This window comes from Ipomoea nil, unplaced genomic scaffold (genome assembly GCF_001879475.1).
Source record: "Ipomoea nil cultivar Tokyo-kokei standard unplaced genomic scaffold, Asagao_1.1 scaffold2283, whole genome shotgun sequence".
NCBI classification, from domain to species: Eukaryota; Viridiplantae; Streptophyta; class Magnoliopsida; order Solanales; family Convolvulaceae; genus Ipomoea; species Ipomoea nil.
The window spans coordinates 4,651,803-4,795,981 of NW_017618711.1; the positions used below are offsets into that span (position 1 = coordinate 4,651,803).

The window sequence follows — 144,179 nt, forward strand, 5'->3', positions numbered from 1 at the left end:
TGATTAGTTGATATCAGTAGAGCGATATTTGATAAATAAGTTGTTAGCGGATAACATGCAAAATGACTTTTTCAAAAAGTTGTTTTTTAAATTTTAGCATTTTGGAGCAATAAGTTGTTACGAAAAGCTAATTAATCAAATACTCAAATATTGGCTATAATATATATATATATATATATATATATATATATATATATATATATATATATATATATATATATATTTATATATATATATATATATATTTATATATATATATAGGTTAACTATTATTTATACTTACACGTTTTAATTTTGTGTTGTTATATTTGTAATGTTGTTATTGTATTGTTTTTATATATTTTTCTTATAGATTTATTATTATAGGTATATATTGATGTAATTGGTAATTTTAATTTTTATTTATAATTTTAAGAATTTAAAATTTTAATTTAAAAAACTTGAGATAAAGGTCAAATAGACCCTTGAATTATTGATGAAAGTGCAATTAGTCCTCTTAACTACAAAAAAACTTTAATTAGGCATTTAAACTTATAAAAAAAATACAATTAGAACTTTTTACATGTTACCATCAAGTAATAGGTTAAAATTAGATGAATTGGCATCCACATATATCATATATGCTGATATGTAATATATTTAAATAATTAATTTTTTTTTAAATTATTGGCTATCATGGCAGCTTGGTAGCCAACCAAGCTGCCATGGCAGCGTTTATTTATTTATTTTAAAATTGCCTTCCATACTGACAGGTAGGCCATCGGAGAAGTTATAGTTTAGTTTCGGTGATAATTTGAGCTGAAGAGGACACGAGTGGTGGAAAGGACATATAGAACAAGGAGGAACACCGCTAGTGGAACTTATGGGGTGACAACCATCGCCAGATTCGTCGAGTGTCAAAGAAACTAGGCCACCACCAAGGTATCTTGATGAGATTGTATTGATGATGAAATAAGTTGAGATTGAGGAAAAATTGTTCGGTTGACAACGGTGGTATGAAGATAGGGTGGCAGTGGTGCAACGCAATTGGAGGCGGTGATTTTTGCTTTCTAGGGTGGGATGCGATGAGAGTCTTGTTAACGCATCTGCCTCTTGTCTTTGCCTTAACCATTTTTTTCGGTGAAGAGAAACTCCGAGGGAGAGAGAGACGGTGTGGAAAGCAACGACGAGTCGATGAGAATGGATGGTCTCGCAAGTTGAGCGGAGGCGGTGGTGCTGTAGGTCTTGTAATCTGAAAGCAGATGAATACAGGAGAAATAAATTATATATATATATATATATATATATATATATATATATATATATATATATATATATATATATATATATATATATATATATATATATATATATATATAATTGCACTTTGGTGCGAATGGAGCGCCCTGGTGCGAATGGAGCGCCCTGGTGCGAATGGAGCGCCCAGGTGCGAATATGCGAATGCCTGATATCCGTTCACGCGTCCAGATCTAATGAATGAGAAACACTTATTTTTTTAAAAAAAAATACGGTGGCATTTTCGTAAATAATTGAACATCGAAGTGCAAGTAAAATGTATTACAAGTGCATGTAAAATGTATTATAGGTGCAAGTAAAATTTACACTGAACATCAATACTAAGTGCACCTATAGTTATAAGTAGTTGCACCTAGGTGCATGAATGTTTGCGGGTGATTTTCACGGGTACTACTACTCGCTGAACTCCCCGCAAGAACAAAATCGATGTCAAACAGAATGAGCTCAGATCAATGAATGTTAACAAGGCAAAATTACATGCACTTGCAGGCGAAAGTAGGTGCACTTGTAGGTGAAAGTAGGTGCACCCGATCAATGAATGCTAACACGTGGCGCGTGCTGATTGGTTCGCATTTCTCTCCTGGACACCTATTCGCACTTGAACGCGACCATATATATATATATATATATATATATATATATATATATATATATATATATATATATATATATATATATATATATATATATATATATATATATCCTAAAACGACATGTAACTTCTTCGGTGGTCTGCCTAGCAATATGAAAGATAATTTTTTAAAAATAAAACGCTGCCATGGCCGCTATTAATGACTGCCATGGCAACTCAACGATCTTCTTCTAGTCCGGAAGAAGACGAAGCGTCTTCTTCCAAAACTAGAAGAAGACAACTACCAAGCTGCCATGGCAGCCAATAATTAAAAAAAATATTTAATTATTTAAATATATTACATGTCAACATTTAGGATATATGTGAATGACAAGTCAGCTAATTTTAACTCATTACCTGATGGTAACATGTAAAAAGTCTAATTGTAATTTTTTCAAGAGTAAAAGAAATTTTTAGTCTAGACTTATAGTGGCACGGACAATTTTAGTCCTCCATAAAAAATAAGACAATTTGTGGACACTCTTATTCTTATTGTGACGAGGACAATTTTGGTCCTCCGTCTGCATTCCCGTTAGATGGCCGTTTGAGAGGAGGGTATTTGTGTCATTTCATGATATCTCCTCCCCTTTATTCCATCTCCGTGAGTCTCAAAGCTAAAATTCCATCAATCTCCGATATACAATGCACATTGAGCCAATTCCCGCAAATGACCATCTTGACACTTCAGAAGCTCCACAAGAGACGGGATAGCACCAGTTGAAACTATCCCGACCTTGTTTCTGGTAAACATGCCGACAGCGGCGAAGCGGGAGCTAGTCTTGGCGGAGGAACATGACTTCCTGACTAGCTTCCGGATGTCCCTTGCGTTGTACATGCACTTTCTCCAGCTGCTTGCTCACTTTGCTGATCAATGACATTTATCTCTGTAACATTTCTGTAGGTTTTCTCCATTGATGGACAGTCTGGAACTTATATTGTCCATATGGACTTATCATTCATGCCCAGAGCTTTTACTAGCCATCAGAGATGGTTTTCGGCTACCCTTTCTTCTATATCAAACAGTGGGTTTGTGTATGCCTACACTAATGCCATCCATGGTTTTAGTGCAGTTCTTTCTCCAACAGAGCTTAAAACCATCAAGAAATCTCCTGGATATCTGTATTCCATTAAGGATGCTTTGGTTAAGGTTGACACTTCCCACGCGTCGGGATTCCTTGGGCTCAGTTCCGACCACGGTGCATGTCCGGTGACGGACTATGGTCTGGATGTTATTATTGGGGTGATTGACACCGAGGTTTGGCCGGAGAGTAAGAGCTTTGGAGATGATGGGATGGGGGAGATTCCAGCGAGGTGGAAAGAGGAATTCGAGAGTGCAACTCAGTTTAGTCCTTCCATGTCTAACAAGAAATTCATCGGAGCTCATTACTTTAACAGAGGCCTGCTTGCCAAGAATCCTAATTTGACTACTATTTCCATAACTCTGCTCGTGACATGGACGGCCATGGAACCCACACTTCCTCCACCGCGGGCGTCGCCGGAATAAAGGCATAAGAGATGGAATAAAGGGAAAGAGATAGCATGAAATGACAAATATTCTCCTCTCAAACGACCATCTAACTGGAATGCAGACGGAGGATCAAAATTGTACTCGTCACAATAAGAGTGTCCACAAATTATCTATTTTTTTTGTATGGAGGACTAAAATTATCCGTGCCACTATAAGTCTAGGACCAAAAATGTTTTTTACTATTTTTTTAAAGTTTAAGTGTCTATCAATAATTCAAAATCTAGCTGATCTATCCCAAAAAAATTTAACTAATCAATTAACCAATCAATTAACAATTTTTTTTTAAATCCAGTTAATTCGATATCAATTTGATTAACGATTAAGATTTAAAATTTTTTTCAATTCGGTTAATCGGATTCACACCTTTTATTTTTTGTGATAGAGGGCATGTTTGGTTAGCTTGATCCGTCATTTTTTGACGAATTTGACTAAAATCAACGTTTTGACCTAATCAAAATGCTAATTCTAATGTTTGGTTATCAACCGTTTAGAGCAACCCCAATACTACACTGCAATTAGCAGCGTTTGGGGTTGACGTTTTTGGGAAGGGTAAAACCTTCCCCAAAACACCCTCCATTCATTATTTATTATTATTATTATTATTATTATTATTAATAAAAAAAATTAATATTGAATCAAAAGCCCTTCTGGCTTCTCTACTCTTGCCCATCCAATGTGGGATGGCCGGATGGGCAAGAGTAAAACAGAAGTGGCGTTGAGCTCCTTTTCATAAGGGAGCTCAACGCCCCTTTTCTTCTAAACTTCCGATCCCACATCTTTTTTATTTTTTTTCTTATTATTATTTATTAATTAATAACAACAACAACAATAATATTATTATTATTAATATTAGTATTAATATTAGTAACTAGTAATTCACTCGCGCGATGCACGAGAAAAATTATGTTATTATAAATATAAATAAAAAATAGAAAAACTAAAATATTTTAAATTGTTTAATATAATAATATTTTTGAGCTTCCATTGGTCAAGTATTTATTATTTTTATAGAATACAAAATTAAAATTAAAATTAAAATTAAAATTAAAATTTTGTATGGTTAATATAATCTCTAATTATGTGCATATTCAAATAAACTTATAGAGAGAATTTACATAATTATATTGATTTATTCTTGATTGTATTTCATATATATTATAATTTTCACAATACGAATAATAACTAAGATAATTACATTTGGAAAACAAATTTTAAATTTTGTATGAGTAAATTTAAACTCTAACTGAACACATTTTTTTATATGATTATATAATATATAGTTATTTTATTTTTTAAAAGTACATTTTTATATGTATTATATAATATATAGCTATTTTATTTTTCAAATGTTGTGTTTTTTTTTTAATAAAGGATGTTGTAGCATTAATTGTAACATTAATTACTTCCTAAACCATATAGCTTTATTATAGTTAAAATAATAATAATAATAATAATATTTTCAAACCATATAGCTTTATTATAGTTAAAATAATAATAATATTATATATATATATATATATATATATATATATATATATATATATATTTGGTCATTTGACATGTTAATCACTAATTTGAACAGTTAATTTTATCAAACATCTTTTTATAAACTGTTAATACAATTAATTGGTCAAATCCGTAAATACAATCCACTATCTGGTAACCGTTAACACAATCCGCTACGGTTCATAACCAAAGAAGCCCAGAATGTATGATTATTGCTGACTGCTACAGAACTCTAGAACTCTCTCCATCCCTGCTCTCCCACGTGTACGCATCCTCGAATAGTCGCATATCCTCTCTCTCTCTCTTTCTCTCTCTCTATACCTTTCTCCTTGTGTAATCCCAACGAGCCAAAGAACAGGAGTGTTATACTCCAAAACCCTAGGCCAATCCTTTGCTTCCCAAACACCCACATAATCATCACTCAATCTTCGCATAATTCATACGCACATACCTATAGATATTTATAGACCAAGGAATTTGATCGGCGTCCTAGTAATTTACCACTCGGAAATGGCGACGTCGAAGCTTATGGCTTCTTCTTCAACCGCGCAGACTTCTGATATCCGGCGGAAAGCCTCCACCGCAGCATCGCTGTCTTCTTCTTCCACGACTTTACCGGCCTTTTTTCACAATCAGCAATATGCATCAAAGAACCAAGGCGATGATACCAATCCGGATTCGAATTTTATGACCCTCGACAGATTCTTAGAGAATGTGTATGCGGATGATCAAGCGGCGGCGGGTAGCGCACTTCTGAGTGATGGAATTGCGCGGCGGGATGTCGCCGGAGATACTGAGCCGGCCGGCGAGTCGCCGGCCAATGCGCCTGTGGTGCGTAAGACGGTGGACGATGTTTGGAGGGAGATTGTGGAGGGGAAAAGGCTGCAGCAGAAGGAGGCGCCGACTGTGGAGTGTAAGGAAGAGGTAATGGATGAAATGATGACCCTAGAGGATTTTCTGGTGAAGGCTGGGGCTGTTGATGAACCTGCAGTGGCGGCCGGGCATGGGGAGGTGAAGATTGAGCTAGATGGGGAGAGGTTTAGTGGGGGGAGTTTTATGTTTGATAGTCCAATCCTAGGTACTCCTCAGCATAGCATGGATGAAGTGGTTGGATTTGGGAATGTAATGGAGGCAAGTGGATCAGGGAGAGCGAAGAGGCGAGCCCTTTTGGAACCCTTGGATAAAGCTGCCCTGCAAAGGCAACGGAGGATGATCAAGAATAGAGAGTCTGCAGCGAGGTCTAGAGAGCGAAAACAGGTTAAAGATTATTGCTTCCATTAACACCTGCCACATTTTTTAAAAACTAATTTGTGTGTGTGTTTGCTTGCAGGCCTATCAAGTTGAACTAGAGTCTATGGCAGTAAAGTTAGAGGAGGAGAATGCACAGTTATTGAGAGAAAAGGTATTACATTTTGATATGCCCAGTCTCATATTCTCTTCAATGTGGCATTTTGTTACTCTGATAGTTGGATTGATCTGGATTTTGTTGCTTCAATGTGTTACCTATCAAACACAAAGTGTGGAATTTTAAGTTACTATGCTTGCTCCATGGTAATTCTTGTAGTTGTAATTGGACATTATAAAGGGTGGGAGGTTTGGCATGAATTCTAACCTTTTAGTGGTATCTGCTAAAGTGTTTGGGTTTATAATATCTTTGAAGTTTGGGAAGTTCATTTTTATAGGTACTGATCCCCTTGTTAAACTTTGAGAAGATTGCATTTTGTCCTTCAGAAGATTGCATTTTGTCCTTCAATTATGGTGTAATAGTTAAATAAGTACCTAGTGTTGGGTGAATTTATTAAACTCTTATGCCAGTGGTGGCCAGTGATGCTCATCTCTTTGGCCATTTCACATAATTCACCAAACATTGAGAATGGTTTATTGACAGGTTGTAGAAATGGGACAGACTTGAGGAACACCCTCTGTGAATGAGAAAAATTACCTGTCACCTTTGTGGTTGAAAATATTATAGCTATAAAATTGATGCAGAAAAATGCATCAATTATAAAAGGAAATTTCAGTTTTCTTCCTCAACTGTAGATGACTGTTATTTACCTGTGAGTTTATACTTTTGTTGATTAAATTTTTAATTTCATATTGTGGCCAAAGATGACCACAACAGCTTTTTCTGTTGGCCTTTTTAATTTCTCTCACTTGGCATGGTCTGTTGGTCTCCCTAGTTATGGCTGGAGAATGGCAGAAACCATTGCCATGGCATGAGAGATGCTGACTAGCCATCATTGGCATTTATTCTATTCGTTTATGGCTAATTTTTTAGGTGGATCATATTGTTGAATGTTGATATAATATTTGTTATTGATAGCAAAACTGTCAAGTGTTAGTGTAGCCTTCCTTTAATGGTGAAAATCTTTTGTTTGCATGCCATCTTATCACTTTTGTAGTTTTGTTGACTACTAAGCAGTTATCAATTTACACCCAAAGCCGTTTATTTCATTCTATTGTTTCTTGTTAACATTGCCCACCTCTTGCATTAATCATCAAATAGTTCTTTCTTCAAATATATCATTACCTAGTTTCCCACTTTAAGTGAGAAAAAAAAAAATTGCCCAGCAGTCATTCTGCATGTCCTTTTGGACTCTAATTTGGATGATACAAGAAGTCTTTATCATATCATTGAACAATAACACTTCCACACACCCCCCCCCCCCCCCCCCCCCCCCTCTTTTCCATTGATTTGTCTTCAATTTTGGTTTGATTTTTCACATGCATCTTGTTTTGTATTTGTTTGTATTTTTCTTTATATGTTTTTGTATACATATGTTCCTAGCCTGTAGTTGAATTTTTGGAATAATAGCTGAGTTTCTTTTATGGTGCTTATTCTCAGGCTGAGAGGACTAAAGAACGGCTCAAACAGGTATGCTTCAAGAATCCTGTTCTGTAGCTTTGAAATTGCATTGAAGTATTTTCTTTGGAGTGCCTATCTTAAGTCTCTCTCTGCAGTCTGCATATACTACATTTTTATTTATTTATTTAATTTTAAAGGGGATGGGGTTATGGAGATCAGTCTTCAGATTTTATGCCTAGCGTTCTGGTTTCTGTATATGCCAAACATGAACGTTAAAGTCTATTTGTTGCATGCTCAATTATGTTGAAGGCCTGAACTTTGTTTCCTACCAACATCTCTAGTAAAAGTGCCAAGTACTGTTTATCGGAGCTTTGGAATGAAGAAACTGAAGTTAGAACTTTCAGGACATATGTCTTTATCAACATTGAGCATTTGAGCTATGTCTAGTTGGAAACCTAGGATAGCAAGTGGATCACCGAAGCATTATGGAAACCATGTATAGTTTGCTTGTCATGCACTTTTGAGTTTTATTATTAGATCAGTCCCATGCCTCCAACATCCACCCACTGGATTCTTTTTAGGTAAGAGGAGGAAGGAATAACTGAATTTGCTTACTATTGCCATTGCCATTGCCATTGCCATTGCCATTGCCATTGCCAATGCCAAGTCTTTAGTCAATGTTTTAAGTCTCATTTGAGTAGATTACTTAAGAAACTCGTGCTAGTCGATCCATGTAGGTTTGTGAAAATAGTCCTTGAACCCTCCACACCTAGTTGTTCCCTCCCTCTTTCATTTGTTAGTGTTTATCCTATGCACAATGTGTGAGCCTAGGAGCGATACTACTGGTTTGTAACTTTGAAACAGCTTCCCGTCTCTACTTATTTATTAATAAAATCCTTGGGAATTATGGTGCAAGCTAAGACTATTTCACGGTCATATATTTGCGTTTCATAATTATACTGCCAGGATTTTCCTTATAACCATTAAATATCTGAGAGCAATGATTTTGCAAGGGATTCCCCTTTTTGTTGGCATGGAGTAGGTGGTTGGGAATCATCTATACGAGCCTATGAACTTTTGCAGTAGTTTATAACCAAGTTTGGTGTACTTGCTCATTTCTTTTTTTGGGTACATTGGTGTACTTGCTAGTTGCTAAATGATTTATAGTAAAATAATAAAGTGTCAAGTACTAAGATTGTTTTTTTTTTTTTTTCTTTTTTTGTTGGATAATGTAAGATTGTCATATATAGAAGAGGTAATGCTTTTGTGGGCATCTAAAAACAAGTAGTAGATCAGTCAGTATATAGGAATATATTTTAAAAAAAGAGTTGTTCTATTTGGGGCATCCTAAAATGACAAGTTGATAACACGAAATTGATCAAAGAAATGTGTACCAGCAAAGTGTCTTCTTTTCCAGTGTTAACAATAGCCTACTTTTCTCTGCCACACTTAGCATTGGCTAGGGAATCTAACATTTCTTCAAGTAATGTGAGATTTTAAGCACATAGGGTGCTTGCCTAACCTTCGATCATTTTCTTGAATGTCTAATGAACTGCATCATTTTCTTGCTCATTGGAGGCCAATGGCAAAATAGGCGAGGCAAATGAGGGTTCTTTGTTTAAGATCATTACCTCCATGATGGGTGTTTCCTTGTAGTTATAAGCTTCAAACTTATCAACTTGGAACTGGAAATGTTGGGCAGAGGCCGGTGAAGGGTCAAGTCCAGCAATTGGTGACTAGGGGGATTGTTGGGCAGATGCCTAAAGGGCCAAGTCCCAGCACCCTACCTCTCGAAAATGAGGTGGTATATGGAAATAATGCTGCGCATTTGCTACGAGCTATACCTACACGAATGATAGTCCTATACAAGAATATGATTCTTCAAATTTATGTTAGTTATCTTTTTAGTGGAGGTGTTCAATAAATGGGAATTGTGGAGGTGTAAGCTTAGTACCCACCCATTTAGTGACTTGTTGATATTATGGTGGTGCAGTTAATGGAGAAAGTGATCCCAGTTACGGAGAAGCGAAGACCACCTCGAGGCCTACGACGAGTCAACTCAATGCAGATGTAATAGGCAAATGATGCAAAGATATGATGGAGACTGACTGACTGCATATCCCTTTCTTGAGAACTTGGAGGAGGTAAAAGTATGTATGGCTGTCTAGAAAACTTGAATTACCCAGATTTTTGGTGGGTGGCTAGTCTTCAAGGCAGCAGTAATAGTAAGTGGTGTAAAATATAGCTTTTCAGAAATCAGGACAACAATAATATAAATGTCATTAGATAGATGTAGTGTTTATATATATCACCTTCCCAAAGTTAAATGGGATATCTATTATTTATGAGATATATATACATCACTTTCCCATCCCCAGAGTTAAATATGAGGGGATTAAGGTCCAGACTAACATGCTGTACTATTTTTGTTAATAGTGTAGGGTACCTTTTATTATTACAAGATTACTGAGTTTGTTTTCATACTATCTGCATTTCTTATGTTATATTCATGCTCTTGCATTAATTTAGTGAAAGCACAACTTTTTTTGAATGATTCGTCTGATACCACAGGAGGGTTTTTTTTTTTTTTTTTTAAATTAATTTATTTATAAGTTATTATTCACAAGTCTATTGCTGCAATACACTTTCGGCATTATTTTCTTTACATCCTTCCAATTTCAATTCACTAAAATAAACTCGCGATCCGGATTCACTCTACCAAATGATTGTTTGCTTTTTGTCAGTTTGCAACTTTTATTTGATGAAAGTTTATGTTACATTGTCCTTTGTCGTCATTTGTCTTGATCAATGTGGCGCGATAATGTTGGTGTTTTTTACTTTATACAAGTATACATGTATTTCATTATTGTAGTCTCAATTCCTTTTAATTATATTTAGGGATGTTAATCTTAGTTCGAACTTGATGGGTTGACTGATTAAAGAAAAAAAATTTCGGGTTAGACTCAAAAATTTTTAACTCAATAAAGAATCAGTCTGATAAATTTAAAATTGATAAGTTCAATGGTAAGAACGAGCTAACTAGCCCCCGATAGTTTGAGCTACTTAAAGTTATTTTGTGTTATAAGGTGATGTAGAACATAACATACACTATATTGAATTTATAGGTCTCTCTTTAGTATTTTTTAAATAATAATAATAATTTAAAGAATTAAAAAATCATAAATTTAAAAATAGAGTTAATGAACAATTTGGTCCCTCAATTATTAGCAAACTGTCAATGTAGTCCCTCAATCGCTTATTCATCGATTTGGTCCCCGAAAACAATTATTTTTAGTCGATTTAGTCCATCCAGTCGTCGATTTGGCCCCCGAAAATAATTATTTTTAGTCTATTTAGTCCCTCCGGCCATCGACGGAAGACGGCCTGAAGGACTAAATCGATTAAAGATAATTGTTTTCGAGGACCAAATCGATGAATAAGCGATTGAGAGACTACATTGACAATTCACTAATAATTGAGGGACCAAATCGTTCATTAATTCTTTAAAAATATAAAAATAAATAAATGAGTTCAATTTTTTTTTTTTTTTTTTTTGTTGTGTTTTGTTTTTGTTTTTGTTTTTTGTTTTTGTTTTTTTTTTGAAAGCAAGAACTTAATTCATTAAATCTTGAACAAGACAGTTTACAAGGAACGGAGGAGGAGTATCAAACCATTCTTTACAACTCGACTCAAAAATGCCTCCTGAATAATGTTGTGGGCGGCACATGTAGATCGCTTAACAAAACGGAATTCGACAACGCCAATCGTGGATACCAATTCTTTAATATCATCAACTAATAAACCAAAAGAAGAATTAAAAGAAGAAGTAGCAATATAATTAAATGAGTTCAGTTTTGAAAAGTAAACAAACCTCCGAAATTATAGGAAAAGGGCTTTTAGATGCAGAGTTAGGCACAATCTTGGTAAGGATCACACTTGTGTGAGACCGTCTCACGGATAAAAATCTGTGAGATGGGTCAAGTCGAATCAGATCAATATGCAAATGTAATATTTATACTAACAAATGTAATACTAAATCATGAATAAAATGCTTGTTACTTGTAAGGAAAAATATTTTACTTTTGAGGATAAATGTAATATGTTGGTCCCAGTAGGGTTAGGGAGTGAGTCTAGACCGGGGGGGGGGGGGGGGGGGGGGTGGTGTAGACTCACTTAGGTTTTAAAAATTTCTTTGCAAATAGTCAAGTTTACCCAAAAGATAATCTTAACTATAAGTTCAGAGTTTTATGCACATCAGAAATAAATTTAGTTAACCCATTTCAATTTGTTTGCACGTTAGTTAGTTTGTAAAAATATTAGGCTGGGTTTTGAAGATATGCGATAATGAAAGCAATAAAGTAGAGAGAGAGAGAGAGAGAGAGAGAGAGAGAGAGATTTTTATAGTGGTTCGGCTGGTAACTAAGCCTAATCCACTCTTCTTCACAACGCGTGAAGGTTTGCACTAAAATCCCTTAGTTAAAAAACCACCAACAGATCACCACTTGAACACAAAGCCGGCGATGAACTGTTACACCAGGTTTTTCAACTCTTACAGAGTTTACTCCGCTTCTTTCTACTTCTCCAAGTAATGATTACAAAAGGTTGAAGAGGTAAACTTCTTCTTTTCCAACTGGATGTCTTAGCTTGGATGAATTGGATCTTCGCACTTGAAACAGCTCAAGACGTCCTTGAATCTGGATGTAAACTATAAACGTTTGTCTCTCACTGGTCGCAAATACTTATAATTTTCAGAGCTTTCTCTCACTAGAATACTTAGAATGACCATCACCTTCTTATGTAAAAGAAGATGGTATTTATAGACGTGTGAAAATAGTTCCGTTGGAGGAAAAACTAATTTCAAAATGCCTAAGGACCGACGGGTAGAGACTAGCGGGTAATTAGGAGAGTATGTGAATTGTCAAATTTTCCAGCCGTTGATTCCTTAAAGCACGCTGAACATTTTACTTTTGTTCTGCACACGTTATCAGAGCATTTAATGAAAATCGAGCTCGGGATATGTTTCTAGGACTCACTTTGCCTTATAACATATTTACTTCACCTTTTAAGGTTTCAGACTATTTAGGCTCAGAGAATGTTTCTGATAGTCCTATCGAGTTGTTAACTAGGTTAACGCCCTGGACATTGTATCCTCTCGGATATGATTGATTGACTTTATCAATCATCCATTAACTCCTTGAATGATTTGTCTTATCACTCGGTCTTGATAATACACAAGAGGTAGACCCACGATTCGGTATTGCAACCTCTCGGTCTTTTATATATATATATAAGGTAGACCCACGATTCGGTATTGCAACCTCTCGGTCTTTTATATATATATATATATATATATATATATATATATATATATATATATATATATATATATATATATGTATATGTATATGTATATGTATATGTATATGTATATGTATATGTATGTATGTATGTATGTATGTATGTATGTATGTATGTATGTATGGAATTAGGTTCTGGTGTGGTTAGGGTGCCTAGGTGCAGTTGTGCGATTTAATTTGGGTCATTCATCTCGCTTAAATCAACGTTCAGGATTACCAAAATTAAAAAAAAATGCGGTGGTAATTTTGTAATTTCTGCATCTAGGTCAAAATTAAGGTGAGCGGATATGTGATTAATGTGCATGAGTTTTGTATATAAGATGCGTGAGTTTTGTGCATAAGATGCGTGAGTTTTGTGCTTAATGTGCGTGGGGTTGTGCTTAACGTGAGTAGTTGTTAAAATTTAAAGTCTGTGAGTTAATACTTAAAGTGCGTGGGTTTTGTGCTTAATGTGCGTGAGGTTGTGCTTAATGTGCGTGAGTTTTGTACTTAATGTGCGTGAGTTTGTGCTTAATGTCAGTAGTTGTTGAAACTTAAAATTTGTGAGTTAATATTTAAAGTGCGTGGGTTTTGTGCTTAATGTGCGTGAGGTTGTGCTTAATGTGTGTGTGTTTTGTACTTAATGTGCGTGTTTCTATCATTTAAGGTGCGCCATTTTTAGCTTATGCTTCTTTCTTCCAGACAAGCGTTTTTTTTTTTTATTTTTATTTTTTATTTTTAAATTTTCATTGATTTGAGCCGTTGATCTAAATTTGATCAACGGCTCAGATCTAACCGCACGGGAAGCTATACCCGCACCTGAACCCTTCCCTATATGTTTGTATGTATGTATGTGTGTGTGTGTGTGTGTGTGTGTGTGTGTGTGTGTGTGTATAAAGGGAACAATATATATATATATATATATATATATATATATATATATATATATATATATATATATATATATATATATATATTTATTTATTTATTTATCTATTTGTGTGTGTGTCCAAAAGTCTTATTTACCTGAAAGTGCTCCAATTTGTAATAATTCATTTCATCGGTTTTGATTTGTTATGCTTTACTTAAAGGGAACAATTTTTTTTTTCTTTTTTGTGAGACGCTTTGAAAGATTTCTTGTATTGTGTATGAGTATTGGAAAGTAAATATTATATAAAAACTGTATTACTATTTCTTAACAAAGAAAGAACTTGCCTAGTAAATTGTTTACTTCATAAACCTACTAATAATACAATCCTCTTTAAAAAAAAAACAGAGATAGAAATCACAGAATAAAAAAAATAATTAATCATCACACAACAAAAGAAAGGTTTAGATATATATATTTTTTTTTGAAAATAAAGGTTTAGATATATGTTTGAATGGTTTTTCCACGAATGGCTAGCAAGCCAAGGAACAAGGAACAAGCAATAAAAAAATGCATATTATTCTAAATACAATAAAAATAAACTTAATTCTCTATTGGATGATGCTAAGATGCATGGATCATCCAAAACTCTAAAATGAGTTACATAAATTTTTTTCTAAAAGTACATAAACATTAAAAGAGTGAAATAAATTGAAGGTTACTAAAGTGACTTTATTGAAATGAGGGTGCTGCAATATAGGATCTTTCCAAAGGATTTGGATTTCTTATACGTTTATTAGTGCTTTTCTACGTTTTTTTTGAGATAATGCCAGATGGGGTCCTCCGAGTATAGTGGTTTTGTCATGTTTAGTCCTAAACTTTTAAATTTACCATCTTTGGTCCTCCGACTTTCAAATTTAACCATCTGTGGTCCAAGTTAACTACTCATGGTCCTTCAACTATTAAATTTTAACCAACCGTGGTCCTTTCGAGGGGACTACGACTAGTTAAATTTCGAAACTTGAAGGACCATTGGTGGTTAACTTGGACCACAAATGGTTAAATTTAAAAGTCGAAGGACCACAGATGGTCAATTTGAAAGTTTAGGACTGAACGTGGCAAAATCACTATACTCGGAGGACCTCAGATGGTATTAACTCGTTTTTTTTAGTTCCTTTAAACTCATTTATTTCTTATGGTTTGAAAATAATCAAATCTTTGAGAACCAACTTGCTAGAGGTGTTTATATAGTTTATAGATAGAATGCATAAAGATTCATCAACTAAGTTGCATGGTTATATTTCTTGCAATTGAGAGTCTTTACATTGTTTCTGTTTACATTTTCATGTTTCTAGGAAAGAGTTGGATTAATAGGTTGATAGGGAAAGAAAATGCATGTCAAATTAAAGTATGGTTCTATCGGGGATGTAAAAGAAAAAAAAAGGCAAAACAAAGAAGTTGGTGGAGGAGAAAACAGAAATTTGAAATTCAATTCATCAACTCTTAACAGAATAGAAGAAAATCAAATCATTACTAAAAATATGAAGGAAAGGGTGAAGTGATGTACTGTTTTGAAAATTAAGGTATAACATTTACACCACTAATAATTCAAGGGTGACATTAATAAATAATATAATTGACATATTATGAATAGACATAAATTATAATTTTCCCTGATAGATATTGTAATACTTTATGTGAAAATTGTAATACTATTTAAGTTAAATTCATCATTAACTAATGATAATGTTGTAATGAGTAAATTGAAATTGTTGTACTTACATAAACAGTTGTCTACTACAACCTGACTCGTCTTATTAAATAAGAATCATACACAAGTTTGTCTTTTTCTTTGGTTGAATAATTCATGCTTAGCTTTAATGTAATTTAAAAAGATCAATTTTGTTTGTTAAGTACACTGTCACTTTCTAAATTCAAATTCACGTACGATTTCTTACTTTTATTTTTTGAAGCGCAAAGATCAAATAATTCAAGTTTTGTGTTTTTTTTTTTTGTTTTTTTTGTTTTGTTTTGTTTTGTTTTTTGTTTTTTTTTTTTTTTATTGAAAACATATAATTCAAGTTTCTTAAGAGGGTGCATTCAATCCAGACTTTCAAAGAGTTTTAATGACTTTCAAAGTTTGGGGGTATTTAATTTAGACTTTTAAAGACTCTTTAAAAGTCTATCGGTATTCGATTCAGACTTTTCAAGAGTCTTTAAAAGTATACTGGTATTCGTTCAGACTTTCTTTAAAAGTCTGGTATTCAAATATTTATCAACTTTCATAGACTCTATCAGAATAGAATTTCTTTGGACTTTTTCTTCATTAACATAAATAGATGAAATCTGACCCTTCAACCCCAAACTTTTCAATTTTCTCTACAGACTTTTTTCTCTATCTCAATCAGACAATTTTTTCATCAATTTCTACCAAATTTTAAGGTACGTTTCAAACTTTTCATAATACTATACTTTATAATTTTTTTATTAATGCAATTTTGTTTTGCTGCTGCTGTGAACAGCAAGCTTGCTGTTCGCAACAAAAATCTGCTGCGAACAACAGCATATTTTTAATCTGCTTAAATCTGTTGCGAACAGCAGCATCTTGTTGCTGTTCGCATCAGAAATCTTCTATAAATTTTTGTTGCAACCAGTAGAATTAATATACTCAATTTTTTGTTATCATTTAAAAGTGTTGATTGTGTAATTTTGCATTTTCTCAATTTAATGATATTAATTAAACGACTGACGAATTAGTCTGATAGATTCAGCGATGATATCAGTCAGATAGTTGAATCACTAATTAGCTTGCGGAAAGAGTAAACGAAGGCAGACAGCGAAAAGAACAACACACAAGATGTTTACCCAGTTCGATACAGTGTGTATCTACAACTGGGGGACGATCACATAGGCGTCCAATCCACTAACAAATAATCCAATGTACAAAGGTAGAGAACAATAATCTCACCCAAGTGCCCCACACAAGGTACGTACCCAGTCTACACTGATTTAGTGGATTGTTGAAGATGGAGAGCCGTGCATACAGAAGTCCAATGAAATCCCTTCACTTGGAGAGCTAACTCTGATGCAGTCCACTTCAATGACGCAGTCCAATGTTGTTCCCACAACTGTGTGATCTTAGCGTCCTTTTCGTTTAAGCAACGATATCTCTTCTCAAGTTCTTCATCATAATCAACAAGAAAAAATTGTCTTGAGAAGAGTCATGATAATCAAAGATGTGATATCTTAGTATATGTCGGAGTGTTTCTTTCTTCTCAAAAGTGTAACCCTAATTCTTGATCGAATAAGAGTACTTATAGTTCCATAATAAGAACACTCTCCATAGATATCTCTGATTGTAGATGGTAGGACGATATAAGAAGAATGTAATCTTAAAGATCCGGTCCATACCTTTCCAAGACAGATACGCTGATCTTCTTTCCAAAACTGACTTCTTAAACCGCGTTCTGCAAAAAGGAAACATCTGATCTTCTTAAAACAGATCTTCAGTGTCAGTCCCTCTGTTGCTGTATCTGATCAATCAGTCCACTGTAGAACAAACCGACACCAAGCTAACCCTATCTTAATTTGCCATAATAATATTGCCAATTATATGTTGGGATTTTTTGAGCAATTAAAACACTAACAGATTGAATACACCCCCTTAATGAGGTATTAGATGAAGAAGAAGCTCTTTGGTTTCAAAATGTTAGAATGTGTTGGATTAAGAATGGTGATAGAAACACTCAATTGAGTCAATTCTATCACAATTCAACCATAATTAGAAGAAATAAGAGTCAGATTCGCTTCCTTAAAATTCAAGTGAACTGGACCTCGAACTTGTCTCTTTTAACTAATCACGTAACTTATTTTTTTTCTCTACATTGTTTGGCAAGTTTACTAGGATTACTGAGGACGAATTGAGACCTGTGGCCTAGCGATTTCACGTAAAATCTAGTTCCCAAGCTGGTAATCTAATGAGGAGGGTGAGCAACGAGGAGGTTAAGAAGGCGGTCATGGGTATGAAAAAATTTGGCAGTCCAAGGCCGGATGGCATTCCAGCTACTTTCTACCAAAAATTTTGGGGCAAATTATGCAAAAACGACGTCGTTTTAATAAAACGCGCGTCTCCCATTAAAAAATAAAAATCAAGTTTGATTCCCAGCAACAACATATGAACTAAAATTCCATAATCGATGAACTATAATTCCACAATCGATGAACTATAATTCCATAATCTAATCTATGAGCTAAAAATTCCAGAATGAATGAACTAAAATTCCATAATCTATAAACTAAAATTTCAGAATCGATGAACTATAATTCCATAATCAATGAACTATAATTCCATAATCAATGAACTATAATTCCAGAATGAATGAACAATATAATGTTGTTGCTGGGAATCGAACCTGAATTTTTTTTAAAGGGGAGACGCGCGTTTTTTAATAAAACGACGTCGTTTTGGCATCCGTATGCACCATGCATGGTGCATACGAATGCACAGCATAACGATTGAAATTTTGGGGTCTTGTGGGGCCTACTTTGACGAAGGGCAAATTATTGTGTGGACCATGAATATCAGGTACATTTTTAATATATTAAAAGTACATTATTTTTGTACTGAAGGTACATTATTTTTGTATTGAAGGTACATTATATAAAAGAATGTACCCTTAGTATATTAAAAATGTATTTTCAAAAAATGTACTTTACATACATAAATAATGTACTTTTAGTATATTAAAAATGTACTTTTTATTTATGATTCACACAATTGTATAGATCATGGTCCATGCAATAACGATGAATTGGCCGCATATTTTAAGCCAATCTCTCTCCTAAATGTGGCCTACAAAGTGATAACTAAAGTCTTGGTCAACCGCGACACCTGATGTGTAAGATTAGGTTTTCAATTTTCAAAATAGAAATCGGTGCAAATAAAGATATTTTCAATTAGTAAACAAGTCATAACTTTTTCAATGGCCGTAAAACATGATTATTAATGAATTATTACTTTCATCTTATTACAAAATAATTAAATACAAATACCACATAAAGTGATTATTAGGTAGCGGTTTTAATAGGAGAATGTAATATATAATATAATTATTATAATTTAATTTTAACTAGAAAAAAAAAAACATAAACACACGGATCCAATGAAAGAAGAAGAAGAAGCAGTCCAAATTCGAAGAAAGTAAGAAGGTCAACAATTGTGTGTAGAAGACCAGAAGCAGTCCAAATTCCAACTTGGAAAAAATTTCATAAGGCTAATCACCATACATCAGTTATCATGATTTACATCCTCCCATATACTCCTGATTTACCATGATTTACATCCTCTCAAATATTCTGTCGGGTCGGGATGTGGGGGCCCTTGAGTTTGGAGATTCAACCTTTTGGGAAGAATGAATTAGTTGGGGAAGACTAAGCACCTTATGTTCAGATGACACTTATGTGGCTCTCCTTGAGGGAGGGTCATAGGATCGAACCGATAGTAAGATATTGACTATTTGAAATGCAATAGATAGAGAAAGTATATAATAGATAGGGAAAATGACACTTTTTCCCCCTGTGTTATATGCTTATAGCACTTTTTCCCCCTGAGTTATTCATGCATTCACATTTGCCCCCTCAATTATTATAGAAGTGGCGGTTTTTACTCCTGATAATATTAAATGGACATTTCTACCCTTAAAACAAATATTTTATTTATTTCTCTTCTTCAACAAATTATTGCTTATACGTAGGGATGACCATGGTTCGATTCGAACTGAACCAAACACTATAGCAATCAAATTAAAAAATTTCGGTTATGATTCATAACATAACCCAATATTTGGGTTTCCGTTTATTAAAATCGTGAACTGGAAAAAAATGGATCCTGAACCGTGAACTGGAGGTTCAAATCGGAACAACTACTAGCAATAGCTTAAATTAGAATTATAATATTTGCAAATAGTGTATGTTTTTTTCCGCATTTATATTGACTCTCACATATAAGTATATATAATCGCGGTTTGAGTTTTATTTTGAACCGTCGGTTCACGATTTTGGATCCAATTTGAACGGTTGGTTCAAACTTTCTTTTAAAATTTTATTTTTTTATTTTTAAAATATTCTAAATTCAACACTTAATGTATTTTATTTTTTTCAAATCGTGGTTATAATTTGTTGGAGAAGAAAAATAAATGAAATATTTATTTTAGGGGTAAATATGTCCATTTAATATATCAGGGAGAAAAACTGCCACTTAAATAATTTAGGGGGAAAAAGTGCTATAAGTATGTAACAAAGGGGGAAAAAGTGCCATTTTCCCTAATAGATGTTATCTTGTAATAGATTGACATTTGACATTCCATTTATGAAAAAAATCCAAATTCTTGAGAAAATAGCCATTTTTGAACAGAAATTTGAATTTTTAATCATTCATATTCAACAAAACCCTTCTAGAAACATTAAATGGTGTGAGTAGCAATTGTCATATGCATCCAGAAGTATTGAAATCTGAATTATAATAAAGTCATATGGTCTTGTGCAAATTAAATGTTGATATTAATGGTTAAATGTTGGTATTAACAACATTTAATTTTCACAATACCGGCCATATGATATATATATATATATATATATATATATATATATATATATATATATATATATATTTACTTATTAATTTATGTTGTTATTATTATTATTATTATTATTAGTGTTAGTGTTATTGTTATTATTGTAATATATATATATATATATATATATATATATATATATATATATATATATATATATATATATATTACAATAATAACAATAACACTAACACTAATAATAATAATAATAATAATAATAACAACATAAATTAATAAGTAAATATATATATATATATATATATATATATATATATATATATATATATATATATATATATTAATATGAATATGAATTGCAACTATGTTGATATTAGGTTATGTATTTTTTAATAAATAATATTATTATAATGTTGTCCAATATTCATTCCGTGCATCGCATGGGTAGTATATAGGAGTAGACATACTCAAGATCAAATATGTATACCGCTAGCTGCGATTAATAATAGTAACTTTTTGTATCATACTATTTTCAATTATTAAATTAAATATTGTAAATACAATATCATAATTATTTTGTCATATACTTAATAAAAATGTAATTTTAAACAATTAAATTGTGATTCATGTTTTCTTCTTCTGTACTTCAAATACCATTATTAAAAACATTTTTTACCTATTCTAACATTACAAACAAATCTTTAATATCTAGCCCGTGCATCGCACGGGACAATACTAGTTAGACTATATAATACAAATTATACTTCTTGACCACAAAACTTAGTCATTTTCAGATTAACTACCTTATCAACACACACAAATTTTGTTATGATCATGAAGATGGATAATTCTCATGAATGCATATACTTTTAGCAAGTTTTTTATGCATGTCTTCGGGAGGATAGGAATAAAGTGTACTGCCAACCCGGGATAAATACATTCACATAAGTGCACTATTACACTTCTAAAATGCATAAAGACAAACACTAATACAGGCATCACCCATTTTTGCAAATCCCCTCCAATTTTCCCATCGTATAGTAAGCGGTTTAAGGTACACTGTCACTTTTTAAATTTAAATTCACCTACCATTTCTTACTTTTATTTCTTGAAGCGCAAGGAACAAATAATTCAAGCTTTTTTTTTTTTTTTTTTTTTGAAAACATAATTCAAGCTTCTTAGTTCTTTAAGTTCTTTTAGATCTCCGTTTCTTACTTTTATTTCTTGAAGCCCAAGGAATAAATAATTCAAATTTCTTCTAATTCTTCTTGGATTAGGAGATATAGGCATCATAAATTACTTTAATTGTTTACAGTAATCATTATTTCCAAGATTATTTAAGCAAGTCTTTCACAGCAAGTCAGCAACTTCATTCCTTCTTACACGGCAACTTTTGTTCCCACTGAAATTGCAATTTTTTTTCCTACCCTAACATCATAACCTCAAATTCCTGTCTTGTTCTTAATCTGATACATCAACAACACTCCTTTTACAACCATATACCACTTTTGTGTCTCAATGGATATGGGTTCTGAGTTTCATCTCAATCAAGAAATTCTTTTCGAGATTTTGAGTCGAGCAACGTTAGAAACACTAGATACATTCAAAGTGGTTAGTAAGGAGTCAAAAGAGTTGGTTGAGGAATCGTGGTTCATTAGAAATTACGCTGAAAAAACAAAGAATTTCATAGGGTATATTGTTGAAAAACTTGAACCCCATAGATGTTCTTACACCTTTGTATCCATCAATCCATCCTTGGGGGTTCCAGGTATTTCTATGGAGTGTTTTTGCGGGATGACAATTTTGGCATCTTCTGAACAAGGAATCTTGTGCTGTCGAAAGTATGAAGATAGATCCCATCATTATTATGTTTGTAAGCCAAGCACTAGGCAATGTGTTGAGTTGCCTACCCCAAGAGGACGAGCCATATTCCCGAACTGGTTTGGTTTGACAGTTCTTAAATCTAATCCCCTTCAGTACAAAATAATTAGATTGTCAAGGTGAGTTTTTTAAATTCTTTAGAATCTTATTAAACTATAAATTATATACAATTTATTATTATATGTATTGAGATATAATTCTAATAATGCTAAACTAATTATTTTATAATTTTACAATTTTTAGGCAATCCGGGAAAACAGGTTTCATATGCCAGATTTTCGATTCAAAATTCTGGACATGGAGACAATCGGAAAACATCATAATGGAAGGCTGCAGTGTTTTTTCCTTTCAACCAAGTGTTTGTATAGGCGGCATACTCTATTTGCTAACAGATCGCAAAACAGTTTGGGCTTTCGACTCTGCAACCGAAACTCACTCAGAGTTTCTAGGACCAATAACGACAACCGAAGACAACAGAAGCTGCTGCTGTGAAGCAATCGTTGAGTACAATGGAAAGCTAGGATTTACATCCGTGTACAAATGGGAAGAATTGCGTCTTTGGGTGCTAGAAGACTACAGGTGGGAGATAAAGAAAGTAGTGGAAATTGATAAGAAGAATAGGAGGTTGATAGGGTGCAGTCTTGCGGACATGGCACTGATGATAGGGTATGGTCATCAAGTGAGCGGTTCCTATTCTCATCAGACTATTTTCCCGTTTAGGTCAGATTGGGAGCCGGTGGATTTGGAGGATGGATGCATGCTGGGTGGTTTGGAAGAGATGTTCACTAGTTAGCTTCTGATGTCTTTGGATATGCAATGTCGTTATATTTTTGTGTATTTTTGTACCTCATCTACTGCATTTAAATTTTATTATGTTTCAAAATCATTTTTGGAAACCTTTTAAAGGCTTGTGGTTTTGGTAGATGGGTTTTTAATTTAAGTATCCTAATTGTTATAGCATTATGTGATTATTATGCCTATTTAATTTGTTGCAATGTTGAAGTTTTCCAATATCATCATAATAACAAAAGTACAAAAAAGTTCATAGGCCTACTATAATTGACTGGCTTAAATTAATAATGTCAATAGAACACTCTCACTAACAGTTAAACGTGTAATTTTGTGGTTACCCAATAACAATCTAACCAACTTGATAAGGTTGCCCAAGATAATTCCTTTTTACCAACTACAGATGGATAATCTCAAAGTCTTGATAATTTTATGTACAAAATTGTTTTATGTCAAGGCTGCTACTTTTTCCTTAAATTCCTCATTCCTCAACCACGTAGGAAAAAGACTATAATATGACAAAAATTACATGTATTGACAGAAATAGGACAAATTTAAAAGCTGGACAAAAATGGGAAAAAAATATTTAGGACAAAAATGGGAAAAAAAGCTTTTGGGTAATTTATATCGTGAATCCTGGTCTAATACACAAAATTTGACTTCATAAGGTATAGAATTCATATTCATAATACACATACACATAAACACGATATAATAAACATGAATTATGTGCATTATGAACATGAATTCTATGTATTATGTTAAGTGTTTATGTGTATTATACAAAATTCATGTTCATAATATACAAAATTCATATTCATTATATCGTGTTTATGTATATGTGTATTATGAACATGAATTCTGTGCATTATAAACATGAATTATGTGTATTGGATCAGGATACACAGTGCAAACCCTGATCCACGGTATAAAAATTGTGACTTTTGAGGGAAGACTACACTAAATTCTAGGAGGACTTGCCAGGGTCATGGTTGCTTTAGTAATCTCATTAAAGATATAACTTAGGAATAAAGGTCAAATAAACCACTCAACTACTCAACTGCACACACAAATACAATTAGGCCATTGAACTAAAAAAGAATGCAATTGAGCCATTGAACAACACAAAAATATGCAATTTAGCCCAAAATGACTTGTTTACATGTTGTAGCAAGTTACCCATTTTTTAATTAAATTTTAAAAATAATTTTTAATAATTAATTAATTAAAATTAAAAAAAAAACAGAAACAGAAACAGAAACAGCTGGCCGAAGACGAATCGTCTCCGGCCGACTTCGTCTCCATGGCCGAGACGAACCTCCGTCTCCAGCCATGGAGACAAAGACCTTCGTCTCCATAGCCGGAGACGAAGGTCTTCGTCTTCGGCCATGGAGACGACGTCCTTCGTCTCCATGGCCAGGAGATGAAGGTTTCGTCTCCTGGCCATGGGGACGAAGGGGACATTCGTCTCCGGCTATGGAGACGGAGGTTCGTCTCCGGCCATGGAGACGAAGCCGGCCGATTTGTCTCCGGCCGGCTGTTTCTGTTTTTTTTTTTTTTTTTTTTTTAAATTAATTATTTATTAAAAATTAAAAATTATTTTTAAAAATTAATTAAAAAATAGGTAACTTGCTACAACAGGTAAACAAGTCATTTTGGGATAAATTGCATGTTTTTGTGTTGTTCAATGGCTCAGTTGCATTCTTTTTTAGTTCAATGGCCTAATTGCAATTGTGTGTGCAATTGAGTGGCCTATTTGACCCTTAAAAAGCAGAAAATGGAACACGGAGGTGTTTTTGCAACATTTTCAAACATTAATGAGGTTTTAGATGAAGAAGAAACCATTTGGTTCCAGAAAGTTAGAATGTGTTGGATTAAGAATGGTGATAGAAACACTCAGTTCTATCACAATTCAGACATAATTAGAAGAAATAAGAGTCGGATTCGCTTGCTTAAAATTCAAGGGAATTGGTCCTCAGACTCATCTCTTTTAACCAATCACGTAACTGATTTTTAACTAGAAAAAAAAAAAAAAAAAAAAAAAAAAAAAAACCATGCACTAAGACAAAACACACGGATCCAATGAAAGAAAAAGAAGAAGAAGAAGAAGCAGTCCAAATTCGAAGAAAGGTAAGAAGGTCAACAATTGTGTGTAGAAGACCAGAAGCAGTCCAAATTCCAAATTGGAAAAAATTTCATGTAATGCAGGCATGAATTAACCCGACGACTCAGTTGGTCATAAGGGTAAAATTTGGAAAGAATGACCAGAGATCGAAGACTAAGCACCTTATGCTCAATTGACACCTCTGTCCCTCACCTTGAGGGAGGGTCATAGGATTGAGCCCCGGCGGTGAGATATTGACATTTGACATTCCACTTATGAAAAAATCCAAATTCTTGAGAAAATAGCCATTTTTGAACAGAAATTTGAATTTTCAATCATTCATATATAACAAAACCCTTCTAGAATAAATCAACTAAAAGTCACATTAAATGGTGTGAGTAGCAATGTCATACCATGCATCCAGAAGTATTGAAATTAGACTATATAAAACAAATTATACTTCTTGACCACAAAACTTAGTCATTTTCAGATTATGTCACGAGTTGAAATCCTCACCCCCTTAGCTAGAGCTGATCAGCTATGGGTAATCTAGGCTACTTTCCTTCCTTATGGTCCTTTGCTAGCTAGGCTACAAGAAGAAAAGGCCCTCCTATATTCCCCTTCAATTTCTAACGATTGGACAACTAAACTCCCGGGAACCCAATGAATGGAAACCGCATCATAAACACACTAGTCGGGGAGAATGGCAAGTTCAGAATAGCATATAAAGGAACATAAAAGGAGTGAAGAATTCCGGGTAGACTTACCAGAACGAAGCCCTTGATTCAGATTGGCCTCAATGAACATAGACGATCAAATGCTGGAGAACTGATTTTGATTACCAGAGGACCACAACATATACACAAACACAAGTTTCTACTACTAAAACTCATAAACATATATTAAATGCTGCAAAGAGATATGAACAGAGCATCACAAAATTAAAAAAAGAAAAAGGTTCTGTAACATGTATGAATCAAGCAAAATGTGCATACCGGCATGCTGAAAAAAAAAACTTGATTATATTATATACTCACAATACAGGTATATCATATATAGCAAAAGGAAAAAAGCGGGCAAAAATGATAACATATCATTGGTGACTTGTTTGTCCCATGGAGTCGAACCCCTCAACCCGGCATCGAACAATCGTGTGGAACGCTTCCCTTACTTGACGCTCCAACGGGTCAAGCTGCTCCTTAAGTGTATCACACACTACTTTAAGCTCGTCCACTCTCTCCTTCACTTCCTTCTCCTGTTCCTCAGACAACGGGAATTGGACCGAATCGGTCAATTCATTGAGGTATCGAGCGCATTTCTCAATCCCATGAATCTCCTTCAACAACCCGCAAGAATTCTTCCGCTCCTTCCTCTTAGACTCCTCGAGAATCCTGTCGTGGAGCGAGAGGAGCGGGGCAGCCCAGAGGAAGTGATTAGCCACAAAGAAATGGGTGTGGAGGGAGCGGTCTTGGCAGGGAATGGCGGCCACGAGAGCCCACATTACGAAATACAGCACATAGCTCATGGTGAAAACGACCAGAGCGAATCCATTCGAGGCCACGATTTCGCTACTCCTAGGAGGAACTAAGTTCTGGGAATTGGCCATGGCTTGGAGCTGCCTAGCAGCAGACCAATTCTGGGAAACACTCCACGAGAGTGATCGAAATTGGGCCATGGACCTTTGGTCCTTCTGGGCATTGTTTCGCCCGAAAGAACGGTTCCTATGTGAAGCAGCAGCCAAATTATAGGCCTTATTGGCACTACTATTATTGTTATTATCAAGCATACATATTGCTAAATCAATCAAAGCCTTCTTTGCACGGCGAAATTGGGCTTCCCCAAGGCTCCTTTGGCTCTGATTATCCAGGGCACATACCACAATCTCTAGAAGCTTTTGCCACTGCCTAATCCGCTCGATTCCGTCGCGAATCACATTGAACACGTCCAAACCCTTCACGCTCTTTTCAAAATACTCGGAAACGTATCTCTCCATTGGGGGTTTTTTCAAGAATGCTTTGTTGTTCAACAGAATAGACTTGAACTCGTCCTGGCAACATAGGAAAACATTTAGGACTTTGAGAATCCAAGGAATGGTGAGAAGCTCGTCGTCGTCGGCGGCCGACAAGTCCTCCAAACGCTCCGCCACGTGCTCATCGAAAGCTTCCTGCGCAGTCTCCATTGACTGGGCTTGATTGCCGCCACGTGTGCTCGGAACCAGAAGGGGGGAAACTGAGAATCCTTGGTATTCTGTAGCGGGCATTTCTTGGAATTATTACATGAATGGAAGAAAGAGCCAAACTTCCCAAGCCCAAGTCCAAGAAACCTCGTTTTCAGAAGATCAAACCAAAATCTACTCAAATTTTGTGGGAAAGCAAGGGAAGATGACAAATCCCTACAACCCCATAGCACTAAAGAGCTGAATTTGAGTCGGGAGCTCTGTGATGGGTCAAATGAAATTTGGGGTTGAAAGATTTTGTCGACCAGAAGACCTATAATGTGATCAAGAAAACGGTGGAGATGAAGGAAATTCAAGAACCCCTTCAAATTCAGATATTCCCCAACGCAACCCGAATTTCTGAAATCCGATATTCAAGAAAACCCACAATTTCTCTCAAGAATGGTAGGCTAGAAAATGAAGAGAGAGAGAGGCAGATGACGACGGCTTGGAGTTGGAGGGGCAATGGAGACGAGGGTGTGGCTTTATGGGTTCGTTTGGACCGCGTAGGCGCGTAATACGGTTTGTTGAATAAAAAGCAAACAACAAAACAAAAAATGTCATCATTATGCCCTACTCATAAGTTATATAACTATACTTTTTATTTCCCAAATTTCATCTCTAATTTTTATACTTTGTTAATTAAGGAAGAGTACACCTTTTTTTTTTTTTTTTGTTTTTTTGGGATAAAGTACAAATAAGCCGCTGAACTATTTATGAAACACCAATTAAGCCATCGAACTCAAATAACCATTAAATAAGCCATTGAACCCGAAAAAAAAAAGAGCAAATAAGTCATTGAACCTTGAAAAAAAGAGCAATTAACATTTTTTATAGGTTAACTCCAAGTTTTTGTTGATTGGATTGCCAAATGTTTATTTTATTTACGTTTATTATTTTTTTATTAATATTATCCACTTGGATAGTATTATATTTTAAAATAATTATAATCAAAATAGTTTTATCTTGTCGAGATTTGATTTGTTTATTTATTATTATTTTTTCACTAGATCTTTTGTTTAAAAAAATAATAATAAATAAATAAATTAGATCTAGACAAGACAAAACTACTTTGATTATAATTACTTTAAAATATATTACTATGTAGATGGATTATAATAATAAAAAAACGTAAATAAAATAAACATTTGGCAATCCAGTCAGTAAAAACCTGGAGTTAACCTGTTAATTGTTCTTTTTTTTTTTTCGGGTTCAATGGCTTATTTGGAGGTTATTTGAGTTTGATGGCTTAATTGCTTTTTCCCAAATAGTTTAGTGGCTTATTTGTACTTTATCCCTTTTTTTTTATTACAAGAGAAGGGGATACTCAAACTACTAATCGCTTCGACTGAAGCTCGAACCTATCACCTCTCACTTAGGAGAGCAATCGAATTAAAGGAAGAATACACCTTTAACCAATCAATCAATTGTTTTTTGTATTAAAATATAAAATTTACCTTTTAATAATTCAAATATGATTCATGAATGCAATGTAGCAGGATTAATTTACTAATACCCTCTCTCAAGGTTGCAAAAAACATTAGGCACCCCCTAGACGCTCGGGCCGGTTTTTTTTATTTTTTTATTTTTTTTTTAAATAAAAAATAAAATTTCAACTAAAAATTTTAAAATTCAATAGTAAAACATAAGATTTTTTAGTTTTTTCTTACAAATTATTTACGTAAGTGGTTGTAAAATCCTTTAGAATATTGTTGAAACTATCTAAACACATAAAAAAAAATTAAAATTAAGAGCAAAAGAAGCATTTTTTGGAGAAATTAGAGGGTCAAACCGCCTTTGTCCAAAACGGACAACCGAGTCAAAAGTTATGTATTGCCAAAGTTTCTACACTTTTCAACACAAAAAAAAAAGTCGGCCGGTTCAGCCGCCTAGGCGGCCACCTAGCCACCCGCCCGCGGAGGAGGCCGATTCCGGCCGAATCGTCCGCGGCCGGGCGGCGCCTAGGCGCGATTTTTGCAACACTGCCCTCTCTGCTTTACACAAAAAAAAAAAAAAAAAAAAAAAAAAAAAACCCCTCTCGGCTAAGTTTATCATCGGATTTCATAGTGCACACTCTTAGGGGGTGTTTGGTTCAGGTTATATAACATAACAAATGGTATGTGACATTTCAAAGTTTACCTTCTTATATTTGGTTCATATTATCTTAGGGAATATAACATACCCAAGGAATAGAATACTCCCTCCACATAGGATTTTGAAGGGAATGTGATTCTCTTCCCTTTCTTAGGTTATATAAGATAACCTTGGATATTTATAAATTTTGGCATTTTAATTCTAATTATTTAAAAATATATATGTATGTTAGCATATTATTATTATTATTATTATTATTATTATTATTATTATTATTATTATTATTATTATTTATTATTATTATTATTATTATTATTATTATTATTATTATTATTATTATTATTATTATTATTATTATTTATTATTATTATTATTATTATTATTATTATTATTATTATTATTATTATTATTATTATTATTATTATTATTATTATTATTATTATTATTATTATTATTATTATTATTATTATTATTATTATTATTATTATTATTATTATTTATTATTATTATTATTATTATTATTATTATTATTATTATTATTATTATTATTATTATTATTATTATTATTATTATTATTATTATTATTATTATTATTATTATTATTATTATTATATTATTATTATTATTATTATTATTATTATTATTATTATTATTATTATTATTATTATTATTATTATTATTATTATTATTATTATTATTATTATTATTATTATTATTATTATTATTATTATTATTATTATTATTATTATTATTATTATTATTATTATTATTATTATTATTATTATTATTATTGTTATTATTATTATTGTTATTATTATTGTTATTGTTATTATTATTGTTATTATTATTGTTATTATTATTGTTATTATTATTATTATTATTATTATTATTATTATTATTATTATTATTATTATGATTATTATTATGATTATGATTATGATTATGATTATGATTATGATTATGATTATGATTATGATTATTATTATTATTATTATTATTATTATTATTATTATTATTATTATTATTATTATTATTATTATTATTATTATTATTATTATTATTATTATTATGATTATGATTATGATTATGATTATGATTATGATTATGATTATGATTATGATTATGATTATGATTATTATTATTATTATTATTATTATTATTATTATTATTATTATTATTATTATTATTATTATTATTATTATTATTATTATTATTATTATTATTATTATTATTATTATTATTATTATTATTATTATTATTATTATTATTATTATTATTTTATTATTATTATTATTATTATTATTATTATTATTATTATTATATAAAGATAACCCTAAACCAAACATGATTATATTACATACCTCAATTTTAATCAGAATCTTACATTCCCAGTAATCTAACATTCTCAGCAATCTTACATTCCCTAAAGTAATCTAACATTTCGTGAACCAAACGGCCCCTTAAGTCTTTAGTAATTATATTTATATTATTCTTTTCATCCATAACTTTAAAACAATGGAATAAAAAATGAGGAAGATAAATCTTTTTTATAAAAAAAAAATTGTTGTCCATGCATTAAATATGTAAATTTAATATATATACAATGTGTGTATATTTATATATTATGTATTTTATATATTTATTTATTTTTATGTTAATTAATTAATTAATTATTTATTTATATTTCAATACTTATTTACTGTACTAAATAAAGAGACTCGTTATACTTAAACTCATTACTATTATTAAGTATTTGATTCTAATTAATATTTCGATTCCAATACTTGAACCAAATATTCTATGTTTTCTTTCTCTTCCTTTATTAACTAACCTCTTTGACCTAATTGATAAATTAACCCAGAGACTTTAGGCATGACTAATGAAGTAATGACGACATAAAACTCCAAAAAAATCTTATGATGTACAGAAACTCGTGATAGTTTTTAAATATATCCTCCCAATCAACTTTCAAAATTTTCAAAAAAAAAAAAAAAAAAAAATGTTTCTCCATTTCCAACTACCATACCCTTTTAAGGAAAATCTTCTTTATTTTCGATAGGAACAGATAGTACAATATAGCTGATAGTGGTAACGTACCAAAATCTTGAGAAAGAATGAAATAAATGTAAAATATTTACAAATAAAAATTATAAATATTATTTATTGTGAACATTATGAACATTGATTGTGTAACGGTTGAAAATTTATATTTATCATTATTATTTTTCGTTAAAAATGTATGTTATCTATATTGTTATCATATGTATTGATCATTGGTTTTTTGAAAATCATATTCTTCTTCTTCTCCATTATCTTATCTCTTTGTTTTCTGTATGTTCTTCATTATTTTACAACACGTTATCAGTATAAGTGTTCTACTCTATATTCTCGTTGAGCATTTATCTCGGTCTTAGGCTCCTAGCAGGAACTTCAATTCGTCGTCCATGGCTGAACAGATGGAGAAAGAACCAGTGTTCGGATCGGAGCTGAGGATTGTGGCTTCTGAGATTGGCCACTGCAATTTCATTTCATTTTAAATGCTTTCACGAGATTTATTAATACTTATGAATGTGGCACATTATGTACACTTCCTATCAGAACTGCAAATCAAGCATGGGCTTGTATCATATCTAGGTTTACGTCCAGGTACTGAACCGGTTGTTTATCGCTCAAAAAAATGTTAGTCTTTCATGTCGTTAAATTATATTTATATTTAACGTGTGATATTAGAACCATGTTACCTATACGGCTATACCCAGCTGATTAACTATGTACTCCATATCATTGCCATCATTTCTTTGAATTTGAGAACATATATTTAGTCAAATATTTTTTATGCCAATGTTAATCATTATAAAAGAGTACTTAGCTTGTTGATTTGCTTTTGATGATAACAATTATATGCTATAGGCCATAAATGCTAAAATTTATCTCACAACTTATAAGTAAAACTATAGGATGAATTCTCAACATGGCTTTAATTGTTAGGTTGCATATGCCTTACTAAACATTAACTTGCTCTTGTGATAACAATTAGATGATATTAGCATAAATGTTGTGATAATCTATGTCACACCATATGTTTTAAGTGGAATTATTTTTTGAATATTGAATATGGTTTTACCCAGAAGGCGAATATAATGTCAATAATTTAACATCGAGAAAATTTCAATTTTGATCCACTGACTATTGCACTTGTGTTAATTGCAACACTTGACTTTCAAAAATGTTAATTTAGAACCTTGACTATGCAATTTCTATCAATTTTGGTCACGCCGGCCAAATTACCGGTCAAATCTCACCGGAAAAATTTAATAGGACAACTAATGGGGGTATTTTAGTCATTTTACTCATTTTTTTTCTTTTTTCTCCCATGAGCTCTCCATTTCCGGTGAGCTTCTTCTTCCGTGCAGGTGAATGTCTGATTCAATTAACATAATTCGCTTACACGATGTCTATTAATGGATAAAGGCCTTCCATTTTTCAAAATTATGGTTTGTATCTGACCAAGTCATACCATAATTGGACAAAATAATTTGTTTTCAAATCCCTTAAAAGGTGAAAAGTAAAAGCGAAGATATCACCGGGTAGGGTGCACCGCCCGGTTGGGAAGTTCGTCGAGGGAACAGCGGCGGAGTGCGCGATGGTATGCTGCTGCTGCCCCTGCGCGGTTCTGGACTTCCTGGTGCTCGCATTTTACCGGGTCCCAGTGGGGCTGTGCCGGAAGGCGTGGCGGAGGAGAAAGCAGAAACAGCTTAAGAATGGTAAGACTCGTCCCAGTCCTGATGCAATTTCAGAGGAAGAGGCTGCATTTCTACGTTCTTTGGGTTGGGAGGAAAATGCTGATGAGGGTGGTCTCTTTGTTATAAATTATAATAGCAAACTTTCCTTTGCAGTTCCTGTGAATGGTTATAGTAATGGTAATCTGATTAGCGATGGTTGATAAATTGCGTTTTCTGAACTAGCTCTTTATATTTATAGAATTAGAACCACAACAACCTTATAAATATAACCATCGGAGAAGCTTATCGGAAAAGGAATCTCGCCGGAAATGGAGGGAAGTTCATCGGAGAAGAAAGAATATGAGTAAAATGACTAAAATACCCTCATTATTTGCCCTATTAAAATTTTCCGGTGAGATTTGGCCGGCAATTTGACCGGCGTGACCAAAATTGATAGAAATTGCATAGTCAAAGGTACTAAATTATCATTTTTGAAAGTCAAGTGTTGCAATTAAAACAACTCCAATAGTCAGCGGACCAAAATTGAAATTTTCTCATTTAACATCATATAGATAAAGCGGTAAGTTGAATTCTAAGTATAGCTTTGCCCAAAAGGCGAATTCATAGCACTAAATATATGAAAATAACACTAGGACAATTTATGTGACGCTAATGTCAAATTGGCCCTTGATATTAATTCAAAAGTCAATGCTTATTTGTCCAAATTCAAGTCTATTTATGGTGCTAGCTTTTATCATAGAAATTCTTTGGCATGAGTCTTGAACATTTAGGATCTTTAATCTTAGAATTGAAACAAAATGATAATGTCTCGCTTTTGAATATAATTTATGCCTATATGGTAAACTAAGAACACTAATTTTTTCCCGTCACCCATTGGCCTAAGCCCTCTGTTGGTTTTACGGCTATGGGGTAGCCTGACGGCGGGCCGACACTACCCTAAAATGCTAAGTAAAAGTTGAGAGAAAATTGACAGAGTAATTACACTTGCATTGAATTTGGAATCCTTACCATGTGACTACAAGGGGTATTTATACAAGATTTATGGGCCTTGGAAAAGGAAAGAAAAAATAAATTAACAAATTTGAGCTTTATGAACATATACTACATTGTAATAGAGTCAGTAGCATTCAAAAAAAAAAAAAAAAACAAATTTGAGCGTTAGAAAAGCTTCCAAACTGCTAAATGAACTTCCTAATATGAAGAAAGAAAATCCCGCGACAAAACTGCAAAGAATCTCCACCACAATCTTCATTCACCGCCTCTGAGCGCGACACGCGGTCGGGGCCCTTCTGACTGCCTAGTTTGGTCGCTCAACCGGGCTCGCCCACAAAACACATGAACAAGTTGGGACTGAGCTGCTAGAGTCTGCCCATCCTCCCACTAAGCAGTCGAACTGTACACTATAACTGCCTATCGACACATCTAACTAGGTACCTTATCAGGGGGTATCCATCACCAACCCCTCCTTCACTTTCTTGAGATCTAGCCAAGCGACGACTCAAGAAAGTAAACCTTCGCCGAAAGTGGCACCCGGGATCCTAAGTACCAACTACATGCTGGGTCTTTCCTTCCCTTATCAATCTTGCAGTGTAGCTAAAATGAGAGCCGCAGCCAGTCGGGCTAGTGCTGAAATCGCCCTAACTTCCAATGGATCCTGGCTGGTTTCGCGATAGGCGCAATCAATAAAGCGTAATGAATATGCCTCCTCATTTACCGTATCTGCGTAGCCGGCCTCCCCTATAAATACCCCTTCAATTTCACCCTTCTCTTTTTTCACTTTGGCTTCCAAGCTTCCCGGCGCTTCTTTCTTCCCTCATTCTCTGGTGACCACAGCTTCACCTTCCAAACATCTTCTCTGTTCCAGTTTCCGATCAGTTTTCGACCATCCTTCCAGCCAACTCCCCTTCTTCATCTTATCTAAGGTTAGTCCCTTCTTCCTTTACTTCAATGTCTTCTTCTCAAACTCCTACCTCTTCTTCTTCTCGTTGTCAAGGCATTACGTCCAACTCGCCAGCCACCACTTCCTAGTTGGCGAACGCGCCGGGACCCACCTCCGCTGTCACTGTCGAACTTCCGCTTGAAAGGGAACCAGGTCGCTTTGAGGACCTGGACTGGCCGGTAGACCGTCACTCCACCCTTTCCAATACTTATTACCATCACGTCCATTGGCTACTCGGCCCAGCGGCGAAAACCCGTGAAGTTGGTAACTGACTGGTTACCGACCCCCCCGGAGGGCGATTTTGTGGGCATGCATTACCAGTCGGTACGCTGCGACTTTCGAGTGCCTGTCGACCCCTTTCATTCTCTCATCCTCCGCTACTATGCCTTAGTTCCTGGTCAGCTTGTACCCAACTCCTACCGCCTTCTTGTCAATTTCCTCACCTATTTCCACCACCTCGAGGAGGAGGTCTCCCTTATTCTCTTCCACCAATTCAATTCTTTCGACTGTCGGTAGTCGGCTTAGCCGCTCCCAGCTATGTACAAAATCGTGCCCGGGACGACCGCTGATTCCTAGACAAGCTTGAGCCCTCCAACAAGGGCTGGAATGAAGAGTTTTTTTGGTCTGACCAGCCACGCTGCATGCGGACTAGTAGTCGTCGTATTACCGCATGCAGAAGAGGCTGCAGTGCCCAGATGCCATGGCGGAGCTAGTCAAGAGGATTATCGAGAGGGACTTGATCTCTGCCAGGAGCTGGTCCCGACTGCGCGTCATGCAGAGGGCGAACATTCTGCCTGCCGGCGCAACCAACACAGGTTTGAATCCCGTTCACCCCTGACTGATTACCCATTGGTTGGTGTACTCACATTTTTCTTCTTGCTTACAAGGGTAAATTCCAAATGATTGAATGATTGGACAAGGTGGTATTTCCGAAGAACTTAGAGTCCATCAAGTCGGCTGACGCCGACAAGCTGCTCGAGATCTCCTTATGACTATCTTCTTTTACTTAGACTCATGTGTGCGTTCACTATGTAGATCATGATGTGCCAACTCACCCTCCGCCAATGTCAAAAAGTCATTTTATCCGAGCTGGAAGTTCTTCACATTGCACTCCAGTAGTATTACATGAAAAAATTATATTAAGTGTTTTGAGTGTATTAATCTTTGTAAGATATCGGCACCTAGTTTTTTTGTGGAGATTGATCATTGGGTGACTAATGACTCATGACTCATTAATGAAGTCAGCGGCTTCTATTTTTAGTGTTATGCTACTCTGCAAAAAAAAGCTATGTGCTTGAAAGCCATAATTGAATCACATCATGTTGATTTGTCTGAAGCAAACAAATTGTAAAATATTTGATGATGATGGCTCCTCATAAGTTGAGAAAATAGATTTTAGAGATCATGAATGGTCTCACCATCTATATATACTTCTTTTTGGCATTTAATCTTCCTAATTTTTGTGCAGTGTGTATGTTTGCCCTATCTGATTTTATATGTTACTCATGGTGAATTGTATATACACTCATCATGTTGCGATAATCTTTAAAATTTTAAAGACCCGAATTCTTTTAAATTATGGCATGAGCGATTGGTTACTTTGGGCTACCATAATGAGTCAGATATTTTGTAAATCTTGTTGGACATTGTGTATATGTCAAACAGTAAAATCCCTTATCCACATGAGTATTTTATAAAGCATGTGTGAAGGAGAAATTACTAAATTATCTTTTTTGGGAATATCAAATTTGATATACTACTGTTTTGAATCTAAATCTAACTCACTGCATATCTTGATTATTCCCCCTATACACCTAGTATGTGGTAGAAATAACATTTCCCCATCTGCGTTTTGGAATTAGTATGTAGTCTATATTCATATGTTACCACCATAGCATACTTCTAGGGGCTATAAAAGAAACTAGGTATACATGTTGGTTATAAACCTCTGTCAGTTGCCTAGAAACTTAGAGCCCATGATAGGGGATCAATATATAATTGTGTAAGCTGACTGCATACTTTATGAAGATCGGTTCACGGCATTAGGGTGAGATATGAGCCCAAATTAATGAAATGTCAAGAAATTTCATGAAATGAAAGGATCTGCATTATTTAAATTTGCGTACTAGTTAGACTGAACTGGAAGTTCAGAAGAAAATCAATTTGCAATAGCAAATAATCTGCCAAATATATCAAAGAGTGACTAGGTCTCATATATATTCCCAAAATTGGACCATATATATTTACTGATGCTCCTTCACGCTAGAAGTATGCGAGACCTATTGGTGTAAAAGATAAGAATCCACGGAAAGCTAAGTCTAGTAAAGAAATATTGTCACTCTTGAAATCTCCTAAAGATTTACATCCTGATGACGAAAAACCCTAGTAAACTTATAGGTATACCAATAATCATAATATCTGGGATGCAGAATGACCATATCTGAATATCTTTGGGAAATTACTAGAATCTGGTTGACTTAGATATTGACATGAACATTTATGAATATGGGATAAATTTAAGATAAAAATATTATAGTTGTCGACAACACAATTGCCTGTATAATTGCTCATATTATAATCTGGATCCAGAGTTAGGCACCAGAAGCGCCCTCATTGTTTAATATATAAAGGAGCAATTAAGGTATAGCTCAACTCGCTAAAATATGTATTCTCTTTATAACATGTATACAATTGAATGTTAACCTTGTAAGTTACAAATGTGTGTTTGTACGAAAGAGAAATAAGAACAATGAGGTGAGGTGATGTGATAAAGCCGAGTTCGGTAGCCTAAGGGTTCACGCAGAGACCCAAAATTGATTTTAGTCAAATACACTCTCCCGCGATAGATGGCATTAAGTTCCGCTACATAATATCATTGACAGAATAATAAATTTAGATATGCAGTTGATGGACGTCATGATCGCATAATTATGGGCCATTAGACGCTAATGTTTATTTCAGAAATTCCTTGATGAATTTATAATTCTCGAAATGAGAAAAGAAATGAAAATCGCAACATGTATTTTGTTAAATTACAAAGGCTTTACTTGACTTGAAGTAGTAAGCAATTGACTAGGAGAGTTCCTCTTGAAGTAGGAATATGTGAATATGAATATGTGCCATTATGTGTTCATGAGGAGTTGCTAATGGTGTTATTTATTAATTATCTCAGTCTATGTTGATGGCATAAATATGATTGGAATGCATAAAGAGCTTGATGATATTATTAGCTCATGCATAAAGACGAAGTTTGAAAAGAGAGACTTGAAAATACCAAGTATTGTCTCGACCTGAAGATCGAGCATATCCTTGAAGGAGTTTTATACACCAGGTAGCCTACATTGAAAAACGTCTTGAAGATGTTTTAGATGGATAAGTATCATTTACTTATCAAGTCAATGGTTTAAAATATATAGAAGCAGATAATGAACCATTTAGACTCGAAGAGGATAATGTGGGTATTTTAGAATCAAAAGTCCATTACTTTGCTATTGGAGCACAATTATAGAACTAGGAGTTCCATAATCGCATCAGATTTGATATTGAAATTGCTAGCAACATTTAGTGTTCCCCTACAATGAAATATTTGAATGGTGTTTAACATATCCTCTAGTATTTTTGACGTTTATGTGAGAAACCAATATATGATTTTTGATGGGCTACTTGGTACTGACTATTTTGTTTGATCCCTATATAATGCCAAGTTCCAAACTGGTTATGATGTCTTAACCCCAATGTCCTATATGTGAACAATAAAACTTGTGTTGCACAAATGATAAATGCATATGTTTAAGAATATTTGACAAAGCATATATAATGTCAAGATGCAACCCACGTGAGCTCTAGAAGAGTCACGAGATTGTTATACAGAATGTTCTCCAAAAGAGTCACGAGATTGTTATACATAATGTTCGCTTTAGTGACAATCTTGAACATTGTATCATATTCCTTTTCTACACTTATCTTGGAACAATGTTTTTATATTAGAACGTGTAGACTTAGAAGATTGTTATCTTCAGGTGGAGTGCCATTTACTTGAATCAATCTTGAAGATTGGGTCTTGAAGATCAATAACTGTATTCTTCTTCCTTTAATTGAGTTTTGATATAATTTTCTTAATTAAAGATGATTTAACGAGGCAACTAGTGCAACACATGAGTGTATACATATCATGTACTCTTTTCATCACTATGTGTTTTTTTTTTTTTTTTGTTCTATTGGGTTTTTCTAGTGAGGTTTTTAACGTGACATGAGTATGATATAGTAATGTCAAAATGAAAAAATTATGAATTAATATTTAAATAGACAAACCCCAAAGTATTGAGGGTGTGTTTGGTTGGTGGTTTTGCCCATAGGAATGGGTATGAAAGTGATTGTTGTTGTTTGGTTGATAGGTTTTTAGAATATTACTATGAGTTTCGAATACCCCATCAATTGAAAAACCCATACCCAAATACAATAAGGGTTTCATTCCCTTATTCATTTTCAAGCACTACTATTAGTAACCATTCCCATTCCACCCTACTACCAAACATGTTAAATACTTTCACCAAAACCCATTACCATTACCAAGTATTTGATACCCATTCCGATTCCGATACCTATGTGCGAACCAAACACACCCTGAATATTATACCCTGAAGGTTTACAGTTGTAATCTTTTTCCCTTAACTAAATTTTGTCCCACAGTGTTTTCTTAAGGTAAGGTTTTAATGAGGCAACCGAAACAACACATGCTTTACTCATATATCATGTACTCTTTTCTCGTCTAGGTTTTTCCCACAGGGTTTTAACGAGTTTTTAACAAGGCATGATTCTATTAAGATAATATCTAAGAGGGAGTGTTTATCATTATTGCTTTCTGTTGCAAAAATTATATTATATATACTGACATACTGTTATCATATGTATTGATCACTGATTATTTTTTAGAATCAGATTATTCTTCTTCTCTCCCTATCTCTTTGTTTTCTCACTTTTCTCTACGTTCTTCATTATTTTACAACAAAATAAACCGTCAAATTCATTAAAAATTTGCGATTAAGACTTTTTATAGATTAAAATCCAATTACATTTAATATGTGACTTAGAAATTTCAGTCGTTATATCATAGACCGCGGTGTACATGCACCGCGGTAAAAAACGGCATCGTTTCTTCAAGTAAAGAAATGGTCTGCTGTTATAGTTAACGGAGTCCGCTTGTTTAGTGTATTAAACACCAACTGACATTACAGTATATCTAAACCGACACTGCAGTTATATCAAAATGATACTGTAGTTATAGTAAAATGAAACTGCAGTGTATATAAAATGAAACTGAATAACATTTCACATATTTGAGTATATATTGTATAATATATTTAAACCGACACTGCAGTTATATCAAAATGATACTGTAGTTATAGTGAAATGAAACTGCAGTGTATATAAAATGAAACTGAATAACATTTCACATATTTGAATGTATATTGTACAATGAAGCTATAATTATATCAAAATGATCATGTAGTTGTGTTTTAATAAAACTATAGTGTATATAAAATAAAATTAAATAACATTTTCACATATGAGTCTATAAATATCGAATTAAACTATAGTTATATCGAAATGAAACTGTAGTTATGTTGAACTGAAACTGCAGTGTATACAAAATGACACTAAATAACAGGGTTACTTTTTGCGAAAGGGTGCGAAACAGCAGAAAACAAACACCGTTTCTTTTCATTTAACAAAAGGATGCGCGGTGCATGATTGATCATGCACCGTGGTGCATGATATAATTTGCCTAGAAATTTCTGTCTAATGTGTCGATGGCATAGACAAAAATACCTACTCCTCACTCTAATACACTCAACAATGGGAAAATAACATATTTCAAGCTCCTTTTCAATTTTCTAACCAACCATGATTGTATATAGGACGACAAAGGAGGAAAGAACTTCCCACATCTAGACCAAGACCTTCCTCATCCTCTCTATTCTCCCATGATTGTGGAGGACAAGTTTTATTTATTTTAAATACAATGGCAATATTATTTTAAAAAAAAAAAACATAAAAATGAAAAGAAGATGCAACTAGTAGTAATTTTTTGGTCATTTTCTTTTAAGTTCATGATTTATTTACTACTATAAAAGAAAAAAAAAATATAAAAACAAAAGTTTGAGGCGTAATTATAATTTTTCAAATAATTTTAAGTAATTATTTGAGCCTATCGTATTTTTAGCAAACCCTAAACAAATTTCATTAACAATTACAAACAAATTCCTACTGCACAAAGAATTCAATCTCCCGAGCCATACAGATTACAGAATCAAATGGGAAGTCTGTCAACTTTTAGATTCCCGCCCATTTCCATTCTCCATGATCGATCCACTAGAGATGCCAATTCTCTGACCATAAATAATAATAATAATAATAATCCAAATGAAAAGAAAAATATTAAGTATACTTTTAGAAAGTATTCCGTTGGAGAGGAAAAAATACAGCCCCTACGATTTTAGGTCAATCAATGCATGCCTCATCATCAATAAAGAGTTTTTAAAAATAGAAAAGAATTACTCAAATGAAAGCTACATTGCCCTGGCATGAAGAAGGAAAGACAACGGCTCTGTTTGGCATACCTAGCTTATAAGCTAGTTTATAGCTGAAAGCTTAAAAGCTAGTAGCTACTAGCTTATTTTGAAACGCTACTTAGCTTTTCAAAACAAGCTATTATTTTAAGCTCTTCATATTTTACCAAACCTAGCTTATAACTTATTTGTGGCTTAAAATAACCTAAGTTCTAAAATAAGGTCTACCAAACATAGAACCTAAGGGATTAATAAACGATGAGAACACACAAGAAACCATCTGCACAAAAAATCTATTAGAAGGCAAAGCACTCACTTGAGGTCATGGCTAACGACGAGTAAAGTTAGCTCTTTCTTTAGAGAGTTCAGCAACTTTACAATGTCTGCACGAGCCTTCCAATCTACATTTCACCATAACCAAATCAATAAATTATGTAAATAATAATAATAATAATAATAATAATAATAATAATAATAATAATAATAATAATAATAATAATAATAATGTTTTATGTGAATTTGAAAAATGTTTTATACCAATAAGACACAAACTTCACATAGTGAAGACACAAGAAAATATTATGCATATTTTTCCTGTGTCAATTAACCTCTTATTACTGTATAACCTGTATTCATCTAAATGATGAGGTGAAGTTTGTCAAGGGTGGAAGTTGAGGGGAATAATATTTCAATAATTGGCTCCTAAGTTTAGTATATATAACTACATAAGATAATAAACATTGCCTCTTAATAAATTACTTTAGTTCAATAGCATTCTTTTTGTATTTCACAAATAGCTGAACACAAGGAAATTACCATTTACCAAGCAGAAAAACTTCAATAAAAAGAAAATTGCGGTTTGAATTCTGAGCTCCACTTTGCATATGAAACATAAATAGGAAATCAATAACCTCTATTTAAATAAATCCCAAAGAGACAACAGAATGAGCATACCAAGGCCAGCAAGAGGCTCATCCAATATCAACAAATCAGGAGTTTGTACCTATGTACAAATGTACAATGACCAATTTCAAATAGTTAGCTTATGGCAACATTAATGCCTAATATATGTGTGTGTGCGTGTGTGTGTGTGTGTGTGTGTAATAGCATCCATATAAAAGCATGCAAGGCATACACTTTAGTAAAAATACACGAAACATTAGCAGGATAGAATAATTCTTACCAACTGAATTGCTAAAGCAAGTCGACGTTTGTAGCCCCCACTTAATGAGTTGGGATCTTTATCCAAAGAGATTCCTGTCAGACCAACCTAAGAGTTCATAATCACAAAAAAGATTTTGTTAAAACAAATATTTACCCTTCTTCCCTGTCCTGCATATTGCAAGGAAATATAAAAAATTAATGAACATGGGGGAAAGAAAGGAAATATGTTATTCCTAGACAACTTAAATACCGAAGTAATAGCCTTTTGGAGTCTCAAAGCAAGAAGCTCTCTCAGATGAAGGCTTCCACTTTGTCTTGGCCAACCAAATGTAACTTCTTCAAGCACATTGTCTGCCACAAAGTATCTAGTCGACATTACAGTAGAACTTCAGCAAAAATGAAATTGCAATAATGGGAGTGAAAAAGAAAGCTTAGTTGAAATTTGAAAGAGACGATAACACATTGCTTACATGATAAGAGATGGTACCAACTCATTAGCATGTTCAGAAATTTACAGAAGTCCAGATCAAGCAAAACACTAGAATAAAATAGAAGCATTGTAGATTGCCCTGGTGTCATTTTAACAAGAAATTGTACCTCTCGGGAAATTGGAAAACAATCCCAACTCTTTCTGGGTTCAAAGGTTCGGGACACTGATATGGTTGGCCATCATCAGTATATCTTTGTATGTGAATGGACCCTGATGTTGGTTTATTCAATCCTGCAATCAGCTGCACAAAGGTGTAAGACCAAAAGGGGCTTACAAGAAAAAAGTAGTACAGAAAAAGAGAAGACAGACAAACTTGCAAGAGAGTAGTCTTTCCACTTCCACTCCGTCCAAATATCAAGCCCAAACTGGAAAAATTCAAGGGAACATTACTTTTCAATATATGTTTTACTAAATCCCAACTTTATTAACATATTAGGTAGCCAATTGGCAAGTAAATGCTACAGTGTGAAGGCATTTTTCATTATAAAATAGAGAGGTAGAACGTCTCAAAGTTATGCAAGATAATTAGATCTTAAGCAGTTATAGTATAGAAAAGTAAAGAAAATAAACAGAGGATTTTTGTTTTTAATTGGGGGTGCAAGGGCGGGGGCGGGGGGGAGGGGTTGTGACATATACTTTGTTTCCTTCATTTTTGCTACTTGTGTGGTGAATTAGGTGATGCAGGGGTTTCAACCCCTAGGCTTTAATCAATTTATCAACATTTAGCAGGATGGAAAAAAACAAGATCATAAAAGGAATCTCTAACATTAATATTTATTAGGTGATGCAGGGGTTTCAACCCCTAGGCTTTAATCAATTTATCAACATTTAGCAGGATGGAAAAAAACAAGATCATAAAAGGAATCTGTAACATTAATATTTATTAGTAATACTAACATTGGTTTGTATAGTTTCAAAATTAAATATTTTTTTATGGTTTCTAGTAGGATTACGATTAATATTTCCATTTTAAATACTCTTGTAGCCTTTGGCATAATCATCCAACTTTCCAATAAACATATATTCTTCTTGAAGCTAGTTGCTTCACTCTCTCTATTCTCTGCCTGTTTCCAAACAGAATTAGGCAATAATGCCTTGGCAAATTTCTTTTCTTTGGATGGATGACACGTTCCATGTTTCTGCCCATGTTGTTGTTAGGTTGTTCAACAAACACATAATATACAGCATGTTTGGAGTACAAGTGAAAGTGTGAAACATAAGGTTGATTGAACAGTGCAATCAACTTGTAAGGTTTTTGATCCAAGCTTAACCAATTGATTGAAGATGGATTGTTCAAAGTAGTTAAAAATGTTCATGTAAACCCAAAAGCAGATAGTACCTTCTTTCCGGAAGGGAGAGATTGACTCTATCCAAGAGGTTGAGCTTCGTCCCAGGAGGCCGATAACTGACATCCCTTATCTCAAAAAAGGGATAAAACAGATATGTAAATACGAGTAATAGATAAGCATCAGATATGAAGCTAAATGATCATTATAAGATTTAAAGCAGAGTAAGGATAAATATGAATTTAAAAAACTACAATCAGCTTAATTCAAGCAAGAATATAGTAGACAGTGGTAAGGAAGTAGCATACTTCAAAACAGGAGTAGTCGCAAGACACAGAGAGAGTTTGCTTCTTTCTGATTCTAAAGCTGAGATTTAAAAGAAAAACAAAAGACAAACTTGAGCTCTTGACTCACAATTGGAAAGTCCAAAATGGGGCATAAAAATGAAATTCAACATTAAAGAAAGCGATAGAGTAGAACTAGCCTAAAGCTGAAGCATGGTTGAGATGAAAAGACAGTTGACAGAGTTGGTCTCAGAATGTACGGATACGGAACTGAAGATGCTGAGGGTAGTGTAGCAGTTCCCAGAAACATTCTCTATTTTTACCTCTTCTTCTATATGTTTCCTAGTTGAAGCATCCCATGCAAGGCACACCCAAAAAACAAAATGCCCAACTGTTAATACACAATTGATGAAGTTGGCAAATGATTTAACCACGTGCTTGCCTTTCTGGTGAGTAAAATTTGTATTTGACACTGAAGTGATGCGCACAGTGGGGAATGAAATACAACTTGAAACATTAAAAATAAATTTCCCGACTTTTCCTCATCAACTTGGTACAATTTCTAGGCAAATCATTCTATACATAAGGAAGTGGTGGAAATTGGCCAGGCCAGGCTAGGCCATAACAACTTAGGCCTGGGCTTGTTATGGTAACCTAACGTTGAGCCTGTAAGTAGGCTCAAGCCTGAGCCTACAATAGGCCATGTCTGGCATGAAGCCTTTTTAAAGTCCTATTTAATAAGCAAGCCATTAAAAAGGCTTCAAAGACAACAACAAAATATGCTTTGAGCTTATTTCAGGTCTACATGTTATAGGCTTTAAGACACTTCAAAGGCCTACGTGTTAGTAAAAAAAATAAAAAGATAAATAAATTTAAGAAAAAAAAAAACAAAAAAAACTAATACTACAACAAATCAACAATAATGCATTTTACCTAACATGTCAAAATGATAACTAGTCCAACGCTTCACATGAAAACCAACCAATAACCACAAATCCATAAATTCCAAAATATAAAAATCTTACAACACAAGTTCAATTGTATTGTTGTTTGTCGTCCTATATAATATCATAAATTAAAGTCTAATACAAATTAATACAAACAACATATAAAAAACTAACAATTAGCTCAAGTATTGAATGAATGGCATGACTTCTCCGGTAAAAGAATACCGTATTTTCCAATTTCCAGCAATCTCAATATTTCACAATATTTTCCTCTATGCACTCCAAGAGCTCTATAGTCACAAGCGACTAAGAAAGCTATGCAATCAAGAGCTGGAATTCACAGAGCTCTAGCAGTCATAAATAAAAAAGCCAAACACCTGACATATGATCTAGAAGTTTGGAACAACACTTTCTTAACCCTAAACTACATATGAGTACCATTTCTTGATCTTTGGTTTGATATTCTCATTCCAAAATCTTGACTTTCCTGAGTTTATCAATTACTAATGATATTGAGACACAAAAACAAATGACAACAAACCAGCACAAACAATTTTCATATAGCAGATTAACAAAATTGAATGGCAGCATTAATTTCGTCTAAACACAATGAAAACAGCAAAATTGAAATACACACAGGCTAATATTGACATCACACCGCCGGAGGCCGCAACCCACAGCCGCAGGTCGCGAGTTGCAATATCCAAAATACAGTAGAAGAATTACAGACTACACGCTCAGAGAAAAGAAAGTAGAAGAGTAGAATACCTACCTCAGCTCAGACGTCCACAGTGCACCGCCGGTATGGCTCACGTCGTCACTCCACGGCTCCACGTTGTACAAGGTCGGGAGAGATGAAAATAGGGAAAGGAGATTAGGAATTTTGACTTTGATTTGGGAATTTAGCCTAGATTTAGGGTTTCAAAATAATAATATAATGGGATGTTTAGCAAATGAGTTCTACTTAGATGTAGTATATAATTTTACTCTCTAAATTTTACTTTGATGGAAATTTGATAAGTTATTTTTTTTTATGTGAATTTCAACACAAAATTTTTACATTAATATTTTGTGTGTAAAAGTACAAATTAAGAATACAAAATAAGGGGGGTGTTAAACAGAGTGAGAGCGCAGTCACTTGGAAGAAACCGCAACATGGATGGTGGAAACTAAATGTTGATGGCTGTTGCAAGGAGGTCAGTAGAAGAGCAGGATGTGGGGGAGTGCTACGGGATTATCAAGGGCGATGGATCGGCGGGGTTACGCATAACATAGGGTATTGCACAGCGGAGGAAGCGGAAGTTTGGGCGGTTCTAGTGGGATGCGCTTGGCCGTTGATCGCCAAGCCCAGAATGTCGTGGTGGAAAGTGACTCTTTGGCAACGATCAAGGGTATCACCGGGTGCATGGCAACGGGCGCCGGGAGCAATGTTATGCGATTATGTGTGAGGGAAGCGCAGGCGTTCCAAGAGATAAAGTTTATCCATGTGAAGAGAAGTGGCAACAAAGTGGCGGACAAGTTAGCAGCAATGGCGCTGGAGCATGAAATTGGGGCGAGGTTCGTTGTTGATCAACCGCGACTTTTAGACGTCTTGATTTGGGAGGATAGGGTAGGGGCTCAGAGTCCTGATGTGAACTCCTAGTAGGATCCTGTAACGGGTTGAACCCCTCTTTTGTAACCAAAATAAGGGTACATGTAGCATTTTCCTTGGCAAATACTCTAGCTAGTTAATATCATGCAATACAAGTTCCAAAGTCATAACTTACCAACTACTTTAACTATTTAGGGAGAAAATCTACTTACATATTCTTGTTTTGTTTTTTTTTTTTTTGTTTTTTTTTTTTTTCTCTCTCGAAGGGACTCACATATTCTTGTTAAAATATGGCATAATGAATTTAAAAAGAAAACATAAATAAAAACAAACAAACAAACAAAAGAATTTGTTGATAGCAAGTCTACTTAAGCTCATTACAAGTGACTAGACTTATCATGAGTCCAGTGGAACCTGCTGGTAAGCTCATTGCAAGCAATAAGACATGCTACGAGTCTAGTAGAATCTGTTTGTAGGCTCGTTGCAAGGTAATTTAGAGGCCTTTTTGAGAAAAAATATTTTTTTTAAAACGTTATTCTCAAACGTTGCTCAAAGTAGTGTTTTGGAACAAAATCCGTACCAAAAGTTATTTAACCAAATACTTTTTTGGTTGATTGAATGACAATTAGGAGGTGAAATAAGAAAGTAACCAGGCAATGTGCAGTACGAGTTCAGTACGTGCACGTTCCGGTCATATATAAGTAGGCAAAATGTATCATAAGTATAATGTAAAAGGAATTGAGACTATAAAAATGAAATACATGTGGTTGTATAACGTAAAAGACATCAACATTATCACGCCACATTGATTAAGACAAATGACTTTAAAAAATAATTAAAATCTTTCCACATGAAAAAATATTAATAATTGACATGCCACATGAAAAAGACAAAGGACAATGTAATGTAAAAGGAACCTAAAATGACTAAGATTGTGTAATCCACTATACTAATAAGAGCCAAAAGAAGTTAGGCCTATAATGGGTAGAAAAAAAAATGTCGATCAAATTATTAAATCAAATGAATGATTTAGATTGTTCAGATTTAAATTTTTCCTTTGCGATTTCCATAAATTTCTACCATACTAATTAGAGCCAAAAGAAGTTAGGCATATAATGTAGGGGTGAGCAAATTATCGGTTAACCGCTAACCGATAACTGAACCGACCGAAAAAATCGATTATCGGTCGGTCACGGTTATCACCTTTAAAAATTTTTTGATTTTTCGATTATCATACAGTTATTGGAGTCGATTATCGGTCGGTGACCGATAACCGACATATATATATATATATATATATATATATATATATATATATATATATATATATATATATATATATTAACAGTAAATAATATACTGTTAAACAGTACGCAGATGTATATGTATTTTAGATTTTAGGATTTAGGAATTTGGAATTTAGGCATCAGCAGTAGTGACTAAACAGTACGCATGTATATGTATTTTAGATTTTGTCTGTTGGAATTTGATTTATCTTGTTTGAATTCGGTTTTTTGGTAACCGATCGAAACCGACGGTCAGTTACGAAGGGCAAAAACTATGGTCGGTTATTCGGTTATTCGGTCGGTTATGTAACCGACCGACTGTTTGCTCACCCCTAATATAATGGGTAGAAAAATGTCTCAAATTATTAAATCAAATGAACGGTTCATATTGTTCAGATTTAAATTTTTCCTTGAGATTTCTAAATGTTTCCTTAATTATATGATTTCAATAAGAAATGTTTTAGGTTCAAACTCCATCACAATCAAAATCTCCTTAAAATTTATATTCTCCATTAACTTACTCATTGCTTTCAATAACAAAGGTCTTAGGTTTGAATCTCATCCCGATCAAAGTTGACATAATTAGTATTCTATTTTACTCTTATTAAATTATTATATTAGTTTTTTTACGGGCTTTGCGCGAATGGGATAATGTCAATGATCATTTTTAAATAAGTACTCCAAAGTATATCAATGCAATATTATATAGGAGATGTTCATGCATAAGTAAATAAATGTTGAATTTGTTTATTTAAATCGGTAATTTAAAGTATATAATAAATGCAAGATGATATATGAGAGATTGGTTATAATTGTTACTAAAATAAATGTTTGTAACTTTGTAATAATGTTAGTCTAAATACTTAGTCTGAAAGCGATAGTTTAAATAAATACTATTTCTGGTTTAAATTTCTCTACTTCTGATTTAAATTTATCTAATATTTCTTAATTCTCTTTTGGGTAGCATTGTCATTGTCTTCATCTTCAGTACATGTCCTTTTTATTTTATTTTATTATTTTTTTTTATTGATAGTGTGTCATGTGCAATTGAGTTACTGATGGTAGCATAGATGGATTCATCATGCAAATGGGATTATGGTGTAGGAAGCTTTAAATTTGCCTTGTCGTGTATATGCATGGATCTTAGTTGTACTATGAACTTGTTCACTTGAGCTAATGAGATGTCAACATTGTCAATTATTTGAAAAATGGTTCTACTGTTTTAGTAGTCCAGATGTAATTATATTTATGATGATTTAAATAAAAAAATAATTTTTTTTTTAAAAATAAAACATATGGTGAGCCGAACGTTCGGCTCCCCTTAGTTTTGTCATTTTTTCCACATCGGTGGAAAAAGTGGCATAGGAGCTTGCCCATTCATTGATGGGCAAGTTGTGAGCCAACTAAATTGGCTCTTGTCATTCAAGGAGGCGAAATGGCTCCACAGAGAGTGTTTTTTTTTTAATTTTTATTTTTAACACAATGTGTGTTTTGAGAAAATTATTCTCCTTAAAGCTAAGTGAAAACGTTGTAAATTGCAGTGTTTGTATTTTTAGTGGTTTGAAACAAGTTATTTCTACGAACGGCTGAATAACCAAACACTTTCTTTACCGATTTGACCTTTGGGTTATATCATATTTATCAACCATCCAAAATCTTTAGGTTACATTATATTTAAAATATTTAAATTTTTACTACTTCCCTCTAAAGTACTTGGTTAATGCACAAAGTGAAATATAATTTAACTCCAATATTAGTATCAATTAAATATTTTTTTTTTAAAAAACACACAATATTATATTTTGAGTATCTTTAGAGTTATTATTGTTATTATCAAGTAAAAAAGTTATGAAAATAAAACAAGAGGTACTATTCAAGAACCTTATACAAATATAATAAATATTAATAGAGTAAATACCCAAAATGGTCCCTCGACTATAGCTAAATTCACAAATTGGTCATCGACTTTTAATTTTAACCAATTAAGTCCTTAACTTTGCAATTTTAACACGATTTGATCCTCCGTCTATTTGACTGTTTGTTGACTGTGATTTTTGAGAATATATATGTAATTTCATGGTCCATCGTCGATTTTTTAAGGTTCCTGTTGCATTTCCAGACCGCACTGTTACATTTGAATCCACTGGCGAAAGCAATCTGCCAAATCTTGTCGCCTTTCTTCATCCCCTCTTTGGATTCGATATAGTTGAGTTTGTACCAGAGCGAAGAGTTAAGAAAAGTGGGGTGTTACACGGGCGATATACTGTGTCACGGCAGCGGATGAGGGCGGGCGGTGGTGAAATTACATATATATCCTCAGAGATCACGGTCAACAAACGATCAAATAGACGGAGGACCAAATCGTGTTGAAATTGCAAAGTTAAGGACTTAATTGGTTAAAATTAAAAGTCGGGGACCAATTTGTGAATTTAGCTATAATTGAGGGACCATTTTGGGTATTTACTCATATTAATATATTATTCGATACTTCCACATGAAACATGTAGGGGAAAAACGTCCTACCACTACAAAATATCAACATGCGCTTGCAAGTTCAAGAGTTCATAGTACAACTAAGGTTCTAGTCATATACACAACAAGAAAAATTCACAGCTAACTACACCATAATCTCATTGCATAACGCTGTCATCTAGGCTACCAACAGTAACCAAATTGCAAATAACACACTACCAACAAAAAAGAAGAGAACAAATAGTGATGATGATGAAGACAATGACAATACTACTCAAAAGAAAATTAAGAATACATAGAAAAATTCAAACCAAAAGTAGTATTTATTTAGACTACCATTTATAGGCTAAGTAGTTAGACTATCAATTTTATAAAGTTGCAAATATTTATTTTAGTGACAATTATAATAAATACTCCGTATCTTATATTATCTTGTATTCATATACTTTGAGTTACATATTTAAATAAACAAATTCGACATTCAATTACTTATGTATGAACTTCTCATATATAATCTTGCATTGATATACTTTTAAAAATTTATTTAATTATAAACATTGGCATTAACTCATTCGCACAATGCGCATGTAAAACTAGTATATGGAGAATGCATATCTAACAATCTTTATAGAAGTCTTTTATTCTTTTTACCAAACACTTACCATGAAGTTAAATTGTTAAGGAGTACTATTTTAAATTTTTCTTGAGATCCTGACTATACTTTTCATTTATAAAAAAATTATTTAAGAAAAACAAATAAAGAAGATACTAAAAGATACTAATAATAACTAGTATTTTCACCCGTACATGCACGGAATGAAATTGTTGTAATATATTAAGAATATTTAAATCGATATATAATTATTTAAGAGTTAATTTCACCAGAGATCGCTTATCTTTCCTGACAATTCCAAATTTAATCCTAGACTATAGTTATTAATTATTACGATTTATTCTATGTTATAATTCTTACGTTAATATTCTTACTATTATTATTAACACTTAATTACTTTAAGATATTATTATTACCACTTATATTATTATTATATTATTATTATTAGTTTCTTTTCAAGTTCTGTTAGTATATAATGGCCGTGAGGCACAAAAATAATATAACCATAATTAAATATTCTTGTATTGTATTCCGTGAGTCACAATAATAATATAACAATAATTAAATATTCTTCAATTCTATATTATTCTAGAATTTCTATTACCATCATTAATTATTCTCTAATTTATCATAATTAAATAATTTGACCAATTATAAAGAGAGATTATTAAATAATGCATGGGACAATATTGTAATTAAAAATTCATTAATAAAACATAAGGTTCTCATAGTTTTTTCTTAGAAACTATTTAATAAATCATTTTGTTTAGAAATTTGTGGGCCAAACCGCCTACGGCTGTTTGCGGTGGATAGATCTCGAAAAAATACGCGATTTTAAAAAAAACATTTGTCCAAAACGGACAACCGAGTCAAAAGTTATGCCTTGCCGAACTTTTGACACTTTACAACTTAAAAAATAATAATAATAATAATCACCGGTTCAGCCGGCGAGGCGGCCGATTCCAGCCTTCCTCGTCGCAGCGAGCGGCGCGATTTTTGCAACACTGATATATAGTATAGATATAGATTAGAATAGGAATAGTATTACACAATTTTATAATATTAGAATAGAATTTTAACCCAGAATTATTGTAGAAATCAATATATTTTATTAGGAAGAGAGATTTTTAGGAATTTGGCGGGAAGTTAAAAGTTCAGGATTTTGTTTTTATATCTAGTATAGATTACAATAGGAATTGTATTACACTATTTTATAATATTATATTAGAATTTTAACCCAGAATTATTGTAGAAATCAATATATTTTATTAGGAAGAGAGATTTTTAGGAATTGGGCAGGAAGTTAAAAGTTCAGGATTTTGTTTTTATATATAGTATAGATTACAATAGGAATTGTATTACACTATTTTATAATCTATACTATATATTATATATATATACTAATAAGAGGCCAAGAGAGTTAGGCCTATAATGGGTAGAAAAAATGGCGGTCAAGTTTTTTAATCAAATGAATGGCTCAGATTGATCAGATTTTAATTTTTTCTTAAGATTTACTAATTTATCCTTAATGAATATGATTATCCGTTAACTTTTCCGTTAAATATTATCTTTTCCGTTAATTTCTGTTAGTTCACCGTTAACTTATTCATTGATTTCAATAGCAATAAATTAGTGTTCCTACTTCACAATACCCTAACAACACGTTTGGTTCACGGAATGAATTTGTAGGGAATAGGAATGCTATTCCACAGAGAATGGAATATGTAAGGAATAGAATAGGAATTGTATTCTGTTGTTTGGTTGGCTGAAGGAGTAGACTTTAATAATTGTATTCCAGTGTTTGGTTGATTAAAGGAATAGAAATGGAATAGGTTTTAAAGATATAAATACCTTTATACAAAATAATAATAATAATAATAATAATAATAATAATAATAATAATGATAATAATGAAAATAATGAATATGATTATGATATACTGAATGTTATATATATATATATATATATATATATATATATATATATATATATATATCTGTGTGTGTGTGTTTGTGAAAGAGAAATAATAATAATAATAATAATAATAATAATAATAATAATAATAATAATTATTATTATTATTATTATTATTATTATTATTATTATACAAATACATATTTATATTTATTTTTTCACTTATCCCACATCGGTTGGAGAAGTAAGGAATGGAGCCTTGAGGCTTCTATAAAGGAGCCTCAAGGCTCAGTAATTTTAATTGCAATGCTCATCCGCTAGGCAAACTTGCAATGCCCATCCGCTAGGCATGCAGATAGGCATGCTACTTAATTTAGGAGCCAAGGCTCCATAATTAAGGAGTCTTATACAATTAATTTATATATATATATATATATATATATATATATATATATATATATATAGGGTTGAGTTCAAATGAGGACAACAATATATAGAGGACTGTGAGGACAAATAATGGGCACACAACAAATTAATATCAGGCACACAACTTAATACATAATGGCACACAAGAATAAATGTACACATCAGGTTTCGAACCCAGGCTCTATAAATTAACAAATCTAGCATGCGACATACAAACTGTGGCACACGACTACATTCGGTCATGCACACAACATACCGACTAATGGCACACACTACATCTGTCCTCACAGTCCTCTATAATATACTTGTCCTCATTTGAATACACACACACACACACACACACACACACACACACACACACACACACACACACACACACACACACACACACACACACACATATATATATATATATATATATATATATATATATATATATATATATATATATATATATATATATATATATATATATAAAATAAGATGTCAAGGGTGTTTTGAGAAAATACTTTTCTTTTCCCAAAATGCTAATTGCAAACGCTGCAAAATGTGTGTGTGTGTGTGTGTGTGTGTGTATATATATATATATGTATGTATATATATATACAAATAATTTATTTAAATATATATAATATATTTATTGATAGATTGATGGATAAAAATTATAATTAATTAAATATATACATTTATATAATATATTATATTTATTAAATAAATATAAATATTATATAATGTGCAAAGGGTATTTTTGGTATTTGTGATATAAAAGCTATTCCCAAGGACATGGGAATAGCTAATACCAAGGTCCCCCTAGGAATGACTATTCCCCTTGCGAAGGTAATAGCTCATTCCTAGGCATGTTATTCCCATGACAAAATGATCCAACCAAACGATGGAATAGGTCTATTCCAAGGAATGTTATTCCATTCCTAACCTATTCCATGAACCAAACATGCCATAAATGTTTTATCCTATCCTTCAACACTTATAAACAAACTTCCTTAGCTTCCATTATGTCATACACTTCTACATCACCACCCAAATATTTAACCTCACCAACCTTATTTATTATTCCATTATGGAAAAGGAAAATTGAAAAAGGTCCAACTCCATCCCTATAAAGAAAGCATTTACACATGCAACAGTCAACATAGTGGTCCCCACAGAACACAAAACAATAAAGCTATACTGAAATGGTTCATAATCCTAGTTTATGCACATAACATATTGACAAAAGTATAAATATAGGTGGTCCCCACAGAACACAACACAATAACACAAATAATTCAAAAAACTATACCAGAAATGATCTCCACAGAACAAACAAGAGTACATTATATTTTCTATTCATATATAAAGCACACGTCAAACCCCAGATATGCTTTATTGCCATTCTACTCCACACACACAAAACACTCAACCCAAACATCAAATATTGTCATACACTATCAATTTCATCCAATTTTAATTGTTAACAATGTATTTCTTACTTAGTTGTAGACCCATTTCAGTCGTAGACGATGAATTATGCATTGTATGATACAAATTAGCCATACGCATTAGAGGATGTCCAAACACAGTAGACGAAGTCTAGTCGAAGATGATGTCTAGACGCAGTAGACGGATTCATTGCTTTCGTATGAGAAGGACGAAGGTCTAATTGTTCTTCGCAGTGTAATGTAGAGTATAATTAGGTAAAATTTGATTTAGGATATTAGGATAGTTGACCAAGTAGAATGCCCAGCGACCGGATGAATCCCCCCTGCCCCCCCTACCCCCCTACCCCCCTTCCCTTTTATTCCTTGCAATGACCGTTTTACCCTCGTCAAAAAATCATGGTTGCAGTAGGCGCTAGGCGCTAGTCGGGCGCCCGGGCAGCGCCTAGCGCCTAAGCGGTCTAGGCGGCGCTAGGCGGGCGCCAAAAAAACAGTGGTAGACTTGCAGTTTGACAATTTTAATGAGGTTGTTTTCAACATTTATTCAAATAACACATCCAAATAAATGAATTAATGATAATTCATAAGTCATAACATCAAAACTATGGTTTTCAAAAAACAAAATTATATATATATAAATGAAAAAAATTAGCAAGGTCAAGTCGATCGGGTTAACTCGGCTAACTCGACAGAAATTGACGAGTAAACTCGGCGTAATCGGCCGAGTTAGGCGCTAGGCGGCCGAATTTGGCGCTAGGCGGGCGCCTAGGCGGCCGGTCTCCTAGGCGGGAGCCTAGGGGGGAAATCGCCACGGCTTAGGGGCGCCTAGCGCCTAGGCGGCGATTACTCGGTGCCTAGGCGGGATTTTTGCAACCCTGCAAAAAATAATTCGAACGCAATTACGTTTTTTCAGTGAAAATTGGCCGGCAGCACCAAATGTGTTAACAATTGCATAGATACATGATCAAACTGAGAGTTTTGAAAGTCAAGAACTCAAATTAACAGCACCCCAATAGTCAAAGGACCAAAAGCGCAATTAATTCTTTATTCTATATACTGAGAATTGATTTAGAACAATCTGATAGCACGTTTTGAAATGAAACATATCCTAGTGTGAATCATTGTATTGTTCTTATCCTAAAATTACACTGTCTATTACTCTATATAATAAAGTAGAGAGAATACAAAAATACAGAGAAAGGATCATCAATCTTTTATTATTCGTCATTCAGTCCAATATATATATATATATATATATATATATATATATATATATATATATATATATATATATATATATATTATTTATCTTATTTTGGTGTTGGTACTTTGTAGATTATTATATATCATTGAATTAGTACTAAATACTATAAATATTTTAAAAATGGTAAATATGTATCAGTGATTAAATATTTACTTTAAAAGCAATCATCTTTAAAACAATCCATATCAGCAACTATTAATATATGTATCAACAAGGAATTTTTTTAATGCCTGAATGCAAAATAGAAAATGCAGGAATATTTTGGTAATAACAATAAGACTGAATAATAATAGCAATTGTACTCAGAAAATAATAATAGTAATTCTAAATTTGTACCATCATATGGTGGTATGAGAGTTAAAAATATGGAATTTTTCCATTAAAATTATAGAATTTTAATATTTGGCGTCTCAATGCCTCAATCTTTTGAAATTTAATTAGTAGCCTAGTATCAGATGATTTTCTCCATTTTTACACATAATCAATGAAAATAAAAGTCATTTTTCTGCTTTATTTATGCATTTCATTTGTACATTTCCAAGTTCGATACTTTTTTCTTCTTATGAAGTATTTCTTTGTATTAATTTATAAAAAAAGAGATTGTATAACCTCACCAAATACACGGTAAAAATTTATGATTCTTCCTATTAAGTTTTTCTTTGTATTAATTTATTTTTAAAATATTACTTCCTCCCAACATTATATATCGTTATGAGACATTTGGTGTCTATTAGGGAAGATATTGAAGAAGCACGCCAATTAACTCAGGCATCAACTTTTCATGTATCCGTTACGTTTTTTCACTTTAACGTTAAGCAGTCACGCTCTTTCTCTCTTTAAGTAATTATGATGCTTTTGCCTTTTCAATACGAACTTCTTTGATAAATTCAGGTAGGATTTTAGTTTTTCAGATTCATTTCAGTCTCACAAATTTCTGCAAGATTTCCCAATGTCTTATTTCATCAATGGTGCCAACATATATTCAACATATGAATCAGAAGCACCAAGGTATATCTCTTTCTCTCTCTCTTGATGATGAGTTTTCATTTCTATTACAAAAAATAACCTTCTTAAAAATATTTATGATAGATCTATGTAAAAGATGGTTTTTATAAACTCTGTTGTTGAACTTGCGGTAGTAGGTCGTTCTGATTTTGACAATAATTCATTAACTAGATGTTCAACAAATTCATGTATATTAGATATTATAGTGCGCTCAATTTTTTCATAGATCTAAGGAGTTTGAAATTGTGATCTATCTCTTTTATGAAGTTGTGTAGTTATTTTGTTTGAGCACAAAATATTTAATAGATCTACTTGTATTCGATATTGAAATGGGTAGATCATATATAATTAGATTTGACAAAATCTAGTTGAAAAGTTCATGAATAGAAATATTTTACAAAGTATGAGAGAAATTTTCTTACAATCCTGGTATTAGCGTTTTCTACCAACATTACCATTACTTTTTTTTTTTTTTTTTTTTTTTTTTTTAATGTGAAGATTAGCGTTTGTTTTTTCTTAAAAAAAAAAATTCTTCTCTCTTTTATTTTTCGTTAATTTATTTCTTCATTTCATTTTCTTATATATACAATGATCAGTAGTTTATATAAAATTTTCTCAATCCATCTCAAAAGTGATAGAATATGTGCTTGGTATTTCATTGTTTCGGTAACTTTATATATCTTGTGATATAATTCAATTAAAATAATAGCTAAGATTTTGATATTTATGACATAGTATAAATATATGAACAATTGTAACTTATAAACATATCAAATAAAGAATTATAGTGTTACTGAACGTATGTATATATTACTTAAAAAAGATTATATATAAATAATTTGCATTTAAATTATCTTCATTTTTAATAAAATGGAACATATGTTTAGAAAATACATGTACACAGATGCTTGTATAATAGATAGTCATAGCTATTTTTATATAAAAAATTGAAAATAAGAATAAAGTGATTCTCAAAAGAAATTATTTTGAAACATTATTACTAGGGTTATGCCTAATTCTGCATCTGAAAGTCCTCTTCCAAAAATTTCAGAGGTTTGTTTACTTTTCATAACAAAACTTATTTATTTATTTTTATATTTTAAAATTACGTGTTTTAAATTCTTTAAATTCTTAATAATATGGTATATATGTAGGGACGACTGACTGGCACAGTCCCTATACAATCATTACCATTCGGGCACCCCACTACAATGATATGATCTATTCCCTCTCCAATGAATTCGTTGAACTCTTTTAACGAATATTTATATCATATTACTGGAAGCACAAGCCAACCAGTGATGGTATATATTTCCCCATTTCATTATAATTTGTTCTTAATTTTATAAAATTTTTCTAATGGTTTTATTTTAATTTTAAAATTTTAAGGCTCAAATTGAAAATGCCCATTCAACAATGCCACCAACAAGCAATCCACCGAACCTGTCTCCTATCGTATGGCTTTTAAACGATGTTCTTTTGACTCTGTTTATAAATATTTACGTAATGTATAGAAAATAGATTTTTCTATTATTGTTAGAATATATGTAGTAAATTTTGAATGATATATATTTATACTAACTTTTAAATTATGTTTATTGATGCTCTTATAAAGGAGTTTAGTTCCAAACATTATTCTGGTATAAGTACATCCCAATGGAAAAGATCAAACCACACTAACCAGGTAACTTTATTAGTCAATACATATATAATAACTTGAAGTTTTATAGTAGTTTTTATTAGAATGTTTTAAAAGAATAGAAATTATTTTTGGCATAGGTTATTTTTAATCTGAAATTTATTTTTTAAAAAAATTCCCCAAAAAATTATATTTTATTATATTGCCATTTTTTTTTTTTTTTTTTTAAACAGGTTGAAGTTGTTGCTAATAAGAGCAGCCAAGAAGGAAGTCTGCAGTCAATAATTTACCAGGGATTATCCACCAACACTCCAAATAACACTTTACCAGAGGTTTCTAGTGGTTCAATGTACGTACAACATCTCTTTATATGCTTGATTAATTGTTTTTTTTTTTTTTTTTTTTTTTTTTTTAATTTTTTTTTTATCCTCATTTCCTAATTATTATAAGTTTGTATAGGCCCATTATGAATGGATTGCATGATCCTAAGTACGAAGAACTTGGCTTACCAATTGATCCTCATCTTCGATGCTTGATGTTAAATCCAAATTTCATGCATGGTAACACAAATCAATATTTTTATATGTACATTTTAACTTTTATATATGTTTATAAATAGTTGACTCTGTTTTATTTATGTCTTTAAATAATTTACTTATATGCAATTGTTTATGAAATTGCAGGCCAAGTTAATCCCCGGTTTTCCAAGGATAATTATTGATCATCACCGGACATTACTTTGGATGATTTGATTGAGATAGCAATTAAGAAGCTGAACAGAAGAGAACTCTTGTTGAAACAATCTTTATATTTTTACATACTTTGTCAAACAAAAGTTTAGTTTCTATTCGCACTATTTCATCAACTAAAAATACTAGTTCTATAAGGATTTTATAAATGCTTTGATTAGATCCCTTTAAGACTTTTAGTTGGCTAAATCATATCCTTTGGCAAATTAAAAAGTCTTAGAATGTACGTTTCGTAATATAGAATATAATAGATGTATAGTATCTACCAAGTGTTAGTATAACCTGTCTTAAAACGGAAGTCTTTAAAGACACTATTTCAAGTAAGCTTATGCTTTAGGTTTTAGTATAGATATTAGTTCAAGGACAACAACATAAGTAGTTATATCACATAGATGTATTTTTAGATGAGAAATTTGTTACAGGAAGATAATTTAGAAAACATTAATCTTGAGGAAAGTTAGTTAGTTGCAGACATGCTTGAAATGACCATATTTCTAATAAAAGCTAGTAGAGTGATAGTAATACAAGTAAAAATAGCAGTAAGACTTCTTAATTAGCTCTAAGGTAGTAAAACATCCTCGTTGTTGGTTCAAGACAAGCAGAAGGTCTTGAGGGTGGAGGGTGAGTTTGAGTTCATAAAAATTAATAGAAATAAAGTGAAAGGCATATGAAAATTGAGATTATATTTTTATAGTCGATCGGGAACTTCCACCTCACTTTGCTCGTTAATACTTGGAGGTTTCACTACGAATACAAGTGAAAGTTTAACTTTCACAATAGTGCAAATCAACCCATCTAGGTTAATTACTTTGTGCCAATGACCTTGTGGTCAAGTGGCATGAAGTGGCTCTCCCAAATGGGAGGTTATGGGTTTTAGTCTCAGTGGGGGTGGTATTCATTCTTTGTGCTTCAGTAGGTTGAGATAGTATTGACTTATTATGCTTCAGTAGGTTGAGAAAGTATAGTAGCTATGACAGACCCCACTTTAGTAGGTTGAGAAAGTAGCTATGACAGACCCCAACCGTTTTCGTTCACCAAGCTGTTGGATAGTGAGTGTCTTTTGAAAAGTACTGGATAGAGTTTTGGAAATTCTTGGAAGTTTAGAATTCGTGAATGGCTTTTTGAAATTACAATAGCTTAACAACAATTTTCTCTTATGTTCTTTTTATTACAAGCTTAAGGAATCAGTGTTTAAAAATTGGCCTAGTCAGCTGCCTAGGCTACCCTAGGCCAAGGTGATTTTATCCCTAGGCGGCATTTAGTCAGTTGACCGACTAACCGGCCGGTTAGGCACCCTAGGCGCCGACTTAGCTGAGTTGAGCACTTAACTCGGCCGAGTTGGTGCTCAACTGTGGTGAGTGATTTTTTTGCCTACTCGGCTACTCGTATTCTATATTTCTCCAACCATGTACTCAAGTAGTCAAGTAACCATCTAATATATGATGTTGACTACTTTGGGGGATTATAACAATGTAACAACTCTTAGCCCTGAGTGAAAAAAAGTAGAGACAATATACTTGGATTACTAGGCCGCCTTGGTGCCTGACTAGCATCTAGGGCCTTCTGTAGTATTACTTATTTATAGAGTAAGGTGAGCCAAAAGTCGTACATCTTGAACTTTTCCTATTGGTGCCCCCTAAGGTTGTAGGTTTCCAAAACCTACATCCTCTTCATTTTATCACAACATGCTTATGACCTTTGGACTTCCAAAATGTCTTTAATCTAAAAGAAATGATTTTTTTTTAAAGCAAAGAATCTTTTATTGAGGAATAGTTCGGCGGGCAGCAAACCCCCTATAATCATACAAGAGAGTCAATTTGGCTTTGGTAGGCAAAGCATTAAACGAGTGAAAGATCGAGGGAGTATTAGCGATCAAGCCTTCTGCCGCAAGGGCATCTGCTACGCTGTTTGCTTCCCGATAAGAATGTTTAATCACTGCACCCCAAGCCGCAACGTACTTCCGGATGTAAAACATAGCTTCTTGGAGTTTCCATGGCATCGCGTCCGAAGAGGAGGCCAAACGGACAAGCTAAGAGAGTCTACTTCAATGATATATGGCCGTAACACCATAGTGTCGCACCATTGTAGGACTTTTCGCAGAGCTAGCACTTCAGCCTCAAGAGCGGAAGAGACATCCAAACAGAAGCATATTCCAGCAACCAACAGGCCCCGAGAGTCTCGAAGACATGCCCCACCCGCCGCACCAACTGATGAAAGGAGAGCATCGGTGTTAGGTTTAAGACGTCCTGATGGCGGCGCTAATCACTTGACCCACTGTGTCGTACGCCGCGAAGGGATAGCAAATCTGGCAATCAAGCCTTCAGCTTGAAGACAAAATCCAAATGCTCCCATGTTGCGAGGTGGACAGGCTAAGGAGATGAGATAGGATTCCCTCTTGATCTTCCTTAATAACTTCTGAAGACGAGTACCTAGACCCATTGTAGAGGTAATCTGTGTATGCCACCCATAAGAACCAGAGAATAAGGCAAGGCCACAAGCATGAAAAGCTTCCCACCGCGGAATCTGGAGCAGCCAGGAGCCACCATGCATGACAAGCAGTTAGAATGGTGGATGAGTTGCCCAGATTTAATCCGGATAATCTGCTGAAAAAAGTCCACACTCTCTGTGTTTCGTTACAGCCAAACAGACAATGCTCCAGGCTTGCACTTGCAGCAACACAAAACGGACAAACAGAAGGCACACAGTAACCAAATCTCTCAATGACATCAGGGAAAGGCAGGAGCCTCCTCAGCAGCTTCCACATAAAAACTGAGATTTTAGATGGAATAAACCTTCCCCAAATGCTGGCCGACGAAAGACAACGTCCCCTCTTCGGTCGCAAAAAATCGTAGGCTAAGGACAGAGTGAAGTCCCCATATGTAGATGGAGCCCAGATTATGGATTCTGCAGATAATACGAGATTATCCTCCACAAAGGCTTTCATGCTCCACATCCTGCGCCGTATTAACGAATCTGAAGCCCTCACGTTTTCATCTAGGTAGCGAGCAGTCAAGAACTGCTCCAGAGACTTCCCCCCAACAAGAAGCTATAGTAGATCTTGGTCGAATAAGCTTGCTGTATGGTGTGCAGATTTCGAACTCCAAGGCTTCCCTCGACCGTAGGCAAGGAAATATTTCCCCATGAAGCCCAGTGCCTTTTCGGGCGGCCATCACAGGTTCCTTAGAAGAACCGGGTAAATTTATATTCCAAAGCCTTTTCTGTTTGGCGAGGAAGGAGTAAAGAAGCCATCGTGTATTGTGGGATCAAAGATAAGACATGCTTTATTAGAGTAAGACGGCCCCCTGGTGATAGAAGCTTTCGCTGCCAACCTGCTAGTTTCCCGTCCACCTTCTCTAGTAGATGCTGGTAGTAGCATGGCTGTTGCGCCCTTTAAACAAGTTCACTTCCAAGTAGCGAAACGGCAAAGAGGAACGTTGCATGCCTAGTAATCGTGACATTGCCGCGGTCCTTTGGCTATAGCAGTGCTTAGAAGTTACAAAAAAGCTTTTGTTGTAGTTGATTTTCTGACCGGACCCTGCCTGATAATCCTTCAAGAGCTTCGATAACTCCTTTAACGAATTCGAAGAGCCATTAACTAGGATGATGATGTCATCTGCAAAGGCCAAGTGGGAGATTAATGGATACTGCAACCCCGAGGAATATGGGGAAATCAATCTTGTACCCACTTTTAGAACCAGCGAACGTGACAAAGCCTCCGAAGCAAGTATGAAAAGAAGGGGCGATAGCGGATCCCCTTGTTTTACACCCCTTGTCGGTTGAAAGAAGCCACAGCTGACCCCGTTGACCAAGACAGATAACCTTGTAGCTTCCAGGTTGTTCAAGACTAAACCGATAAACCCGGGTGAGAATCCAAACCTGGTAAGGGCTGCCTTTAAAAAAGGCCACGAGACCCGGTAGAAAGCCTTCATCATGTCCAACTTAACTACAACATTTGAGCCCCGACATCTCTTATCAATATATTGCAGGAGCTCAAAGGCTAGCAAAACATTGTCCTGTACACTGCACCCTTTAACAAAACCAGCCTGCTCACTCGAGATTAGCTTCGGCAAAATGGGACTTAGACGGCTTGCAAGGATCCTAGTAAAAACTTTGCTGATGAAGGTGCAAAGACAAATCGGCCTAAAGTCCGCAAACGTGTCTGGATTATTCCTTTTAGGAATTAGCACTATTTGTGCACTGGCTAGTGCTCGTGGAACCGGAACGCCTGCAAAGAAGTCCAAAGTTGCTTGATAAACATCTTCATGGATAAATTCCCAGGAAAAGGGATCCATGGAACCCATCCGGACTGGCTGCACTGTCAGGGTCGAGCATCCACACGGCCTTTTTAACCTCTTCCCGCGATATCGGCGAGGTCAAAGCGATCACATCTGAATTTTCCAAGCAAGGCGGAAGACACATCAGAAGGGAATCCATACCGGGGAAATTTTCGGCCGTGAATAGGCTGGAGTAGTACTGGACTGCCTCCGCTTGAATTGCCTCAGGGGTCGACAAAATAGAACCCGAGCTATCCTTGATGGAGTAAATGGCCTGCCTTCGATGTCGATCTTTAACCATCGCATGAAAGAAACGCGTGTTCGCATCCCCCTCCCTAAGCCATTTGATCCGTGCTTTCTGCTTCCAGTAAGCCTCTTCCTGTTTGAGAGCAAGCAAGAGGTCTGCTGGGAGCTTATGGAGGGAGGTTCTGTTTTCAGCTGATGGAGAGTCCTCATAAATTCCTTCTGCTTCTGTCACAGCAGTCTCCAAATTACGAACCCGGTCAAAAAGTTCCTGAAAACCTCTTTGTTGCATGATCGAAGGGCTTGTTTAAGGCGTTTAAGCTTGAAGGCCAAAGCATGCATGCCACCCCCATCTGCAGGCTCAGCCCAGTTGGCCCGTGCGAAATCTAAGAAGTTGGGGTGGGTTTTCCAGATATTTTGAAAATGGAACTGCTTTGGCAACGTCAAAGCGCTGTTCGTCCCATTAAAGAGGACTGAGGAGTGATCAGATGAGGTACGGCCAAGCACAGAAATTCGGATACCCGTGAAGTAATCCCGCAAAGTCGAGTTCATTAAGAACCGGTCTAATCTTTTCCAAACTGCCCCTGCACTACGAACCCCATGCCAAGTGTAAAGACCTCCGGTTGTTGCGAGGTCTAGTAGGCCATTATCGTTAATAAAATTAGAGAAATCTGATATGCTGCCCATGTCTGGAAAGGCATTGCCTCTGCACTCAGAGATGCTCGAAATCACGTTATAGTCACCGCCCATAAGAGTAGGCCTATTTACATTTAGTCCTGTTGCAAGTTGTGCCCATAGCTGTGCCCGTTCCAATCTCGTATGCTTCGCATAGATACAGGGACGGAGTCAGGATTTGTTGGCGCGGGGCCAATCACAATTAAACTAATTAAAAAGAAAAAAATAATTACACATAGACTAAAGTAGTAAAAATTTGAAGATTGGTAGCAAAATGACATTTTATTATTATTATTATTATTATTATTATTATTATTATTATTATTGTTGTTGTTGTTGTTGTTGTTGTTGTTGTTGTTATTATTATTATTATTATTATTATTATTATTATTATAATAATAAAATACCATTGTAATGTATTTCATTTGCAAATTAAAAAGCTAACTACATAGCAATCTATTGTCCAGTGTCCATAGAACATAAACTCAATTTGCAAATCCTTACTGTAACACCCCGTGTTACGATCCCTAAAACCAATTAATCATTTAACCAATTACCCAAAAGAAAGAATTAAATCACAATAATTAATTAGGAAAGGCCCACCATAGTCCACGGGCCCTTATCCCTAAACCCAATCCTTAGTCCCAAAAGGAATAGAGTTAGCAAACCTATAGTAATTAGGCCTAAGTAAGACTCTTAGATATATAAATAGGGAACATAAGGAGGCACCTAGAATCCCCACCACAATAATCCCTCACCACACAAGAAGTTCCAAGAATTCCCCTAGGAGAAATCAAGAAAGAAGAAAGCTTCAAGAAAGACCCTTCATAGCCAAGGAATTAATTAAGGTTAAGAGGTAACCCATGTCTCAACAAAACCTATTTTCATAGCTATGATTCCCCTCTTAGGATTTTCCCATATTATTGTGTATTGATGATTTGTGATATTATTATTGATGATTGGTGTGATGATTCCATGGGTGATCTTGATGATGAGAGGTTCTTGATAATTATGGTGTTCTTGATGATTATATGACGTTCTTGATGATTATATGATGTTCTTGATGATTGTAGGATGTTCTTGATGATTGTAGGATGTTCTTGATGTTTATGTGATATTCGTACCGAATCTTGATATTAGAAGATGAATTGTGTCCTTGTTGATTTAAAAGTGATCAGAACCCTAGGTTGTATCGTATGATATTATTCTTGGTGTATTGGGTGGGAAATGCATGTTTGGGTGTTAATTATGTTTAGAAAAGCATGATAGGTTATGTGCCGTATGTTCCTCGCTTTGATCCGTTAATTGTCTACGTGTTGTTGTCAATTGTGTTTAAAAGTGTCTAAGCATGGTTCCGGGTTCCACAAAGGTTCCCGGGGCATTTTCGGTGATGAAAGAGTACTCAGTGGGGGGTAGGGGACCCGCCACCTACCCGCGGCCTTCTTGGGCAACGCCGGCAGCGGGCAGCTGCCCGCCGGGCACCCGCTGCCCGGATTAGCTACCGCCGGCGGGCAGCCGGCGGGTGATCCCTCACCCACCGGCTACCCGCTGGTTTGAACCGCAATTTGGGATTTTGACTTCCCGTTTGATGTTCCCCCGACCCCCGTGGTGTCCCAACGGACTCCATCTATCGTGCCTATGTCTAGTTTGATATTTCGGGTACCGTTCGTGGGTTGTATGAGTGTTATATATTGCATGCTAGTTGAATTGGTATCCCGTTGACCTAGGTGAAAGAAGTATGAACCCTTTAGGATTATTCTTAGTATGTGAAGGATCATGCATAGGTTTTGTTATACTCTTTCTCCTCCTTCCCAATGTGTTAATGTGGGTTGCATGTGCTTGCTATGTGTTATGTGTGCATGATATCCCAATTCGGTTGCGATCGGATTGGTTATTCCTGAGCTGCGGTTCAGAAGCTGGCTGCGGTCAGATTTACACTCCCGGGCTGCGGTCCACCGTTTGGTTGCGATCAAACGTTCCTACATGAGCTGCGGTTCATATTTCCTGGCTGCGGTCAGATGACATACTCTTGGGCTGCGGTCCACTATTTGGTTGCGATCAAACTATGATGAGCTGCGGTTCATCGGTAGGTTGCGATCGACCCCTCCGTGTTGCGATATGGGGCAGGGTGCTGCGGGGCCGTGTCAGAGCTATATGCGCTGACCCTCATGTATGGGCATGCGATTGGTCCTGTGGTGCCAACAAAGTGTGCTATGTGGTGAGACATGGATGAATTGTTGTTATGAGTACCTTGGGGATGTGACTATGGGATTTATACTGGGAATCGTATATGTTGATTTATAATTGGGCTTATCTTACCTGTCTTGCCTGTTGTAAACTGTATATGTTTGGTATAACTGCTGTCCGTGCTTAGCCCTATCTGTTGAGTCGATCCCTGTTTTAAAAGCTAGAGTCTCGTAGGATATATCTTCATGCTTCAAAATTGGTTTTCGTATATCTATATATATATCTATGTTAGGAATAAAATGTAATAGTTTTGATGAGCCAAATTTGTATTTTTAGAACCCCCATATTTTATTTTGAGTCTAGTTGTCTATTAGCCTAAGTCCCAAGTCAAGCCATAAAAGTCTACGAATTCTTAGCAAAATATACTTATCCAGAATGTTACTATTTGAGATTTATTTATCTTGGAAGACACTAAAGGATGAAGTGGTGAAGTGGATAAGGAATAAGGTTGTTAAAGTCAAAGGTCATAGGTTCGAGACTTAATCTCTACATTTTTAAGTAAGAGATAAAGAAGGGGATGACTAAGGAGCTGATGGGGACGACCAAGGGGCAGACTCGGATTATTCTACGAATTAATGCAAAATGCTACTAAAGCCATTCTGGGAATAAAGATTAAATCCAGAATTATTAACTAATGAGTTAATATGGTGTAATGGCTAAAGCATAAGAGGTATATGTTGTTGGGCTCATGATTAAATCCCATTGGAAGCATATTTTATAAGTATGACACTTGTTGGGTGCATGCTACAATGTGGACACATGTCATACTAATTTGACTACAAGTTTGGAAGCTTGTGGACATGATAAGGAAGATGCACGTGAATTCTTCTACACATCTTCTTTCTCATTTAAATATCTTGCTATGCATCTCAAATCATTTCAGAAGAAGAAATGGACGAAGATATAATTTTTACTCAAGCAAGAATCAGCAGAAAATCTTTTGGAAGATTTCATCATTTTGAATCCGTCAAGATATGGTAATTATTTTTCGGAGAAGTTTTAGCTGATGAGCCGATATGTATGACTTTTGAAGATTTGTCAGGTGAGGATTTTCAAACTCACTGTGGAAGCCCATCTCTTGCATTAAATCACCGCAATGCAAGTTGGCAATAATGTGTAGCTGGTCAAGATGAACGATCAAGATCAACTGATGCTACAACGGTAATATAGCTTCTTCAGCTATATATACCATGAAGACTTGAAGACATGAAGCAGGGCAGAGAAGGCAACGCAATACACAAAGAGAAAAATTCGAAATATCTAGTTTGAGCTTACACGAGAGATTCTTCAAGTCATTAGAAGAGAAATTTGTTTTCTCTTAAACTTACCTCTATTGTGTGTAGAAAGAGGGTTGAGTGTAGCTTTGTGCAAGACACTACCCTGTTGAGTGTAGCTTTGTGCGAGACACTCGTGAGTGTAGCTTTGTGCGAGACACTCGTGGTTGCTGAGTGTAGTTGTGTGCGAGACGCTCGGTGGTGCTAAGTGTAGCTGGGTGCAAAACACTTAGTTGGTGTAGGAGTATAGCTTTGTGCGAGATACTCGGGAGTATAGCTTTGTGCGAAATACTCGGGATTGAGTGTAGCTGTGTGCAAAACACTCGGGAAGTGCCTGTGTGCACTTGATTCACTATTTGTATCTGGGTGAACGAGATAGTGAATTTCCTCCTTGGAGTGAAAGGAGAAGAGTGGACTAGGAGGATTACACCACCTCTGAACCACTATAAATTGCCTCTCTCATTTACATACTGCCTTTATTTATTATTGCATGCATACTAACCCATTTACTATTCGTCTTATTCATTTATCTTATTGATTGGGTTATGTGACTTTACAAGTGCATGCAGACACAATTCCATTTGGACTCACTCATTGATTCACACGTGACATCACACACATATTGAGTGAACCATCTCTTTAAATATTTTGTTGTCTTGCATGTTGAATATTTGACTGACCCATTTTATATACTGTTCGAATTTATTCATCTGGGTTTAGTAGATTTCACGTTTGCATGTGGACATAAATTAGCATACTTATTATTTGAGCCTTTGCAAGCATATCCATAATATTGCATGTGATATATCTCTTTGATTTTACGTAACACTTGGTTGTTTAATTTATTCCGCTGCGCATCTAAGTTTCATATCTTGTTACTTAGAGTTGAAATTACCAAAGTGTTATTAATTGTGAAAAAGTTTAAAAAGTCTATTCACCCCCCCTCTAGACTTTTTACCACCCTATCGGGACCAACAATTGGTATCAGAGCGGGTTGTCTATTTTGGTCAAATTGTCTCTGACTGATACCAACAATTGGTATCAGAGCGGGTTGTCTATTTGGGTCAATCTGTTTCTGACTGATACCAACAATTGGTATCAGAGCGGGTTGTCTATTTGGGTCAAATTGTCTCTGACTGATACCATCAATTAGTATCAGGTCGGTTGTCGAGTCAATTTTGACTGCTAGGCAGATCTCGAAAAATCAAGATGATGAAAAGAGATATGGCTCTTGCCCAAAATTTATTATTTTCTCTAGAAAAATTTGATGATTGGAAAATTCGCATGCAGGTACATTTATCTGCACTACATGATGAAATGTGGGAAGTAATCACTAATGGTCCAATTGAAATCTTGCAAGTGAACACTGCATCCGTACAAACAAGTGATACTCCACAGTATGTTCCAAAGCCCAAAGTGGAATGGACTCGTGAAGATAGAACACGAAATAACTTGGATAATATTGCCAAGGATATTTTGTTCAAATCTATCGATGATACGATATTCCCAAAAGTCCGAAAATGCCAATCAGCAAAAGAAGTTTGGGAGACACTCATCCAAATTGGTGAAGGTGACGAACAGGAAAAGGATAATAAACTCACCATAGCATTAAAGAAATTTGAGGATTTCAAAATGCTAAGTGGCGAGAATATTACCGACATGGAAACAAGATTTGCCAAAATCTTGGGAGAAATTAATGATCTTGGAAAAGACATTAATCGAAAGGAAATCTCACTCAAAATCCTACGTGGTTTACCGTCAAGTTGGGACATGAAAGTCACTGCCATGCGTGATCATAGAGATCTAAAGACTCTATCAACTGATAAGCTTTTTAGTGATCTAAAAGCCTATGAGTTTGAAATGAAGTCAAGGACGGAGGAAGAACGCGAAGAAAAGAACAATGCACTAGTTGCCGAACAACCGTCCACGTCAAGGTCCGTAGACAATAGTGAATTATTAAATAACGAAAACTTTGCTTTGTTTGTCAGGAAATTCAAGAGGTTTATGAGGAAAAACAATCACAAAAGTTTTCCCAAAGCAAGCATGTCACGAAGGCATAAAAAAGAGACCTTGGAGGACAATTCGAATTTATGCTACAACTGTAGAAAACCTGGACACTTTATGGCCGAATGTCCTTATCCCAAGGTGAGCAAAAATCAATCTAACACCGTGCAGGAGGAAACCAAAGTCAAGGATAGGAGATTCAACAAGAAAGACAAAAGAAAAGCTCTTATTAGTGACCCACTAGAAACAAGTGAGTCTGAGGAATCTTCTAGCAATGAAAGTGACAGCTCTACAGATGATAATGCACTATTTGGAATGAGCATGTCAAGCAATTCAAATAGTCAAGATCTATGTCTTATGGCACACGAAACAGATGATGATGAGGTAACATCTAAATCCTTTGATTCTGTAAGTTCATCTTTCTCTAAAGAGTCTATCTTTCATATGATGAAGGATTGTCAAACCATGATGGACACTTACTCGCAAATCAAGGAGCGCAATAATTTACTGATTCTTGAAAAAGATCAATTAAATGAAAAATTGCAAAATGCTCTATCTGAGATACGAGACTTGAAAGACGAAAATATTCGACTTCAAGAAGAGTGTAAATCAAGGGAAGTGAGAGAACACAACCTTAGAGAGGTTATAGCAACATTTACTCATTCATCCAAAATAATGGATAAAATGGTAAATATGCAAAAACCCTCAAGTGATAAAACCGGACTTGGTTATGATCCATCGTGTTCTCAAGCCTCCGAGAAATTGACCAATTCTACTACTGCTTTAACTAATAAAGTCCAAGTAGTAAAATTTGTAAAAGGTCAAGATAGCACACTGAGACAAGGAATTGGTTATCAAGCTAATGCCAAAAATGTTACTGCAAGGCCGAAGCCTCAAAGAAAATTCAATTCGCCAATGCAGTCAAAGAATAGGCAAAAGTTTGTTCCTAAATGGAAACATACCAATGAGTCAAGTGCACAAAGTCCTCATAGGAGAACGGGAAGAACTCCGAGGATTGGGGCAGGGAGACTTTATCCCTTTGAACAAGATTGGTTTGATGATATTAAACCATGGACTAAGTCCAGATTTAATGCCTTTCATATGCTCAAACAAATCTCTTCCCAAGTGCCAAAAGATCGAGTCAATTTTCAAAACCCGGCACCAAAACCATTTTCGAAAATTAGATATGATTACAATGTTTTCAATGGTTACGAATCACCTAATCTTGGATCAATAAGAACTAGGTGGATTTGGATACCAAAAAGGACTAACACTCAAGGACCCAAATTAAGTTGGGTACCTAAAAATGCGTAAACTGTTTTGCAGGAAATTTGGTACTTCGATAGTGGATGTTCTCGACACATGACTGGAAATAAATCTAGTCTTGTGAACTTTAAAAACATCGAAGGGCCAAAAGTTGTGTTTGGAGGAAATGATCGATATGGTACAACCAAAGGAATAGGGACAGTATCCCGCAATGATCTAAAAATAGAAGACGTATCCTATGTTGAAGGATTAAAGTTCAACTTGCTGAGCACAAGTCAATTTTGCGATAAAGGCTATCTTGTAGAGTTTTTCAAAGACAAGTGTCAAGTGAAGAACGGATCCACAGGCGAGATTGTTCTCGAAGGAATAAGAAAGAAAAATATGTATGTTGTAGACTGGAGCACAACCAAAGACTCTGTGTGTCTTGTAGCAAACAACTCAAGCAATGTGGGTTGGGAATGGCACAAAAAGTTGAGTCATCTCAACTTCAAAACCATTAACAAGCTCGTGACGAGAAATCTAGTCAAAGGACTACCCAACATCACCTACCGAAAGGATCAGATTTGCGATGCATGTCAGAAGGGAAAGCAAATCAAATCATCCTTCAAGACAAAAACACACGAATCAAGTCAAAGACCTCTTAGTCTACTACATATGGATCTATTTGGTCCTGTGGAGCCAGTAAGTATGAGTGGTAAGAAATATACTCTTGTTGTTGTTGATGATTTTTCCAGGTACACATGGACGATATTTCTCCACAAGAAAAATGAGGTAGAGAAGAAGCTACCAGAACTTCTCAAACAGCTTCAAAATGAAAAGGAAGTCAACATTGTCAAAATTCGTACCGATAGAGGAACAGAGTTTGTGAATAGCGTAATTCAAAATTACTGCAATACTCAAGGAATTATGCATCAACTATCAGCCGCAAGAACTCCACAACAAAACGGAGTTGCCGAAAGAAGGAATCGTACGCTTAAAGAAGCCGCACGAGTAATGATAGCTGCAGCCGAGCTACCTAAACGCTTTTGGGCCGAAGCAATCAATACTGCTTGCTATACCCAAAATAGAAGTCTAATCTACAAGCTGCACGACAAGACACCATATGAATTGTGGAAATGGAGAAAACCTAACCTTAGTTATTTTCATTCATTTGGTTGCAAATGTTTTGTTCTTAATAATGGCAAAATCTATCTAAGAACATTTGATCAACGTGCAGATGAAGCAATATTCTTAAGATATTCTTCCACCAGCAAAGCATTCAGAGTATTAAATAAATCAACAATGGTGGTTGAAGAATCCATTCATGTCGTGTTTGATGAACTCTCGAAAAGCAAGGAATCACCAACAGTTGGTATCAATGATGAAAATAATACTAATAAAATTTCTGAAGATATTTTGCAGGGAAATAGCAATCTAAACTGCTCCGGAACAGAAACCGATGTGGAAGATGATATAAGGGAAGAAGTAAGGGAATGTGTTGGGGTTGGAGTTGGAACTAATAGTGAAGATCAACGAATGGATCAAACCACAAATCCCTCCACCTCACACGAACCCTCTACTTCTCAAAGCAATCTTCAACCAGATTTGAAGTGGCTAAGAAATCATCCACAAGATCAAATCATTGGAGATATTCATGATGGCGTGAGAACTAGATCTGCATTACAGGAAACCCTATTTTCATGTTTTCTTTCTCAGGTCGAACCGAAGGACATAGATGAAGCTTTAAAAGATCCTAGTTGGATTGAAGCAATGCAAGAAGAGCTAAATCAGTTCGAACACAACGATGTTTGGGAGCTTATTTCGAGACCATCTAATCACAACGTGATTGGAACAAAATGGGTCTTTAGAAATAAAGCAAATGAAGATGGAATCGTTGTTAGGAATAAAGCAAGGCTAGTCGCAAAGGGCTACTCACAGGAAGAAGGAATAGATTTTGATGAGACATTTGCCCCGGTTGCAAGATTGGAAGCAATAAGAATTTTTCTAGCCTTTGCAGCTTACAAGAATTTTACAGTCTATCAAATGGACGTAAAAAGTGCATTCTTAAATGGCCTACTCGAAGAAGAAGTATATGTTGAGCAACCTCCAGGTTTCGAGGTAAAAGGTAATGTTGATAAGGTCTATAAACTAAAGAAGGCATTATATGGGTTAAAACAAGCACCAAGAGCTTGGTATGACACCCTATCAATGTTCTTAATTAGTTGTGGGTTTACCAAAGGCCTTGTTGACAAAACCTTATTTAAAATTCAAGAAAATGATCATATATTATTAATACAAATTTATGTTGATGATATTATTTTTGGAAGTACTAATAAATTGTTATGTGAGAAATTTTCTAAGCTCATGCAGAATAAGTTTGAAATGAGCATGATGGGAGAGCTAAACTACTTCCTTGGACTGCAAGTAAAACAACTGAAGGAAGGAATACTCATAAATCAGGCCAAATACACCAAAGATCTCATTAAGAGATTCGGCCAAGAAGGAAAGAGTTCAATGAAAATTCCAATGAGCACATCAGTCAAATTAGACAAAGACGATGAAGGCAAAGATGTTGACGAGACGCAATATCGAGGAATGATTGGATCTTTATTATATCTCACTGCGAGTAGACCCGATATATCTTACTCAGTGGGTGTATGTGCAAGATTCCAATCTAAGCCAAAAGAAAGCCATCAACTTGCCGTCAAGAAGATTATCCGATATCTTAAAGGAACCATTAATGTTGGATTATGGTATCCTAAAGAAGGAAATTTTGAACTAACCGGTTTTTCAGATGCAGATTTTGCAGGTCGCAAAATTGATAGAAAAAGTACCTCAGGAACGTGCCAGTTCTTAGGGGGAAGGTTAGTTTCATGGTTTAGCAAAAAGCAAAACTCCATTGCAACAAGCACAGCCGAAGCCGAATATATCGCTGCAGGGAGTTGTTGCGCACAGATTCTATGGATGAAGCAACAATTAAAAGATTATGGAGTCAATTGCAATGAAGTTAGTATTTTCTGTGATAATACTAGCGCCATAGCAATTTCTCAAAACTCAGTACTTCATTCAAGAACGAAGCACATTGATGTCCGACACCATTTTATACGAGATCACGTTGAGAAGAAAGACATCAAAATCGATCACGTACCAACAGAAAATCAACTAGCAGATATTTTGACAAAGCGTTTGTGCGAATCACGATTTATCACTCTAAGGCATGAGTTGGGCATGATCGAAATGAGCTAAGTATCATATTTTCTATCCTTAAGCTCAATTTTATTAATTTTGGTTATTGTGTTTAATTTATTTGTCACGTACCTATATGTGTTAATTGCATAATTATTTGCGTTAATTGTGTTTTGCATGTTATGTGATTTTGTGTTTATTAAAGTACATTTCTTTTAAATTAATAATTTTTTTTTCGTATCTTATAACAATTGGTATCAAAAAATTTAATGTTATCATTTGCATGTTCTAATCTAGTCTGTATGTGTCCCTTATGTGATTTCTATAAGTTTTTACCCTACTCACTAGCATAGCCATCTGTAAGTCATAGAGTTTTTACCTGGCACATGTAAATTTACCTTGAAAGAAGGTTTGTCTTGTTTGCGTAACACATGAATTTTGTGTCAGTGAATGAAATTTATTGTGCATCTACCCCATTGAATTTGGTTGATCTAATGATTATCCCTTTTTGACAAAATATTTTTGCATGTATCTTTTATGCATGTATCTAATTCATCTGGGATATCTTGAGCTGAACACATTTCTATTCTATACTCAATTTTGACCAAATTACCCTCAATTGTCAAGACCCACTAAGCCTATCATTAAGGGTATTTTCGTCCATCTAGTCCTAAAAAGTCTTACTCGCCCCTTCCCCTTCCCAAACTCACCCAATTTCAAAACTCTTCTCTTCTTCTCTCTCTTTTACGAGACAACCATAGCCGAACCACCCAAAAACCTCTCATTCTCACTGTACTTTGATACCCACCCCAAAATAACTCCAAAAATGGCTTCCTCAAGTAGAAAAGCATCCAAGAGCACACCACTCATTGTCTCAATCGAGAAAGTCAACACCGGGCACCTACTTGATCCAGCCGATTTCAAGGAAGTTTGCACAAATCCAGTTCTTGCTCAAGAGATTTTGGATGGATTGGAGAAATGTGGTCTACAAAAGGTTTGCATGTTTCGTTATATGGGTATTTTTGATGATGAAGCATTTGATTTTTTCAAGCATGCTAAAATGAGAAATAATGTGATTAAATCTTCTGTGAATGGTGTGAGAGTATCTGTTGATCAGAATGATATTAGGGAGTTGTTTGATTTTTCTAAGCATGATATTACTCTGGATAATTATTATTTTGATCAGTTTGAGTTTTGGCCTATGGTTCGAGTTAAGGACAGTTTAGTTGTTCCCAAATATTCTGGAAGGAAATCCGATTTGTTCAAATGGGAATTTTGTAAACTGGTTGAAGTACTTGCCAAGTGTGTTTTGTGTAAATTAGGTGGATTTGATAAGTCTACCTTGCAAATAGCCAATATGATGCATGCTGTGGTACATGGAAAGAAATTGGATTGGAGTAAAGTAATATTCAACCGATTGGTCACAATGGTGAACAAAGAAGACAAGCCAAGTTACGGTCTCATGATTGGTGAACTTTTGAGAAGAAAAGGCATCCAAATGAAGGATAGAAAGTCAATTCTTTCTGGCAAGTACCTATTTCGGGTTAATGTTAAGAGAGAAAGGGTAGAAGAAAATGTTCATGAAGAAGATGTTCATGAAGATGATGATGTTCCACTAAGCCGTGTCTTTAGAAGGAAAAGAACACCAAGAATTGAGATTAGAGATGAGGATGTGGCTGCTGATGTTGAGACAGTTGTTGTTGAGGAACAAAATGAAGTCTTGGACACTGCCAACACCATCCGGGCAGATGAAAATGAAGAAATCCAAGAAGAAGAAGCAGGGGATGATGCAGGGGATGACCAGGGAGATGACACTGGGGATGACCATATGGCAGATTTGAATTCTCATTTTGTGGCAGATTTTGACACTGACTTTGTGGTGGCTGATGAACCAGTGTTACCAGCTGACTTAGGAGCAGATCCAGAGGCCAAGGAAGGACAACAACAAGGTGATGTTGAGATGGATGAACAAGCAAATGAGGATGAAATTCAAAGGAATGATGATGAACATGTTGGTGTTGACAATTTGGAAGAAAATTCGAAAGAAAAAGAGGAAATTGACCAAACAAGAGGTTCAAATGTTGAGGTGCTCAAGGCCTTGAAGGAGCTAAAAGAGGCCATTGGAGCACATGTTGAAAAATCTAACCCAACAATTGTTGAATTTTTGAATTCATTTGTTGACAGGTTAACGGTTGCCCTTGAAAAGGAAAGAAGTGCTCAAGCCAACCTTTTAGAGTCTCACCAAGCCGACAATAATATACACAAGATTAGGCATGAAAAGTTGCTTTTCAAAGTGTGCGTGGAGGTTGAGGATCTACGAAGAACAATCGAAAGGATTGACACTCATGGAGATGAAATCCGAATGATCAAGAGGGAGTTATCCACAATCAAGAATTTTCTCCAAGAAATGGCTAGCACTACGTTGCGAACAGACTCGGTGGTCAAGGAAATTGTGACATTATCCAAGAAGGGCACGGACATGGTTAAGTCCATTTTTGATGATTCCAAAAAGGGGGAAAGAGAACAACCCTCTCATTTTGGTGGTAGATTTGGACATGGTGGACAAAGCTCGAGCAGTTCGGGCCATGCATACCTTCAGGGGGAAGGAAGTTCACCGAATGAAGATGTCATTGCATCATTTGCCGCACTTGTACCCGACGTGTCCAAACTAGAGGAAGGAAGGAGTATTTTCGAATGTGCCAAATGGTACACTCGAAATGTTTTTCCAACAAACAAGGGAGATATACGTGGAGCCTTTTCATGCTATATCAAAGGGCAAGTGAAGCAATTATTTTATCATGCTAATTGCAAAGGTAACTTCGTTAAGCTAAGAGCTAGAGTCAATAGCATGATTGGACCGTGAAAATGTTGATATTTAAATATATTTTGCTAAGGTTGTAATATGGCTTGTTTGGATTTGATGCAATTAATTAATCTATCTATTATCTAGTCATATTTTATTTAGCTTTATGCTTTTTAATTTTTAGACACATGTTTAGTATTGTAAATGCAATTTGAGGAAAGAAAACAAGTTGACAAAAAGAAATTAAAATCAAACCTCAAAAATTGCAACCTCTTTTACGTGTCTAAAAGTAAAAAGTCCTTAGATCCAAAAATTGTCAAACTCGTCAATTTGGCTAGTCAAAATAAAATAAAAGAAAGAAAAATAAAAGATTATTGTTTTTGACTAGACTAAGCCAAAATGTTCGGGTATAGGTTTTGGCATCATCAAAAAGGGGGAATTTGTTAGGAATAAAATGTAATAGTTTTGATGAGCCAAATTTGTATTTTTAGAACCCCCATATTTTATTTTGAGTCTAGTTGTCTATTAGCCTAAGTCCCAAGTCAAGCCATAAAAGTCTACGAATTCTTAGCAAAATATACTTATCCAGAATGTTACTATTTGAGATTTATTTATCTTGGAAAACACCAAAGGATGATGCGGTGAAGTGGATAAGGAACAAGGTTGCTAAAGTCAAACGTCACGAGTTCGAGACTCAATCTCTACATTTTTAAGTAAGAGATAAACAAGGGGATGACTAAGGAGCTGATGGGGACGACCAAGGGGCAGACTCGGATTATTCTACGAATTAATGCAAAATGCTACTAAAGCCATTCTGGGAATAAAGATTAAATCCAGAATTATTAACTAATGAGTTAATATGGTGTAATGGCTAAAGCATAAGAGGTATATGTTGTTGGGCTCATGATCAAATCCCATTAGAAGCATATTTTATAAGTATGACACTTGTTGGGTGCATGCTACAATGTGGACACATGTCATACTAATTTGACTACAAGTTTGGAAGCTTGTGGACATGATAAGGAAGATGCACGTGAATTCTTCTACACATCTTCTTTCTCATTTAAATATCTTGCTATGCATCTCAAATCATTTCAGAAGAAGAAATGGACGAAGATATAATTTTTACTCAAGCAAGAATCAGCAGAAAATCTTTTGGAAGATTTCATCATTTTGAATCCGTCAAGATATGGTAATTATTTTTCGGAGAAGTTTTAGCTGATGAGCCGATATGTATGACTTTTGAAGATTTGTCAGGTGAGGATTTTCAAACTCACTGTGGAAGCCCATCTCTTGCATTAAATCACCGCAATGCAAGTTGGCAATAATGTGTAGCTGGTCAAGATGAACGATCAAGATCAACTGATGCTACAACGGTAATATAGCTTCTTCAGCTATATATACCATGAAGACTTGAAGACATGAAGCAGGGCAGAGAAGGCAACGCAATACACAAAGAGAAAAATTCGAAATATCTAGTTTGAGCTTACACGAGAGATTCTTCAAGTCATTAGAAGAGAAATTTGTTTTCTCTTAAACTTACCTCTATTGTGTGTAGAAAGAGGGTTGAGTGTAGCTTTGTGCAAGACACTACCCTGTTGAGTGTAGCTTTGTGCGAGACACTCGTGAGTGTAGCTTTGTGCGAGACACTCGTGGTTGCTGAGTGTAGTTGTGTGCGAGACGCTCGGTGGTGCTAAGTGTAGCTGGGTGCAAAACACTTAGTTGGTGTAGGAGTATAGCTTTGTGCGAGATACTCGGGAGTATAGCTTTGTGCGAAATACTCGGGATTGAGTGTAGCTGTGTGCAAAACACTCGGGAAGTGCCTGTGTGCACTTGATTCACTATTTGTATCTGGGTGAACGAGATAGTGAATTTCCTCCTTGGAGTGAAAGGAGAAGAGTGGACTAGGAGGATTACACCACCTCTGAACCACTATAAATTGCCTCTCTCATTTACATACTGCCTTTATTTATTATTGCATGCATACTAACCCATTTACTATTCGTCTTATTCATTTATCTTATTGATTGGGTTATGTGACTTTACAAGTGCATGCAGACACAATTCCATTTGGACTCACTCATTGATTCACACGTGACATCACACACATATTGAGTGAACCATCTCTTTAAATATTTTGTTGTCTTGCATGTTGAATATTTGACTGACCCATTTTATATACTGTTCGAATTTATTCATCTGGGTTTAGTAGATTTCACGTTTGCATGTGGACATAAATTAGCATACTTATTATTTGAGCTTTTGCAAGCATATCCATAATATTGCATGTGATATATCTCTTTGATTTTACGTAACACTTGGTTGTTTAATTTATTCCGCTGCGCATCTAAGTTTCATATCTTGTTACTTAGAGTTGAAATTACCAAAGTGTTATTAATTGTGAAAAAGTTTAAAAAGTCTATTCACCCCCCCCTCTAGACTTTTTACCACCCTATCGGGACCAACAATCTATATGTATTGTATTTCAACGCGTTGGAGTGGGTTACCAGCATCTCTCGCTGAACAGATATATTTGGCTTTCAGGCACAGACAGGTAGATCACTGGAGCGCGCTAGAGATCCGAGGCGTAGTGTAGATAGCTCTCTTTCGGCCTGCGTGCCATTTACATTATTACAGAATTTAGTTAGTTAGCCTGTGCATCTGAGTTCTCTAGCTCAAGTGTGGCATAGCACCCCGTACCTTTATGTTTAACAATGCTCTGTTTGGGATTTAATAAGAGAATACCTTTATTATATAAGTCTTTAAAAGTTTTAAAATTTCGGGGTGTTACACTTACAAATTGGCAAGTCAATTAAGGTATGTACACTTTAACCCTCAAATATGGCAGGTAATCTTTACAAATCATAAGAATGAATAGAACATAGTATATGCCAAACTAGTACTGTTAAAATAATGTGAAATTCAAATGGCTAATTGGAGCTTGAGAGTCTGAAACTGATTAAACTCATTTTTGAAGTACTTTTGAAATCAAAGGATAGAGGAAAAAATAACTCCAGAGCTAAGAAAGCAATAGCTCAAAACACAAGTCTATAAAATTTAGTTAAAAGTTTTACTCAAAACACCACCGACCATAGGAGTTATCGCACTAATATAAAACTAACTCGGAGTTTTGAATATTGCTTGGGGCAAATTATGTTGTGAACACGTGCCCACAAGGTGGGCACAGATCCATATCCATAATTTCTATACTGTAGATTCATAATTTCTATATTGATCCATAATTTCTATACTGTAGATTCATAAAATTTATACTTTAGATTCCAATTGTTGAACTATGTTTTCACAAATCATAGAACTATATGTTCATAATTTGATAACTATACAGTTTATAAATTATGAATTTACAGTACATAAATTATGAATCTACAGTACAAATATTATGAATCTGTACTATAGAAATTATGAATTTACTGTATAGAAATTATGAATCTACTGTATTTAAATTATGAATCTACGGTTTAGAAATTATGAATCTAAAGTATAAATTTTATGAATCTACAATATAGAAATTATAAATCTACTGTATAGAAATTATGGATCTATAGTATAGAAATTATGAATATAGAACGGTGCCCACCTTGCAAGGTGGACATGTGCTCACAGCATAACATTCCCTTGCTTGGAAGGGGCAAATATTTTGATATTTTGGTGAGGTTTTGAAAGCTTAAACTTTTGTTTGGAGGGGAGATGCTTTGGTGAGGGGGCCAAACAAAAAAACAATATACTTATAGTAAAATTGTTTTTTTTTTTTTTGGGGGCGGGGGGGGGGGGGGGGGGGGGTGAGAGGGGGAAGGCCCCTGCAATTCATATATACCTCCGTCCCTGCATAGATAGCTATGTAGTCAAAGGTAAACTGCCAGGGGGAGTAGCAAGCAGTACAAGATATAAATTGTTCACAATCCTGGTCAATATTTATTTGTAAAGAATCACTCCGTAGTAACCAAATTTTTGAATTTTCTGAAACATAGCCACCTGCAAAGTTGAACTCTTGCATGTAACTGTGCAAACGATCAGCTGGTAAAAAAGGTTCAATTATTGTGACCAAATGGATGCCCTCACCGCGAATTATTCGTTTCAGCCGTGAGAAGATTTGTCGTAATTAACATAATTAGGTGCTATCAAGTGATAGAACATCTACAAAAATACATTAAATATGAATGGTAATGGCTGTCGTTGATAGCTCTATGCCTCTACAAAAATCTATTGAAACCATAAAAGCCAAAATAATTGTACACCTCATTGATCCATTGATTCAAAAATGATAATCGATATTACAATAATAATACCAAACATTATTTCATAACAATAATAAATAGGTAATCAATTATCTTAATTGTAATTGAATCACACACATTAATATTAAATTTATTTATTATAATAATCCAATGTATAATGTCTACAAATATTATTATCATTAAAGAATATAAGAAAATATATGGTAGATGCATGCGCATGGTAACAATAATGGAAAAGATAACGGAAGTTATAACGGTATGAATATTTTTGTCCAAAAAATTATATAGTATAACTCTAAAAGCACAATGTATAAAATGATTAACATTAAAAATATAGACATAAATGAGGGATATAACTTTGATTGAGACTTATTATGTTTTTAGATTATTATTACTGTTAAATATCATGTAATATCATGATTAATAACATAAGAATTTTGGATCAAAGCATTTCAAATGAATTTCAAAATATGATCCTTAAAATCATAATCATTATGGCGACAAAAATTGAGACAACAACCAACTGTCACAAACATATTATTTTTACAATATTTGATACAATCTCACACTTCGTAATTTATAATATTATCAAATTATGCCAATATTGGAAATATCCAAAATTGGTCATACATTTTAAATTTTTATCCAATTAGCGTGTTTTTGTTTTTGTTTTTGTTTTTTTTTTGTTTTTGTTTTTTTTTTTTTTGGTTTTTTGGTTTTTTGGTTTTTTGTTTTTGTTTTGTTTTTTTTTTTTTGTTTGTTTCAGTTAGTTTGATCTTTTGACAATTTTATTCTTTCTGTCCCTACAAAAAAAAAACAAAAAAAATCCTTTTATAAATGACATAATAATCTTATCTTATCTTATAACTATAATAAAGCTATATGGTTTGGGAAGTAATTAATGTTACAATTAATGCCACAACATCGTTTATTATTAAAAAAAACACAACATTTGAAAAATAAAATAGCTATATATTATATAATCATATAAAAATGTACTTTTGAAAAATAAAATAGCTATATATTATATAATCATATAAAAAATGTGTTCAATTAGAGTTTAAATTTACTCATACAAAATTTGAAATTTGCTTTCCAAATGTAATTATCTTAGTTATTATTCATATTGTGAAAATTATAATATAGATGAAATACAATTAAGAATAAATCAATGTAATTATGTAAATTCTCTCTATAAGTTTATTTGAATATGCACATAATTAGAGATTATATTAATCATACAAAATTTTAATCTTAATTTTAATTTTAATTGTAATTTTGTATTCTATAAAAATAATAAATATTTGACCAATGGAAGCTCAAAAATATTATTATATTAAACAATTTAAAATATTTTAGTTTTTCTATTTTTTATTTATATTTATAATAACATAATTTTTTCCTGTGCATCGCGCGGGTGAATTACTAGTGAATATAATACTTGAAAAAAAATAAATATTTAGAAGGAATTAATCAAATTATTGTTTAGTATATCATTTATGAGCATAGAATACCAAATAGAGTTAATGTAAATTATATCAGGAAAGATGAGGAAGAGTAGAAGGAAAAAAGAAAGGGGCCCGCAAGTATTTAAGATAAATGAGATCGCGTAAAGGCTGCAAAAATCTAACGTAATTATATATTTTGAAAAAGTATTTACGGAGAAAGTTGGCAAGATTGCATCAATTTACAAGCACTAATTGAAGTTAATTAGTTTTGAGATTTGTTAACTCAATTAGTGCATCCTCAATAGTAATAGATGTTTGTAGTTTTTGAAGTGCCAATTAGGATAGAGAGAAGGAAGAGAAAAAGGAAAAAAACAAACAAACAAACAAAACTGACCTATTGTAGGAAAAAAAAAAAAAAGTAAGCTTCTTGACGCGCCAGCCGGCACGGGCACTGCACGCGCCCAGCTGGGCAGTGTCTGTGCGCGAAACCACAAAATTTCAAGTTAGTTAAGTTGTTATTGAGTAACCACAATGTTTCAAGTTCGACTTTTAGTGAGAGCAGTTTATCGAGGTTCTTAATTTGAGCTACTCAATACTCATTGTAGTCCTTTTCGCTAATGGATAGTCAACATCTCTTGATTCTCTTCCAACCCATTATTAATCTTGATTGATATAATTACTTGAACTGTGATTTGAATTTAATTAGTTTGCCTTCATTATCATGCCATTTTAAAAATGAAATAAAAGATTTGTTACTGAAATTCAATTATTGTCTACCTTTAGATTCACTAACATAAGGAGTTCTAAAAAAAGGAAAGACAATTTGACACCTTCCTAAAAGTTTATGTTCACCCGTGATTAAAAATTTTAGTCATTCTATGTCAGAAATTTTTTGACAATCATAACATTACAGGGCGTTTGGTTGGAGGGATTTTAAATTCCCTTCCCACTTAATTCCCACATAATTCCAAAGGCCATTAAATTCCGTAGTTTGGTTGGAGGGAATTGCAATTCCCCATTTTCATGGAATTAAAATCCTATGTCCCCCCGGTATTTTAATTCCTGGGAAAAAAAGATAGTGGTGAGTCAAAATTACCCCTTCCTTTTTTAACCTAAAATTAATGTCTAACAACAATAATGAACATTTTTGACTTTATACTACTTATTCCCTTTCAATTTCCATGTATACCAAACATTGGAATTGAAATTCCTAGTAATACTATTCCTGTCAACCAAATACTAGAATTTAAATTCTCACTTTATTCCCAGTAATTCAACTCCCATGAAATTAAAATTTCTTTCCCACATAATTCCCCCCCTCCAACCAAACGCCCTGTTAGTGTTTTCTACCAATAGATTTTTGCTAACATTACCAATCCCTTTTTTAGATTACTTGTTTTTCTTTTCTTCTCTTTCTTTACACTAGTACATATTTGACAATAGTAATGAGTTTTAGTGAAAGTATTTTGCATGTTTGGTAGTAGGGTGGAATGAAAATGATTATCAATAATGCTGTTTGATTATGTATGATCATATAATGGATTAAAGATTTTAAAAATACAAGAACACAAAATCAAGACAATTGATTCTAATATAAAGACATCCAAAATACCAATATGAACAAAAAAATAAAAATAAAAAACTCTAAAAGCACTAATCAAAGGGGATGAGAAGGAATAAGGGAATGAAAAGGGATGTTACTCTTATTTTATTTGCGTATGGATTTTTTAATTAAAGGGATATTTAAAACCCATAGTAGTGTTCTAAAACCTTATCAACCAAACAATACCAATCACTTTGATACTCATTCCTTAGACCTAAACCTGTCAACCAAAAACAGCCTTAATTTTGTGATTTGTTTACGCTATTAAAAGTGGTCATACGTGGTTGAGGAATGAGGAATTTAAGGAAAGGTAGCAGCCATGACATAAAAAAATTTTGTGCATGAAAATTATCAAGATTTTGATATTATATGGATCTATGGTAGGTAAAGAGGAATTATCTCGGGCAACCATGCCAATTCAAGTTGGTTAGGTTGTGATGGAATAATACGGAGCGGATCTGGAGTGAAGTAAATATGGTGCGAATAAGACCCGGTACCCGATATAACTACGCACGCGACTGGACAGACCATGGAGGGGTCTGCCACCCCAGGGTCCTCGGCCACTGCGACCTCGGAGTACTCCTCGGCCATTACCACCGCATCCAACATCCAACTGTCACAAACATATGATTTTTACAATATTTGTTACAATCTCACACTTCGTAATTTATAATATTATCAAATTACAACAATATTGGAAAAATCCAAAATTGGTAATACATTATAATATTTATCCAATTAGCGTTATTATTTGTTTCAGTTTGATCTTTTGACAATTTTATTCTTTCTGTCCTTACAAAAAAAAAAAAAAAAAAACAAAAACAAAACAAAAACAAAACAAAACAAAAAAAAAAAACGAAAGCAAAAACAAACAAACAAAAAAAAGAACCTCTCATAAATGACATAATAATGAATATAATACGTGAAAAAAAATAAATATTTAGAAGGAATTAATCAAATTATTGTTTAGTATATCGTTTATGAGCATTGAATACTAAAAGATGTGCCTACAATTCAGCGAGGGGATTATTCACTATGTCTAACGGTGGAAACTCTAGGTATACCCAAAAAAAATAGAGTTAATGTAAATTATATCATGAAAAATGATGTGGGGTAGAAGTAAAAAATAAAGGGGCCGGCAAATATTTAAGATAAATGAGACTGCGTAAATGCTACAAAAATTTTAACGTAACTATATTATTTTGGAAAAACATTTATGACGAAAGATGGCAAGATTGCATCAATTTAAAAGCACTAATTGGAGTTAATTAGTGTTTGAGATTTGTTTACGCTATTAGGCATCCTCAATAGAAATAGTTATCCATAGTTTTTTTTTTTTTTTTTTTTTTTTTTTTTTTTTTCATTTTTGAGGTGCCAATTGAGATAGAGAGGAGGGAGAGAAAGAAAAACAAATCTGATGCATTGCAGGAAAAAAAAAATAAACAAAATAAAAAAGAAGCAAGCCTATTGATGCGCCAGCCGGCACGTGTACTGCACGCGCCGGGTTGGGCAGTGTCTATGCACAAAACGCGCAAAAATCACCCCTTGAACATTTCAAATTTTCTCTCTCCTCCACATCACTAATGTTTACCTCAAAAATTGAGCAAAATTCACTAATGTAGATGTTCTTAAAAGTGGTATGAGGAATTAGGAATTTAAGAAAAAGGTAGCAGCAATGACATAAAACATTTTTATGTCTATACAATTGATGCCTATACCCTGTCATCAACGTAACGCGTAGAAGGAATATAGAAAGGGGCCAACTAGTATTTAAGATAACTTCATGAGTTCGCGTAAAGGCTGCAAAAGTCAATAAACGTAAATATAGGATTGCATTAATTTACAAGCATGGAAGTTAATTAGTTTTGTGATTTGTTTAATTTACGCTATTAAAAGTAGTCATAGGTGGCTATTTTGTGGTACAATTATTAGTGGGGTATACTTCCGATTTGGGTCGTATATACTTTTATTTAAAAAAGAAAAATATACGGCGTCGTTGATACGTATTAATTAACCAACGTCCTATCTTAATCATTTTAAAAAAATTAAATACGAGGTCGGTTTATAAACCTACTCCGTATATAATTGTTTTTAAATAAAAAACTATAATACGTCGGTTAACACGGAAAATAAACTTATATGTTGTAGTATATACGTCGGAAAATCAATTTATTTATTTCATATTTATATTAATCTTTTTGTAATAAGTATTATGATTTCTATTATAAATAACAAGCAACTTAACTATTCGCAAATTGTGTCAACATCCTTGCCCACTTGATGAGTACGTTGACCTGAAGAGGTAGAGGTTCTCAATATTACGCTAATTGGTGGGTCTGTTAATACATTCACCCGGATGGCCTTAGAATTAATTAAGCCATCAACTTCTTAGCAGCAATATAAAACCGAACACCACCTTTTCAAGTTAAGTGTAGCGCAACTCCAGTCCTTGCAGAGCGTAGCTTGCATAGTATACCAGTCTTTGAACACTTTGATCATCTTCTCGGCATAAGATCGTGCTGACTACTCAATGAGAAACCACTAGGTATACGTATAGAGTTTCATAGGTTTCGAGTTTGGAAAGTATGGTATGTTTCATATCACTTCTATAACAAAGAATAACCTTAAATGACTCGGACTATCGGGCTAATCTGTTCGGGCCAACGGACTTATCAATTTCGGGCTTAACAGACTGATTTTTTATTTTGTTAAAATTTTTGCGGCCTAACCCTAATTTTTTTTTATCTTATCGGTCATCCAATCAGGTTCGGGCTAATTAAGATTGACACCCCTAAATATAATGTAAAAAGAATTGAGACTACTACAATGAAATACATGTGGTTGTATAACGTAAAAGACACCAAAATTACCACGCCATATTGATTAAGACAAATGACATTTAAATAATAATTAAAATCTTTCCACATGAAAAAAGATTAATAAACGTCATGCCACTTGAAAAACGACAAAGGAAGATGTTACGTAAAAGGAGCCATATCAGCAACTATATATATATATATATATATATATATATATATATATATATATATATATATATATATATCAATGATGCACAAGAAATTTTTTTTTTAATGCCTCAATGCAAATTAGAAAATGCAGGAATATTTTGGTAAAAACAATAAGACTAATAGTAATTGTACTCAGAAAATAAAAATAGTAACTCTAAATTTTAACCCATCATATGGTGGTATGAGAGTTAAATATATGGAATTTTTTTCATTAAAATAATAGAATTTTAATATTCTTTTTCATTAATATTTGGCGTCTCAATGCCTCAATCTTTTGAAATTTAATTAGTAGCCCTAATATCAGATGATTTTCTCCTTTTCTTGATTTTTACACATAATCAATGAAAATAAAAGTCATTTTTCTTTATTTTATGCACTTCATTTGTACGTTTCCAAGTTTGACACTTTTTTTCTTCCTATTAAGTATTTCTATGTATTAATTAATAAAAAAACAGATTGTATAACCTTACCAAATACATGGTAAAAATTTATGATTCTTCCTATTAAGTATTTCTTTGTATTAATTTATAAAATTAAAAAAAAAAGATTTTATAACCTTACCAAATACATGGTAAAGTTTTTTTATTCTTCCTATTAAGTATTTCTTTGTATTAATTTATAAAAAAAGAGATTTTATAACCTTACCAAATACACTGTAAAATTTTATGATTCTTCCTATTAAGTATTTCTTTGTATTAATTTATTTTTAAAATATTACTTGCTCCCAACATCATATATCGTTGGGACACTTGATATAGTGAAGATATTGAATAAGCACGCCAATTAGCTCCGGCCTCAACTTTTTAAGTATGTCATTTTTCACTTTTACGTTAATCACTCATTCTTTCTCTCTTTGAATTATTATGCTTTATGATTTTTCAGTACTTCTTTAATAAATTCGTGTAGGGCTTTACTCTTTCACATTCATTTGAGTCTCATCAATTTCGGAAAGGTTTCCCAATGTCTTATTTCATCATTGGTGCCGACTTATATTCAGCATCTGAATCGGAAGCATCAAGGTATATATATATTTTTTCTTTTTCTTTTCTAGTTCTTTACATAAATATTTTTATCCTTGATCTCTTGATGATGAGATTTCATTTCAATTACAAACAATGAATTAGTATTTTCGCACGTGCGATGCACGTAATGGATTTGTTTTAATATATTAAGAATATTTGGATCCATATATAATTATTTAAATTAGAACATCAAATATTATATATTTCAATTGAAGATACAGTTTGGATCATTTATGTGTTTTGATGTTATCATTGCATGAATTTAAGCAAATAATTGCTCAAATTAATAGCTAATATGTAGATGTACACATGCGGTGCTGTAACTTTGGAGATTTTATTTATGATTGTTTAGTATTTTTTATAAATTAGGCAAATGTGCTCGTTTTCTAGCAACTCAGTTATATGAATGAATTACCATCTTAATTCATTTGTATGGAAGATATATATATATATTGTCTAGATATATAGCAATTTTGTCATTTAAAAAACATAATATCAATGATTTTATTTACATATTATTGAAACCTCTTTGTAGACGACATTGGTAATAGCAACACAATCTTGTCCATCATCGTCTAGAGCTAACACACCTTCAATCCATCAGGATAGGTGACCCGAGCGAAAATATATAATGGTAGAATATTAGTCAATTAGCGATCCTTTTATATTTTAAGTGAAAGTGAATTAGTAATATCAAATTCATTTTCAGCCAATTATTCTTTTTTATTTTTAGTCAATTAGAATATCGTATGCAGTGATATTTTTACCTAATTTATGTTCCATTTTTAATTGATGATGTATAACATTATTATTAAAATATTTCTTTTCCATTTTTAATTTACCTTTACTATTGTTTAAAATATACATTTACTATTTATGATGTAGAATATTATTATTGAATTATTTCCGTTTAATTTTAGTTTCCCTTGCATTTTTAATTAAAATGCGATGATCTAACAATTTTTTTCATATTAGTCTATTATGGATAATTTTTTATTTGCGGTCAACTATTAATATTCATTTCCTTTTATATTTTCAGTCAATTAGTAATATCATATTCATTTTCAATCAATTTTTTTTTTTAATTTTTAGTCAATTTTCCAATTAGAATATCAGATGGAGTGATATTTTTACCCAATTTTTGTTTCATTTTTAATTAATGATGTTGAATTTTATTATTGAAATATTTTTGTTTCATTTTTAATTTTCGTTGCATTTTTAATTTACCTTTACTATTGTTTAAAATATGTGTTTACTATTGATGATGTAGAATATTATTATTGAAATATTTTATTTTCATATTTAATTTACCTTTACTTGATGATATGGAATATTATTATTGAAATATTTCAATTCAATTGTTTAAAATTGTGAAAGATTTTTTCTCCAAAAAAATGTGAAATATTTTTTCTCAAAAAAATTGTCCTCCATTTATGACATAATTGTGATATGATGTATTATACTGTGTAATATTATTGTGAAAAATTAAAATGCAATGATATGATCATTTTCTTTTAAATTTAATTCAATTATGGATCATTTTTTATTTGCAGACAATTATTAATATTCATTTCATTTTTCAATTAACCTAATTTCTGTTCCTTTTTTGATTTTTAATTTTCAATCAATTATTAATATTCATTTCTTTTTTCAATTTACATAATTTTCATTCCATTTTTAATTGATGATGTATAATATTATTGTGAAATATTTTTATTCCTTTTTTTTATTTGCATACTTTTTTTTTTAATTTACCTTTACTATTTACTATTGTTTGGGCGGGAAATCAAGTAAATTGGATTTTATTTTTAATTATAGTATAGATATTTTGCTTCTTCTATTGTTTGGGCGGGAAAGTAAGGAAGGATGCTTTTGTTTTTAATAATAGTATAGATTGAGAATTCTTTTATATTTTCCTATTTAACTTATTATTATTAGTATTTATCGGTGAATTTCGTTTCTTTTTCTATTTTTAGTGAATTAAGGATTTTTTTAAAGCAACTAATAGCGGCGTATATTAAAAATAAATTGAAATAGAGTCAGGAGGGATAGAATCCCAATAAGAAGCAGTAGACTGAACAAAAGTTGTAGAAGCAAAAGATTATGAGTCTAAAAGATCCTTTTTATTTTCCTATTTTACTGCTAAGTTATAATTTTATCGATTATTGTTAGTATTAATTAATCAGTGAATTCCGTTTTCTTTTCTATTATTCATAAATTAAGGATCTTTTTTTATTTTTCAATTTTTTTGTTAGGAACTTTTTTAATGTTATCCTTATTATGACCCTTTTTTTGAACAATCTTTCGTTTCATTTTTCCATTTTCATTGAATTAAGAATCCTTTTTTATTTTCCAATTTTACTGATTATTATTAGTATTAATAAGTGAATTACGTTTCTTTTTCCATTTTTGTGAATTAAAGATCTTTTTTATTTTTCTATTTTACTGCTAACGTTTTTACGGATTATTATTAGTATTAATTAATCAGTGAATTCTGTTTCCTTTTCTATTTCTCGTGAATTAAGAATCTTTTGTTATTTTTCTAATTTTTGGTAGGATTTTTTTTTTTGTTTTTTGTTTTTTTTTTTTACTGTTATCCTTATTATGACCTTTTTTTTTTTTTTTTTTTTTTTTTTTTTTTTTTTTTCAAAATCTTCCATTTCTTTTTTCCATTCTCATTGAATTAATACTCCTTTTTTTTTTTAATTTTCCTATTTTATTGATTATTATTAGTATTAATCAGTAAATTCCATTTCTTTTTCCATGTTTAGTGAATTAAGGATCCTTTTTTATTTTCCTATTTTACTAGAAACTTTTTTTACTGATTATTGTTAGTATTATTTAATCAGTGACTTCCGTTTCCTTTTCTATTTGTCGTGAATTAAGGATTTTTTTTTCTATTTCACTACTAACTTTTTTACTAATTATTCTTAGTATTATTAATTGGTAATTTTTATTTCGTTTTTTTTTTTTTTTTGTTTGGGCGCGAAAGTAAGTAAGGAGGATTTTTTTTTTTTTTAAATAATAGTATAGAGTATAGATTTTTAGTGAATTAAGGATCCTTTTTTATTTTCCTATTTTACTGCTAACTTTTTTACTGATTATTATTAGTATATTAATTAAACAGTGAATTTTGTTTCCTTTTCTATTTCTCGTGAATTAAGAATTTTTTTTATTTTTCTAATTTTTGGTATTTTTTTTTTACTAATATCCTTATTATGATCCTTTTTTTTTTTTTCACAATCTTTCGTTTCTTTTTTCCATTTTCATTGAATTAAGACTCCTTTTTTATTATCCTATTTTACTTATTATTATTAGTATTAATCAATAAATTTCATTTCTTTTTCCATGTTTAGTGATTTAAGGATCCTTTTTTATTTTCCTATTTTACTATACACTTTTTTTTACTGATTATTATTAATATTAATTAAACAGTGAATTTCGTTTCAATTTCTATTTGTCATGAATTAAGGATTTTTTAAAATTTTTCTATTTTACTACTAACTTTTTTACTAGTTATTATTAGTATTACTAATTGATAATTTTTTCCCTTTTCTCTTTTTTTTTTTTTTTTTTTTTTTTTTTTCTGTTTGGGCGGGAAAGTAAGAAAGGTGGATTTTGTTTTTAATTATAGTATAGAATATAGATTTTTAGTGAATTAAGGATTCTTTTTTATTTTCCTATTTTACTGCAAACTTTTTTACTGATTATTATTAGTATTAATTAATCAGTGAATTTCGTTTGCTTTTCTATTTCTCTTGAATTAAGAATCTTTTTAATTTTTGGTAGGATTTTTTATTTTTTTATTTTATTTTTTTTTTTTTACAATCTTTCGTTTCTTTTTTCCATTTTCATTGAATTAAGACTCCTTTTTTATTTTCCTACTTTACTGATTATTATTAGTATTAATCAGTAAATTCCATTTCTTTTTCCATGTTTAGTGAATTAAGGATCCTTTTTTATTTTCCTATTTTATTACAAACTTTTTTTACTGATTATTGTTAGTATTAATTAATCAGTAAATTCCATTTCCTTTTCTATTTGTCGTGAATTAACGATTTTTTTTATCTATTTTACTACTAACATTTTTACTAATTCTTAATTGGAAAATTTTTCCCTTTTTTATTGTTTGGGCGGGAAAGTAAGAAAGGTGGATTTTGAATATAGATTTTTAGTGAATTAAGGATCCTTTTTTATTTTTCTATTTTACTATTAGTGAATTCCGTTTCCTTTTCTATTTATCAAGAATTAAGAATCTTTTTTATTTTTCTAATTTTTGGTAGGATTTTCTTTATTTACTGTTATCCTTATTATGACCTTTTTTTTTCACAATATTTCGTTTCTTTTTTCTATTTAACTTGAATTAAGACTCCTTTTTTATGGTAGGTCCTCATGCTCATGTTGCTCCTGTTGCTGCTCTCACACATAGGCCACTCATCTGGACTTGTCATGGGGTTGATACAACCACCATATACTTGCAAGTAAGTATGTTTTGAGTAACATGGATGGACAAAGTCGAACACTGCACCCTTTCCATAGTTTTTCCAAATAGCACATATTGCATGTTTGCATGGAATGCCATACAGGTTCCACATCCTAAAAGAACATTTTTTTCAACTCCAAGTCAACCTCTTGTTGATCTCCATATAATTGCAGAACTTCAAACTTGAAGAAATCACATTGTGTTGCCAAGTAATCTGCTGCTTCTTTCTCAATTTTCTTCAACTTTCTCACAATTGTAGGACATGTAAAAGATTTCCAGTTTGTTGTTTTCTGTCTTTTCTCAAAGAATTTGCCCATTAACATTTTCCTAAGCATTTCAAGGCAGTCAATAATTGGCTTGTCCCTCGCCTCCAATATAGATGCATTCCAAGGCTCACAAATGTTATTTACCAACATGTCACAGTGGGAGTTTGTAGAGAAGTGGGATCTAGACCACTCTGTTGGACTCTTATCACCAAGCCATTGGTTTGCATCTTCATCTAAGTCCCTAAGTTTGCTTAATGCAACCTTGAATGCATTAACAGTGGTTTCCCTAGCACAAGCCCATAGAGAATCCTTAAGTTCCTTCCCTTGAAAACTTGCCACGTTCATATTTGCATGAAGGTGTCTCACACAAAATCGATGCTCCATAGTAGGTAGCACAATCTCAAAGGATGGAATCAATCCCTTTTGTTTATCACTAATGAAGCAGTACACATTCTCAACTGTCTCAGTTATATCCAAATCTTCCTTCAGAAGCTGTAGAAACCAAGTCCAGGACTCCATTTTGTCCCTTTCCACAACAGCATATGCTAGTGGAAATATACTATCATTTCTATCAACAGTAACAGTTGTTAGTAGCATCCCACAAGTTGCATCTCTAAGGTGACAACCATCTACACCTTTGGGTCCTCTACAATGCTTGAATCCTTGCTCGCTAGCTTCCCAACACACTTACATTCTCATAAATCTGTGATTGCCACTTTCATCAGTTAAATCACTAAGTTTCGCAACACATGTTATTTTGGGGTTTGTTCTTGACATTTCTGCACAACAACTCCAAATCTTCTTGAAGGTATTATCTTCCTCCTTACTTTTTCTTAGCTTATTTGCCTTCCAAATAAACCTATAGGCTTGTGAATCAGTAACATAAAATCCCTCCTGACTACGCACCATATCGTTGAAATTTTTCATCATCCAATCAGAGTTATCTTTTAATTCAGTTGACCACCTTTTAGCAACCACAGAAGACTTCACATAGAATTCTCCCAAACCCATGAACACCGTCATGTTCATCTGTCATGTTCAAAATCCTCCATGCATGACAGTGAACCAAGTACTTTCCTCAACCCTATTCTCCAAAGACAACCCTCCTGTGTACACTTAACAATCACCCTCTCCTTGTCATTTTTAAGTGTTTTAATTTCTTTTCCATTATTGAAAGCATAATTTTGCACAGCTTCTCTAAACTATTGTTTAGATGCAAAAGTCATGCCTAAAGTAAAATGGGACTCCTTCATGTCTGTTGCAAGTATAAATATAGCCCACTTACCCTCACCATCACTATCAAAATCAACAACTGACTCCTCATCAGAAAGTTAATTTCATACTCATCCTTTGTCATCATTTTTGTTCAGCTACTTTTCATATCAGCATCAACAACTATGGAAGGTACTTTTCCTATGTTTGGCTCCCTTTGTTGTTCTGCAACCTGCTCATTTACCCTCAAACACTCTACCTCAATCTCATTTTCCCAATCACTTACTACCTCAAATACTTCAATATCAGCATCAATCAGAGTTAATACATCCAATGGTCCTCCAAGTATTAGCGATTTACCATCTGTGGTCCTCCGAGATTTAAATGACCTCCAATGGTCCTTCGTGTTATAAAAAATAACCACACGTGGTCCTAATTCTTTAAAAACCCCGAATTTAAAATGACCACGAGACGTCATAAAAGGGCCACGGGTGCTTATTTTTTAAAATATGGAGGACTAATGGAGGTCATTTAAAACTCGCAGGACCACACTTGGTAAATCGCTAATACTCGGAGGACCATATGAGGTATTAACTCGCATCAATCAAGTCCAACTCATCCATTGTTTCTATTAGTACTAGTATTAGTATTCTTGTTTTTGAGTCATAGGTATGACTCCCTATTCTAGTCTTCCTATGATTCCTCTTGTATATACATTCCCCATGTCTGTACAGTTGTAATTAAGTTCATTCAATACAATTCATACAGTTCTCATCTGGTATCAGTTAAAGCTAGGGTTTTCTCTGTTTTCTCTAGCTCAATGGCTACCGAATCTGTTCAATCATCCGAACGAACCGTCTCCAACGTCGCTGCTACGTCTTCCGCTAGCGCTGTTATTTCTTCGCTTTCTACTGCTCATCACTTTATCAGTATTAAGCTTACACACAAAAATTATCTGTTTTGGAGAACTCAAGTCGTTCCGTTTCTTGATGGACATGGTCTCATGTCGTTCGTCGATGGAACCAACCCCAATCTGCCACCTTATCTTCCCGTCGTCGAAGGTGGCTTGTCGGCGCCCAATCCCGATTACGCAACATGGTTTCGTCATGATCGGGCTCTTATGTCCATGTTGATTTCTTCTCTCAGTGAAGAAGTTATGCACCTCGCCGTTGATTTCAGAACTCTCTATTGTATTTAAAATCAGGGATCTTGGTGAACCAGGTTTTTTATTTGGAATTGATGCAATTAAATAAAATGATGGGATTTTACGTTGCCAACAATTGAAGTATGTGCTCCATCTCAACTAAAAGCCTAAGCTGATAGTTGGATTGCACATTAATGGCTATATATGCTCACACCAACAGAGATACATGTAGGATATTCTAAAACATGCTGGAATGACAGACTGCAAGTCCTTGTCCACCCCAATTCCCACGACAAAATCCATCCCCATTGACGCAACTCCACATGATGATCCGACACAATACAGGAGTTTAGCGGGTGCATTACAGTATTTAACCATCACTCGTCCTGATCTATCCTTTGCAATCAATTAGTTATGTCAACACATGCATGCTCCTACAGCTACTCACTGGGAATAACTAAAGAGAGTATTACGGTACGTCAAAGGAACTGTTAATTTCGGCCTACGAGTCAGGAAGTCATCCTCAAGGGAAATTCATGCCTTCTATGATTTTGACTAGGTCGGCTGTCCGGAAGATAGAAAATCCACAAGTGACTTTGCTATTTTTCTTGGATCTAATCTAGTATCATGGGCCTGCAAGAAACAAAGAAATGTTGCTAGATCTTCTACTGATGCTGAATATAAAGTTCTAGCAGATGTTTGTGCTGAAATGATTTGGATCATGTCTCTTCTGCGTGAAATCCGTGTTACAGGGATCTCGGTTCCCAAATTATGGTGTGATAATCTTGGAGCTACATATATGTGTGCCAATCCCATCTTCAATGCCCGCACCAAACATGTAGAGATAGATTATCACTTTGTGTGAGATAAAGTTGCTACTGGAGAGATTCAAGTAAATTTCATCTCAACAAAAGATCAACTTACAGATAATTCACCAAAGCCTTGCCTGATCCTAGATTTTCTTTTCTCAGAGACAAGCTACAAGTTACAAGTGTACCATGCGCTTGAAGGGGAGTATTAGGACTAGTATTAGGATTCTTGTATTTGAGTCATAGTATAATTCCCTATTCTAGTCTTCCTATGATTCCTCTTGTATATATATTCCCCGTGTCTGTACAATTTTAATTAAGTTCATTCAATACAATTCATACAGTTTTCATCCTTTCAACCCAAATCTCTAACATATTACCTGGGTTCTCCTCATTCAGTATACATATCAAATCCATGTTATATTGTAGCAATTTCAAACTACCATTCCAATACCAATAAATTATTGCTCCTACTTCACAATACCCTAAATGTTTTATCCTATCCTTCAACATTTTTAAACAAACTTCCTTAGCTTTCATTCTGTCATACACTTCTACATCACCACCCAAATATTTAACTTCACCAACTCTATTTATTATTCCATTATGGAAAAGGAAAACTGAAAATGGTCCAACTCGATTACCTATAAAGCAAGCATTTACACATGAAACAGTTAACATAGTGGTCCCCATAGAACACAAAACAATAAAGCTATACAGAAATGGTTCATAATCCTAGTTTATGCACATAACATATTGACAAAAGTATAAATATAGTGGTGGTCCTCACAGAACACAACACAATAACACAAATTATTCAAAAAACTATACTAGAAATGATCCCCACAGAACAAAACACGAGTACAAAATATATTCTATTCATATATAATGCACACGTCAAACCCTAGATATGCTTTACTGTCATTCTACTCCACACACACAAAACACTCAACCCAAACAAGAAATATTGTTATACACTATCAATTTCATCCAATTTTAACTGTTAACAATGTATTTCTTACTTAGTTGTAGACCCATTTCAGTCGTAGATGATGAATTACGCATTGTATGATACGAATTAGCCATACGCAGAAGAGGATGTCCAGACGCAGTAGACGAAGTCTAGTCGAAGATGATGTCCAGATGCAATTGACGGATTCGTTGCTTTCGTATGAGAAGGACGAGGTTCTAATTGTTCTTCGCAGTGCAGTGTAGAGTATAATTTGGTAAAATTTGATTTAGGATATTAGGATAGTTGACCAAGTAGAATGCCTAGCTACCGGATGAAATCCCCCCCCCCCCCCCCCCTCCCCCCCCCTTCTTTTATCCCTTGCAATGACCGTTTTGCCCTCGTCAAAAAAAAATTCGAACGCAATTACGTTTTTCCGGTGAAAATTGGCCGGCAGGACCAAATGTGTTAACAATTGCATAGTTACATAATTAAATTGAGAGTTTTGAAAGTCAAGTACTCAAATTAACCGCACCCCAATAACCAAATGACCAAAAGTGCAATTAATTCTTTATTCTATATACTGAGAATTGATTTAGAACAATCTGATAACACGTTTTGAAATGAAACGTATCCTAGTGTGAATCATTGTATTGTTCTTATCGTAAAATTACACTGTCTATAACTCTTTACAATAAAGTAGAGAGAATACAAAAATACAGAGAATACAATATATATATATATATATATATATATATATATATATATATATATATATATATTACTTTGGTGTTGGTAGATTATTATATATCATTGAATTAGTACTAAATACTATAAATATTTTAAAAATGGTTAATATGTATCAATGATTAAATATTTACTTTAAAATTAAAGCAATCATCTTTAAAACAAACCATATCAGCAACTATTATTATATGTGTCAACAAGGAATTTTTTTTAATGCCTCAATGCAAAATAGAAAATGCAGGAATATTTTGGTAATAACAATAAGACTAAATAATAGTAGCAATTGTACTCAGAAAATAATAATAGTAATTCTAAATTTGTACCATCATATGGTGGTATGAGAGTTAAAAATATGGAATTTTTCCATTAAAATGATAGAATTTTAATATTCTTTCTCATTAATATTTGGCGTCTCAATGCCTCAATTTTTTGAAATTTAATTAGTAGCCCTGGTATCAGATGATTTTCTCCATTTTTACACATAATCAATGAAAATAAAAAGTCATTTTTCTTTATGTTATGCACTTCATTTGTACATTTCATACTTTTTTCTTCTTATTAAGTATTTCTTTGTATTAATTTATAAAAAAGAGATTGTATAACCTCACCAAATACATGGTAAAAATTTATGTTTCTTCCTATTATGTTTTTCTTTGTATTAATTTATTTTTAAAATATTACTTCTCCCCAACATTATATATCGTTATGAGACATTTGGTGTCTTTTAGGGAAGATCCGTTTTTTTCAAGTATCCGTTTTTTCTCTTTAACGTTAAGCCCTCACGCTCTTTCTCTCTTTACATAATTATGATGCTTTTGCCTTTTCAGTATGAACTTCTTTGATAAATTCGGGTAGGATTTTAGTTTTTCAGATTCATTTCAGTCTCACAAAATTTCTACAAGGTTTCCCAATGTCTTATTTCATCAATGGTGCCGACATATATTCAACATATGAATCAGAAGCATCAAGGTATATCTCTCTCTCTCCCTCTCTTTCTCTCTTGATGATGAGTTTTCATTTCAATTACAAAAAATAACTTTCTTAAAAATATTTATGATAGATCTATGCAAAAGATGGTTTTTATAAACTCTGTTGTTGAACTTGTGGTAGTAGGTCGGATCGTTCTGATTTTGACAATAATTCATTAACTAGATGTTCAACAAATTCATGTATATTAGATAATATAGTGTGCTCAATTTTTTCATAGATCTAAGGAGTTTGACATTGTGATCTATCTCTTTTATGAAGTTGTGTACTTATTTTGTTTGAACACTAAATATTTAATAAATCTACTTGTATTCGATATTGAAATGGGTAGATCATATATAATTAGATTAGACAAAATCTAGTTGAAAAGTTCATGAATAGAAAAATTTTACAAAACAAAAGAGAAATTTTCTTGCAATCCTGGTATTAGAGTTTTCTACCAACATTACCATTACTTTTTTTTTTTTTTAACGTAAAGATTAGCGTTTTTTTTTTCCTTGAAAAAATTTCTTCTCTCTTTTGTTTTTCATTAATTTATTTCTTTATTTCATTTTCTTATCTAAAAACATAATAAGTGTCAATACAAGTTATGTCCTTGATTTTTGTCCCTTTTTTATATGCTAAAAAATATATACATCTTGCTTTAATTGTTGTACATTTGATTTGTATTGGACAAAATTACCCTTACACCGTTATAACACCGTTAGTATTTAATATGTCCACCAATCTTACCATACACCTACATCTATCATATCTTTTTCTTATTTTTAGTTATCATTTTATTAAAATTATCATATAACAATTAATTTAATTATAAATTATATTTTAATTAAATATTTATATGAATATTAAATTTTAATTATAAATAATATGTATATATATTATTTGTGTATACATATCAATATATCATATATGTGGATATTAGCTTAGTATTATTTGTAAATTATTATTATTATTATTATTATTATTATAATATATATATATATATATATATATATATATATATATATATTGTTTTGATCACTATATTCAAATATATGATAATTCAAAAGTATCATAACTATAAGGAAATGTGAAATATAATTTTAACTAATTTTTAAAATTTTGTTACTTAACAATATTTTAATATTGGGCATAAGTTTTCGCGCATCGCGCGTACAAAATGCTAGTATATACAATAAGTAGAAAGAATTTCAACATTTTTTCTACCAAAAATTGCACATATTCAGCTTCAAATTTCCATTCATTCAAGTGGATATATAGTAACATTAAAATTTTGTTGCCCAAAAGTTTTTTCAATATTTTATTTAAAATTTTGACCCAATCATCCAATGAAAGAAAATTTCCATTATTCCACATTAAAGTTTTTAAAATTTAGGCATACTACAACAACAATGATTAATAGTTTATATAAAATTTTCTCAATCCATCTCAAAAGTGATAGAATATGTGCTTGGTATTTCATTGTTTCGGTAACTTTATATCTCTATGTGATATAATTCAATTAAAATAATAGCTAAAATTAGATATTTATGACTTTTGGTCTAATCTAATCACATGGTAGAAAGTTTAATTTTGACCTATTGTTCCTATATTATCTGACATAGGTGTTGTTTTACTTATCTATCATTTGCGTTTTGCTCTTTAAAAAAATTTATCAAAGCTGACTTATAATTAGGTAGTATAAATATATGAACAACTGTAACTTATAAACATATCAAATAAAGAATTATAGTGTTACTAAACGTATGTCTATATTACTTAAAAAAGATAATATATAAATAATTTGCATTTAAATTATCTTCATGTTTAGAAAATACATATACACATATGCTTGTATAATAGATAGTCATAGCTATTTTTATATAAAAAAATTTAAAATAAGAATAAAGTGATTTTCAAAAGAAATTATTTTGAAACATTTGTACAATATTACCAGGGTTGTGCCTAACTCTGCATCTGAAAGCCCACTCCCAAAAATTTCAGAGGTTTGTTTAGTTTTCATAACAAAACTTTTTTATTTATTTTTATATTTTAAAATCACGTGTTTTAAATTCTTTAAATTCTTAATAATATGATATATATATGTAGGGGAGACTGACTGACACAGTCCCTATACAACCATTAGCATTCGGGCACCCCACTACAATGATATGGTCTATTCCATCTCCAATGAATTCGTTGAACTCTTTTAACGAATATTCATATCATATTACTGGAAGCACAAGCCAACCAGTGATGGTATATATTTCCCCATTTCATTATAATTTGTTCTTAATTTTATGAAATTATTTCTAATGGTTTTATTTTAATTTTAAAATTTTAAGGCTCAAATTGAAAATGCACATTCAACAATTCCACTGACAACCAATCCACCGAACCTGTCTCCTATCGTATGGCTTTTAAACAATGTTCTTTCGACTCTGTTTATAAATATTTACGTTATGTATAGAAAATAGATTTTTCTATTATTGTTAGAATATATGATGTAGTAAATTTTGAATGATAAATATTTATACTAACTTTTAAATTATGTTTATTGATTCTCTTATAAAGGAGTTTAGTTCCAAACATTATTCTGGTATAAGTACATCCCAAGGGAAAAGATCAAACCACACTAACCAGGTAACTTTATTAGTCAATACATATATAATAAGTTGAAGTTTTATAGTAGTTTTTATTAGAATGTTTTAAAAGAATAGAAATTATTTTTTGCATAGGTTACTTTTAATCTGAAATATATTTTTAAAAAAATTCCCCAAAAATTTATATTTTATTATATTTCCAAAATTTAAAAAAAAAAAAAAAAAAAAAAACCAGGTTGAAGTTGTTGCTAATAAGAGCAGGCAAGAAGGAAGTCTGCAGTCAATAATTTATCAGGGATTATCCACCAACACTCCAAATAACAATTTACCAGAGATTTCTAGTGCTTCAATGTACGTACAACATTTCTTTATATGCTTGATTAATTGTTTTTTTTTTTTTTTATCCTCATTTCCTAATTATTATAAGTTTGTGTAGGCCCATTATGAATGGATTGTATGATCCTCAGTACCAAGAATTTGGCTTACCAGTTGATCCTCATCTTCGATGCTTGATTTTAAATCCAAATTTCATGCATGGTAACGTAAACCAATATTTTTATATGTACATTTTAACGTTTATATATGTTTATAAATAGTTGACTCCGTTTTATTTATGTCTTTAAGTTGTTTACTTATATGCAATTGTTTATGAAATTGCAGGCCAAGTTAATCCCCGGTTTTCCAGGGATAATTATTGATCATCACCAGACATTGCTTTGGATGATTTGACAGAGATAGCAATTAATAAGAAGCTGAACATAAGAGAACTTTGGTTGAAACAATCTTTATATTTCTACATACTTTGTCAAACAAAAGTTTAGTTTCTATTCGCACTATTTCATCAACTAAAAATACTAGTTCTATATATAAGGATTTTATAAATGCTTTGATTAGATCCCTTTTAGACTTTAGTTGGCTAAATCATATCCTTTGGCAAATTAAAAAGTCTTAGAATGCACGTTTCGTAATATAGAATATAATAGATGTATAGTATCTACCAAGTGTTAGTATAACCTGTCTTAAAACGAAAGTCTTTAAAGACACTATTTCAAGTAAGCTTATGCTTTAGGTTTTAGTATAGATATTAGTTCAAGGACAACAACATAAGTAGTTATATCACATAGAGATATTTTCAGATGAGAAATTTGTTACAAGAAGATAATTTAGAAAACATTAATCTTGAGGAAAGTTAGTTAGTTGTAGACATGCTTGAAATGACCATATTTATAATAAAAGTTAGTAGATTGATAGTAATACAAGTAAAAATAGCAGTAAGACTTCTTAATTAGCTCTAAGGTAGTAAACATCCTCTTTGTTGGTTCTAGACAAGCAGAAGGTCTTGAGGGTGGAGGGTGAGGGTGGGGGTTGGAGTGGGGTAAAATTGACTTTTTAAAACTTTTTAAAAAATATGATGAGATTTTTGAAGCGAAAGCCTTTACCTTGCCTTATTTGGTCATTTTGAACTTTTGCAATTGTTAAAGAAAAATGGTATGTGTTTGTGTTTGAGTTCATAAAAATTAATAGAAATAAAGTGAAAGGGATATAAAAATTGAGATTATATTTTTATAGTCGATTGGGAACTTCCACCTCACTTTTTTCGTTAACACTTGGAGGTTTCACTACGAATACAAGTCAAAGTATTGACTCATTATGTTTCAGTAGGTTGAGAAAGTATAGTAGCTATGACAGACCCCTCTTCAGTAGGTTGAGAAAGTAGCTATGACAGACCCCAACCGTTTTCGTTCACCAAGCTGCTGGATAGTGAGTGTCTTTTGAAAAGTACTGGATAGAGTTTTGGCAATTCTTGGAAGTTTAGAATTCGTGAATGGCTTTTTGAAATTACAATAGCATAACAACAATTTTCTCTTATGTTCTTTTTTTTACAAGCTTAAGGAATCAGTGTTTAAAAATTGGCCTAGTCAGTTGCCTAGGCTCCACTAGGCCAAGGTGATTTTATACCTAGGCGCATTTAGTCAGTTGACCGACTAACCGGCCGGTTAGGCACTCTAGGCGCCGACTTAGTCGAGTTGAGCGTCTAACTCGGCCGAGTTGGTGCTCAACTGTGGTGAGTGATTTTTTTTCCTACTCGACTACTCCTATTCTATATTTCTCCAACCATGTACTCAAGTAACCATATAATATATGATGTTGACTAGTTTGGGAGATTATAACAATGTAACAACTCTTAGCCCTGAGTGAAAAAAAGTAACAATATACTCGGATTACTAGGCCGCCTAGGTGTCTGACTAGCGTCTAGCGCCTTTTGCAGTACAATATTGCTTATTTATAGAGTAAGGTGAGCCAAAAGTCATACATCTTGAACTTTTCCTATTGGTGCCCCCTAAGGTTGTAGGTTTCCTAAACCTACATCCTCCTTATTTTATCACAACATGCTTATGACCTTTGGACTTCCAAAATGTCTTTAATCTAAAAGAAATGATTTTTATTTTTTCTTTTTACGTAAAAGTATGTTTAATTTGTAGCATAGTCTAAGTATATTTTGATGTCAGGACTCCTTTTGTAATGTGCCTAACAACCCTTTTTTCACAAAAAAAGGCAAACTTTTATTCCTCATAATGACACTTTACAGTTGTACAACTAAATCTATTGAAACCATACAAGCCAAAATAATTGTACACCTCATTGATCCATTGATTCAAAAATGATACTCGATATTATCAAATTATGGCAATATTGGAAAAATCCAAAATTGGTCATACATTATAATTTTTTATCCAATTAGCGTGTTTTTTTTTTGTTTTTTTGTTTTTTTTTTTTGTTTTTTGTTTTTTGTTTTTTTTTTTTTGTTGTTTCAGTTAGTTTGATCTTTTGATAATTTTATTCTTTCTGTCCCTACAAAAAAAAATAAACAAACAAAAAAAAAAAACCTCTCATAAATGACTTAATAATGAAAATAATACTTGAAAACAATAAATATTTAGAAGGAATTAATCAAATTACTGTTTAATATATCATTTATGAGCATAGAATACCAAATAGAGTTAATGTAAATTATATCATGAAAGATGAGGAAGAGTAGAAGGAAAAAAGAAAGGGGCCCACAAGTATTTAAGATAAATGAGATCGTGTAAAGTCTGCAAAAATCTAACGTAACTATAATATTTTGAAAAAGCATTTACGGAGAAAGTTGGCAAGATTGCATCAATTTACAAGCATTAATTGAATTTAATTAGTTTGCCTTCATTATCATGCCTTTTTAAAAATGAAATAAAAGATTAGTTACTGAAATTCAATTATTGTCTACCTTTAGATTCACTAACATAAGGAGTTCTAAAAAAAGGAAAGACAATTTGACACCTTCCTAAAAGTTTATGTTCACCCGTGATTAAAAATTTTAGTCATTCTATGTCAGAAATTTTTTTGACAATCATAACATTAGTGTTTTCTACCAATAGATTTTTGCTAACATTACCAATCCCTTTTTTAGATTACTTGTTTTTCTTTTCTTCTCTTTCTTTAGACTAGTACATATTTGACAATAGTAATAGATTTTAGTGAAAGTATTTTGCATGTTTGGTAGTATGGTGGAATGGAAATGATTATCAATAATGCTGTTTGATTATGTATGATCATATAATGGATTAAAGATTTTAAAAATACAAGAACACAAAATCAAGACAATTGATTCTAATATAAAGACATCCAAAATACCAATATGAACAAAAAAATAAAAATAAAAAACTCTAAAAGCACTAATCAAAGGGGATGAGAAAGAATAAGAGAATGAAAGGGGATGTTACTCTTATTTTATTTACGTATGGGTTTATTAATTAAGGGGATATTTAAAACCCATAGTAGTGTTCTAAAACCCTATCAACCAAACAATACCAATCACTTTGATACTCATTCCTTAGACCTAAACCTGTCAACCAAAGACACCCATAATTTTGTGATTTGTTTACGCTATTAAAAGTGGTCATATGTGGTTGAGGAATGAGGAATTTAAGGAAAAGGTAGTAGCCATGACATAAAAAAATTTTGTGCATGAAAATTATCAAGATTTTGATATTATATGGATCTATGGTAGGTAAAGAGGAATTATCTCGGGCAACCATGCCAATTGCAAGTTGGTTAGGTTATCATGGGATAATACGGAGCGGATCCGGAGTGAAGTAAATATGGAGCGAATAAGACCCGATACCCGATATAATTACGCACGCGACCGGACAGACCATGGAGGGGTCTGCCACCCCAGGGTCCTCGGCCACTGCGACCTCAGAGTACTCCTCGGCCACTACCACCGCATCCAACATCCAACTGTCACAAACATTTGAATTTTACAATATTTGTTACAATCTCACACTTCGTAATTTATAATATTATCAAATTATAGCAATATTGGAAAAATCCAAAATTGGTAATACATTATAATATTTATCCAATTAGCGTTATTTTTTTTTTTTTTAGTTTGATCTTTTGACAATTTTATTCTTTCTGTCCCTACAAAAAAAAAAAAAAACAAAACAAAACAAAAAAACAAAATAAAACAAAACAAAAACAAAAAAAACGAAAACAAAAACAAACAAAAAAAAAAAAAAGAACCTCTCATAAATGACATAATAATGAATATAATACGTGAAAAAAATAAATATTTAGAAGGAATTAATCAAATTATTGTTTATTAGTATATCGTTTATGAGCATTGAATACTAAAAGAGGTGCCTACAATTCAGCGAGGGGATTAGTCACTATGTCTGAAGGTGGAAACTCTAGGTATACCCAAAAAAAAATAGAGTTAATGTAAATTATATCATGAAAAATAAGGTGGGGTAGAAGGAAAAAAGAAAGGGACCCGCAAATATTTAAGGTAAATGAGACTACGTAAAGGCTACAAAAATTTTAACGTAACTATATTATTTTGGAAAAACATTTATGACGAAAGATGGCAAGATTGCATCAATTTAAAAGCACTAATTGGAGTTAATTAGTGTTTGAGATTTGTTTACGCTATTAGGCATCCTCAATAGAAATAGTTATCCATAGTTTTTTTTTTTTTTTTTTTTTTTTTCTTTTTTTTTTCATTTTTGAGGTGCCAATTGAGATAGAGAGGAGGGAGAGAAAGAAAAACAAATCTGATGCATTGCAGGAAAAAAAATAAGCAAAATAAAAAAGAAGCAAACGTATTGATGTGCCAGCCGGCACGTGTACTGCACGCTCCGGGTTGGGCAGTGTCTGTGAGCGAAACGCGCAAAAATCACCCCTTGAACATTTCAAATTTTCTCTCTCCTCCACATCACTAATGTTTACCTCAAAAATTGAGCAAAATTCACTAATGTAGATGTTCTTAAAAGTGGTATGAGGAATTAGGAATTTAAGGAAAAGGTAGCAGCAATGACATAAAACATTTTTATGTCTATACAATTGATGCCTATACCTCGTCATCAACGTAACGCGTAGAAGGAAAATAGAAAGGGGCCAACTAGTATTTAAGATAACTTCATGAGTTCGCGTAAAGACTGCAAAAGTCAATAAACGTAAATATAGGATTGCATTAATTTACAAGCATGGAAGTTAATTAGTTTTGTGATTTGTTTAATTTACGCTATTAAAAGTGGTCATAGGTGGCTATTTTATGGTACAATTATTAGTGGGGTCTACTTCCGATTTGGGTCGTATATACCTTTATTTTTTTTAAAAAAATATACGGCGTCGGTGATACGTATTAATTAACCAACGTCCTATCTTAATCATTTAAAAAAAATTAAATACGAGGTCAGTTTATAAACCTACTTCGTATATAATTGTTTTTAAATAAAATACTATAATACGTCGGTTAATACGGGAAATCAACTTATATGTTGTAGTATATACGTCGGAAAATCAATTTATTTATTTCATATTTATATTAAACTTTTTGTAATAAGTATTATGATTTCAATTATAAATAACAAGCAACTTAACTACTTGCGAATTGTGTCAACATCCTTGCCCACTTGATGAGTTGACCTGAAGAGGTAGAGGTTCTCAATATTACGCTAATTGGTTGGTCTGTTAATACATTCACCCGGATGGCCTTAGAATTAATTAAGCCATCAACTTCTTAGCAGCAATATACAACCCGAACACCACCGTTTCAAGTTAAGTGTAGCGCAACTCCAGTCCTTGCAGAGCGTAGCTTGCATAGTATACCAGTCTTTGAACACTTTGATCATCTTCTCGGCATAAGATCGTGCTGACTACTCAATGAGAAACCACTAGGTATACGTATAGAGTTTCATAGGTTTCGAGTTTGGAAAGTATGTTATGTTTCATATCACTTCTATAACAAAGAATAACCTTAAATGAGTCGGACTATCGGGCTAGTCTGTTTGGGCCACCGGACTTATCGATTTCGGGCTTAACAAACTGATTTTTTATTTTGTTAATTTTTTTGCTGCCTAACCCTAAAAATTTTTTATCTTATCGGTCATCCAATCAGGTTCGGGCTAATTAAGATTGACATCCCTAAATATAATGTAAAAAGAATTGAGACTACAACAATGAAATACATGTGGTTGTATAACGTAAAAGACACCAAAATTACCACGCCATATTGATTAAGACAAATGACATTTAAATAATAATTAAAATCTTTCCACATGAAAAAAGATTAATAAACGTCATGCCACTTGAAAAACGACAAAGGACAATGTTACGTAAATGGAGCCATATCAGCAAATATATATATAGAGGGACATTTTTTACAATTATATATATAAGAACCCATCTTTAAGTAGGAACCTAGGAACCAATCTATACCCTTTATTTTATTTAATCTACGGCTCATGTTTAATCATTTTTAATAGTTTTTTTTTCTCGCATTGAATTATATTTTGGGCTAGAAGGGTTATTTTAGGTACTTCAGATGGGCTAGAAGGGTTATTTTGGGCTGGGTGGACTCTTTTGTTGACGTCAAGATTCCTCACGCCCAGATTCCGATTCGCTTCTGCTTTCCCTCGTCTCTACTTCAATTCTCTGTCTCAGATGGTCGGCGGTGATGATAGGAACCCCAAACGTCCCCCTCCGGCGACGAGGTTTGATTTTAGTACTGGTTACGATATGAGAGTACACAACGACGAAACGAACATACCCCATATTCTTGTCGACATTGGCGGCTCCGCGAAGACGTGGAATTTTCGTCGGCATTATTTTGAAGCCTGGTGGAAACCAAATGTGACGCGCGGATTCTTCTGGCTCGATGAACGGCCGCCGGAAAATGGATCGTGGCCGGAAACTTCCCCGCGGTTCCAAGTTTCCCAGGACACGTCCAGGTATATATATGGTTCAAGATTCTAGATTATTCTGGATTTTTGGTTTGTTGTGTGTGCACATGAACTGCAACGGCAGAATTCGTTGAATTTGTGTTCTTTTACGTGCAGAGATGTTCCGGGCGGTGCGTGTTTACCGGGTAACCGGAGGGAGTGAAGAAACAGAGGAAAAAGAATACCTGCTCAGCAATCGGAAATATAAAAGTTTTGGGAAATATGTGCTGTATTTTTTTTTTCTTCCTTCTGATACGACGAAGGCTCACCCAAGTTGTCGAGGAAGCTAAAGAGCAATTGATTCTGTACATGTTGAGCAAATGATTAAGGGTGAATGGCAAGGCTTCTAAGTCAACTACTCTTCAAGTTCACATTTCAAGGATGTTTGCTTTTGCGCTATACAAACTTTTGAATGCTTTTTAACTTCTATATTTATTCGAGAAATTCCGCTTTCATTTATGCTGGTAATTTTTGTAAGTTTGTGTAGCTCAAAGACACACGTCATAATCATACTTGTCTGTTTTTTCACTCTCTTTGTGGTTTGGAATTATTTGTTTATTTTGTATTTTAGTATTTGCATTTCCTAGTGTTATAAAATATATAGAATCACGTTAAAGTGTAAGATATTTTTTTCAGGTGTTTTTCTGTTTGTGTATGGTTAAGGAGGATATTTTATATATATATTTTTTGTAATTTTTCACAACAAATGTGCACACCCTTGTCCGGAAATGCACATTTAGTTATTCTTACTTGCACAAACTGTTCTTATCTCAAGTGAAAAAATGTGCGCAATATATTTATCGCAAGTGGACACAGTTCACAACAAATATGCACACGCTTACAAACAAGTTCCTACCACACACCCGTAGCGCAATTGAATACCATTATGCGATTGAATAATGCTAGATACCTGAGCTAGTTTGAACAAGTTGATCAGTACTTTTGTTTAGTTCATTTGAGCTAGTTTGAACAAGTTGATCAGTACTTTTGTTTAGTTCATTTAGACACAGTTATGTTTTATGTTTATGTTGTTTGAGAGTTAATTCTTGGGTGTGTTGTCTCTTTTTTTTTTTTAATCTTTTTTTTTTATATGACGCCTCCTTAAAAACGTTTAGGGGGGTATTGGTGCATGCACATTTGTATATGTGTGCATGTACACATTCCTTAACTCAAGTGCAAACGGTATTTCGTATAACAAGTTTCTTTGAGCATGATGGCACAACCTTGTTAACCCAAGTGCACACGGTATTTCGTATAATAGTTTTATGAAACATGATGGCACAAACTCGTTTACACAAGTGCACACGATAATTCGTATAACAGTTTTCTTGAACATGTTGGCACAAGCTCGTTAACCCAAGTGCACATGGTATTTCGTATAACAATTTTCTTGAGCATCATGGCACAAACTCGTTTATCCAAGTGCACACCCTAATCTATCTACCCAAGTGCATACAGTTCAACTCAAGTGCTCACTATCCTATTTTATGTCTTTCATACACACACTAATCATGCATATTATGGCACACACAGTGTAACCCAGGTTCACATCCCACACACTCATTCTGTACGTTATCGCACACAAATTTTTACGCAAGTGCACACCGAAGTCTATAACATCATCCTGGTTTCTGTGAATTCAATCTCAGTATTTTGGCACATTATGGCACATGCAGTTCCACCTAAGTGCACGTTAACTTGTTTTACGCCTGTTTATGGACACACTAATTTTATACATTATGGCACACATGGTGTGACCCATGTGCAGACCAACTTTTTTTACGCCTTTTTGTGCACACACTAATTCTGCACAGAATGGCACACACGGTGTAACCCAAGTACACACCATAGTCCACATCATTCTAGTTTATGAGATATCATTTTTTCAGTAGCGCTGCACATTTTGGCACACATAGATAAACCTAGGTGCACACCAATTCTTCTTTCTATTAATAGGTTATAAACTTATAACTTATAGTCATGAAAACTTACCCATCTTCTACTAATTAAAATTCCATCTTCGTTCTATTTGCACAAAACTTCAAAATTAGGTACATGGTCAAAGATTCAAGGGATCTAATTCACTTTGCAGTTACTTCGTTTGCGTGTGATTCCCTTCACGGAAGTGCATACACCCATATGAACTCCCATATGAGCCGTCATGACCTGTGAAGCATTGAGTGTATATGGTAAAGCAATGTGGCACACACATCCCGCTCAAAATGCACGCACACAGCGTTTCTGTGGCCATCGTGGCACACTTGTTATGTCGTATGTGCACACAAAGAAAACACGTCTACGGAGAATGGAGTGTGTGCAAGTTCAGATCGATTCTTTGTAGTCATGCATTTCTGCTTGTGCACATACCTTTAGTCGTTAGGGGGTACACTTAGGTTGGGCTAACTGTGCCGTACTATCCACCTAAAATACTGGACACATGAATACACAACCACTATATGGGTGTTCAAAATAGTGTGCTGCAAATTTTGATACACTGTGTGCCATAATGTATTGGTCTGTGTGCATAAATGCTAAACCCAAAACAACAGGGCATGAGGTTGTGCACTTAAGTAATGCGGTGTGTGCCATAGTGTGTGTATTAGAAGATGGTAAACATCAATATGGATGGATTCAGGAAACATGTAAAAGATAATTGTGTGCACTTGTGGTATCTTGTCTGTGCCGCAGCGTTCAGGGGAGTTTGCGACAATGACATACTACTAACGATATGATAGGGAAAATTTGAATTCATCAAAACTGTAAAAACAGGGGTGTAGGACATCTCTTCATGCGGTGCCTCTCACCAATTTGATGATGATCAACTCATATAATGGCAAGGTACAACCCAGTTCGTTGCGCATGAATAAGTTCAATTCAACACATAGTTCAGATATTATTATTACCTCCGTCCTCTTCACTTGCCATCTTACAACAGCAAGGTTTTACTGTCGGCGGTTTATTGTGTGTATTCCGATGCACACGGACGCCAAAAGTTCGAAATCGGCGGTGGCGGTGGCGGTGGTTCTCCTGCACAGTGTTGGCGGACGCAGACTTGGAGTCAAATTGGATTCCTTGTTAATCTTTTCTTCCTAGATTCTAGGAATCAATTCAAATATAATATTATTCTATAATTTGTCTCCAAACAAAATTACACTAGTATCCTTTTTAATTAATTATGAAAGAGATCCAAATATAAATATTTACTTTATCTACACCGTTGATTGAGTGAATACGTAGGGCTTGGAATGGCTCTTATGTTCTTACCTAACGAAGGGTTCCTACTTGAAGATTCACCTATATATATATATATATATATATATATATATATATATATATATATATATGATGCACAAGAAATTTTTTTTAATGCCTCAATGCAAAATAGAAAATGCAGGAATATTTTGGTAAAAACAATAAGACTAATAGTAATTGTACTGAGAAAATAAAAATAGTAATTCTAAATTTTAACCCATCATATGGTGGTATGAGAGTTAAATATATGGAATTTTTCCCATTAAAATAATAGAATTTTAATATTCTTTTTCATTAATATTTGGCGTCTCAATGCCTCAATCTTTTGAAATTTAATTAGTAGCTCTAATATCAGATGATTTTCTCCTTTTCTTGATTTTTACACATAATCAATGAAAATAAGTCATTTTTCTTTATTTTATGCACTTCATTTGTACGTTTCCAAGTTTGACACTTTTTTTCTTCCTATTAAGTATTTATTTGTATTAATTAATAAAAAAACAGATTGTATAACCTTACCAAATACACGGTAAAAATTTATGATTCTTCCTATTAAGTATTTCTTTGTATTAATTTATAAAATTAAAAAAAAAGATTTTATAACCTTAGCAAATATATGGTAAAAAATTTTATTCTTCCTATTAAGTATTTCTTTGTATTAATTTATATATAAAAAAAAAGAGATTGTATAACCTTACCAAATATACTGTAAAATTTTATGATTCTTCCTACTAAGTATTTCTTTGTTTTAATTTATTTTTAAAATATTACTTGCTCCCAACATCATATATCGTTGGGACATTTGATGTCTAATAGTGAAGATATTGAAGAAGCATGCCAATTAGCTCCGGCCTCAACTTTTTAAGTGTGTCATTTTTCACTTTTACGTTAATCACTCATTCTTTCTCTTTTTGAATTATTATGCTTTATGATTTTTCAGTACTTCTTTAATAAATTCGTGCAGGGCTTTACTCTTTCACATTCATTTGAGTCTCACCAATTTCGGCAAGGTTTCCCAATGTCTTATTTCATCATTGGTGCTGACTTATATTCAACATCTGAATCGGAAGCATCAAGGTATATATATATATTTTTCTTTTTCTTTTCTAGTTCTTTACATAAATATTTTTATCCTTGATCTCTTGATGATGAGATTTCATTTCAATTACAAACAATGAATTAGTATTTTCGCACGTGCGATGCACGTAATGGATTTGTTGTAATATATTAAGAATATTTGGATCCATATATAATTATTTAAATTAGAACATCAAATATTATATATTTCAATTGAAGATGCGGTTTGGATCATTTATGTGTTTTGATGTTATCATTGCTTGAATTTAAGCAAATAATTGCTCAAATTAATAGCTAATGTGTAGATGTATGCATGCGGTGCTGTAACTTTGGAGATTTTATTTATGATTGTTTAGTATTTTTTATAAATTAGGCAAATGTGCTTGTTTTCTAGCAACTCAGTTATATGAATGAATTGCCATCTTAATTCATTTGTATGGAAGATATATATATATATATATATATATATATATATATATATATATATATATATATATATATATATTGTCTAGATATATAGCAATTTTGTCATTTAAAAACATAATATCAACGATTTTATTTACATATTATTGAAACCTCTTTGTAGATGACATTGGTAGTAGCAACACAATCTTGTTCATCATCGTCTAGAGCTAACACACCTTCAAAATCCATCAGGATAGGTGACCCGGACGAAAATATATAATGGTAGAATATTAGTCAATTAGCGATCCTTTTATATTTTATGTGAAAGTGAATTAGTAATATCAAATTCATTTTCAGCCAATTATTCTTTTATATTTTTAGTCAATTAATTAGAATATCATATGCAGTGATATTTTTACCTAATTTATGTTCCATTTTTAATTGATGATGTATAACATTATTATTGAAATATTTTCCTTTCCATTTTTAATTTACCTTTACTATTGTTTAAAATATACATTTACTATTTATGATGTAGAATATTATTATTGAATTATTTCCATTCAATTTTAGTTCCCTTGCATTTATAATTAAAATGCGATGATCTAACAATTTTTTTTTTCATATTAGTTAATTATGGATCATTTTTTATTTGCGGTTAACTATTAATATTCATTTCCTTTTATATTTTCATTCAATTAGTAATATCATATTCATTTTCAATCGTTTTTTTTTTTAATTTTAAGTCAATTTGCCAATTAGAATATCAGATGGAGTGATATTTTTACCCAATTTTTGTTTCATTTTTAATTGATGATGTAGAATTTTATTATTGAAATATTTTTGTTTCATTTTTAATTTTCGTTGCATTTTTAATTTACCTTTACTATTGTTTAAAATATGCGTTTACTATTGATGATGTAGAATATTATTATTGAAATATTTTCTTTTCATTTTTAATTTACCTTTACTTGATGATATGGAATATTATTATTGAAATATTTCAATTCTATTGTTTAAAATTGTGAAAGATTTTTTCTCAAAAAAATTGTGAAAGATTTTTTCTCAACCCTATAGGCTTGTGAATCAGTAACATAAAATCCCTCCTGACTACGCACCATATCGTTGAAATTTTTCATCATCCAATCAGAGTGGTCTTTTAATTCAGTTGACCACCTTTTAGCAACCACAGAAAACTTCACATAGAATTCTCCCAAACCCATGAACACCGTTCATGTTCATCTGTCATGTTCAAAATCCTCCATGCATGACAGTGATCCAAGTACTTTCCTCAACCCTATTCTCCAAAGACAACCCTCCTGTGTACACTTAACAATCACCCTCTCCTTGTCATTTTTAAGTGTTTTAATTTCTTTGCCATTATTGAAAGCATAATTTTGCACAGCTTCTCTAAACTATTGTTTAGATGCAAAAGTCATGCCTAAAGTAAAATGGGACTCCTTCATGTCTGTTGCAAGTATAAATATAGCCCACTTACCCTCACCATCACTATCAAAATCAACAACTGACTCCTCATCAGAAAGTTAATTTCATACTCATCCTTTGTCATCATTTTTGTTCGGCTACTTTTCATATCAGCATCAACAACTATGGAAGGTACTTTTCCTATGTTTGGCTCCCTTTGTTGTTCTGCAACCTGCTCATCTACCCTCAAACACTCTACCTCAATCTCATTTTCCCAATCACTTTCTACCTCAAATACTTCAATATCAGCATCAATCAGAGTTAATACATCCAATGGTCCTCCAAGTATTAGCGATTTACCATCTGTGGTCCTCCGAGATTTAAATGACCTCCAATGGTCCTCCGTGTTATAAAAAATAACCACACGTGGTCCTAATTCTTTAAAAACCCCGAATTTAAAATGACCACGAGACGTAATAAAAGGACCACGGGTGCTTATTTTTTAAAATATGGAGGACTAATGGAGGTCATTTAAAACTCGCAGGACCACACTTGGTAAATCGCTAATACTCGGAGGACCATATGAGGTATTAACTCGCATCAATCAAGTCCAACTCATCCATTGTTTCTATTAGTACTAGTATTAGGATTCTTGTTTTTGAGTCATAGGTATGACTCCCTATTCTAGTCTTCCTATGATTCCTCTTGTATATACATTCCCTATGTCTGTACAGTTGTAATTAAGTTCATTCAATACAATTCATACAGTTCTCATCTGGTATCAGTTAAAGCTAGGGTTTTCTATGTTTTCTCTAGCTCAATGGCTACCGAATCACTTCAATCATCCGAACGAACCATCTCCAACGTCGCTGCTACGTCTTCCGCTAGCGCTGTTATTTCTTCGCTTTCTACTGCTCATCACTTTATCAGTATTAAGCTTACACACAAAAATTATCTGTTTTGGAGAACTCAGGTCGTTCCGTTTCTTGATGGACATGGTCTCATGTCGTTCGTCGATGGAACCAACCCCAATCCGCCACCTTATCTTCCCGTCGTCGAAGGTGGCTTGTCGGCGCCCAATCCCGATTACGCAACATGGTTTCGTCATGATCGGGCTCTTATGTCCACATTGATTTCTTCTCTCAGTGAAGAAGTTATGCACCTCGCCGTTGATTTCAGAACACTCTACTGCATTTAAAATCAGGGATCTTGGTGAACCATGTTTTTTATTTGGAATTGAGGCAATTAAATAAAATGATGGGATTTTACGTTGCCAACAAAGATACATGTAGGATATTCTAAAACATGCTGGAATGACAGACTGCAAGTCCTTGTCCACCCCAATTCCCACGACAAAATCCATCCCCATTGACGCAACTCCACATGATGATCCGACACAATACAGGAGTTTAGCGGGTGCATTACAGTATTTAACCATCACTCGTCCTGATCTATCCTTTGCAATCAATTAGTTATGTCAACACATGCATGCTCCTACAGCTACTCACTGGGAATAACTAAAGAGAGTATTACGGTACGTCAAAGGAACTATTAATTTCGGCCTACGAGTCAGGAAGTCATCCTCAAGGGAAATTCATGCCTTCTCTGATTTTGACTGGGTCGGCTGTCCGGAAGATAGAAAATCCACAAGTGACTTTGCTATTTTTCTTGGATCTAATCTAGTATCATGGGTCTGCAAGAAACAAAGAAATGTTGCTAGATCTTCTACTGATGCTGAATATAAAGCTCTAGCAGATGTTTGTGCTGAAGTGATTTGGATCATGTCTCTTCTGCGTGAAATCCGTGTTACAGGGATCTCGGTTCCCAAATTATGGTGTGATAATCTTGGAGCTACATATATGTGTGCCAATCCCATCTTCAATGCCCGCACCAAACATGTAGAGTTAGATTATCACTTTGTGTGAGATAAAGTTGCTACTTGAGAGATTCAAGTAAATTTCATCTCAACAAAAGATCAACTTGCAGATATATTCACCAAAGCCTTGCCTGGTCCTAGATTTTCTTTTCTCAGAGACAAGCTACAAGTTACAAGTGTACCATGCGCTTGAAGGGGAGTATTAGGACTAGTATTAGGATTCTTGTATTTGAGTCATAGTATAATTCCCTATTCTAGTCTTCCTATGATTCCTCTTGTATATATATTCCTCGTGTCTGTACAATTTTAATTAAGTTCATTCAATACAATTCATACAGTTTTCATCCTTTCAACCCAAATCTCTAACATATTACCTAGGTTCTCCTCATTCAGTATACATATCAAATCCATGTTATATTGTAGCAATTTCAAACTACCATTCCAATAGCAATAAATTAGTGCTCCTACTTCACAATACCCTAAATGTTTTATCCTATCCTTCAACATTTCTAAACAAACTTCCTTAGCTTTCATTCTGTCATACACTTCTACATCACCACCCAAATATTTAACTTCACCAACTCTATTTATTATTCCATTATGGAAAAGGAAAACTGAAAAAGGTCCAACTCGATTACCTGTAAAGCAAGCATTTACACATGAAACAGTCAACATAGTGATCCCCATAGAACACAAAACAATAAAGCTATACAGAAATGGTTCATAATCCCAGTTTATGCACATAGCATATTGACAAAAGTATAAATATAGTGGTGGTCCCCACAGAACACAACACAATAACACAAATTATTCAAAAAACTATACTAGAAATGATCCCCACAGAACAAAACACGAGTACAAAATATATTCTATTCATATATAATGCACACGTCAAACCCTAGATATGCTTTACTGTCATTCTACTCCACACACACAAAACACTCAACCCAAACAATAAATATTGTTATACACTATCAATTTCATCCAGTTCTAACTGTTAACAATGTATTTCTTACTTAGTTGTAGACCCATTTCAGTCGTAGATGATGAATTACGCATCGTATGATACGAATTAGCCATACGCAGAAGAGGATGTCCAGACGCAGTACACGAAGTCTAGTCGAAGATGATGTCCAGATGCAATTGACGGATTCGTTGCTTTCGTATGAGAAGGACGAGGTTCTAATTGTTCTTCGCAGTGCAGTGTAGAGTATAATTTGGTAAAATTTGATTTAGGATATTAGGATAGTTGACCAAGTAGAATGCCCAGCGACCGGATGAAATCCGCCCCCGCCCCCCGCCCTTCTTTTATCCCTTGCAATGACCGTTTTGCCCTCGTCAAAAAAAATTCGAACGCAATTACGTTTTTCCGGTGAAAATTGGCCGGCAGGACCAAATGTGTTAACAATTGCATAGTTACATAATTAAATTGAGAGTTTTGAAAGTCAAGTACTCAAATTAACAGCACCCCAATAACCAAAGGACCAAAAGTGCAATTAATTCTTTATTCTATATACTGAGAATTGATTTAGAACAATCTGATAACACGTTTTGAAATGAAACGTATCCTAGTGTGAATCATTGTATTGTTCTTATCGTAAAATTACACTGTCTATAACTCTTTACAATAAAGTAGAGAGAATACAAAAATACAGAGAATACAAAATTTATATATATATATATATATATATATATATATATGTATATATATATATATATATATATATATGTATATATATATATATATATATATATTACTTTGGTGTTGGTAGATTATTATATATCATTGAATTAGTACTAAATACTATAAATATTTTAAAAATGGTTAATATGTATCAATGATTAAATATTTACTTTAAAATTAAAGCAATCATCTTTAAAACAAACCATATCAGCAACTATTATTATATGTATCAACAAGGAATTTTTTTTAATGCCTCAATGCAAAATAGAAAATGCAGAAATATTTTGGTAATAACAATAAGACTAAATAATAGTAGCAATTGTACTCAGAAAATAATAATAGTAATTCTAAATTTGTACCATCATATGGTGGTATGAGAGTTAAAAATATGGAATTTTTCCATTAAAATGATAGAATTTAAATATTCTTTCTCATTAATATTTGACGTCTCAATGCCTCAATCTTTTGAAATTTAATTAGTAGCCCTGGTATCAGATGATTTTCTCCATTTTTACACATAATCAATGAAAATAAAAGTCATTTTCCTTTATGTTATGCACTTCATTTGTACATTTCATACTTTTTTCTTCTTATTAAGTATTTCTTTGTATTAATTTATAAAAAAGAGGTTGTATAACCTCACCAAATACATGGTAAAAATTTATGTTTCTTCCTATTATGTTTTTCTTTGTATTAATTTATTTTTAAAATATTACTTCTCCCCAACATTATATATCGTTATGAGACATTTGGTGTCTTTTAGGTAAGATCCGTTTTTTTCAAGTATCCGTTTTTTCTCTTTAACGTTAAGCCCTCACGCTCTTTCTCTCTTTACATAATTATGATGCTTTTGCCTTTTCCGTATGAACTTCTTTGATAAATTCGGGTAGGATTTTAGTTTTTCAGATTCATTTCAGTCTCACAAAATTTCTACAAGGTTTCCCAATGTCTTATTTCATCAATGGTGCCGACATATATTCAACATATGAATCAGAAGCATCAAGGTATATCTCTCTCTCTCCCTCTCTTTCTCTCTTGATGATGAGTTTTCATTTCAATTACGAAAAATAACTTTCTTAAAAATATTTATGATAGATCTATGCAAAAGATGGTTTTTATAAACTCTGTTGTTGAACTTGCGGTAGTAGGTCATTCTGATTTTGACAATAATTCATTAACTAGATGTTCAACAAATTCATGTATATTAGATAATATAGTGTGCTCAATTTTTTCATAGATCTAAGGAGTTTGACATTGTGATCTATCTCTTTTATGAAGTTGTGTACTTATTTTGTTTGAACACTAAATATTTAATAAATCTACTTGTATTCGATATTGAAATGGGTAGATCATATATAATTAGATTAGACAAAATGTAGTTGAAAAGTTCATGAATAGAAAAATTTTACAAAACATGAGAGAAATTTTCTTGCAATCCTGGTATTAGAGTTTTCTACCAACATTACCATTACTTTTTTTTTTTTTTTAATGTAAAGATTAGCGTTTTTTTTTTCCTTGAAAAAATTTCTTCTCTCTTTTGTTTTTCATTATTTATTTCTTTATTTCATTTTCTTATATATACAATAAGTAGAAAGAATTTCAACATTTCTTCTACCAAAAATTGCACATATTCAGCTTCAAATTTCCATTCATTCAAGTAGATATATAGTAACATTAAAATTTTGTTGCCCAAAAGTTTTTTCAATATTTTATTTAAAATTTTGACCCAATCATCCAATGAAAGAAAATTTCCATTCCACATTAAAGTTTTTAAATTTAGGCATACTACAACAACAATGATCAATAGTTTATATAAAATTTTCTCAATCCATCTCAAAAGTGATAGAATATGTGCTTGGTATTTCATTGTTTCGGTAACTTTATATCTCTATGTGATATAATTCAATTAAAATAATAGCTAAGATTAGATATTTATGACTTTTGGTCTAAATTAATCACAAGGTAGAAAGTTTAATTTTGACCTATTGTTCCTATATTATCTGACATAGGTGTTGTTTTACTTATCTATCATTTGTGTTTTGCTCTTTAAAAAAATTTATCAAAGCTGAATTATAATTAGGTAGTATAAATATATGAACAATTGTAACTTATAATCATATCAAATAAAGAATTATAGTGTTACTAAACGTATGTCTATATTACTTAAAAAAGATAATATATAAATAATTTGCATTTAAATTATCTTCATGTTTAGAAAATACATATACACAGATGCTTGTATAATAGATAGTCATAGCTATTTTTATATAAAAAATTTGAAAATAAGAATAAAGTGATTTTCAAAAGAAATTATTTTGAAACATTTGTACAATATTACCAGGGTTGTGCCTAACTCTGCATCTGAAAGCCCACTCCCAAAAATTTCAGAGGTTTGTTTACTTTTCATAACAAAACTTTTTTTATTTATTTTTATATTTTAAAATCACGTGTTTTAAATTCTTTAAATTCTTTAAATTCTTAATAATATGATATATATATGTAGGGGAGACTGACTGACACAGTCCCTATACAATCATTACCATTCGGGCACCCCACTACAATGATATGGTCTATTCCATCTCCAATGAATTCGTTGAACTCTTTTAACGAATATTCATATCATATTACTGGAAGCACAAGCCAACCAGTGATGGTATATATTTCCCCATTTCATTATAATTTGTTCTTAATTTTATGAAATTATTTCTAATGGTTTTATTTTAATTTTAAAATTTTAAGGCTCAAATTGAAAATGCACATTCAACAATTCCACCGACAAGCAATCCACCGAACCTGTCTCCTATCGTATGGCTTTTAAACAATGTTCTTTCGACTCTGTTTATAAATATTTACGTTATGTATAGAAAATAGATTTTTCTATTATTGTTAGAATATATGATGTAGTAAATTTTGAATGATAAATATTTATACTAACTTTTAAATTATGTTTATTGATGCTCTTATAAAGGAGTTTAGTTCCAAACATTATTCTGGTATAAGTACATCCCAAGGGAAAAGATCAAACCACACTAACCAGGTAACTTTATTAGTCAATACATATATAATAAGTTGAAGTTTTATAGTAGTTTTTATTAGAATGTTTTAAAAGAATAGAAATTATTTTTTGCATAGGCTACTTTTAATCTGAAATATATTTTTAAAAAAATTCCCCAAAAATTTATCTTTTATTATATTTCCAAAATTAAAAAAAAAAAAAAAAAAAACCAGGTTGAAGTTGTTGCTAATAAGAGCGGGCAAGAAGGAAGTCTGCAGTCAATAATTTACCAGGGATTATCCACCAACACTCCAAATAACAATTTACCAGAGATTTCTAGTGCTTCAATGTACGTACAACATTTCTTTATATGCTTGATTAATTGTTTTTTTTGTTTTTATTTTTATTTTTATTTTTTATCCTCATTTCCTAATTATTATAAGTTTGTGTAGGCCCATTATGAATGGATTGTATGATCCTCAGTACCAAGAATTTGGCTTACCAGTTGATCCTCATCTTCGATGCTTGATGTTAAATCCAAATTTCATGCATGGTAACGTAAACAAATATTTTTATATGTACATTTTAACGTTTATATATGTTTATAAATAGTTGACTCCGTTTTATTTATGTCTTTAAATAGTTTACTTATATGCAATTGTTTATGAAATTGCAGGCCAAGTGAATCCCCGGTTTTCCAAGAATAATTAATGATCATCACCAGACATTACTTTGGATGATTTGACCGAGATAGCAATTAATAAGAAGCTGAACATAAGAAAACTCTGGTTGAAACAATTTTTATATTTCTACATACTTTGTCAAACAAAAGTTTAGTTTCTATTCGCACTATTTCATCAACTAAAAATACTAGTTCTATATATATGGATTTTATAAATGCTTTGATTAGATCCCTTTTAGACTTTTAGTTGGCTAAATCATATCCTTTGGCAAATTAAAAAGTCTTAGAATGCACGTTTCGTAATATAGAATATAATAGATGTATAGTATCTACCAAGTGTTAGTATAACCTGTCTTAAAACGAAAGTCTTTAAAGACACTATTTCAAGTAAGCTTATGCTTTAGGTTTTAGTATAGATATTAGTTCAAGGACAACAACATAAGTAGTTATATCACATAGAGATATTTTCAGATGAGAAATTTGTTACAAGAAGATAATTTAGAAAACATTAATCTTGAGGAAAGTTAGTTAGTTGTAGACATGCTTGAAATGACCATATTTATAATAAAAGTTAGTAGATTGATAGTAATACAAGTAAAAATAGCAGTAAGACTTCTTAATTAGCTCTAAGGTAGTAAACATCCTCTTTGTTGGTTCTAGACAAGCAGAAGGTCTTGAGGGTGGAGGGTGAGGGTGGGGGTTGGAGTGGGGTAAAATTGACTTTTTAAAACTTTTTAAAAAATATGATGAGATTTTTGAAGCGAAAGCCTTAACCTTGCCTTATTTGGTCATTTTGAACTTTTGCAATTGTTAAAGAAAAATGGTATGTGTTTGTGTTTGAGTTCATAAAAATTAATAGAAATAAAGTGAAAGGGATATAAAAATTGAGATTATATTTTTATAGTCGATTGGGAACTTCCACCTTACTTTTTTCGTTAATACTTGGAGGTTTCACTACGAATACAAGTCAAAGTATTGACTCATTATGTTTCAGTAGGTTGAGAAAGTATAGTAGCTATGACAAACCCCTCTTCAGTAGGTTGAGAAAGTAGCTATGACAGACCCCAACCGTTTTCGTTCACCAAGCTGCTGGATAGTGAGTGTCTTTTGAAAAGTACTGGATAGAGTTTTGGCAATTCTTGGAAGTTTAGAATTCGTGAATGGCTTTTTGAAATTACAATAACATAACAACAATTTTCTCTTATGTTCTTTTTATTACAAAAATACATTAAATATGAATGGTAATGGCTGTCGTTAATAGCTCTATGCCTCTACAAAAATCTATTGAAACCATACAAGCCAAAATAATTGTACACCTCATTGATCCATTGATTCAAAAATGATACTCGATATTATCAAATTATGGCAATATTGGAAAAATCTAAAATTGGTCATACATTATAATTTTTTATCCAGTTAGCGTGTTTTTTTGTTTTTTTTGTTTTTTTTTTTTTGTTTTTTGTTTTTTGTTTTTTGTTTTTTTTTTAGTTGTTTCAGTTAGTTTGATCTTTTGATAATTTTATTCTTTCTGTCCCTACAAAAAATAAAAATAAAAAAACAAAAAAAACCTCTCATAAATGACTTAATAATGAAAATAATACTTGAAAACAATAAATATTTAGAAGGAATTAATCAAATTACTGTTTAATATATCATTTATGAGCATAGAATACCAAATAGAGTTAATGTAAATTATATCATGAAAGATGAGGAAGAGTAGAAGGAAAAAAGAAAGGGGCCCGCAAGTATTTAAAATAAATGAGATCGTGTAAAGTCTGCAAAAATCTAACGTAACTATAATATTTTGAAAAAGCATTTACGGAGAAAGTTGGCAAGATTGCATCAATTTACAAGCATTAATTGAATTTAATTAGTTTGCCTTCATTATCATGCCATTTTAAAAATGAAATAAAAGATTTGTTACTGAAATTCAATTATTGTCTACCTTTAGATTCACTAACATAAGGAGTTATAAAAAAGGAAAGACAATTTGACACCTTCCTAAAAGTTTATGTTCACCCGTGATTAAAAATTTAAGTCATTCTATGTCAGAAATTTTTTTGACAATCATAACATTAGTGTTTTCTACCAATAGATTTTTGCTAACATTACCAATCCCTTTTTTAGATTACTTGTTTTTCTTTTCTTCTCTTTCTTTAGACTAGTACATATTTGACAATAGTAGGTTTTAGTGAAAGTATTTTGCATGTTTGGTAGTATGGTGGAATGGAAATGATTATCAATAATGCTGTTTGATTATGTATGATCATATAATGGATTAAAGATTTTAAAAATACAAGAACACAAAATCAAAACAATTGATTCTAATATAAAGACATCCAAAATACCAATATGAACAAAAAAATAAAAATAAAAAACTCTAAAAGCACTAATCAAAGGGGATGAGAAAGAATAAGAGAATGAAAGGGGATGTTACTCTTATTTTATTTGCGTATGGGTTTTTTAATTAAGGGGATATTTAAAACCCATAGTAGTGTTCTAAAACCCTATCAACCAAATAATACCAATCACTTTGATACTCATTCTTTAGACCTAAACCTGTCAACCAAAAACACCCTTAATTTTGTGATTTGTTTACGCTATTAAAAGTGGTCATACGTGGTTGAGGAATGAGGAATTTATGGAAAGGTAGCAGCCATGACATAAAAAAATTTTGTGCATGAAAATTATCAAGATTTTGATATTATATGGATCTATGGTAGGTAAAGAGGAATTATCTCGGGCAAACATGCCAATTCAAGTTAGTTAGGTTGTGATGGAATAATACGGAGCGGATCCGGAGTGAAGTAAATATGGAGCGAATAAGACCCGGTACCCGATATAACTACGCACGCGACCGAACAAACCATGGAGGGGTCTGCCACCCCAGGGTCCTCGGCCCCTGTGACCTCGGAGTACTCCTCGGCCATTACCACCGCGTCCAACATCCAACTGTCACAAACATATGATTTTTACAATATTTGTTACAATCTCACACTTCGTAATTTATAATATTATCAAATTACAACAATATTGGAAAAATCCAAAATTGGTAATACATTATAATATTTATCCAATTAGCGTTATTTTTTGTTTCAGTTTGATCTTTTGACAATTTTATTCTTTCTGTCCTTACACAAAAAAAAAAAAAAAAAAAAAAAAACAAAACAAAAAAAAACAAAAAACAAAACAAAACAAAAAAACGAAAACAAAAACAAACAAACAAAAAAAAGAACCTCTCATAAATGACATAATAATGAATATAATACGTGAAAAAAAATATTTAGAAGGAATTAATCAAATTATTGTTTAGTATATCGTTTATGAGCATTGAATACTAAAAGAGGTGCCTACAATTCAGCGAGGGGATTATTCACTATGTCTGACGGTGGAAACTCTAGGTATACCCAAAAAATAGAGTTAATGTAAATTATATCATGAAAAATGATGTGGGGTAGAAGTAAAAAATAAAGGGGCCGGCAAATATTTAAGATAAATGAGACTGCGTAAATGCTACAAAAATTTTAACGTAACTATATTATTTTGGAAAAACATTTATGACGAAAGATGGCAAGATTGCATCAATTTAAAAGCACTAATTGGAGTTAATTAGTGTTTGAGATTTGTTTACGCTATTAGGCATCCTCAATAGTAATAGTTATCCATAGTTTTTTTTTTTTTTTTTTTTTTTCGTTTTTGAGGTGCCAATTGAGATAGAGAGGAGGGAGAGAAAGAAAAACAAAATCTGATGCATTGCAGGAAAAAAAATAAACAAAACAAAAAAGAAGCAAGCCTATTGATGCGCCAGCCGGCACGTGTACTGCACGCGCCGGGTTGGGCAGTGTCTGTGCACGAAATGCGCAAAAATCACCCCTTGAACATTTCAAATTTTCTCTCTCCTCCACATCACTAATGTTTACCTCAAAAATTGAGCAAAATTCACTAATGTAGATGTTCTTAAAAGTGGTATGAGGAATTAGGAATTTAAGGAAAAGGTAGCAGCAATGACATAAAACATTTTTATGTCTATACAATTGATGCCTATACCCCGTCATCAACGTAACGCGTAGAAGGAATATAGAAAGGGGCCAACTAGTATTTAAGATAACTTCATGAGTTCGCGTAAAGGCTGCAAAAGTCAATAAACGTAAATATAGGATTGCATTAATTTACAAGCATGTAAGTTAATTAGTTTTGTGATTTGTTTAATTTACGCTATTAAAAGTGGTTATAGGTGGCTATTTTGTGGTACAATTATTAGAGGGGTATACCTCCGATTTGGGTCGTATATACTTTTATTTAAAAAAGAAAAATATACGGCGTCGGTGATACGTATTAATTAACCAACGTCCTATCTTAATCATTTAAAAATACGAGGTCGGTTTATAAACCTACTTCGTATATAATTGTTTTTAAATAAAAAACTATAATACATCGGTTAACACGGAAAATAAACTTATATGTTGTAGTATATACGTCGGAAAATCAATTTATTTATTTCATATTTATATTAATCTTTTTGTAATAAGTATTATGATTTCTATTATAAATAACAAGCAACTTAACTATTCGCGAATTGTGTCAACATCCTTGCCCACTTGATGAGTTGACCTGAAGAGGTAGAGGTTCTCAATATTACGCTAATTGGTGGGTCTGTTAATACATTCACCCGGATGGCCTTAGAATTAATTAAGTCATCAACTTCTTAGCAGCAATATACAACCCGAACACCACCTTTTCAAGTTAAGTGTAGCGCAACTCCAGTCCTTGCAGAGCGTAGCTTGCATAGTATACCAGTCTTTGAACACTTTGATCATCTTCTCGGCATAAGATCGTGCTGACTACTCAATGAGAAACCACTAGGTATACGTATAGAGTTTCATAGGTTTCGAGTTTGGAAAGTATGTTATGTTTCATATCACTTCTATAACAAAGAATAACCTTAAATGACTCGGACTATCGGGCTAGTCTGTTCGGGCCACCGGACTTATCGATTTCGGGCTTAACAAACTGATTTTTTATTTTGTTAAAAATTTTGCGGCCTAACCCTAAAATTTTTTTATCTTATCGGTCATCCAATCAGGTTCGGGCTAATTAAGATTGACACCCCTAAATATAATGTAAAAAGAATTGAGACTACTACAATGAAATACATGTGGTTGTATAACGTAAAAGACACCAAAATTACCACGCCATATTGATTAAGACAAATGACATTTAAATAATAATTAAAATCTTTCCACATGAAAAAAGATTAATAAACGTCATGCCACTTGAAAAACGACAAAGGACAATGTTACGTAAAAGGAGCCATATCAGCAACTATATATATATATATATATATATATATATATATATATATATATCAATGATGCACAAGAATTTTTTTTTAATGCCTCAATGCAAAATAGAAAATGCAGGAATATTTTGGTAAAAACAATAAGACTAATAGTAATTGTACTCAGAAAATAAAAATAGTAACTCTACATTTTAACCCATCATATGGTGGTATGAGAGTTAAATATATGGAATTTTTTCCATTAAAATAATAGAATTTTAATATTCTTTTTCATTAATATTTGGCGTCTCAATGCCTCAATCTTTTGAAATTTAATTAGTAGCCCTAATATCAGATGATTTTCTCCTTTTCTTGATTTTTACACATAATCAATGAAAATAAAAGTCATTTTTCTTTATTTTATGCACTTCATTTGTACGTTTCCAAGTTTGACGCTTTTTTTCTTCCTATTAAGTATTTCTATGTATTAATTAATAAAAAAACAGATTGTATAAGCTTACCAAATACACGGTAAAAATTTATGATTCTTCCTATTAAGTATTTCTTTGTATTAATTTATAAAATTAAAAAAAAAAATTTTATAACCTTACCAAATACATGGTAAAATTTTTTTATTCTTCCTATTAAGTATTTCTTTGTATTAATTTATAAAAAAAGAGATTTTATAACCTTACCAAATACACTGTAAAATTTTATGATTCTTCCTATTAAGTATTTCTTTGTATTAATTTATTTTTAAAATATTACTTGTTCCCAACATCATATATCGTTGGGACACTTGATGTCTAATAGTGAAGATATTGAAGAAGCACGCCAATTAGCTCTGGCCTCAACTTTTTAAGTATGTCATTTTTCACTTTTACGTTAATCACTCATTCTTTCTCTTTTTGAATTATTATGCTTTATGATTTTTCAGTACTTCTTTAATAAATTCGTGCAGGGCTTTACTCTTTCACATTCATTTGAGTCTCACCAATTTCGGAAAGGTTTCCCAATGTCTTATTTCATTATTGGTGCCGACTTATATTCAGCATCTGAATCGGAAGCATCAAGGTATATATATATTTTTTCTTTTTCTTTTCAAGTTCTTTACATAAATATTTTTATCCTTGATCTCTTGATGATGAGATTTCATTTCAATTACAAACAATGAATTAGTATTTTCGCACGTGCGATGCACGTAATGGATTTGTTTTAATATATTAAGAATATTTGGATCCATATATAATTATTTAAATTAGAACATCAAATATTATATATTTCAATTGAAGATACAGTTTGGATCATTTATGTGTTTTGATGTTATCATTGCTTGAATTTAAGCAAATAATTGCTCAAATTAATAGCTAATATGTAGATGTATACATGTGGTGCTGTAACTTTGGAGATTTTATTTATGATTGTTTAGTATTTTTTATAAATTAGGTAAATGTGCTCGTTTTCTAGCAACTCAGTTATATGAATGAATTGCCATCTTAATTCATTTGTATGGAAGATATATATATATATATATATATATATATATATATATATATATATATATATATATATATATATATATATTGTCTAGATATATAGCAATTTTGTCATTTAAAAAACATAATATCAATGATTTTATTTACATATTATTGAAACCTCTTTGTAGACGACATTGGTAATAGAAACACAATCTTGTCCATCATCGTCTAGAGCTAACACACCTTCAATCCATCAGGATAGGTGACCCGGGCGAAAATATATAATGGTAGAATATTAGTCAATTAGCGATCCTTTTATATTTTAAGTGAAAGTGAATTAGTAATATCAAATTCATTTTCAGCCAATTATTCTTTTTTATTTTTAGTCAATTATAATATCGTATGCAGTGATATTTTTACCTAATTTATGTTCCATTTTTAATTGATGATGTATAACATTATTATTAAAATATTTCTTTTCCATTTTTAATTTACCTTTACTATTGTTTAAAATATACATTTACTATTTATGATGTAGAATATTATTATTGAATTATTTCCGTTCAATTTTAGTTTCCCTTGCATTTTTAATTAAAATGAGATGATCTAACAATTTTTTTTCATATTAGTCTATTATGGATAATTTTTTATTTGCGGTCAACTATTAATATTCATTTCCTTTTATATTTTCAGTCAATTAGTAATATCATATTCATTTTCAATCATTTTTTTTTTAATTTTTAGTCAATTTTCCAATTAGAATATCAGATGGAGTGATATTTTTACCCAATTTTTGTTTCATTTTTAATTAATGATGTAGAATTTTATTATTGAAATATTTTTGTTTCATTTTTAATTTTCGTTGCATTTTTAATTTACCTTTACTATTGTTTAAAATATGTGTTTACTATTGATGATGTAGAATATTATTATTGAAATATTTTATTTTCATATTTAATTTACCTTTACTTGATGATATGAAATATTATTATTGAAATATTTCAATTCAATTGTTTAACATTGTGAAAGGTTTTTCTCAAAAAAAATGTGAAATATTTTTTCTCAAAAAAATTGTGAAAGATTTATGACATAATTGTGATATGATGTATTATACTGTGTAATATTATTGTGAAAAATTAAAATGCAATGATATGATCATTTTCTTTTAAATTTAATTCAATTATGGATCATTTTTTATTTGCAAACAATTATTAATATTCATTTCATTTTTCAATTAACCTAATTTCTGTTCCTTTTTTTGATTTTTAATTTTCAATCAATTATTAATATTCATTTCTTTTTTCAATTTACATAATTTTCATTCTATTTTTAATTGATGATGTAGAATATTATTGTGAAATATTTATATTCCTTTTTTTATTTGCATACTTTTTTTAATTTACCTTTACTATTTACTATTGTTTGGGCGGGAAATCAAGTAAATTGGATTTTATTTTTAATTATAGTAAAGATATTTTTCTTCTTCTATTGTTTGGGCGGGAAAGTAAGGAAGGATGCTTTTGTTTTTAATAATAGTATAAATTGAGAATTATTTTATATTTTCCTATTTAACTTATTATTATTAATATTTATCGGTGAATTTCGTTTTTTTTTTCTATTTTTAGTGAATTAAGGATTTTTTTTAAAGCAACTAATAGCGGCGTATATTAAAAATAAATTGAAATAGAGTCAGGAGGGATAGAATCCCAATAAGAAGCAGTAGACTGAACAAAAGCTGTAGAAGCAAAAGATTATGAGTCTAAAAGATCCTTTTTATTTTCCTATTTTACTGCTAAGTTATAATTTTATCGATTATTGTTAGTATTAATTAATCAGTGAATTCCGTTTCCTTTTCTATTATTCATAAATTAAGGATCTTTTTTTATTTTTCAATTTTTTTGGTAGGACTTTTTTTAATGTTATCCTTATTATGACCCTTTTTTTGAACAATCTTTCGTTTCATTTTTCCATTTTCATTGAATTAAGAATCCTTTTTTATTTTTCAATTTTACCGATTATTATTAGTATTAATAAGTGAATTACGTTTCTTTTTCCATTTTTGTGAATTAAAGACCTTTTTTATTTTTCTATTTTACTGCAAACGTTTTTACGGATTATTATTAGTATTAATTAATCAGTGAATTCTGTTTCCTTTTCTATTTCTCGTGAATTAAGAATCTTTTGTTATTTTTCTAATTTTTGGTAGGTTTTTTTTTTTTTTTTTTTTTTTTTTTACTGTTATCCTTATTATGACCTCTTTTTTGTGTCTTTTTTTTTTTTTTCAAAATCTTCCATTTCTTTTTTCCATTTTCATTGAATTAATACTCCTTTTTTTTTATTTTCCTATTTTACTGATTATTATTAGTATTAATCAGTAAATTCCATTTCTTTTTCCATGTTTAGTGAATTAAAGATCCTTTTTTATTTTCCTATTTTACTAGAAACTTTTTTTTACTGATTATTGTTAGTATTAATTAATCAGTGACTTCCGTTTCCTTTTCTATTTGTCGTGAATTAAGGATTTTTTTTTTCTATTTTACTACTAACTTTTTTACTAATTATTCTTAGTATTATTAATTGGTAATTTTTATTCCGTTTTTTTTTTTGTTTGGGCGGGAAAGTAAGCAAGGAGGATTTTTTTTTAATAATAGTATAGAGTATATATTTTTAGTGAATTAAGGATCCTTTTCTTTTTCCTATTTTATCGCTAACTTTTTTACTGATTATTATTAGTATTAATTAATCAGTGAATTTTGTTTCCTTTTCTATTTCTCGTGAATTAAGAATTTTTTTTTTTATTTTTCTAATTTTTGGTAGATTTTTTTTTTTTTACTAATATCCTTATTATGATCCTTTTTTTTTTCACAATCTTCCGTGTTTCTTTTTTTCCATTTTCATTGAATTAAGACTCCTTTTTTATTATCCTATTTTACTTATTATTATTAGTATTAATCAATAAATTTCATTTCTTTTTCCATGTTTAGTGTTTTAAGGATCCTTTTTTATTTTCCTATTTTACTACACACTTTTTTTACTGATTATTATTAATATTAATTAATCAGTGAATTTCGTTTCAATTTCTATTTGTCATGAATTAAGGATTTTTTAAAATTTTTCTATTTTACTACTAACTTTTTTACTAGTTATTATTAGTATTACTAATTGATAATTTTTCCCCTTTTTTTTTCTGTTTGGGCGGGAAAGTAAGAAAGGTGGATTTTGTTTTTAATTATAGTATAGAATATAGATTTTTAGTGAATTAAGGATTCTTTTTTAGTTTCCTATTTTACTGCTAACTTTTTTACTGATTATTATTAGTATTAATTAATCAGTGAATTTCGTTTGCTTTTCTATTTCTCTTGAATTAAGAATCTTTTTAATTTTTGGTAGGATTTTTTTTTTTTTTTTTTTTTTACAATCTTTCGTTTCTTTTTTCCATTTTCATTGAATTAAGACTTCTTTTTTTATTTTCCTACTTTACTGATTATTATTAGTATTAATCAGTAAATTCCATTTTTTTCCATGTTTAGTGAATTAAGGATCCTTTTTTATTTTTCTATTTTACTACAAACTTTTTTTTTACTGATTATTGTTAGTATTAATTAATCAGTAAATTCCATATTTGTCGTGAATTAACGATTTTTTTTATCTATTTTACTACTATCATTTTTACTAATTCTTAATTGGAAATTTTTTCCCTTTTTTATTGTTTGGGCGGGAAAGTAAGAAACATGGATTTTGATTTTAATAATAGTATAGAATATAGATTTTTAGTGAATTAAGGATCCTTTTTTATTTTTCTATTTTACTATTAGTGAATTCCGTTTCCTTTTCTATTTATCAAGAACTAGTTTTTTACGCGCATTGCGCGATTGGGATAATGCCCAATGTTTTTTTTTTTTAAATAAGTACTTTAAAGTATATTAAGGCAAGATTATATTGAAATTGTTCATGCATAGATAATTGAAGGTTGAATTTGCGTATTTAAATAGGTAATTCTTCTCCCAAAGGTTGAGTCCCCTACCCCAAGGCCCCCCCACACTCTGACCCGACAGAGCATTGTAGGAAGTTGTAAATCACGGTGACTCAATGGTTCAGCAGACAGGACCAAATGCCGGTGTGAACAAGGAATCTGCCCACTTTGGACATAATTCCCGCACCGCCGCCGCCGAGGTTCAAACCTTAATTGGTCTCTTCTCCCAAATACTGCCAACTAAACCATTGAGCTAAGCCCGTGCGGGTTAAATTCTAAGTCTACAAATGCAAGATAATATAGTCAAGATTGATTATAATTGTCAATAAAATAATTGTATAGGTATGGTTGAAACCAAATACGAGACATAAGGGAGAACAAATAAAAATTAGGGCATAAAATATTAAATATATACTAATATTGTTTGAGGAGATTTCGACATTAGGATTTGTGGTTAAGTTCTATTAAGACTTTAATATTAGAATTAGATTAATGGTGTAATTATAATTCTATATTAGACGTTAATATTATAATTAGACTAACGGTGAATTAACGGTATTTAACGAAAAAGTTAAATGGATAATCATATAATTAAGGATAAATTAGAAAAATTTTAAAAAAAATTAAAACCTGAACAATTTGAACCATTCATTTGATTTAATAATTTGGCGGTCATTTTTTCTACCCAATGTTAATAATTAAATAAATTCGTTGGTCAAATCCGCTAATATAATCCGCGCGCTAACTGCTGATTGTCAAACAAGGACATTGCAAGGTAGTTCTCACTTCAATTTGTTGTGTGATTTGAATACTCTCTTTGTCACAAAATCTCTCAAGTAGTTAATATGGTTGGCTTTATTAATTATATATTTTTTTAATTTTTTTATGGTATTAATAAAATACTTGGTAAATAAATATATAGCATTATTTTGTATTATAACTTTGATATTTAATTAGAAAAATAGTGCAAAAAAAAAGATAATACACAATGTAGTGAATATAATCAATTGATGAATTTGAATGTAAAAATTTTTACATTTGAGAAAAATAAAGACAATATAACTAATGAAAATATTTCTCTTAATTAATTTATTGATAATGAATAATTTTTTTTCACTGAATTAAGACATTGTAAGGACAATGTAGCGAATATAATCAATTAATAAATTTGAATATAAAGAATTTTTATATTGTAGAAAAAATAAAGACAATATAACTAATACAATTATTTCTCTTATTTAATTTATTGATAATGAATAATTTTTTTTAATAAAGGCATTGTGGACACATAATTCTAAATTAAAGAAATGCATATCTATAATTTTTTGTTGTAGCTACTAAATTATTATTTATATAATTTAATATGAGTAAAATAGAGTACTAATTATGCCAACTTTGATTGGGATGAGGTTCGAACCTAAGACTTTTTTTTTTTTTATTGAAATCAATGAGTAAGTTAACGGTGAACTAATGGTAATTCTTAAAATTTTAACGGAATTAGTAACGATGTGTGGGTATTTTAGGAAATTTTAGTGTAAAATTTAAATCTTATCAATCTTTTAATCAATCTGAGCCATTCATTTGATTAAAATCTGTGACCGCCATTTTTTCTACCCATTATAGGCCTAACTCTCTTGGGCTCTTATTAGTATAGTAGAATTAAGAATCTTTTTTATTTTTCTAATTTTTGGTAGGATTTTCTTTATTTACTGTTATCCTTATTATGACATTTTTTTTTCACAATATTCCGTTTCTTTTTTCTATTTAACTTGAATTAAGACTCCTTTTTTATGGTAGGTCCTCATGCTCATGTTGCTCCTGTTGCTGCTCTCACACATAGGCCACTCATCTGGACTTGTCATGGGGTTGATACAACCACCATATACCTGCAAGTAAGTATGTTTTGAGTAACATGGATGGACAAAGTCAAACACTACACCCTTTCCATACTTTTTCCAAATAGCACATATTGCATGTTTGCATGGAATGCCATATAGGTTCCACATCCTAAAAGAACATTTTTTTCAACTCCAAGTCAACCTCTTGTTGATCTCCATATAATTGCAGAACTTCAAACTTGAAGAAATCACATTGTGTTGCCAAGTAATCTGCTGCTTCTTTCTCAATTTTCTTCAACTTTCTCACAATTGTAGGACATATAAAAGATTTCCAGTTTGTTGTTTGCTGTCTTTTCTCAAACAATTTGCCCATCAACATTTTCCTAAGCATTTCAAGGCAGTCAATAATTGGCTTGTCCCTCGCCTCCAATATAGATGCATTCCAAGGCTCACAGATGTTATTTACCAACATGTCACAGTGGGAGTTTGTAGAGAAGTGGGATCTAGACCACTCTGTTGGACTCTTATCACCAAGCCATTGGTTTGCATCTTCATCTAAGTCCCTAAGTTTGCTTAATGCAACCTTGAATGCATTAACAGTGGTTTCCCTAGAACAAGCCCATAGAGAATCCTTAAGTGCCTTCCCTTGAAAACTTGCCACGTTCATATTTGCATGAAGCTGTCTCACACAAAATCGATGCTCCATAGTAGGTAGCACAATCTCAAAGGATGGAATCAATCCCTTTTGTTTATCACCAATGAAGCAGCACACATTCTCAACTGTCTCAGTTATATCCAAATCTTCCTTCAGAAGCTGTAGAAACCAAGTCCAGGACTCCTTTTTGTCCCCTTCCACAACAGCATATGCTAGTGGAAATATACTATCATTTCTATCAACAGTAACAGTTGTTAGTAGCATCCCACAAGTTGCATCTCTAAGGTGACAGCCATCTACACCTTTGGGTCATCTACAATGCTTGAATCCTTGTTCGCTAGCTTCCCAACACACTTACATTCTCATAAATCTGTGATTGTCACTTTCATCAGTTAAATCACTAAGTTTCGCAACACATGTTGTTTTGGGGTTTGTTCTTGACATTTCTGCACAACTCCAAATCTTCTTGAAGGTATTATCTTCCTTCTTACTTTTTCTTAGCTTATTTGCCTTCCAAATAAACCTATAGGCTTGTGAATCAGTAACATAAAATCCCTCCTGACTACGCACCATATCGTTGAAATTTTTCATCATCCAATCAGAGTGGTCTTTTAATTCAGTTGACCACCTTTTAGCAACCACAGAAGACTTCACATAGAATTCTCCCAAACCCATGAACACCGTTCATGTTCATCTGTCATGTTCAAAATCCTCCATGCATGACAGTGAACCAAGTACTTTCCTCAACCCTATTTTCCAAAGACAACCCTCCTGTGTACACTTAACAATCACCCTCTCCTTGTCATTTTTAAGTGTTTTAATTTCTTTGCCATTATTGAAAGCATAATTTTGCACAGCTTCTCTAAACTATTGTTTAGATGCAAAAGTCATGCCTAAAGTAAAATGGGACTCCTTCATGTCTGTTGCAAGTATAAATATAGCCCACTTACCCTCACCATCACTATCAAAATCAACAACTGACTCCTCATCAGAAAGTTAATTTCATACTCATCCTTTGTCATCATTTTTGTTCGGCTACTTTTCATATCAGCATCAACAACTATGGAAGGTACTTTTCCTATGTTTGGCTCCCTTTGTTGTTCTGCAACCTGCTCATCTACCTTCAAACACTCTACCTCAATCTCATTTTCCTAATCACTTTCTACCTCAAATACTTCAATATCAGCATCAATCAGAGTTAATACATCCAATGGTCCTCCAAGTATTAGCGATTTACCATCTGTGGTCCTCCGAGATTTCAATGACCTCCAATGGTCCTCCGTATTATAAAAAATAACCACACGTGATCCTAATTCTTTAAAAACCCCGAATTTAAAATGACCATGAGACTTCATAAAAGGACCACGGGTGGTTATTTTTTAAAATATGGAGGACCAATGGAGGTCATTTAAAACTCGGAGGACCTCGCTAATACTCAGAGTACCATAGGAGGTATTAACTCGCATCAATCATGTCCAACTCATCCATTGTTTCTATTAGTACTAGTATTAGGATTCTTGTTTTTGAGTCATAGGTATGACTCCCTATTCTAGTCTTCCTATGATTCCTCTTGTATATACATTCCCTATGTCTGTACAGTTGTAATTAAGTTCATTCAATACAATTCATATAGTTCTCATCTGGTATCAGTTAAAGCTAGGGGTTTCTCTATTTTCTCTAGCTCAATGGCTACCGAATCTGTTCAATCATCCGAACGAACCGTCTCCAACGTCGCTGCTACGTCTTCCGCTAGCGCTGTTATTTCTTCGCTTTCTACTGCTCATCACTTTATCAGTATTAAGCTTACACACAAAAATTATCTGTTTTGGAGAACTCAGGTCGTTCCGTTTCTTGATGGACATGGTCTCATGTCGTTCGTCGATGGAACCAACCCCAATCCGCCACCTTATCTTCCCGTTGTCGAAAGTGGCTTGTCGGCGCCCAATCCCGATTACGCAACATGGTTTCGTCATGATCGGGCTCTTATGTCCATGTTGATTTCTTCTCTCAGTGAAGAAGTTATGCACCTCGCCGTTGATTTCAGAACTCTCTACTGCATTTAAAATCAGGGATCTTGGTGAACCAGGTTTTTTATTTGGAATTGAGGCAATTAAATAAAATGATGGGATTTTACGTTGCCAACAATTGAAGCATGTACTCCATCTCAACTAAAAGCCTAAACTGATAATTGGATTGCACATTAATGGCTATATATGCTCACACGCCCCCTCACGTGTGCGGTGGGTTCCAAGCAACACGTGGACCGGTAAACCGTAGTCGCTTATGAGTGGCGCTGAGATTTGAACCCATAACCTTTAGTCTGGCTCTGATACCAAATTAAAGTATGTGCTCCATCTCAACTAAAAGCCTAAGCTGATAGTTGGATTGCACATTAATGGCTATATATGCTCACACCAACAAAGATACATGTAGGATATTCTAAAACATGCTGGAATGATAGACTGCAAGTCCTTGTCCACCCCAATTCCCACGACAAAATCCATCCCCATTGACGCAACTCCACATGATGATCCGACACAATACAGGAGTTTAGCGGGTGCATTACAGTATTTAACCATCACTCGTCCTGATCTATCCTTTGCAATCAATTAGTTATGTCAACACATGCATGCTCCTACAGCTACTCACTGGGAATAACTAAAGTGAGTATTACGGTACGTCAAAGGAACTGTTAATTTCGGCCTACGAGTCAGGAAGTCATCCTCAAGGGAAATTCATGCCTTCTCTGATTTTGACTGGGTCGGCTGTCTGGAAGATAGAAAATCCACAAGTGACTTTGCTATTTTTCTTGGATATAATCTAGTATCATGGGTCTGCAAGAAACAACGAAATGTTGCTAGATCTTCTACTGATGCTGAATATAAAGCTCTAGCAGATGTTTGTGCTGAAGTGATTTGGATCATGTCTCTTCTGCGTGAAATCCGTGTTACAGGGATCTCGGTTCCCAAATTATGGTGTGATAATCTTGGAGCTACATATATGTGTGCCAATCCCATCTTCAATGCCCGCACCAAACATGTAGAGATAGATTATCACTTTGTGTGAGATAAAGTTGCTACTGGAGAGATTCAAGTAAATTTCATCTCAACAAAAGATCAACTTGCAGATATATTCACCAAAGCCTTGCCTGGTCCTAGATTTTCTTTTCTCAGAGACAAGCTACAAGTTACAAGTGTACCATGCGCTTGAAGGGGAGTATTAGGACTAGTATTAGGATTCTTGTATTTGAGTCATAGTATAATTCCCTATTCTAGTCTTCCTATGATTCCTCTTGTATATATATTCCACGTGTCTGTACAATTTTAATTAAGTTCATTCAATACAATTCATACAGTTTTCATCCTTTCAACCCAAATCTCTAACATATTACCTGGGTTCTCCTCATTCAGTATACATATCAAATCCATGTTATATTGTAGCAATTTCAAACTACCATTCCAATAGCAATAAATTAGTGCTCCTACTTCACAATACCCTAAATGTTTTATCCTATCCTTCAACATTTCTAAACAAACTTCCTTAGCTTTCATTCTGTCATACACTTCTACATCACCACCCAAATATTTAACTTCACCAACTCTATTTATTATTCCATTATGGAAAAGGAAAACTGAAAAAGGTCAAACTCGATTACCTGTAAAGCAAGCATTTACACATGAAACAGTCAACATAGTGGTCCCCATAGAACACAAAACAATAAAGCTATACAGAAATGGTTCATAATCCCAGTTTATGCACATAACATATTGACAAAAGTATAAATATAATGGTGGTTATTGGTCCCAAAAGAGGTAAGGTGAAAGTCTAGAGGGGGGGGGGGGGGGTGAATAGACTTTCAAACTTTTTTTTTTCGCACAGCACAACAATTGCTAAGACAGAGATAAACCAAAACTCTTAACTAGATTGTTAGAGTATGGTGCACAGCGGAAATAAATAAACATAAAGTGTGTGTGAGATTGTGTGAGCAGTATATCTTCGTGAGAGCGAATATGTAAAGAGCGGTATGTAAAGAAAGCAGTAAAGAACACAAGACAATTATAGTGGTTCGCGAGGTGGTGTAATCCTCCTACTCCACTTGCTCTTTTCTCCAAGAGCCAATTCACTATATCTACCACTCCTTGGTTCCAAGATACAATGAATTTCCGTGATCTAGTGCTTTGATCACAAAGCCCGCACTAATCACGCCCAGTGACACCACACTGCTGCTTCGGGTTTCACGTCGCCGCGCTACTATCCTAGGATTTCACGACTCCGCGTTACTTTCCCCCCGTCTTCCACACTCCGGTAGAAACGTATCCATGATCTGGTGCTTTGATCACCAAGCCCACACCAATCACGCCCAGTGCCTCCGACACTGCTGCTTCGGATCTCACAGCTCCGTGTGACAATCCAGGATTTCACAGCTCCGTGCTACTTTCCTCCCTTCTCTTGTTTTGCTCCAAAACAAGTGTTGTCTTGCTTCCAACTTCTGAGACTCTGTAGATGATCTTCAATGATGCGCAGGTCTCTTTGATGAAGATAAACACTCTGAAATGATTTCTCTTGACAGCTCTGAGTGTTTTCTCTCTTTGAATATATCAAGTAAAGCACTTGATATTTTGCTCTGCTTTGCTCTGTTTAAGAACTCTCATAATATTTCTCTTTTGAAGCTCTCTGAGTTCTTTTTCTCACACTTGAAGATTTTAGCTCTTTTAAGCTTAATTGCTCTATTCGATCCTTTGATGGATTCGAATTTTCTGCTCTTTTGTTCGTAAGTTCCCCTTTTTCCCTGATCTTCAAGTCTTCACATCTTCATCATTTTATAGCTGGTAATGAGAATCTGTCCGTTGGAAAGAGACGCTCTCATTTTTGAAATCTTGTATCTTTTGTCAAAGATCTTATCTTATATTCTGCAAAAATGTCAGAAAGAGATAAGCTAGCCGTTGATGGAGTTTCATCTCCATGTAAATGAGCTCCCAAACTTCATCTGATACTCCTCTGGTTTTACGTTGAGTGGAAATATCTGGGTCTCAGTTTTGGTGTAGAATGGCTTCTCTGATCAGCTCTGAAGTGGTCCTTGTATCTTTGGGATTCAAAAATAATCTTTATTTTAATCCCATACTAGTTAGACTAGTATTTTCCTTGTGAGAATATTTTTCACTGTAAGTTCTGCTTCATCTTCTTCATTCTCACGTCTGGGTGTTCTCAGACTTCAAACTGGCTTTGAACTTCCACCCAATTTGAATTTCTCCATTGTAATTGACACCCAATTTCAATTGGCTTGTAATTGGCACCCAATTTGAATTTCTCCATTGTAATTGGCTCCCAATTGACTTTGACTTGCAATTGGCTCCCAACATCTCCTGGTGCTCCAATTACTTCTCAATGTTGACTTCGAAATTGGACTTCTCTTTGAATTTCATCTCAATTCAATTGCTCCTCAATGTCTTCTTTTAATTGGTCCCCAATCTGAATTGCATCCCATACTACAACTTGGCTTGTAATTGGCACCCAATTTGAATTTCTCCATTGTAATTGGCTCCCAATTGACTTTGACTTGCAATTGGCTCCCAACATCTCCTGGTGCTCCAATTACTTCTCAATGTTGACTTCGAAATTGGACTTCTCTTTGAATTTCATCTCAATTCAATTGCTCCTCAATGTCTTCTTTTAATTGGTCCCCAATCTGAATTGCATCCCATACTACAACTTGAATTGGCTCCCAATTTCAATTCTACATTGGCTCCCAACTTGAATTGATTCCATTTGAAACTTGCTCCCAATTTCAATTTCTACATTGGCTCCCAACTTGAATTGATTCCATTTGAAACTTGCTCCCAATTGCTCCTCAATGTCTTCTTTTAATTGGTCCCCAATCTGAATTGCATCCCATACTACAACTTGAATTGGCTCCCAATTTCAATTCTACATTGGCTCCCAACTTGAATTGATTCCATTTGAAACTTGCTCCCAATTTCAATTTCTACATTGGCTCCCAACTTGAATTGATTCCATTTGAAACTTGCTCCCAATTTCAATTTCTCTGAACTGGCTCCCACCCAATTTCTCTATTTATCTCAATTTCTCTGAAACTGGCTCCCAATTTCAATTGATTTTGATTTCTCTGAAACTGGCTCCCAATTTCAATTGCTTCGAACTAGCTCCCAATTTCAATTACATCTCAATTGCCACCCAAGTGAAATTGCTTCCCAATTTCCACTTGTAATTGGCGCCCAAAGCTTAAACTAGCGCCCATCTCCATTAGATTAATTTAATTTGACTTCTCAAATTTTACCTTGTAAAATTGTTGATGGTGAGTTTTGAACTTGAGCCATTTCAAATTATATATCAAGCATCATCCACTTCGTCCGTACAGCTTTTGATTAAATCTCCAATCACATTTGATGTACTTCTTTCTTTCCATAGATGCTTGATCTCCAAGTCAATTTCATGTCATTCTTCCAAAATTAATTTTCTTCACGAAAATTCTTCTGGGATATCTTCTTTGAGTAGTAGCGACGTGAATATTGTATCATTCATCTTCTTCTTCAATTTGTCATTTTCTCCAGACAAATTCTTGATTTTCGGCTTTATATCTTCTTCTTCTATTTTCATCCATTTTCCTCTGTTTTTCTCTTTTGATAATTAAATAATTTCCCGATCATGGTCTAAGACTCTACTAGACCTATGAAATAAAATTGGGGGATCTACAAATACAAATTTGGCATATCAAAATCATTACACTTTATTCATAACAATTTCCCCCCTTTTGATAATGCCAAAACCTATACTCAGTCATTGGCTTTAAGTCTTTGAAAAATAATCTTTTTGCTCAATTTTATTTGACAAAGCCAAGATGAGTTTAACAAATGGTTTTCTAGACACAATCAAAAGAAACTTGTGAATTAAATTTTTAGACAAGCTCCTAAACGCATCTTGAATTATTTTTTATTTTGATCATCATCAATTTTTAATTTTGTCGTGCGTTTGACATATTTCTTGTCTTTTAATTCACGAAAGTCTAATTACATTAAACAAATAAAATTAAAGACTCAAAATAGACCATGGGAAATTATTATTGATATATTTCGAATTTTTTTGAGAAAAACGCAACAGAGGTTTGAAAATAGAGAATATCAGCTTAAGAGAATTTTCAGATTACCTTCTGGGTTTCTTCACACCAAAGTCTTTCTTCAAAATTTCTTTGACATGTTCTCTGAGCTTGAAGAAATCATCTTTGAACTTTGCATTCTGAAATTTCTTTGTAAGCTGTCCGACCATGTAATGTCCAAAAGCTTCTTTGATGTTGTTGCCCGGAAGAACTCCGTTTTCCCACCATAAGACACA

General features: G+C 32.8%; 7 protein-coding genes and 1 long non-coding RNA gene across 11 annotated transcripts; 6 read left to right on the top strand and 2 right to left on the bottom strand.

The window, feature by feature from the left end:
• The first annotated feature begins 2,676 nt into the window (after window positions 1-2,676).
• On the top strand, window positions 2,677-3,431 carry LOC109151228 (subtilisin-like protease SBT1.9). Its single transcript, XM_019299147.1, has 2 exons — window positions 2,677-2,703; window positions 2,829-3,431. Exons 1-2 carry the CDS (start codon window positions 2,677-2,679, stop codon window positions 3,429-3,431), a joined length of 630 nt encoding a protein of 209 aa, XP_019154692.1.
• A 1,788-nt stretch (window positions 3,432-5,219) lies between these two features.
• LOC109151370 (G-box-binding factor 4-like) lies at window positions 5,220-10,248 on the top strand. Its single transcript, XM_019299358.1, has 4 exons — window positions 5,220-6,218; window positions 6,292-6,363; window positions 7,807-7,836; window positions 9,761-10,248. Exons 1-4 carry the CDS (start codon window positions 5,472-5,474, stop codon window positions 9,839-9,841), a joined length of 930 nt encoding a protein of 309 aa, XP_019154903.1. The 5' UTR covers window positions 5,220-5,471; the 3' UTR covers window positions 9,842-10,248.
• Window positions 10,249-21,947: 11,699 nt separating this feature from the next.
• LOC109151254 (F-box protein At5g49610-like) lies at window positions 21,948-23,237 on the top strand. The gene is made up of 2 exons (XM_019299175.1): window positions 21,948-22,561; window positions 22,686-23,237. The coding sequence occupies exons 1-2, from the start codon at window positions 22,080-22,082 to the stop codon at window positions 23,233-23,235; spliced, it is 1,032 nt and encodes a 343-aa protein (XP_019154720.1). The 5' UTR covers window positions 21,948-22,079; the 3' UTR covers window positions 23,236-23,237.
• A 3,098-nt stretch (window positions 23,238-26,335) lies between these two features.
• LOC109151388 lies at window positions 26,336-28,018 on the bottom strand. Of its 2 annotated transcripts, none has more exons than XM_019299396.1 (2): window positions 27,675-28,018; window positions 26,336-27,633 (listed from the first exon to the last, which is right to left on the bottom strand). In XM_019299396.1, the coding sequence occupies exon 2, from the start codon at window positions 27,593-27,595 to the stop codon at window positions 26,429-26,431; it is 1,167 nt and encodes a 388-aa protein (XP_019154941.1). In that variant the 5' UTR covers window positions 27,596-27,633; window positions 27,675-28,018; the 3' UTR covers window positions 26,336-26,428. The 2 variants fall into 2 exon arrangements, with proteins under 2 accessions (XP_019154941.1, XP_019154942.1); XM_019299397.1 differs by having other exon boundaries at window positions 26,336-27,615; window positions 27,670-28,018.
• A 10,833-nt stretch (window positions 28,019-38,851) lies between these two features.
• On the top strand, window positions 38,852-49,079 carry LOC109151060. Of its 2 annotated transcripts, none has more exons than XR_002049251.1 (3): window positions 38,852-38,949; window positions 44,852-44,859; window positions 49,066-49,079. It is a non-coding gene; the product is annotated as an uncharacterized LOC109151060 (long non-coding RNA). The 2 variants fall into 2 exon arrangements; XR_002049252.1 differs by having other exon boundaries at window positions 49,059-49,071.
• LOC109151059 (ABC transporter I family member 11, chloroplastic) lies at window positions 41,475-46,930 on the bottom strand. 2 transcript variants are annotated; one of them, XM_019298969.1, is made up of 11 exons: window positions 46,839-46,930; window positions 45,320-45,461; window positions 45,144-45,201; window positions 44,889-44,968; window positions 43,863-43,914; window positions 43,657-43,790; window positions 43,310-43,424; window positions 43,079-43,165; window positions 42,850-42,898; window positions 42,212-42,296; window positions 41,475-41,715 (listed from the first exon to the last, which is right to left on the bottom strand). In XM_019298969.1, exons 2-11 carry the CDS (start codon window positions 45,427-45,429, stop codon window positions 41,637-41,639), a joined length of 849 nt encoding a protein of 282 aa, XP_019154514.1. In that variant the 5' UTR covers window positions 45,430-45,461; window positions 46,839-46,930; the 3' UTR covers window positions 41,475-41,636. The 2 variants fall into 2 exon arrangements, with proteins under 2 accessions (XP_019154514.1, XP_019154515.1); XM_019298970.1 differs by having other exon boundaries at window positions 46,835-46,907.
• A 10,388-nt stretch (window positions 49,080-59,467) lies between the features above and the next one.
• Window positions 59,468-103,686, top strand: LOC109151252. The gene is made up of 5 exons (XM_019299173.1): window positions 59,468-59,528; window positions 59,689-59,757; window positions 59,946-60,061; window positions 103,389-103,489; window positions 103,613-103,686. The coding sequence occupies exons 1-5, from the start codon at window positions 59,490-59,492 to the stop codon at window positions 103,648-103,650; spliced, it is 363 nt and encodes a 120-aa protein (XP_019154718.1). The 5' UTR covers window positions 59,468-59,489; the 3' UTR covers window positions 103,651-103,686.
• An 18,599-nt stretch (window positions 103,687-122,285) lies between these two features.
• Window positions 122,286-123,639, top strand: LOC109151229. Its single transcript, XM_019299148.1, has 7 exons — window positions 122,286-122,323; window positions 122,437-122,586; window positions 122,673-122,738; window positions 122,902-122,970; window positions 123,162-123,277; window positions 123,381-123,481; window positions 123,605-123,639. Exons 2-7 carry the CDS (start codon window positions 122,494-122,496, stop codon window positions 123,637-123,639), a joined length of 480 nt encoding a protein of 159 aa, XP_019154693.1. The 5' UTR covers window positions 122,286-122,323; window positions 122,437-122,493.
• Window positions 123,640-144,179: the final 20,540 nt, after the last annotated feature.

Bases quoted from the DNA above. Each gene is read 5' to 3' on its own strand.
- LOC109151228 (XM_019299147.1), top strand. From the start codon at position 2,677: ATGCCGACAGCGGCGAAGCGGGAGCTA. The intron at 2,704-2,828 runs GTCTTGGCGGAG...ACATTTCTGTAG, and splicing joins CAGCGGCGAAGCGGGAGCTA to GTTTTCTCCATTGATGGACA.
- LOC109151370 (XM_019299358.1), top strand. From the start codon at position 5,472: ATGGCGACGTCGAAGCTTATGGCTTCTTCTTCAACCGCGCAGACTTCT. The intron at 6,219-6,291 runs GTTAAAGATTAT...GTTTGCTTGCAG, and splicing joins GGTCTAGAGAGCGAAAACAG to GCCTATCAAGTTGAACTAGA. The intron at 6,364-7,806 runs GTATTACATTTT...GCTTATTCTCAG, and splicing joins CACAGTTATTGAGAGAAAAG to GCTGAGAGGACTAAAGAACG.
- LOC109151254 (XM_019299175.1), top strand. From the start codon at position 22,080: ATGGATATGGGTTCTGAGTTTCATCTCAATCAAGAAATTCTTTTCGAG. The intron at 22,562-22,685 runs GTGAGTTTTTTA...TACAATTTTTAG, and splicing joins AAAATAATTAGATTGTCAAG to GCAATCCGGGAAAACAGGTT.
- LOC109151388 (XM_019299396.1), bottom strand. From the start codon at position 27,595: ATGCCCGCTACAGAATACCAAGGATTCTCAGTTTCCCCCCTTCTGGTT.
- LOC109151059 (XM_019298969.1), bottom strand. From the start codon at position 45,429: ATGTTTCTGGGAACTGCTACACTACCCTCAGCATCTTCAGTTCCGTAT. The intron at 43,915-44,888 runs GTACTATCTGCT...GAATTTTTCCAG, and splicing joins CTCTCCCTTCCGGAAAGAAG to TTTGGGCTTGATATTTGGAC. The intron at 41,716-42,211 runs GTGAGTGCTTTG...ATTTATGGTCAG, and splicing joins GTCGTTAGCCATGACCTCAA to AGAATTGGCATCTCTAGTGG.
- LOC109151252 (XM_019299173.1), top strand. From the start codon at position 59,490: ATGCCACCAACAAGCAATCCACCGAACCTGTCTCCTATC. The intron at 59,758-59,945 runs GTAACTTTATTA...TTTTTTAAACAG, and splicing joins GATCAAACCACACTAACCAG to GTTGAAGTTGTTGCTAATAA. The intron at 60,062-103,388 runs GTACGTACAACA...AAGTTTGTGTAG, and splicing joins GAGGTTTCTAGTGGTTCAAT to GCCCATTATGAATGGATTGT.
- LOC109151229 (XM_019299148.1), top strand. From the start codon at position 122,494: ATGATATGGTCTATTCCATCTCCAATGAATTCGTTGAACTCTTTTAAC. The intron at 122,971-123,161 runs GTAACTTTATTA...AAAAAAAACCAG, and splicing joins GATCAAACCACACTAACCAG to GTTGAAGTTGTTGCTAATAA. The intron at 123,482-123,604 runs GTAACGTAAACA...ATGAAATTGCAG, and splicing joins AAATCCAAATTTCATGCATG to GCCAAGTGAATCCCCGGTTT.